The following is a 144,179-nucleotide window of genomic DNA, read 5'->3' as shown; positions in this document are numbered from 1 at the left end:
TATTCCATTTAAGCTCCTGGTAAATTACCATTATTGTAATGCATGAACTCTTCTAGACTCTACTTCTTACTCTTCAAGGGAAGCTCTCTGTAACCTCTGCACTGACCTTTGTGTCTTTGTCACCTAATCCCTCCAGTTGAATATCTGTTAACTCACTCTCTTGCCGTAACTTTAACAGGACACGTCACTCAGTGGAGAGGAAATTGCCATTTGAAGAATGAGAAGAACCTGTGTTCTCTGACAAAGAGAAGCAAAAGACTGGGAAAGAGGGTGAGGCTGCTGACAGACAAAGATAGACATGACCTCTCGTTCATATTTCCAGCTTTTGATCATTTATATTTTTTTTCGGATGCTGAATCTGTGTCTGTAGAAACCCCAAATTGTGACATTCTGAAAACATTTCCCAGACATCAAGCATGTATTTCAGGATAATGTTACAGGAAATTTTCCCTCACACAGAAAGTGAGGTTATGACACACAAGAGATCAGTGCCAGTCCAATACCATAATCTGAACACACCCCTTCTCTACCCATGAACAAATAAATGCTGTTATATTTTTCCAGCTGGCAAAAATATAAATGATAAATGAGGTGTGATCAATTTTATGTTATAATGTGTAATAATGTGGATCTTTTGGTTGTGTTGTTGAAAATGATAATAACAGGGAATAATGAGGGGAGAGAGAGTGCAATGAGCAAACTGCTCTTTCTTTAACAACAAATTCATCCTTTCTGCATCTGCGAGTACACAAGGCTTCACTAGGGTCCTGCTAGCACAGATTTTCATTCAGAGAGTACACGAGGCTCTGTGTGGATATCTGTGTAGCCTCCAATTTGTTGGACTTATCCCCCCACAGCTACTACAGTGCGAGGGTACCAAGTGTAAAAAGCAGTGTAATAGAAACAATATGCATCAGGTTGGCTGTAACTGTCTGTGGCTGTCTGCAGCTGTCTGCGTACCCTAAAAAAACTTTTGGCCTATTTTTTAACAAGTGTTTTAAATACAGAGTAGTACCCAGCTGGTCTGAAATTGGAAACTTTCAAATAACACAGTTCTTCTAATGGCCATGTGAAGCTAGCTCCAAAAGTGAGACAGATTCCTATGTTAAAATGCACAACTTCACAGCACTGAAAAGCATGTTTACAGCCTGGTAGAATTCAAATTTCCAACTTCATAAAACGTGTAAGGCTTTTCACTGTACACTGACTTTATTAGGTTCAACTGCTCGTAAATGCAAGTATCTAATCAGCCAATCACATTGCAGAACTCAATGCATTTAGGCATGTGAACATGGTCAAGACGACCTGCTGGAGTTCAAACGGAACATCAGAATGGGGAAGAAAGGGGATTTAAGTGTCTGAACATGGCATGACTATTGGTACCAGACAGACTGGTCTGAGTATTTCAGAAACTGCTGATTTTCCCACGCAATCATCTCTAGGGTTTACAGAGAATGGTCAAAAAAAAGAAAATATCCAGTGAGCAGCAGGATGAAAATGCCTTGTTGATGCCAGAGGTCAGAGGAGAATGGCCAGACTGCTTGGAGTTGATAGGAAGGTGATAGGAAGGCTGATAGGAGGACACTTGTAACCACTCATTAGAACCAAGGTATGCAGAAGTGCATCTCTGAATGCAGAAACAGCAGAAGACCACATTGGATGCCACTCCTGACACAGGGAATTTGCACAGTTCACACTACAAATTGGACAGTAGAAGATTGGAAAAGCTTTGCCTGGTCTGATTAGTCTCAAACTACCAGCTGTAGTCGATCAGGATCACTAAAGGGAAGTTAATAGGCCTTGGTGTTGTCAATTTAAAAGACACAGAACCTTCAGCCTGTGAGTGTATATATTTGAGCCTGTATGTATACTTTAGAGAAAATCCAAAATAAATTCAAACTTGTGCACCCAATTCTTGTTTTTTAAAGTTGTTAAAGATGCACACTGTACAATCATTTCACCCTGGGAAAAGAACAGTTCAAAGAAATCAAAGAAAGTGTTGTGGTCCTCAAATCCCCCTGGTCAGCTGGCTCCTCTCCTTCTTCTCTCACTCTTGTGGTTCTCTCTCTACCTGTTGTCTTCATTAATCATACCCTGTGTTTTAGAGGTGGGTCTTCCTCCAGCTCCTGGTACCTGTGCTCCTGGGCTGATTACTTCAGCTGTGAGTGATTTGTGTAATCAGCTGTGCTTCTCTCCAGCTAAGAATCTGTTGCTAACCTCCAACTCCTTTTCTGTGCAAGACGTGTGAACCTAAGTGTGAGTGATCATGTGGGAAGGTAGTTTGAGGATCTGTCCTTACCCTTGCTATCTTGTGGCTGGAAGCTGTGGACCAAACTGCCTTGGAGTTTCTGCTACTGCTGGATTTATAACTGACTTTTTCTCACTGTAAGTAAAAGCACTGAACTTTATCTGAGAGGCTGCATACTGAGTCCATCCAAAATCAAAGCCCAAACAAAGCCCAAAATTACCATGACATTCATGCCCATGATGTATCTTGGGATCTTATTTTGATATTACTGATGGGAACATGCGATGGACTAGAGGACTGGTGCAACTTCAGCAGTACCGTAGACTGTAGCCACTGTGTTGGAGTGTCATTATGAAACAAGACATGAGCTGAAAGGTTTCAACCCTAACCTACAGTATGGTCATGAGATCTGCATAAAGAGTAAGGTCTCACTTAGAAGTGGCTGAAATGAGTTTCTTCTGCGGGGTGGCTGTGCTCATCCTTAGAGATAGGCTGAGGAGCTTTAACATCTGGAGGAGTCTCAGAGTTTCAGAGAAGAGCTACTCAAAAAGAGCCAGCCAATGTGGTTCAGGCATCTGGTTAGGAAGCCTCGTGGGCAGGCTAACCCAGGCTCACCCAACTGGGAGGAAACCCCAGATAGACCCAGAATCCACTGGAGATTTTATCTCATATGGCCAGGGATTGCCTTGGGATCTCCCAAGAGGAACTGGAAAGTGCTTCGGGGGAGAAGATGGTCAGGAATACCCTGCTTAGGCTGTTACTATCACGACACAACTTGGTGGGAGGGATCAATGAATGAATGGAACTAATGAAAATGAAACAAACATTGCATTTAATTTTATGTGACTGATCATCTATTTTATTTTTTTAAGTTTCATGAGAGCACAGTGCAAATTATCTCAGCTGTATTTTCTGTTTGGTTTCAACACAACAGACCCAAGTCAACAACATCCACTGTTGCATTATGAGGCATCTTAATGTGAGAGCTGAGATTTGCAATTCTCTTTTCCTGAGTACTTGTAAATTCTTCACGGCTCTTCTTGACATTTTCCATTGAGGTAAAGGAAAAGCATTCAAAACAGCATAAGAGGTCATTTTCTTGAGTATTCAGCTGCAAATCCTGTCTCTGTTTGAGGATCTGTGTGTGTGTGTGTGTGTGTGTGTGTGTGTGTGTGTGTGTGTGTGTGTGTGTGTGTGTGTGTGTGTGTGTGTGCATAGCCGCTCTCAGGTTCTCTTCTTCTTTGTGATGAGAACTTGCGTGTCTGAGTTTTCAGCACAGGTTTCAAACAGATAATAAATGTGTCAGTAGGATGAGGTAGAATCGTGCTAACTTTCATTATGTCTGCAGTCAGTACACTTTCACCTTCAAACACAGACACATATAAAGCATTGCCAGTGCTATAAAATCTGGTGCCTGAGTTAGCCTGAGAGACAGAGAGTTTATAACCAGTGCCTAATCCACCCTTTCTCTACAGACATCTTAAAGACAGCTGCAACCAGTGCAGTTGTGCGAGTGTGTTCTAGTCTTACAAGAATTAGTGTTGCACCTTATAAGATTAAGGTGATTTTTGAAAGTGAAAATTTTGTCATGTCACCACTTGTTTAGACAATTCTTCAGTTTTGTCCTACATACAACAAATAACTATGTATGCAATAGACGTTTTTGTAGTGGCAAAACCACATCCTCCAACCTTGCTCTTCCATCAAGGTCTACGTGGTGTTTTAACATTTTAACATTTCCATTTTACCACCCACAACTTTTCTGTTTCACTTTTTGCATATGGGGGCCGATAAGGAGATAGATCAGTTCATCCTCTAATGTGAAGGTGGCTGGTTAGAGCCACGGCTGCTCCGCTCTGTATATCAACCTGTCTTTGGAAAAAAACGCCTCTGCCAAAAGTAAAACTTTAATGTATACACACAGTGAGTAGATGAAAAGTGCTGCATGTCTAGTATTAAGTGTATTATGTAAGTGTGAATGGGTTATTATAGCTTGTAGTGCAAACTAATATATAAATGCCATCCCTTTTACCATTTAGCTTCTACCAGGGTGCTCTTTGAGCAAATGCTACCTGGCCGACATATAAGTTTAGCAACTAGCTGGTGAATACACTGCAGTATTTAGCAACTAAGAAATTGGCCAAAGACCAAAGCAGAGAAAAAGCTGATTGTTAATTAAATAGGCGACTATTCAATTGGCCAGAATCATAAATTATCCTTATTTTTATTGTATTTGATGTTAAGGTCAGTTGTACAAGCTGCATTCTGAATGAGGTTCAAATTCATGCGTAAGTGTGTGTATGTGTAGTGTAAGTAAAAGGTCAGGAATTGGTCTCCCTTTGGGCAGATCAGCCCACTTTGATCAAAGCAAACTTCCAGGACAAACTGTGGAGTGTCCGCCGGACGCCGCCTGGAAAATCCCACTCACTGGAACACAGTCACCATGGGAACTGAGCACCATTCTGTGTGTGTGTGTGTGTGTGTGTGTGTGTGTGTGTGTGTGTGTGTGTGTGTGTGTGTGTGTGTGTGTGTGTGTGTGTGTGTTGGGGTTGGGTGTCCTGAGGCTCATTTAGACCTTTTATGCAGGTCAAACTTAAAAAGCTTGTCATTCTCTCTCACAAAAACACACAAAAACATCCTGCTTGTCGGGCAGTGGTTAACCAGGCAGGCCATGAGCATGACCGGCTTGTTACAGTATGTTGCTGTGGTGAATTTTTTTATTTTTTTTAACCTGGCCAAAGTTCACTGTTCAAAAGGAGGTTAGCATTCAAAAGGTCACTTAGCACTGCTCAGTGGGTGGTGATGTTACCGGTCCCTGAGCAAAGCGAGAATGTAAGTTTTACGGGTGAGTAAGCTGAAGCTCTTCTTTGACTCGGATCATTTGGAGACCAAATTCACAAGAGAGCAACACAATACAAGAATGAAAGAGACCCCATTCAAGCACAGAGTCTGCAATATTGCTCAGTTCATTTATTTTGATAGAAGAAGAGGTTTGGGGAATTTATGTACACATCACTTCCCACATAGAGGCAGCACTGCTGAGCGCAACAATAAATTGGAAAGCAAGGACGCCAGGATGAATCTCCCTATGACTACACATATTAATCAGTTGCCCTTGTCTGTCATTGTATCTTCACAAGCAGATACAATGCTGTATAGTCACTGACTTATCTTTTTGGTGTGATACATCACTCTGTGGTGCACAATGACATATTTTATAACCAAAAAAACTATGATGAAAATATTAATTGGTAACTATTTTGAAAACAAAACTAAACGCAAATTATAATTTAAAAAAAAACCTCTGCATTTAGTTTGCACAAAGAGATGACTGTGTTTTAGAAGTAAATTTTGTAGTAAACTATGAAAAAGATGATTGGATAACAACCCACATACATCTGAAATCCCACACAGCTCCTTATTAATGGCCTGTTGCAACTTAAGAGTGCGCACATTCAGCAGAGGTGGCAAAAGTACTGACATTCTGTACTTAAGTAGAAGTACAAGTACTTGTGTTAAAAAATACTTTGGTAAAAGTCGAAGTACTGGTTCAACTTCTTTACTTAAGTAAAAGTAAAAAAGTACAGGCTCTGAAATTTACTCAAAGTAAGAAAGTAAAAGTAGCTCTTTGGAGGACGTTTCTACCTGCTATTTTTGTGTAAAGCTAACTGAACCATCCATACATCCGCTTCCGCACATCCTGTTAAGGGTCGCGGGGGGGCTGGAGCCTATCCCAGCTGTCATAGGGCGAGAGGCAGGGTACACCCTGAACAGGTCGCCAGCCTGTTGCAGGGCCAACACAGAGGGACAGACGACCTTTCACACTCACATTCATGCTCTCATTCACACCTATGGGCAATTTAGATTAGCCAATTAACCTAACCCCAGTAAGTGCATGTCTTTGGAATGTGGGAGGAAACCCACGCAAGCACGGGGAGAACATGCAAACTGCAGTAAATGATGTTGGTGTGCAGGCTGTGATCAGCTGACCTGTTGCTGCTGCTCTGAGGTTTACTGCTCTGTGTGGATGAAGTGAACTCACAAAGATGTAACCCAGTATTTCACAGCTATCTGAGCTGATCTCCATCCCCTACACTGACAGCATACAGTGAATGAATCTCAGCATCAGCAGCTTTGATTCAAACTCATCTCTGCTGCACTGATGTAACCTGTAACTCTGACCATGAACACAAACACTGTGCTCCAGTCCAACACAGAGCTTTACTGTAAATACAGTACAACAAGATAACCTGTTTATTACGTACTAAACTGCAGTATTTTCATACAATCTTTGAATAACACAAAGTCAGCATACTTCAGTTTGTTTTCCAGTCCTTACCTTTAATTCTAGCCTCTCTTCTTCCTCTCCTGTCCTCTTTCTCCATCTCTGAGTGAACTTCTCTCTCTTTGCTCTCCCTGTAATACAGCAGCTCTTCTTTTAGCTAGCAGACACACTGTGTGACAAACTGCACACACTTTGTGTGTTTGCTGATATTTGTTGAGCATTTAAAAACGTTGCATTTACCTGCCACACGTTACTCCCTTCATGCTCGCTCCTCTTCAGTAGCGCTAGCTAAGTTGTTTATGTGCCGCGAGCATAACTTACGGACTCGGTCCGGCCCGCTGTAACCCCTGATTATAGCGCTATAAATGAGACATTAATTACATGGGTTTGTGTATTTAATCCCTTTGTACCCGATAAGCCCCGGTGATGGAGGATACGCCAGTATGATTGTCTCTTATATGTTAATATTCCTCCGTTTAGGCTCAGATCACTTGATGACTGACGGCGCACTGACCGAAAACGCAAACTTCTCCCTGACGTGTTAAGAAGTAACGAGTCTGTTTTGAAAATGTAAGAAGTAGAAAGTACCAATACTTGTGTAAAAATGTAGGGAGTAAAAGTAAAAAGTACTCAGAAAAATAAATACTCAAGTAAAGTACAGATACCTAAAAAATCTACTTAAGTACAGTAACGAAGTATTTGTACTTCGTTACTTCCCACCTCTGACATTCAGTAATGTCTAAAATAACACTGTCACTGATGATTTCTGGGCAAAATTCATCTACGATGCTGCTGAAAATTAAACAAGAAGCAGCAAAAAAAGCAGCTGAGGCATACTTCAGAAACATGGCAATCAGGCCAACACTAAAAAAAAAAAAACCACACTACAGCAGCTCTGTTATGAGTTTGATTTGTGGTTATTCTTTATTTCCTGTTTAACTTGTAAAAATACCTCTGTGTGGGCGCACTTGCCAGAGCTACCAGATCCCTAACTTTAATCCTTAACAAAATCAAAAGGGTGAGAAAAAAATAGGCCCACTATTGTTTGTTTTTGAAGAAAAATAAAAGAAAAATGCCATAGAGCGCTAAACCCTTTATTGCGCACTGTAAACCTGCTATAAAGCTGGATCTTTAGACATGGGAGTTTATGGGAAATTGATTCACCTTTGAAGCCAACCTTAAGTGCACAGGCCTAATTTTTCAGTGCCAGAGGTTGCTATTTGGTTCCCACTTTTCATATCCTGTGATAGAGACATCAGAAGCAGACACCACCAGATGACCTTCATGAGACTCTTAATGGAGAGACAAAAATATCAACCATTTAAAAAATTAAATAAATAAATAACACATTACATAAAATTAATAAATTGAATTTCATGTCACTGAGTGAAATAAGTATTTGATCCCCAAGCAAAACATGATTTAGTATTTGCCAGAGAAACCCTTGTTGGCGAACACAGTGGTAACACGTTTCTTGTAGTTGGTCACCACGTTTGCATACATCTCAGGTGGGATTTTGGCCCACTCTTCTTTACAGAAATTCTCTAAATCCTTTAGGTTTCTTGGCTCAAAGCTTCAGTTCCCTCCACAGATTTTCTAAAGGATTGCAGCCAGGAAACTGTCTAGGTCTCTCCGCGACTTTAATGTGTCTTTAATGTGCAGAAAAACAGCCCCAAAGCGTGATGTTTCCACCTCCATGCTTGACTGTGGGGGTGGTGTTCTTTGGGTCATACTCAGCATATCTCTTCCTCCAAACACAGAGCTTAATTTTGGTTTCATCTGACCCACAGCACTTTCTCCCAAGCCTTCTCTGAATTATTTAAATGTTCATTAGCAAACTTAAGATATGCCTGTACATGTGCCTTCTTAAGCAGAGGGACTTTGCAGGTGCTGCAAGATTTCAGTCCATTACAGTGTAGTGTGTTACCAGTGGTGTTCTTGGTGACTGTGGTCCCAACTGCCTTCAGATCAACAACAACAAGCTCCTCCCGTGTAGTTTTTGGCTGATCCACCACATTTCTTATGATCATTCTCACCTCATGAAGGAAAATCTTACATGGACCCCCAGACTGAGGGCAATTGATGGTCAACAAACAGTTGTCACCTTTTCACCAAGTTTCTTACTGATGGTCTTGTAGCTCATTCCAGCCTTGTGCAGGTCTTTGTCCCTGACGTCCTTTGACAGCTCTCTGGTCTTGCCCATGGTGGTGAAGTTGCCCGTAGTGGTAGAGAAGTTTCTTCCATTCCAACTTGGTGGAGAATTTGGGATGGAAGAAACTGATTGTGTTGACAGGTGTGCTGTACACACATAACGAGTTGAGATCAGGAGTGTCTGTAATTGACTGTTCCATTGATTGACTGATTGATTGTAATCTGTATACCACATGACCACACGGCCAATCTGTGGGAGACAGAATTCGGGCTGGTTTGTAACAGCTTTTGAGCAAAAGTAACCCCCACCTTCTCTGACATTGCTGTCCAGTGAAAAGACTCAAATAACAGAAGAATTTCAGTACACAGTTATTTGGATTTTTGGTGCTCCTCTAAAGTGTATGACTTTCCTGTATAGCTTAAAGGTCAGTATACATTCTAATGATACATTTTAATTTTATAGTGCAAACACACCTTTTAAATATGACAACTGAAATAAATAAAGTTGCAAAATGCACAACCACAGCTTTTCAGGCTTTTCCTTCCTTAAGCATTAGTCTACAGTTCAAATGAGAAAAATATGGATGCTACACTTTGTACATCTGTATGGCATTTAGCATGCTGTGCTTTGTACCCCCCACCCACAAAAAAAAGGTGAAATTGCAGACTAGCTTGAGCAGCTACTTCCATGCCAGATGATGGTGTTTGATAGTTGTGTGAGAGTGAAACTAATGAATTAGAGAACAGAGGGTGTGTAGAGTGCATGCAGATCTACAGGGAGCACTGTCAGCCAAGGGGAACAGACAAGACAGAAAGCCCACCTTGAATTTCAGCAAGCATTCACCCTTGCAAATCAATAACCCCGCTGCAAGCATACATATGCAAAGGAATACACATATAGACACCCACGAAGGCATGCTTACACAGAAAAACTGAGGAAGATTTCAATGTAAGCACTTGAGGTTGTAGACATGATTGTGGACCGTGTCAACACTTTGAAACTTCTCTCCTTTCTATTTTTAAGTCTAAAGCATGCAGATAATATTGAGATGAGTTCCAGATGCACAATAGTGGAACCATGTGTTTGAATCAGCTCTGCAAGCTCTATCGATTCCCCCATCAGAACTTAAAGAGGTTCTCCAGATATCGCTTCCCCTTTTGGACAAAGAAGCCCTCCATCTCTGAGCATCTGGAGTCTGTTTGATCTGCGCACTATGAGGAAGACAAAGGATGAGATGAAATGGGATCATGTGTGATTCAAAAGAACCTGAAATAATTCCCTGGTAAGTTTATAACTTAATCTGCGTTCTGGTTGTATTTATTTATTTTTTGGCTCCTATTGTGGATAAAACTTACATTAAAAATGCAAATCAAGGCTGTTTTTTCCCCCTTTCTTTCTTTTCCAAATGCCAAATACACAAAATGTGTTTTTAAACCTGCATTATTTGATTTTTTTTCCAACCCACCACGTGGCAATAGAAATAAATATTCTTTAGTGACTAAATGTTCACTACATTCACCAGACCGCTCTAATGTGAAGGGGCAAGGGCCACACTAATAGGAGCGGTGAGAGTGAAGCAAAGCAATTAAGCTGAGGGCTGGAGAGCAAATACTGAGCTCACAGAAACACTATTACTGTACTGGTCATTGCACCTCTCTCAAGTACAGGTCATTTGATTTATTGTTGACATAAAAATGTGATTATATTGCCTTTGGTGCAAAAAGCCGAGCAAAGTTGATGAAGAGGGAAATAATAAATGGCTAAAAATGTGTCCTTGTGTAATATATGCAGTAGGTGAAATTCAAGGGATTAACAGCAACTTAGGCCAACATCACCACAGAATACAACATCACCTCCCAAGGGGACCGGGCCAGTGTGACAGCCCTCACAGTGAGTCAGTCAGGGCTGTCTGTCTGTCTAACTGTGTGACTGACAGGTCCCAGACACTCCTGTCTGTCTGCCTCTCTCTCTGCAGGGTGATGCTGTATTCACATCATGACTGCATCAACAGACAGGAAAGGAGTTGGGAAAGTCATCCTGATCAGTAAAGCCTTCATACACACAGATGTATTGGCAAACAAACACAGTCAAATTTCTACGCTCTACGTCATATGCCATGACATTTGTAGGTTACACTGGGGGTGGTAGTGTAATGACAAAAGGCAAGGACAGCCTTTCACAACATGCCAAAGGCTTTGACCAACTTATTAACATAAAGTACAATGCAAAAGTCTGGAATCACCAGTATATTTTGTGAGAAAATGGGAACCACCAATTTTATCGAACCATTAATGGACATACAAGGCAACAAAAGAGCTTGTACCACTCTAATTAGCTTGAAAGTCAATATTTGGTATGACCACCTTTATTCTCCAACACAGCCTGAACTCTCTGAGGCAGCTTTCTTCTCATTTCTTTAAGCAGTCTTCAGGAATAGTTCTCCAGGTTTCTGGAAGGACATTCCAAGCTCTTCTTTGGATATTGGCTTCCTTTTGCTTGGTTCTCTGTCAAGATGATCCCACACTGTTTCAATAATGTAGAGGTCTGGGTTCTGGGGAGGCCGATCCATGGCTGATAGTGTTCCATTGTGTGTTCTTATATCCAGGTATGCTTTTTCTGCACTGGCAGTGTGATTGAGATCATTGTAATGCTGAAAAATGAAGCCTTTCAAAACCAATCAAATGCATTCCATATGTATACAGTATAAATATACTCACATCTTTTATCATGACTGAGTCAACATTTCCATGGTCTGGGAAGATGCTGATTGAAGAAAGAAGCCCCTGCTCCAAAAACAACTCCTTAAAGCTCAACTGAAATTTGCAGCCACCCACATGGACAAGCTAAATGCATTCTGGAGAAATGTTTTATGGTCAGACAAGACAAAGATTGAGCTTTTTGGCCACAATGACAAGAAGTATTTTTGGAGGAGTAACGGTGAGGCTTTCTATAAACACTGTACCAACTGTCAAGCATGGTGGTGGTGGTAGCATCATGCTCTGGGGCTGTTTTGCTGCCGGTGGTACTTGGGTGGAAGTGGGTGGAATAATGAAGAAAGAGGATTACCTCCAAATTCTTCAACTTCATCTCAAACCAACAGTCAGACTTTTGAAACTTGGTTGTTGGTTGTTCCAACAGGACAATGATCCCAAACAGACATCAAAACTGGCCTCGACCAATTTATATTAATTCTACTAATTCTCCCAAAAAGAGTGGGCAAATATCCAGCCAGAATTATGCCAAAGGCTTTCTGATAGTTTCCAAAAGTGACTGGTCACGGTGCAACTTAATACTGTACAAAGTACATTTACAGTTCTAGTATCTGTGCATGCGAATCTTTTAGATTGCCTCTCTCTTTTCAGGATCTCAGTCAGCCTAGGAGTTACGAGGTGGTGACGGGATGGACTGACGAATAGTAAATCCTGTCAGCGCACAGATGTACGCACACACACACACAGGCACAGATACAGTATATACTCACACACGCACATGCATACATGTGTCAAAAGGGCACGGTCTACTGCTGTGTTACCAAGCCCCACAGGATATCTCACCAACTGTGGTCCAAACATATGGAACAGTTGTCACACCCTCATTCTTCACATATGTGCATTCATACAGCACACATAGATATCCAACATACTTGATGTAATCTCCACAAACTTGCTTTTCCTCACTTCCTCCACTACATAAAAAAAACCTATAAAACCTCTCCTTCTTATACCATCACACACACACATCTACACAAAGACATCCCATCCTAGTTTCCTGCAGTCCTTCCTGGATGTCATGGTGGCAAGCTGGGAATTGTGAATGTGTGAGATGACTTGGCCAGTATTAGTCACTCTCACACACACTCCATCAGTCAACACTCTCTCTCGCTCTCACACACACACACACACACACACACACACACACACACACACACACACACACACACTCAGTCACTGATGGACATTTCCAGCATTATACAACAGCCTGTGCTCTCAGTACAACACTGGCACACACAACAATCACACGCACATTCCCAGCATCACATGGCAAAAAAAAAAAAAAAACCTCTATACCATATAAAGCAGCACACCATACTTGCATTAGAATAAATTCTTCATTGAATTATGTCTGTGTGGGAGGGGAAGCAGGCAAGCACTGCTGTGTGGTCTGTTAGCGTCAGCCAGAAACACACCACACAGTTAGAGCCAATCACTAGTAATGAGTCTACGCACCACACACTCACAATCAATTAGCTGAAACATCTGTGAGTGGATGAACTTATGCTCATGTGTGTACATGTACATGTGTGGGTGGGTGGGTGTAAATCATAATTGATTTAAAGTGAGAAACTTTCTACTTTCCTGCTTTCCCTCCCTGCTGTGTCACTGTTGGCCCAGACCAAGGTGGAGCTTCTTTTGCCAGATCTGGCGTTCCCATGCGCGCGCGCGCGCATGCATGCACACACACACACACACTCACACACACACACACACACACTAGATGTGTAAATTAGATGTCTGCTTTAGCTTCATTAGTGCAGGAGAGAGAATGGGCACTGCACTTTTGGCATGTGGGTTAGATTAGCCAGGCCTGTCGAGCCTTATAAAATCTTTTTCTATTACAGTGACAAAAAAAAAAAGTGGGGGGGGGTCTCACTAATATTTCTAGCAGAAAGGAATATAACTGAGACATTGAGGCATGGAGAAATTTCCACTAAAGACACCAGAGACACAAGGTCATCAGTGAAAGTGCAGCATGAGAGGGGTGTCTGAATGGAAACGCACGCCTTTAATGAATTGCACCTCACAGACAAAACATTAAAACAGGTATGCACAGACAGAAGCATTTCACAAAACACAAATACACAAAGTCAGATATGCAGAAACAGCCTACATTTACCGCTTTAGAGGTGTAAATGATGTACGATGGCAACTGTTACACTGCCTTTCTGCTCCACCTTCCCTTATTTTGCCACTGTCAGTGTCTGCAGCAGTCCAGCTATATATCACCCCTGACGCCCATTTGCTTGACATTAACACACATCATGATTGACATCATTTTCAGCTTTAAAAATTTATGTGCGAGGGTCAGCCTCTATGCGTGTGTGTGTGTGTGTGTGTGTGTGTGTGTGTGTGTGTGCGTGCCTGCGCGCGTGTGCCTTCTTTGTGTGTTTCTATGAGGTCAGAGGTGAGGGCTGTGTCAGCACACATGGTGACCGGCTTGCTGCATTTCATTGCGTGCATCTTGACAGCACCATCTGGGTCTGTGGTGATACTGGAGCAAACATGCACTCACCTTGCCGAACCGCAACACTGTAATGTCCGCATGAGAACACAAAAAGCACCGCTGAATGCTTGGTGTTGCACAGCTCGTGACCCCAGAAAGTGATGAACACGGGCTTTTGAGTTTGCTTAAACATCTGTTGCTAGTGTCAGCCACACAGTTTAACTGACATTGCTACAGTCACCATTTGTCATTTGTGACAACCACCTTTCATGTACTCTCCAAATGCTCTGGTTGGAGCATTATCTGTATTTTCTTTTACATTATGACCATTCTGTTATTGTTGGTTGGGTAAGATGAATTAATTTGTTTTTCTCAGTTATAGCCAGAGGCGTTGCTAGATATAAAACTCAACTGAGAAGGGTTCGTTTCTCAAATCAAACTTATTTTTTCTAGCATGTATGAAATGTGCTACCCAGACTGGTGAGAAATCTTGGAGTCATTTTGAACCAGGATATGACCTTCAATGTGCACATTAATCATAAATATAGAACTCTAATTTCTAAAAATTAATTTCTAAAATTAAAAGCATCCCCTGTCAGACTGTTGCTGAAAACCTAGTTCAAACATTTATGAAGTGTAGGCTAGACTACTGTAATTCATTATTATCAGGCTGTTCTTTTTAGGGTTTTTTGTTTGTTCTTTTATTTTTTTATTAGATAGTGCACAGTGAAGAGAGACAGGAAAGTGGGGAGAGAGATAAGATTAGACACTCAGGAAAGTGCCACAGGTCAGATCCAAACCTGGGCCACCTGCACCACAGGCATGTGACATACATGGTCACCTGCTCATCCCCTGAGCACCCTGGTGCCCATTATCAGACTGTTCTAAAGTTCCTGAAAAGTCTTTATTTGCTCCAATACTCTGCAGTGAGAGTGCTGACAGGGACTAGATCGAGAGACCATATTTCTCTCACACTGGCTTCTCTTCATTGCCTCCCTGTTAAATGCAAAATTTAATTTAAATTTAAAAGTCTTAATAGTATCACATTATCCTAACAGAGCACTTCACTCTCAGACTGCTGGCTTACTTGTAGTTCCTAGGTTATTTAAAAGTAGAATGGGAGGCAGAGCCTTCAGCTTTCAGGCCCCTCTACTGTGGAACCAGCTCCCACTTTGGATTCAGGAGACAGACACCCTCTGTATTTTTAAGAGTAGAGTCAAAACTTTCCTTTTTTGATAAAGCTTATAGTTAGGGCTGGATCAGATAACCATGAGCCATCCCTTAGCTTTGTTTCCATAGGCTCAGACTGCTGCAGGACTTCATGTGATTTTCATTTCTTCTCCACTCACCTCTTTTCTTTGTCGCAGTGGTTATACACGACTGCAACATGTCACTGAATTTTGTCTTCACTTGTGTTGTGTTCTGTCAGTCTATGCTTTGTTTTTTCTTTTCTCTCTCCCCTCACCCACATCTGGTTATGGCAAATGGCTGCCCCTCCCTGACCCTCGTTCTGCCAGAGGTTTCTTCCTGTTAAAAGGGAGTTTTTCCTTTCCACCGCTGCTTAGTGCTCACTCACAGGGGTTTGTTTGACTGTTGAGGGTTTCTCCAGAATGCTGTGGGGTCTTTGCATTACAGTATGAAGTGCTTTGAGGTAACTGTTGTTATGATTTTGTGCTATATAAATAAACCTGAATTTAACTGAATTGAATGTTGTCGGTTATTGGTCAATCTTTATCTAGATCAGGATCCAAGCTGGAAAGCAGCATCACTTCTTCCATTATGTCTTTTTAAAATGGATTTGCTCAGGTTTTTAAACCTTTCTAGGCAGATATTCAAATCTTGACCTTTAACCTCAGTTCAGATTTGTTTGAATGACATTAAGTTTTTATCCCAGTTCAATTTAGATTTTTTTAAGGATCAGTGCTGCTTTGGAAAATGCAAAGAAATGCAAAGAAATGAAAACTGTATTTTTTACAGCTCATTTGGGCTTTACTCTTTGCTCTTGTGACTGCAGCTGCTGTCTCTGCCGACTTCTTGACCTCTGTGTCAGCCTCTTCAAGCTCGACAGGGAAGATAGATTTCCGCTGCTCAAAGTCTGGCCCTGGATCATCTTCAAGTGCACGGTTTCATTCTCGTGGTCAGCTTCTGATTTTCCAAACACACAGACAGGAGACAAACTTCAGGAGACAAACTTCATATTCTTATGAAGTTTGTCTCCTGGGCATCCTGGGTCCACATAGTGGAGCAGGGCATCAATTCCAGATGTTCTTTACCTGTGTCTGTAGGTAAGAAGGGGACCAGATTTTTATCCTATCTGTGTGATTCTAACTTTTGTCTTTTTGCTGCCTTCTTATAACATTTTGATGACTTAGAGATGCAGAGTAACAAATCTGTAGACACTGTTATTACTTTCTCATACCTCTATTTCATTTTAGTTATTTAAAAGCACCCAATCCTTAGAGATCACATTCTTGTCAAGTGTTTCTAGCACTTAAAAAAAAAAAGTACCATCACGTCCCACAGGAGTGATTTCAGCATACGTTTTGTGGTTTGATAAAGGTTATTCAGTACCAAAGGTATGCACTGATCTACTTTAAATCTATAAACTACATTTAATTATTCCAGAGAGTGAACAATATCCACTATAACTTGCTGGATTTTCTCTGTTGGTGAGTGCTGCTGAGGTGGAAAGTTCTCAGTAGTCTCTGCAGTGGTTCCTGGAGTCACTGGAGTCAACTGTGTTGCTGCCACTGATATTTCAGAGCCATGTTTGTGATTAGCTGTTGGAACAGTCTTCAAGGTGTTCTCCGCTTTTGCAGAGACTGCCTCCTGGTTGTCTCCGTCCATTGACTGAAGGAGGCCATCACTTTGTGTGGATTCCACATTCTCCTTATCAGTGTCCATGGGTAAAGGTGTGACTAAACTTTCTTCCTGCCTGCTATATGATTTCCATGGAACTTCTCCTTTCCACCTCATTCTTGCAACATTTTGCTGGTGTGGAGAATGATCGTATCAAATCTGTGTTCAATGTTGATATGTTCTGACACCTGCTCATGCACATCTCTTTGAAGATGCATTTGCAGATTTTAGTGGTTAAACTCACCAAATGAGCATAGCAATCACATACACAGAGGTAAACATTACAGATTCTCATTTTCCTGTAATTATTATCAATTATATGAGGTTGTTGAATATATCTTATCATCTTGCTGTTATCCTAAATACAGTTGAGGGCTAACTAAACCTAGTAGTGGGTTTAGAAAGTCGTTATCTCTAAGAGGAAGCCTCCAGGGCTGGCAGATAAAGAGTGAAAGTGTAGTTCCTAAAATGGGCACAGGAGGCTGGCTCAATCCCACGGGACAACCTCCAGAGATGAAAAATGAAGCCAATCGGTGACATCCCTTATGCACAAATTTATTGAGGTTTCTCATGTGACGTCACACTTACACTGTTCAAGAGTTTCCCCCTCATGTTGGACATGCTATAACCATTGACTGCTATGGAAATATATGTATTCTCCAACTAGCTGGCAGTGGTTCCTGCAGGTCTGGCTGTTGCTGTGTAAAATCTTTTGCAAAGAAGGTGCTGTACCTTTGGGTGATTGCTTTTGGTCACTGCTTGTGGCTTCCAGAAAGTAATCCACAAATGAATAGATCACACCATGGTGGCTACATGTATTTATTACGTGCAGTCTATGGTTATTATCCATTTTATGGATCTAATATTGGTGGACCTGAGTCCACATGGTGAGTTTGAGTCACCTCAACCATTAATTTAATGTTTGACCAAGCATTTGTGGCTTTTTTATGTGTATGCTTGCATTTTTTTTTTTTTTTTACATCATGCTTTATTTTGACTTTTATCTGTGGTCAATTTATACATGGTCTGGTTTGACAATGATAGGAGCTGTTGTGGGCCCTGGGTGGCTTAGTGGTGAAGCCGGCGACCACATACATATGCTGCGTTGCAGTGCGGGCGACGCGGGTTCGAGTCCCGGCCTGTCGCCAATTTGCCCGCGTGTCTTCCCCTGTATCTTTCCCCCATTTCCTGTCTCTCTCCACTGCCAAGGAAAGCAGCTGTGGCCAAAAATGCAAAAAAAAAAAAATTTTTTTAAATCCAATGATAGGAGATGTCACAAACTAGGTTTGATGAGGTTACAATAAGGAACTATAGGATCGAATCTGCAAAATGCAATGCAGTGTGTGTCAGCTGTGCTGTGCAGTATTTGGTGTAAAAGCAAACAAAGGTGATGGATTGGGAGATTTGCATATTTTATTCTTAGCCAGCCTGTGACACTGTTTATTTCCTGAAATATCTCAGCAACCTCAAAATTTATTGCAGATATATCCGTGCTGCCCCGAGGATGAAATCTAATGACTTTGGTGATCCACTGACTTTTACCGTGGTGATACCAAAAAGGACAGCTATTTAACTTGAAAGCCACTCAAGAAATTGACATACATATCCCAGCTAATGTAATGACTTTGCTGGTGTTTTGCCTTCTGCTGCTGCATCATCATCACAAAGCTGGTATTTGTGGAAAATATATCATTAATGAAGGGTAGTTCACTCAGGATTACAATTGGGTGCAGACATCTGAACCTATATAAGCAATACTTTACAATATTACTACTGCTCACAGTAAAGACCTTTCATAAAGTTTAAAAAAATCTAAACTTAATAATGGTGATTATTTGTTTAAAGCTAAATTAAAATGAGGACCAAGCTCTCTTTCTGTCTTGCTAAAGCCAGGTAGAGAGGCTGATATGCATAAAAGCTAGAGGGCAAAGAGAGACAGAGACAGACAACCCCATTGCTGTGTGGTATTTTCCTCTTATCAGTAAGTCACAGCTCTTATCAGAAACATGAGTCCAACAGAAGCTTCATAACTGCATTACATATAACAGAAACACACACACACACACACACACACACACACACACACACACACACATACGGAGATATGGGAAGACAGCTGTCTGGATTTATGAGTAGTCTATGAGCACTGACATCTTCAAATATCAGATAACTATTTCATTCCTCTAACAGGGTAAATATCATATATGGAGGTGACGCTTTTTGTTCCCATATTCCTTCACAATAACATGTTTATATTCTGATTCTCACAGACATGCCTGGATCACTTTCAGACCTCACAAATGCAGTCTTTCTGATTCTGCCACTGACGCAGGAGAGTTGAGTATCTGGTCTGAGCCACAGCTGTTTATTGTTGCTCTCGTAGATGATTGTAAATAACATTGCCAGCTGATGCTTTCAGAAAACACATCTGAGAATTTGGTTAGTTGGATACAGATATAAATCACCACTTTATAAATCATCTACTTTCACAAAACAGCTGGCAGCATGGTGGCTCAGTATTTAGCACCAACACCAGGGTCTTGGGTTTGAACCTGGGAGGGGCCCTTCTGTGTGCTGTTTGCTTGTGCAGGTTTTCTCTGGGAATTCTCATTTCTTGGCAAATCAAAAACATGCTCATTTAATGCTGCCCAGAAGACTGTTGCAAAAGAGTTTCACTTTATGGTAAATAAAGGTTTAAAAAAAGAAAAGTGCATTCCCAAAACAAATAAGAGACAGGACTGATAAAGCAGCAAATAAAAGTAACAAAGCAGGTTCTTGCATATTTTGAATGAATGGAATTCAAATTTATATATTTATATATGCGTCACATGCTCAGATTTCATGTCACAAGCCTCACAATAATAATTTTTTTAATGTGTGCATCATATAACATTCAAAATAGAAAAACAGAACCTAAACAAGAGCTGAAGAGCTCTCTCACTGCTTGTCCAGTGTGTCCTTTTGTCACCACATTCAGTGGAGATCATTTAAATTAGCACAAATTGCAAGAATGAGATCCACATTTGACTCCAAACCACAAATGAGTCAGATTTTTGTTGGTCAGGCATACATCTGCAAAGTCAACATTGTGCAAATAATAACGTGCAAATGAAAAATATTAATGGTGTATGAATTCTTTATGTAATGCTACAGTCAAGCTCTGCAAAACACAGGGCGACCAAAATTGTTGTGACTGTGTGCAATGAACTTGCCATTTCCTTGCACAGTCAGCTGTCATCTTCAAAGGAACTTCAGTGCATTCAGAACCTCATAGATTTGAATCAGAAATTCAGAAATCCCTCAACAAATACTGACGTAGTTGCTGCAGGATGGCAATTTAACTGCAAAATGATAGAAGTGCTCAGCCACCTTGCTTGCAAGCAGTGGTTGGAGACCAGTGCACAACCTAAATTATTAAGATCTATAGATGATCTCGCCTTTAAAATGGTTGCTTTAAAGATGTGAACCAGATCTGCATCTCCTCTCAGTCAGTTGACATCTTCAGAGTGACCTTGGTGCATCAGAATGGTTAAAAAATGGCAATAAGATGATGTCAGTCTGCTATCAGTTTGCAATTCAGCTGAGTGAACTTGGCAATTACATGCAATCTGTCTGTGATAAATAGCTGTGACTATAGCTATATAAATACGCCCAAAAAAAATTCACACATCTGTTGACGTCTACGTACACAGAAATTCACAGAGTCCAGCCAGAATCTCGTAGATTTGAGACACAAGTTCCTCCACAAAGAGTGACATAGTTGCTGCAGGACAGCGACATTTCACAGATGAGTTGCACTCATTGACACAGACTGACTCAACTGTCTGCTTTTATAAATTAGACAGCTAGTATTTGCAAACATTCACGCTCTGTCTGAGAGTGATCGCAGTGAGTCCAAGTCATCCAATTGTTTGGAGACAGCTTGCCTCCCACCAGGTAATCCTAGCAATCACTTTCCAATCAAAAGTGTTGTTGTTTCAGCTACTTGCAGAAATTCAATGCAATCACCAAGAAGTCACAAGAAGGTTGCTGTCCTATTTTTACTCTAACATAACTGAGCCATAATGGAGAGGTGGTGTAAAGAAATGAAGATGGTCGGTGGGACCTGTTTAAAGCATTAGATGTCTTGCAAAGAAACAGTAACTTACATCAGACAAACACATCGCATGGATACGTCATTATTTCAGTTTAACAATCAGCTAGAGCTGAGATTGCCAATTCGTTATTTTTGGAGACAGAAAAGAAGTAAATCAAAAACCTGACATCCTGGTCTAAAGTCAAGCCTTGGTTAAGTAGTAACACATGCCTTTCTGAGGTTACCCCTAACCTGTTAACAAAAGAGACCCAAAAGAAACACCCTTAGTTCAAAACTTTCTAAGCCACAATTTATAACAAAACAATGTGGACAGATTAACAGACCTAAACCATGTAAAATTCAGGAAAATCAAGTAGCAGATGGGGGGAAAAAACCCAGACTGATAAGTCTGACAGCAATGTGGTTTTTTTTTAGCTTTTTCCTCCATTATATGCTAAATGAAGGAGAACACTTGACCTTGCATGTGTTTTTAGTTTGGCTATTTCCTCTCCCCTCGCCTCCCTCCACCACCATCCCTGGGGCAAGGTCTGCCCCTGTGCACCTTTACTTAAAATGACCCTCCACCTTCCAGCCCCCTCCATAGTCCACCTTTACCCTTCTCGAATGGTTAGTGTGTGTGTGTGTGTGTGTGTGTGTGTGTGTGTGTGTGTGTGCGCGCGCGCATTTGTCTTCAAAGTCAAGTGCCTCATTGTGTGCAGAATTAATGATAATCCTTCGTAGTGCTCCTGTGCTGCATAAGCCCCTTGAGCTGCTTTTTACCTTTTACCTTCAGAAAAACACACGTCTCCCTGAGCCCCATCTTACCTATAGAGCTGCCCAGAAGCACAAAAGACAGACAGCTCAGACAGAGAGGGAGAGAGATGGGGGTCAGTTGAAACCAGTTGGACCGAACAGAAGTTATGAAAGACTTCTTGAAATCGACAGCGGCTTGATGTCTCCCTGCACAGCAGTAAAGCTCTCCAGGTCTCTGCATGCATGTCTACACACACTCCTGCTCAAATTAAAAACTTCTTTTTAAACTTTTTGACCTTCCTTCCCCTTTTCTGTTTGCCTTTCTTATCTATTTCTCCAATTGCCCAAATCAAGAGAATAGCCTCAAAAATGTAGGATATATCTATTGGGTGGTCAAAAATGTATTTGAGGACCTTTATGAAGGGATGTACAAATAAACATTACCATCTCATACAGTGACCACCATATCTCACTTAAAGTCAGGAATTCTAAACAGATGTCTATACATTCACTTGCTCAACAGTGAGTATGCCTGTCTGTTTGGACATGGGAAGCTGAAGTGAGGGTTCACACTGGACTCTGTAGGGACCAGACTCTGTAATAATCACAATGGCCGTGCTCCAACCATAATACTTACCCCCACAGGACTCATTGCACACATGGATATGCGCTGCACATGTATAGAAACTCGCACACAACTACATGCACCCAAAAGACACCCAGGTAATTATTTCCATACCTACTTTCTCTGCATTTGCATTCCTCTCTCCTTCATCTGTGTTCATAAAAACAATGCCAAAGCTTTCGAGGTTGGTCATATAAATGATTTTTGGAAAACTCGTTTTAAGGCCCCTCCTAAAAGCACGGTGTGTATCTGAACAATGTCAGAAACACATCCCTGAACTCTGTCAACTTGAACGGAACTTGGTCAAGGTTATTTTAGCTAAATAAAACTAAACTAAAAACTAAAGCTTTTTTTGGGGGGGGGGGGGCATTATGGTTGCCTGAAAACCATTCAGTGGCGATCATTAAAATTAGCACCAATTGCAAGAATAACATACACGTTGACTCTGATTTTGGGGGTGGGTGTCACCCCACTAAATGGCTTGTTTTGTTTAAGGCACAAGGGATTAAATATGTTTGAAAGGCTGAGCTTTCAGACACAAAGCTTCTGTGATTCTCTAATTCATCTAGATTTTTCAAACTAAGCACCCCCCCACTGGAGTGTGTGTGTGTGTGTGTGTGTGTGTGTGTGTGTGTGTGTGTGTGTGTGTGTGTGTGTTTTGTTTTTTTTGGGGGGGGGGGTAATTTTCACAGAACTGTGCACCCCTGTGAACTTCACTCGCAATTTAGTAAACTCAACAAGACGCTGAGAATTAAGAAGGATGAAACAAGGAAAAGCATGGAAAAACATGCGTCACAGTCAGTTCTGGGGCACACAGGGCGAGGAGAGTGAGTTCATACCGGGCAAACATGCTGAGCCAATTTATTTGTTAGTGTGAACAATAAGACCCCATTAATACCAGGTAAATCCTGTTTATATTAAACATGTGAGGTGTTTCTTTTATGGAATATGGAGAACTGGCTCTAATCATCCTTAAAGGCCTACGGGCTCGTGGAAATGCACCTGTAAATTTAATTCACTTGAAACATCTTAAAAAGCATCATTCACACTGCCCTCTTCAGGGAACAGAGAGAATTGGAGCAAGGAAAGGGACAGAGGTCGAGCTGAAAAAAGTGTAAATGAAGAATGAGTTCGACTAAATAGGATGGATGATTTGGTTGTCATCTTGCCTCAGTTATTTTGAGGATATGCTTTGTTCTTGGGTGTAATGAGTTCTTGGAATTTCTTCATCCTGAGGTTATATTTAATCTGGTAGTTTGTCATGTATCCCTGGCTGTTGTGTTTTTGTCTTTGGAATCCAGTTAAACTGAGGGAAATTAAAATGTGTTGCTACTGTGCCCCTCTTCTGAACTTAATAACAAGATCCAGGTGTGCACTTACACAGTTATTCTCACAGACCCACACCTCTGAGAGGGCCTAACTGCAGTTACGGCTGTGCGCCTTGTCGTAATGAGATATAGTGATAACTGAGGTGTTAAACGGTCCTCTGGGTGGCTGCAGAGGCACCAGAAGGACCACCCCCTTAGTGCTAAGTTGCTGTTCATTTCCTGATCACTCCATACATGTTGTACTGCATAAATACACCACATACACACACGCATTAAAACACACACTCACATGCACACACTTTGATGCATGGGCGCATGAAAACAAAGTGCACATAGCCACAGCAATGTGGTGACCCTGCACATCATCATCTCTGTCCCCAGGGCACGTTGGGCTGTATGCTGTTGGTCACGCTCCAGCCCAGAAATGCCATTCACCAGACTGCCGTCTTTCATCGACATCTCCACGGCAACAGCACCCTAAGTCACCGTGACAACGAATTCCACCTGGGCTTATGACACTTGCTGCCTCCTCCACGCTCACCATTCAATCACATCTCCCTGTTTGCTCTACAGCCCTCCATCGCTCTTCATAACTATTTCATATGTCCTCTAATCGGCCTCCCTGCCCTGTCTCTACCACTGTCGCTTTCCACGAGCCCATTTGATTTCTCTTGTTGTTCACATACCTTCTGGGGTTCTCCATTTTTGGTTTGAATTACCCTACCAGGGGACCCTGAGCAAAGAAAAGAGTTTCAGCAGAGGCGGCCCCTGCTGAAACACCATTCTGTGCATTCTTTGCGCATTAGCTGAGATAAAGAAATACACTGTAAAAGAAAAAAAGGAAAGCCTTTAAAATTGTTTTCTATGCATGCTTCCTCCATCTCCTTGAATAGTACAAATATACCTTTAAGCCAATGATTTACGTGCATAATGTGCCTTAGTGGCATGTAATCCCATAAGATTTGCAATTAATTACAATTTTACAAAGTGACACACAGTGACAGTGGGGCTTTTGGGCTTCCCTGTGGTCTATAGGTTGGATTCCCTGTTGACAGACCAGCCACAGTTGGATGTAAATACATAAAAAATATTTATAAAGTGTTGGATAATAGGATAATAATGCTGAAGACTGTTTCATCAAGTGAATTCACTGTGTATAATGCACACAGGACATAACCCTCTTATTCTGAAAGTGCTCTGCTGCCCTCATGTGGTCACTCTGAGGCTGAGAGTCCCCCTCAGCCTTTCAAGAAGTGTGATCACACCGATGACAGTGATGACACGCAAAGTTTGTTTGGATTTTGGGTTTCATTAGAATCCCCATTAGCATCGGCCTTTGCCTTGGCTATTCTCAGCTGTTCTTCCTGGGAACTCGGTGGTACACACACATGCAACTGACACTGAGAAAAAACATAAACAAAACCAAAGTAAGCTTTTCTCATACACGTTATTCACATTCATAGAAGACAACATTAAAAACTACCTTATAATAGGACATTAAACAGAAACAGTGGTTGCAGGCTTCATACAAAAAGTCATCATTCTCCAGTTTAATTTCCCTTTAATTATTTTTCTGCATTTCCCATTTACATTGTTATACTTTAGCTTCAACATCAAGCCTTATAAGCTGTTTTCTCTTTGATTCTTAGGTTGTTTAGTGTTTATACTTGTTTCATGTTTTTTTCCTTAAGTGTGTTCTAGCATTCTTAGTTCCTGGTTTTAATTTTGTTCATATTTCCTAAATCCTTTGGTCCATTTAGTCTCAGATTTTTAGTTGTAGTAGAGTTTAGTTCTTCCCTCTGTTTCTTCCTCCTTGTGTATCAGTTCTCCTATATTAAGTTCATTTGTGTTTCCCCATTTACACCACATGATTATTTGTCCCTTGTGCCTTGGTTTTAGTGTTACTTCCCTTGTCTCATCATCTGTTTCAGTTCATGTCTTGCTTTCCCCAGTTGTCTCCACTCCCATGATCGTTCTTCTGTATGTGTATATAGTGCTGCCTTCCCCTTAGTCTTTGTCAGAGAATCTGTTCTCCTTCCCAGTGGATTCCCTGATGTATTGCTGCTGTTTCCCCTCACCCTAGTGATAATTTCCAGCTTCCTATAAATTTTGTGCTTGGTTTCTTCCCTGTTAGATTTTCTTCAGCCCCCAAAAAGCAGTTTGCTTTCTGTTATAGCCCATGTAATGGGGTGAAAAGAAAATGTTTTCAGAAATTTTATGTTGAAACAGAGACCCCCTTTACTGTTACTGTGGTGCGGTTACTGTGTGCGTTATTGTGGAGACTAGAGGGCCGACGCTCAGCCACAGCGTCAGAATTAAATGAGCTGGTGGCCTGTTATTGATGGTGAGATGAAGCTTCATGAAGGTTTCCATTCAATCAGTGAACCCATGGGTCGAAGCTTCATGGCACTTCATTTGCTCTACTACGCCCTCAAGTAGACGGTCAATATAAAACAGGCAGGGTGATTATAATCACAAAGTGGCTTTGGTGCGTGAAGCCTTGAACAGAAGAAATGAATGAATGAATTTAGTGATGGCAATAAATAAATCCAGAACTAACTAATTTGGTGTCTCTCTTTATGATACAATGATGGGGTCAAGAGGGAAAGCGGAAATAAATTGTGTTATTTGGTTTGTAACTCTGCTCATGTCACTAGGGACATTTTATTTATTCATTTTTATTTAGAAATAAGAGCTTTCCCTCAGTGCTGGCCTTCAGGTGGTATCTTTTGTTTTAAATGATTTTACCTGCTTTAGAAAATACCCTTTCACGGGGCACAGATGAAGCTGGGGCAATAATTTAATACTATGCGCACACCTTATTAGGAGAGATCAGCTCAAAATGTTCCCAGACAGGGAAAAATGTCCTCTTTCTGGCTGGTTCCATCACCAAAAAAGAAACAGCTCAAATAGACAGTAAACCAACGCCCATTAGTCCCCAATACCACAAAATGTGAGGAGAGAATCCATTGCGTTTCGCTGCTCCTTATTTCGAATCGCACGCCGAGCCCGCGATTCGTTTCCTGAATCACTCACGTGGTACGGCCGGCTTGCGAGGCTTCGAACGTCACCACATACGTCATCGAGACAAGCCTCGAGTCGACACGGAATGACACATCTCCACTGTTATCATTACGGTGTCCTCTCCGTCTTTTCCACAGGTAAGGAATCAAAGTTATTTTAATGATTCAAACCTTGTTCTAAAGTCATATCAATGAGTGTGGAATTATGTACAAAGTTTTAAATAAGATGGGAATGTTTAATTGTGGGAAAGAGTTGTATTTGCCGGTACGGCAGGCGGCTTCATTTCTATCGCGAGTCGGCCTTTGCTCGGGGCTAAATGAGACAACTGTAAAAGAAGTTGCTGTTCAGCGCACTATTTAAGCGGTGTGATTAACCGAAGTGCTTTCAACAAGCTGAGGTCAGTGTGGATTTTATTGTGTATGATTACTCTCCGATTGCAGGGCGAATTCAAACCGCCAAAATGTTAAGTCTTTTCAGTGTGTTTACCCGCCATCAGGCGTATTTCCGGTTATGAGGCCAATAAGCTCCTGTGGGTGTGTTTGGGTATATATGTTTATGTTGTGATAGACTGAAAGAGGGAAAGTTACGAAAGCTGTTTGAAGCGGTGTCATATAGTGGGTTAAGCTCAATTACAGTAAAATGGAAGTAATCTATTGGAAATGGAAATAGTGTCTGTTTATATTATTTTGTTACAATTTATTATTGTCCTGTGTGAAATATGCATTATTTGGCATTATGTATTTTATTATTTGCACTTCATGAATAAGTTATTTGTCTACTGTTGTTTTGGTTTATTACTAATAATTACTGGAGTTGTTTTTATATTATTTGATGTTTATTGTAAGAGATGAGTTTGGGTTTTTTTTATGATGTCAGAATTAAATGAGCTGGTGGCCTGTTATCATCATCTCCTCTCTGTCTTTTCCACAGCCACTGTGTTAAATCTCACCTTTGGGCGACACAGCCTGACCTCAGCTGTGTGCTGCATGCTACCGCCCAGCTTCCCCTAGGGCTGGCCCCAGTAACATCTGTCTGCATGTCTGCATTTCAGGTCCTCAACTCCACATTCCTTGCAAGTCTGCAAGCTCTGCAGACTTATGACAGATGTCTCTCACACTGTTAGCCAGCCAAGGTGACTATGCATCTCCTTTACATTGCACTTTTCTGTAAGAGCATGGCAGTCCATAACGTGCAGCGTTATTTTAAGCTGCTTGAAACTTTATTTCTGGGTCCAACAGGACCCATGCATCTTCCATGCTCAACCAGATGAGCTATAGTGGCACTCATTTTATTTACAGTATTATAATATGTGTGGACCATGTGAATTTGTGGCCCACCTGTATAGGATTTTCACTTACACACAAGAATCTGTTGTGTTTTTGTCAATTATCTGCTTGTATAGTAATAGACTGTTTTAGTAACATTTAATACTAGTTCATGATTTAGTTTTATTAGTTTGGTTATATTCTGTAAAAAAAAAAAGTACTACAAAGGAAGATAAAACTACAATATTAGAAAAAATATGAAGAGGTTAAACACAAACTACAGACTGAAAGCAGCACAGCTGCATACAAAACAGCACTGTGAGTGAACTTACTTTCTTCAATAAGACTGGAAAAGAGCTACTATGTTAAAGGATAGCCTGTTTGAAACCTGGAAAGAAAATTTGGAGCAACGGCACCTGTGTTTGTTAGCAGACTAGTACAGAAAACCAGGGTTAATCCTGATGTTACCTGGATGAGACAAAATCCTGCTTCATAGTACAGGCCTCTGGTCTCCTTTGGGTGTGCTTTTTGAACTGATTTGTGAATTTTAGCTAAGCCAAAATTTATTTGAAACTTGAGTAAATGAAATAATGCTTAAATAAGTTGTCCTCTGGTGACAGCCAGTGTTTTGAACTGATTTTTTTTTTTTTTTAAATACAAGAAAACCCCTCAATAAGGTTTTCATACATAAATGTGGATGCCACTGTAAATAATAATTTGTTCTTAATGGCATGCCCAGTTGAATGTAATAAATTATATACATAAACTTAGTGCATTCCTGTGCATACTTCCACTCTGAATTTCAGTTAGCAATATTGTACTACATTCATATGGTAGTTCAATAAGGAAAGATCATTAGGAGGAATTCAACAAGATTTATTGATATACAGAATTTGTCCATTAGACTCCAATGGCCCATCATGGCAGAATGGAATCCCAGCAGTGATAGGATTCAGGGCAGGACCCCCTGGAGTCTAGAACCTTGCAGTGGTGAAGACAAAGATGGAGGCTTGGATGGTGCACTGAGTGACTTGAGGAAGGTGGGGAGGAGGTGGGTTGCACAGATGAGTCTCCAAGGAAGAATGACAGGTGAGCGGTGAGTTTTAAATCATGCAGAGTGGAGGCTTATTGGCTTGAAGACATCAGGCAGAAAGATGATTGGACTAGACCAGTGGTTCCCAAAGTGTGGGCCACACCCCCTAGTGGGCTGTTTTACCCCAGTTGCAAACACTTCACCTTGGAATAAATTTTAAAAAGACTGTAAATATGATAGTAGTAACACATTAGATTAATTTTAGGCATATTCTGTGCAATACCTTACTGGGAGAGATCAGCTCAAAGTGCTGTCATACAGGGCAAATTATTATTTTTGTAGCAGCTCCACTAAAACAAGCTCCTCTATGACACAGGCAAACTGAAAAAACTCCAGGGACACAAGCACACAAAATGGGATCCATTTTGGTTATATGTTCATATATCACACCAACGCTCGAGCCACTACCTGAACAAGTGAGGCGTCAGATGTCATCTGTGACATCACTCGCCCTTAATAAACCAAGCCTCAATACGCGCTTCACTAGACTTCTTTGATTTCTGGACACACGCTATGAGTCCTCGGCACAGCAGTCCCATCACTAGTGAATGGCAGCACTTCATTGTGATCATTGCTCTGACCAGTTGCGCTATTTTTCATGTTAGTGCATGGTTAATTTGACAAAAAGTAACTGTGAAGTCGTACTTTGTTGTTTTATCAGAATCTGTTATATTTCTCTGCACTTGGTGTAGCTACAGTGAATTAGCTCCAGATGTGGTGTATACGTTTATGATTCAACAATTATATAGAGTTTGAAGTATATTTTAATACAGAACATTTGTTCTTTTCAGTTAAGGTTTATTTTTTATAAAATGTACATATACTGTACTATTACTATGTTTATAGGATTTAAGATAAGATACTTCTGCCACAACTGTAAAAAGCTGATGATCAACATTTGATCAGAGTGTAGCACTTATGTCTCTGTAAAACAGTTATATAAGCTACCATAATTTTCTGGCAAATACTGGAAATCCCTTTTTGGCAGACCGTCACTTTTTGGCACAACACTTTGTCATAAGGGTGGTACTTGAATAGCCATATATTTTCTGAGGTGGTACTCATTGTGAAAAGTTTGTGAACCACAGCTCTGCCCAATTGCTATATTTTTCAGATTGCATTACTGGTGCCCTGACCCTGTAACACCTGCAATAACAGATTATTTTTACGTTATAATATTGCAAAAAATTAAATAAAAATGAGCCCCCAGTGTATAAACCATTTATTTGTGCATTGCTTGCTCCTGTTCAGCAGAGCACATCATCTAATTTTGGCTTGGATGTGTGTATACTTTATTAGTTTGTACTGGGACTTGACCTGAACTTCATCCACCACTGACAAAAAGTGAGCATCTGTTTCATCTCCCACAATTCCCATTTGATCATGAGATAGGGTCAAAAAAAGGATCACTTTCCTATACACCTCTATGTATCAGTGTCTATGCTTGATTATGGCAGTGTGGAAAAACACAAACACAATCAGAGATGAGTCCAACAGCAGTAATTTTGGATATTACACCATCGATGCACTTAATACTGCAACCAGACTCATATCTGCTGGGGCTCTAGAATGCAAAGAGAGGGAAAATAAGCATGTTAACTTTTTCAGTCCAGTTCAGACCATGGTTACTTTTTTGGTTCCAGGCAGTAAAGTTGCAAACAAAGAATATAAATTATTTTGGAGTCTGTACAGTGGTGGAATTTAGTGACACTCTTAACATTGCTCTGATTAGAGGAAAAAATAAACAAGGAAACAGTTGAATCTGCTCTGATCCAGAGCCAGAGAGTTATTAACTGCAGCCACAACGATATCCTGTTCAAAGTGTTGCAAAAATGCATGCCAGGTATGTCTGTTGGGCTTACATGGGCTCAAGCATTTGCAGGTCTAAAGTGGAAATGCAAAACAAGCGTAGACACCATAGATTTACATGTTCCCTTAAGCAAATCAGAAGCTAAAAGTTGAGCGCAAAGTAATTGAATACAAAGAGAAGTTGATAAGTGAAATACCGGATAGATTTCTGTACTATAACTTTGACAAGAAAAGATGATTAAAGCTAGTTTGGCGGGGCGAAAACACTTACAAGAGGAGTGGAAGAAAGACCAACTGACGCCATCTGGGGAATTGCACCTCAGGAAACATTACTCTAATGAACCTTGCTGTGATCCTGCTCTGCAACAACCAGCACTGGGCAGCCTAACAGTCACCAAGGGAAATAAGTCTGGTCCACAAACACCATGATCAGACTATAACAAAGGAGCTGTTAAATGTGCTCTAATAGCTAGTCTCAACACATTAAATCCATTTTCCACATACCTGCAATCATCACTGCCCAAGATGAAATCCAAAAAGCCCAGAGAGACTCAATAATGGGCTACAAGTGCCCCTTATAATCAAGCTCTAATTGGAGGGCTGGAAGAGAAGACGGGAGAGGAATAGTTTTCAGTAGGAATTCACTGCTACACTAGAAAAGTATCTGACCCTACCCATATATGAGGTGAGGTAGGAGTGACAGATGGGTTCAAGGTGGGGGTGGTTCTGAGCCTCTTCTTTTTGCAGTGGTGATGGACAGATTAAAAGATGAGGAGGCAGGAGCATCCGTGGACTATACACTCCGTGGTTCCACAAAGTATTGACTCAGGGGGGCTGAATACTTGTGCACATCGCACTTTTCAGTTTTTTATTTGTAAAAAATGTTTTGAATCATGTATAATTTTCTTACCACTTCACAATTGTATACCACTTTATGTTGGTCTTTCACATTAAATTCCAGTGAAATATATTTATGTTTGTGGTTGTAATGTGACAAAATATGGAAAAGCTCAAGGGGTATGAATACTTTTGCAAGCCACTGTAGGTGCAGGCTTTCGGACCATGTAGGTGGAGAGTGACAGCAAACGCCCTCTGGTCTTCAGTGTATTCACGGCTCTGTTTCGAGAGGAGAAAATTTGAAAATTTAATTAGCACAAACTAATTAGTAAATACTGTTGAAATAACGAAGACTTAACAAAAATGGGGAAAGTATTATACACTTAGGTGCAAATTTTCATTTTACCTGACTATAAATCGAGTCTCCATTTCAGCTTTTCATTTATCAGGTGCTTCCTCCTGAGATCCTCCAGAAGAACACACACACCGTTCTTTGCCCTTCTTTCTCTGTCCTTCTTGTTCCTCTTCTCTCTTTCAAGGCTCTCCATCCTCTCCAGCTATGGATACACTGAGCCTGGCTCTCAGATCGTCCAGTGATGAAGGCAGAGCATAAGAGTGGTGCTAGTAGAAACAAGGATGAAAATATAGTCAGAGTCCATCACGGGGTTAGAGTGCATATTCAGTGTCGATGTGTGTGTGTGTGTGTGTGTGTGTGTGTAAGTATGTTTGAAAGAGTGACAGAGGGTGGGAGGTGGCTGAAGGGGTGACAAGAGGTTTGAATATAACCAGGTGAGACTACATAGTATTATCTGCAAATTCTGTTTTCAAAATTTTTTAATGGCCGAATACAATAAAAAATAAATGTTCACTCTTACCTGTGCAAGGTAATCCCATGTGATCTGGTTTCGACTGCAAAATGGTTCGAACAACTCCACACAGCACAAGAGTGAGCACTCTCTGTGTTTAAGTTTGCCATTAGTGATGGGACTACTGAGAAATCCAGGAAGTCTTTTATGAAGCACATATCGAGGTTTGCTTCATTATGGGTGAATGATGTCACTAGTGACGTATGAAGCCTCGCTGGTTCAAGTAGTGGTTCGAGTGTTGATGTGATTTATAAAATCACAATGTGCACCCCTGCCTTCTCAGTACCATGTGAAAGGAGTTTCTCAAAAGCTGGAGAGGTTATTTCCAAACAGAGAAACCAACTGAGTCCACGAACAGGGAAAAAATATGTCTTAATAAAAATTAATAAAGTCACTATCACCCCAGTATTCATAATCACAATCACTGTCCCATCTTTTGAAAACACTACAACAGTTGTAACATAAACATCTCATGTCCTATTGGATTTATTTAAACACTGACTGAAATCATACTGACAGTGTTTGACATTGATAGACTTATATTACCATCACCCACACATTAATCAAAAACAGATGAATGAATGAATCACACAAAATCAAGGTATTTTTATTTCTATTCTTGGCAGTGATTATTCCCATGCTGACACTGTTGCAAAACAGTCAAGAGGTCATCACAAATAGCTGAAATGACAATAAAGGCTTTGACCAGCAGGGGGTTTGAGTCCACATGAAGCCTCGAGAAATTAACTTTTTTTTTTTAACCATTTGGATGGAAAGCTACAAGGCTTCATGAAGCTTCATCTGCCCATCACGATTTGCCACATCCAATATGGCGGCGAGGTTGACGTACGATTCAGCGCTCGATGCGGCGTCTACGTATATATGTCTATGGCAATACCGTAGCGGCGACCCGTCCAGAGCCGCTTACTGTAGTGCAGACAGAGTGACAGAGAGGGGGGAAGGACGAAGAATGGCGACGCTGCAGTGCACCAGATGCACGGCAGAAAGGAAGGGATTTCGGCGGGAACTTGATTCTTGGCGTCATAAATTGATACACTGCGTTGGTATGGTCCATGTGCAGTTTAGTATTTTGTAAAAATAAAACGTATAGTGAAAGGTTTTGTCCGGCAACAGAGGTATCGCTAGCTCGAGCTGTGGTGGGTTGGCAGCTAACTAGCAGCTACCGTTGGTAGTGAGCTTTAGCGTTGAAGTGAAGCTTTCGGGCTAATATGTACCAGCTGGCTAGTCGCTCGGCTCCTTTCCTTTGTCCCTCTGCGCTAGCTAGCTGCTCGCCGGCGTTAGCTCTTTCTTAGCTCTTATTATTTCTGTTTTAAATATAGCTTTAACCAAGACGACATATGTTATACATATGTTCAACCAAGACGTGTCATTTTATATATCGCTGTGCAGTTACAGCATCAGTTACATTTGTTTATTATTCGCTGGCTATGCTACTGCGGCGCTAAGCTAACATGAAGGCTGTTGTTATTTTGGGGAGGGGGGTTGTTACGTTAAGGCAGCTAATGTGAGTGCAATAATGTCAGCGGTGTCTGGTAACGGTCTTCCTCGTACGGTTTGCTATTTTGAACGCAGTTTTCTAATGCTACACAAGCTGGTAATGTTAACATAGAATAGCGCACCTATTCTTAGCTCAGTTTCCTAATGTTTATAACGTCTAAATAAGGGCTCTCAGGCTCATTTTAGTCCGGTTTAATCTTAATTGGGCCACATTAATAAAACCACTGTATATTTTTTTACCGTAACCCCCCTCCCCCAGATCTCAAATAAGCTGACACCATAAGCCCAAGTGAAAGACACTCCCGTAAAACATTTACCAGACAAATTATTTAGCAAATGGATGAGCAGCCTGTGATGATGGGTTTCAACATTTATCCATTTTTAGTGCAGCTTCTGTGATTGCATGTACATTACATGCAAACAGAAGGTGAAAGGCACAAAACCTTTGCATGCGTTTCTATGATTAAACAACTTTCCTAAATCTACAGTTACATTTTCAGTCCCGTGGAGTAATGTGGTTAACGCCCCACCAGGAAAATTTAAATTGGACTTCACAGCAATAGTCATACTTTGCAAAGCCATTCAGTGGGCTGGTTCTGTCCCCGGGACTGCATGTTTGACACCCCTGATATCAACATTTGTGACGGCGACATCCTAAACTGTATCATTCTTAGTAATCACGAATGTATGTTGTTTTCCAATGTATTATAAAGAGTGCATTGTAAGCATTTAAATTGTTTGGTGTCTTCTGGAAAATGACAACAAAGCAATACAGTGTTGGAGAGCAGAGTCACCCAGATCTTTCAGGCCTAAAGCATGCATTTCTTGTTCATATCAGCACTGATGGATTGCTTCTGTTTTTGTGTTGCAGGGTTTGAAAGCATTCTGGAGGGAATTTATGGCCCACTGCTGAGAGACCTCAATTTATTTGATGGTGGGTTGATGGTTGTATACATTCTTGATCATTGTTTTGTAATCATAGGAGGACTGTACATTTATTTTCAATATAAACATGATGTTCTCAAACAAACAAACAAAGCATTAGTCTCTCAGTGCCTTTTGTCTTCCCAACACGGTCTCACATTTATTCTTGCAATATCAGATCTTAAAAATGTGTCAGTTATTAAGCCTTTTAAGGCCAGTTTTACCAAAAGGATTTGTATTTGTTGTGGAATTTATTTAGCAATTGATTGGTACGCATTAGTTTGTGTGTGTTCAGTATGTGTGATATTCATACTTTCCATTTGACTGCTTGTTTAAAAGTAGTTCACTTTATCTTTAACTTTATTAAAGATATATATCCTTTATGCTTTTTTTTGAGTGATGGCACAGCAGCCTGTATTATTAGATGCTTAAACAGCCATTTTTACAGAAATGATAATAAAACAGTTCTGCTCCCCCTAGAGGCATGAGTGGTCTAAATATTTTCTGGCATGCTAATGTCAATATTTTTTTAGATTTAAAGCTGAAGTAGGCAGTAATCTGGGTCTAGATTTTGAAAAGCTTAAAATAGAGCCCTAGGGAGTGCAGGAGACCAGATCCCTGTCAGACTGTCGTACAGTATGCTGAAAGGTCTAGTTTTTCCAGTGCTGCCAAACCCATGTTGACTACACTGTAATGTATCACCTTAAATTTAATCTCCTTTGCCTGTGCTGTGTGTTTGTGTGACCCACTTCTCACCTGCTGTAACTCTTCAATCACATACCAGCTTCAGCTTCATAAAAGCTCCCACGCCCTGGAAAATTTCTCCACTCTGTACAGATTGCTAGAAGGCACCACGGTTATGTCAGCCTCACAAGAACAAAGGGCTTCAAAAAATATTTGCAGTATATAAAACAAGCAGTTACACCATAAAACATATCCATGGTGCTACCACCCTTTATCATGCAAAGAAGGAGCACAGTATCTTACTTGAAGTAAAACAAATGCAACGTAAAACACCAGAATTAGCAAGATGCCTGAAAACCTTAAAAATATTTTACTTTCTGTGGTGCTGATTTATTTATTAATTTGTATCATACCTCCACATGCCCGTAGCACTCTGTAGGCACCAGCAGCCAAAACATACATGGGATCTCAGTGAAGTCTACAGTGCCATCTGGAGTTTTAGTGAGGCTATGCTGGAACATAATGGGATGATGTGATAAGGACCGACGATTCAGTCTGATGGCAGACTAAATACTTTGATCAGTGAAATTGTAATTTGGGTGACTTTTATTCTTTTCACCCTGATCTAGTCTTAAATGACTATGTTTTCATAGTGGTGCTGTGCTCTATTTATTAATGCATTGGCCAACATTATTTATTGCCACCCTTTATACTAAGAAAAATTCAATTTAAACTATACTGGATTCATATAAATTGTGTTAAAGAACCACAATCTCCTGTACACTGTACCTGCCTAATATTTCCTGGAAAGAAAGTTTGTATTAATTGTACCTTTAGAAAATCATGCAAAGCTTTCCACTCTGACATGAAGTACTGAGCTAGGGGGGTCCAGGGACATGGACCCCAAAGAAGCATTTTGGCTTTAAAAGCCAAATTTAGTGGCAGCTGATGCTACTCTTTAAATATAGACATTGAGGAAATTATTGTCAAGGAGCATTGTCACTTATCTGCAGCAGCAAAATTATAATAGTACACATTTCCATTTAATGTGGTGTCATTTTTAAGTTGCAGTATTTGCAAAAATTAAAGTAAATTTTAATAATTTTCTTCAATCAGTAATATATTCATATATATACTTTGATTAATGCAGGAAGGATCTTTAAAACATATTTCTAAAACATAATTTGGGCGGAACTGGTTATCTGTAAATAATACATGTGAAAGGACATTTTATTCCACACATTTACTGGTTAGGTAAAGGTAGGTGGGAAAGTAGAGGCTGTTTACTTTTATAAGACATCAGTTTGTGTTTTTGAAATGCGTCTTAAGAAAGGCTCTGAATAGAATAGAATAGAATAGAAGGCTCTGCTCTATAAAGTGTAATGTAACATAATAAATTAATTCAATAATCCCATAAATGACTGTATCAAAACCCTTTCAGTGGACTTTTTAATGCCAGTCATCTAATCAGACCAAAAGTCAGGTGTGCTAATGCCACGGAAGGGTATCATTTGTCTGTCCACAGTTCACAGAATTCGCTGTTTTTCCTACAGTATTAGTCTGCTGTTGGAATTTGATCAAACTTATGCAGTGATCACCTAATGGGTCTCACCCAAAATGTGTTCAGGGATTGCTCAATACCTTGTGATGCATAGTGAGCTGGATGAGCTACTACATCACTGATGTTCTGGTTCAAAGTAGCCACAAAAGCAGTCACTTCAGTCCTTGTTAAGTGTATTTTGTTGTCTTTAATTTTTATCTCTTTTTTTTTTTTTTTTTTTTCAGTGAACAATACTGGTTATAAAAAGTACAGGCACAGACACCAATAAATTGTTGATCAAAATTATTTCATTAGAATAAAAAAATCCCAAATTGAAGTATCTACCATATTAGGTCTATATATGACAGTGTGGCAGATAACGAGGTTGGTAATGTGCCAGCAGTGTGTGAAGTGGCTGGTGTGAAGATGCAGTTTAGAAAGCCCCGCTTCCTGTTGTCAGTTTCTGTTTGAGCCCTCAGTGCTAATGTAATAATGGATGGTTATGTGATATTATGTCTTTCAGACTGTGAACCAGAAGAGGTAGATGATTGGTCCCCAGAATCAAACTGCTCTCAGTGCTCATTCTGCAGCATTCCCCTGGACAAATCCAGTGTAAGGACTGGAGTTATAACTATATTGGGTTTTTGTTGTTGTTGCTGTTTTTGTAGTCTAACACAAGTTAAAAAAAATAAAAAGAAAAACTTAAATTGATAGTCACCTTTCTCATTTTTTTTTCTGCAGGATCAAGCACCTGCAGCCACGTCGCCCCTCTCCTCCCCCGCTGATTACTCACCTTGTCAGGCCCCGACCATCTCTGAGAGCAGCCAATCAGCGCACAAATTCCTCCAAGCTGTGTTCCACAAGAACGGTGAGTCAGGTGGATTTTAATCTTGTGAACCAATCATGCCAGTTTGTGACATATTAAACCTGCATACCTACTCAGTTATAAGCCACATTTAATATTTAGCAGTAAAAATCTTCTAATTCACTTTAACTAAAAACACTGCTCATCTGCTTTGAATTTTCTACCTGGAAAAGCCCCAGATTGACAGTTCAGATTTTTTTTTTTTTTTTTTTTTTTTAACAGATGAATACTTGCTTTACAGATATTTTAGATTGACCTATTGTGAAATTTTGGGCCAGTACCCAAAATTAAAACAAAAGCAATTGGTCAATAGACCATCTGATAATATGTCTATATTTATTTTGCTTTTATTATTATTTATCCCCTCCTTTTTGGCAGGAAAACAAAAGTTTTCAGTTGAAAGCAGTAATGATTGGAAAGCCTTTTAGCTTTTTATCACTCCATCTGGTGATTCACTGTTACAGTTAAGGTGAACTGAATTTAATCCATGCTCATTTGAACTTTACAATTGATGAATATTTCACATGCTACACTGCCTGACCAAAACAAAAGGTCACACATTAATATTTTGTTGGACTGCCTTTAGCTTTGATTATGGCATGCGTTCGCTGTGGCATTGTTTCAATAAGCTTCTGCAATGTCACAAGATTTATTTCCATCCAGTGTTGCATTAATCTTCCCCCAAGATGTTGCAGTGATGATGGCAGATTCTGACCACTGCGCAAAGCCTTCACCAACACATCCCAAAGATTGTCAGTGGGGTTGAGGCCTGGACTCTGTGGTGGCCAATCCATGTGTGAAAATGATTTCTCATGCTTCCAGAACAACTCTTTCACAATTTGAGCCCGATGAATCCTAGCATTGTCATCTTGGAATATACCCGTGCCATCAGGGAAGAAAAAATCCATTGATGGAATAACCTGGTCATATAGTATATTCAGGTAGTCAGCTGACCTCATTCTTTGAGCACATAATGTTGCTGAACCTAGACCTGACCAACTGCAGCAACCCCACATCGTAGCCCTGCCCCCACAGGCTTGTACAGTAGGCACTAGGCATGATTCGTGCATCACTTCACCTGCCTCTTTTGTTACCCTAATGTGCCCATCACTCTGGAACAGGGTAAATCTGGACTCATCAGACCATATGACCTTCTTCCATTGCTCCAAAGTCCAATCTTTATGCTCCCTAGCAAATTTAAGCCTTTTTTTTCCAGTTAGCCTCACCGATTAGTGGTTTTCTTAAGGCTACACAGCTGTTCAGACCCAATCCCTTGAGTTACCTTCGCATTGTGCGTGTGGAAATGCTCTTACTTTAAACATAACCCTGAGTGCTACTGTTGTTTTTCTTCGATTTGATTTCACCAAACGTTAAGTGATCACTGATCATGATCATTCAGGATTTTTTTCCGGACACATTTCTTCCTCGAAGAAGATGGGTCCCCACTGTCCTTTCAGTTTTTAATAATGCCTTGGACAGTTCTTAACCCAATTTTAGTAGTTTCTTCAATCTTCTTAGATGTTTTCTCTGCTTGATGCATGCCAATAATTTGACAGACTGACATCTTTTCCACAACCACGCGATGTGTCTTTCGACATGGTGGTTTAAGAAATGAGAAGCAACTCATTGCACCAGTTGGGGTTAAATAACTTGTTGCCAGGCGAAAGATAATCACCCATGCAGTAATTATCCAATAGGAGGCTCGTACCTATTTGCTTAGTTAAATCCAGGTGGCGACTTTTTTTGGCCAGGCAGTGTATGTCTTGATTTTTCTGGATAATCACAACCTCAGTTTCGTGTGTGTGTGTGTATGTATGTATGTGGGAGGAAAAAAAAAATCCCAGCTCGCCCCTACGGGTGGTCTTTTTGCCCTCCAAGCTTGGGTCCTCTACCAGAGTTCTGGGAGCTTGAGGGTCCTGCGCAGTATCTTAGCGCTTCCCAGTGTTGCGCTCTTCTGGACAGAAGTCTCGGATGTTGTTCCTGGAATCTGCTGGAGCCACTCTCCCAGTTTGGGGGTCACTGCCCCGAGTATTCCGATTACCACGGGGACCACTGTTACCTTCGTCTTCCACATCCTTTCCAGCTCCTCTCTGAGCCTTGGTAATTGTCAAGCTTCTCGTGTTCCTTCTTCTTGATGCTGCAGTCACTTGGTATTGCCAAGTCTATCACCATGACCTTCTTCCTTTGTTTGTCCACCACTACAATGTCCGGTTGGTTAGCCATCACAAGTTTGTCTGTCTATATCTGGAAGTCCCACAGGATCTTAGCTCTGTTGTTCTCAACCACCCTTGGGGGGGGGGGGTGTCCCATTTTGACCTCGGGACGTACTCAGCATAGATGTTACTGTATACTATGCTGGCCACTTGGTTATGGCGTTCCATGTATGCACCCTGCTCTTATGTGCTGGATTGTCTCAGGGGCATCTCTGCACAGCCTAAACCTGGGGTCTTGCCTGGTGTGGTACACCCCAGCCTCTATCGATCTTGTGCTCAGAGCTTGTTCTTGTGCTGTCATGATTAGTGCCTCTGTGCTGTCTGTCAGTCCAGCTTTGTCCAGCCATGGGTAGGATTTCTCTACATCAGCCACTTCTTCTAGGACAGTGGTTCTGACACTCGCTAGTCCTCGGCCACCTTCCTTCTGCTTAGCGTACAGTCTCGGGCGCTGGATTTGGGGTGAAACCCTCCATGCATGGTAAGGAGCTTTCTTGTCTTGACATCAGTGGTTCCTATTTCCTCCTTCGGCCAGCTTATTATCCCAGCAGGGTATCTGACAACTGGCAGGGCGTAGGTGTTGATAGCCCGGATCTTGTTCTTCCCATTCAGCTGACTCTTCAGGACTTGCTTTACTCTCTGCAGGTACTTGGAGGTTGCCGCTTTCCTAGCGGCCTCTTCATGGTTGCCATTTGCCTGTGGGATTCCAAGGTACTTGTAGCTGTCCTCAGTGTCTGCAATGTTGCCTTCTGGTAGTGTAATCCCCTCAGTTCTGACTACTTTTACTCTCTTAATTACCATCCGACTACACTTCTCCAGCCCGAATGACATTCCGATATCATTGCTGTAGATACTGGTGGTGTGGATTAGTGATTCGATATCTCGTTCACTCTTAGCATACAGCTTGATGTCATCCATGTAGAGGAGGTGGCTTATGTTTGCTCCATTCTGTAGTTGGTATCTGTAGCCAGTCATGTTGATGATCTGGCTGAGGGGGTTCTGGCTTATGCAGAACAGCAGTGGGGACAGAGCATCCCCTTGGTAAATCCTGCACTTGATGTTGACTTGTGCGATGGGCTTGGAGTTGGCCTCTAGTGTTGTTTTCCACTTACCCACTGAGTTCTTGATGAAGGCTCTTAGGGTCCTGTTGATCTTATACAGTTCTAGGCATTCCAGGATCCATGTGTGCGGCATTGAGTCATAGGCTTTCTTGTAGTCAATCCAGGCGGTGCACATGTTGGTCAGCCGGGTCTTACAGTCTCGAGTGACTGCTTTATCTACTAGTAGCTGGTGTTTTGCTTCCCTGGTCTCTCTGCCTATCCCTTTCTGGGCCTTGCTCATATATTGTGCCACATCCCTACTCGTCTCAGCAGCTAAGATGCCCGACAGGAGTTTCCATTTTGTACTGAGGGAGGTTATGGGCCAGTAGTTAGATGGAACTTGTCCCTTCTGGGGGTCCTTGGGGATCAGGACCGTCCGGCCTTCAGCCATTCTGGGTGTGTCTTAGCCTCTAGCAGCTGGTTCATTTGTGCTGCCAGGCGCTCATGGAGTGTAGTTTGCTTCTTTAGCCAGTAGGTGTGAATCATGTCAGGACCTGGTGCTGTCCAGCTCTTCATGTGTGAGACTCTTTCTTGGATGTCTGCCACTGTGATGGTTACTGGGGCCTGTTCAGGGAGGTTGCTGTAGTCTGCTCTTTGATCCACTAGCCACTGAGCATTGGCATTGTGTGACACATCCTTCTCCCATATGCTCTTCCAGTATTCCTCCGTCTCCAGCCTTGGTGGGGGTGCTGTTCTCATATTGTTCCCCTGCCACTGAGAGTATACCTTGGATGGTTCAGTGGAGAACATCTGGTTTATTTTCCTGGCTTCTATCTCTCTGGTATACCTCTTCAGGTGGTTAGCCAAGGCTGTGAGTCTTTGCTTGGCAGTCTCTAAGGCCTCAGGTATGGACAGCCTGTTGTACTTCTTAGGCACTGCTTTCTTCATTACACCTTTCTGCAACTCTGAGAGCTGGCTAACTTCCCTCCGTGCTGCCTTGATCTTAGCCTCTAGTCATCATTTCCATGGAGGGTACTGCTCCTTATTGCTGTTCATCTTATAGCCAAGCATCTAAAGGATCACTGCTGCTGATTGGTTTCAGTGATGGTAGTGGTAGGGATTGTCTGTAGTGCTGCATTCGCATCTTCTAGTAAATCTTCAGAGAGTACTTTACATAGTCTTGGTAGTCGGCATCGAGGGGTCCAGTTCTCCTTCTTAGCCATGCTCTTATTTTTCAGGTCAGCTGCTCTGGTATTCAGTGTACTTGTTGTTATTATTGGGGCTTGGTATCAAATCTCGGAGTGTGGGGATGATGAAATCTCCCCCCTGACCTGTTGTCCTGGGACCCCGTTGCCGTAGAATATTTGTTGTACCTCATCAATCTCTAGTTGATATATATATATATATATATATATATATATATATATATATATATATATATATATATATATATATATATATATATATACACGTGTGTGTGTGTGTGTGTGTGTGTGTGTGTGTGTGTGTGTGTGTATAAAACTGATTATATACTAACCTGAAAAAAACTGCTTCCAAGGTTGACCAAAGTTATGATGTATGTAAAAACTATTGACTATTTAGGTTGAAGCACCATATTTCAAATAACCCATCTTTTTTGCAAAATTTTGTGGGTGTTGGAGATGAAATCTTGTATAATGATGCCTGTAAAAAAAAATTTTTTTTATTTTAGTATTAATGAAAGTTGCATTAAGACATCAAATTAATAAATGTTAATGTTGTTAAAACCCTGATGGGAATATCTGCCACAGTTTCTGTCTAATAAAGTACACCAGGAACTTAATTACATAATTGACATAATACAAGATGCAGTTGCCATGGTACAATTGGCATGTGAAATTTGTTATTCATGGCCCACTAAGAGTTCTATGTAATTTAGAATGTTTTGGAGACAATTGTTTCTAGTGTGACATCAGGATAGATTTTTTGTCATAGTAGATTTTACTGCAAAATCCCATTGAAATCACCCTTTAAGTACAAAAATATCCAAGGATTTTGTCCTTTTTCTAGTCATTTTAATTATGCTTGTTACAAATTGAAACAATGACTTTAACTTCTATTTGAATGTGTGTTTTCTATGTTAGATGTGGCCTTGGGCTGTGATTCCAACATACCTCAGATAGCTCAGGAGCTGATGAAGAAGATGATTCACAAGTTTGCTATGGAGTATGCATCCAAGTGCCGACTCCACGCTAGTACAAATGGTGTCACAAGGACCTCGTCACCCTTGTCTGAAGCATCCGATGCCCCTCTGGACCTCACAGTGAACCGAACTCAGGAGGAGAAAGTGATTGAACCTGAACCAGGTAGAGAGGGCATTATATTTTGTGCATTTAAAAAAATAAATGTTTTCTGACTATAATGTTGACATCCTCCTAAAAGAGACAAACCCCTGGCCCTCAGAGCCTGACCAGTTTCACTTGTCTTGAAACAGATGGTGTGCTGGACCTCTCCAACCGGAACTCTGCCTGCTCAGCAACTTTGTCATCGTCAACTAATCACAGAGGGTCAGGGTGAGTTTTGTAGTTCTCTGACTGCATCTGTCTCTAAATTTTAGAGGTGTCTGGCTTTATGACTCATTAGTCAAATCTAGGACTTCTTCTCAAATACAAGAATGCATTTTACATGATTATGGTCCAGATCCACTATGACTAGAAAACTAATTTTGGTTTGCAGCAAATCCGTGTGTGGTGTGAGTGTGGAATGACTGCGTTTTCATTCAGCTATATAGCATGGCAAAGATTAAGAGGTTAACATGACACTGTGTTTATTACTTTCATTCTCACTGCTCAGCTAAATAAAACCTGTCCAGCCTGAATGACATGCATACTCCTGTTTCAGCAGTGCTTTGGGTCAGGTAATTGTAATTAATTCTGAGGAGCTAGCTTGTGTTTTGTGTTGTGGTTCTATGGGGTTTACTCTTTTATCTCTTGAGCGGTAACGTCACAGCAATAGCCGTATTATAACATTTGCCAGCAGCTCAGGATTGTATAATGAGAGCATTGCAGTACTTCACAACGATTTTATGTCCGTTTTTACTAATACAGTTAATGATGAGTTTGATTATCCAATCTTCAAGCATGTGGGATTCTCACTGGATATCCCAAAACTACAGGGGTTTTATGTGAGCGCCAAAGTAACGCCAGCCATTCACAGACTGTCCCACCTGGACGTGAAGAGGCTTTGCTACTGTGCATGAGAGACACACAGCAGCAGTGTGTGTGAGGGCCCACAAACAGACCGAGAACATACAGACATGAAACTAACAGTCTCAGTGATGTTACCAACACAAGGCATAAAGGAGTGGACCCCTCGCTCTGCACCCCTCTTGTCCCCTATGCCAAAAATCAAACCACCTCCATCACCTCCATCCTGACCCTGCTGTTTGGTCCTCCCATCCCTAGGAGGCAGTGCAGGCAGAAGGAGTACACTGAGAGGAGCTGGGAGCTGTCTGAGGGGTTGCTGTCCAAGGCCTTGAAGGATATACGATCAGGGAGGCTGCAGGAGCAGCGGGCTGCGTTGCTTTATGGAATACCTCTTCAAACCCTGAGGCAAGGTCTGGATGGCTGGGCTGATGGGAGGTTGGGAGTGCTGCATCAACTTACACCAGGAAGCAGAGATATCAGGGATGAAGTGACATCGTACAATGTGATGTCATCAATGTTAGGTGGTGAAGCCCGTCTTGTTTTGCAGAAAGTAGCGGCATGGGCAGAGCGGGCAGAAATTGGAGGTGCTGTCGAGGAGCATGGAGACTTTAGTTTCCCTTCATCTGCTCTTGCCTTTTATCAGCCGGGTAGTTTACAGAAGACCCTCCCTTACTGCTTTCCCCAGCTCAGGGATGCTCTCCAGCCCCCTCCAAGCCCCACCTCCAGTCTGGAGCCACCCACACCCCTGCGTATTCCTCAGGTTCGTTGTGCATCTGACCACAACAGGTCAGTGTTGGCTGAGAATTGCAGCATGGCTGAAAACCTACATCAACGTACCTCATCAAGCGAAGGTACTGCCAGTTCATCAATAGCAGCTGCCAGACCTTCATCTCTCTTTAAACTCAGACCTCCACTCTTGGCACAAGGCTGTCCAGGCAGCGCCAGCCAGTCACCTCATCGCCTGGGACCACGTGGATCCTCACTGGATGAATCTGAAGATGGGGCAGGTTGCCGGGATAAAGACAAGCAACCTAGAAAGAAGCGTGGGAGGTACCGCCAGTACGACCACGAACTGATGGAGGAGGCCATCACTATGGTGATGGCTGGTCGCATGAGTGTATCCAAAGCCCAGGGAGTATATGGGGTGCCCCATAGCACACTAGAATACAAAGTGAAAGAGCGTACTGGAACACTGAAGAACCCACCTAAGAAGAAATCTGCCAACTTCTGTTCTCATTCATCTGGTTCTGGTACCACGACCAGTTCCACTAACTCAGGGAGTCTTGCCTCAGCTGCTGACGCAAAGAGGTTCTAGACCACGAACGCCTCAAAAACACCTCAACACTTGAACACACCACCTCCTACAAGATAAATGTTTTCTGGAGACACTTGTTAAAACACAACACATGCCTTTACAAACTACACGGATATTAATATTCAGGTCTTTTAACTATATGTCTGCGATGTGATAGTCATACTTAAAGCTGTATTTCTCCTGCTTAGTCCTGAGCTTTGTTTAAAGCAGCCATAAACAGTACATTATTCAGGTAGAAGTTCTGCTCATCAAGATCTTGCTAAATACAACTTATATTATTCTTATTTGTTTATATCTTATTGTTGTGTATTTTTTTTAGACAGCTGTGGAGTTTTATAGCATAGTTGTTACGTTACCAATGTGTGACTACTTTGAAACAAATCAAAGATTAAGTTAATCTCCCAAAAAAATTTAATATTCATAGTTTGCAAATTGGATCACTTAGTTATTTTTACTACCTAAAGCACTACATTATTGATCAACAGAATATTAGACCAGTTTCTAATTGAGTTGCAACTGTACCTTAAAAACCAAGCCAGTTTTTGGTAGTTTAGAGAATTTGTTGGTAGTATAGAATAAAATGAATCTGGCAATATCCTATCTTCTTATTTTTGAAGACCTTTAGGACTTTCTTAATTGTTCTTGTACTACTTTCTTTATGGCTTCAATCAAGGAGGAAAAACAAACCATGCATGAAGAAGATTGCTCAAGGCTCAAGTATGAGAAACACAGCTGCAGACCTTCTAAGGCTGAGAAATAAAGTGTGACTGTCATATTTATTAGCTGTTAGATTATTAGGTTATTCAGGTTTAATTCAATTCTTAAAGCTCCTTGGTAATGGAGCATTGATGATTGTGATTTGCAGCTTTTTATCTCTCTCTGGGTATCTTACCTAGGCTATTCAAGTGACTTAGAGCCATTAAAACAAATTAAAAACTCATTACTATTGTTAGACACCTCTACAAACAGGGAGATTGTACAGTATATATACTGTGGTGGCTACATCTTAATTATGAGTTTTTGTATAAGAGATTAGCTTAAAAAAGCCATTTTGTGTCCACATATTTCCTTTCTTTCTCTAAAAGCTGATCTAAACACTGTATTGAGTGTAATTGGAATGCAAACGTGCAGCATGTTTTAAAATGTGCACTGATAAGCTTGGGAAGTGTATGTTATTGTGTATTTGTACTGTTTGTGAAAGATGTTCTTTTATTATCACATATTTACTAATTCTGCTACTGTAGCTGTATTACTGCAAACCTCATACATGACCGCTGCTTTACAGGACTGTTTTCCTGGCACACGGACGCGTAGCTATGACGAAAACTCATTTCAGTTAATGTTTCAACAGTGATTCCGTTCAGCCTAATATTACTATTTGTTTTATGGGTAGTTTTAACATTATAGATGGTTGATCATGTCAGCTACTGGAGGTTACGACCATTTAAAGGGTCGGTGAAAAGTTGGCACAGCAACTGTATTCGTTATTCAGTGCTAGGCTTCAAGGCTTCTTTGTCTGCGTCTGTGAAAATGCTAAATGTTGCGTCTACACTCATGTCTGCCTCTCGAATGGGCTTCTTTCCACTAACAGTGCTACTACCAAAGCAGCATTTCAGGGTTACCTACACAAAGCTGCTTTACTTTTGATTTGCTGCAATGTCAGCCTGCCTGTTTTTCTCTTTCTCTCTCTCACATGCTATCTTTAACCTCATTGCCACATATACCTCTGAACTTTCTCTGCCTATAGCCCAGTGTTAGGTTTCACATCAAGACTCCTCGTGAGGATATTTAATTGGCTTAAAAATCTTTATGAATTCTTTGTGTTTCAAAGAAAACTGAAGTGTAAATTCACTGCTATTGACATTATTATACAGTCAGCCATGTGGAGTGTAACATTTTTGTTTTAAAAGGTTGAAATTCTGCCTTGTGGCATTTACAGGATGTCTTTTTTTTTTCTTTTTCCTTCAGTCACAAGATTGTGTGGCATTTCAACCTTTGTAATTCCTCCAACTGTACAAATACCATCTCCACTCCTGAATGTCTCCTGTCATGGCGGTACACAGTGCTGGTATCTATAGCGACAGCTCAGTGCAGCATGTCTCTACTCTAGCAGTTATCTGCTAATTATATCAAAACGACTCCAAATGCAGAAATCAAAAAAGGACATCATTGTATTTGCTTAATTGCAGCTAATTCTAGGAACACACACTTGGGCTTTGAGATTTGGGCTTTTTACTTTTTTGACTGAACTGCTGGCAAATCTTTGAGGCAACATAAATCTGCTATTTATGCATAAATCAATTATTGCACTATGATTTATAAGATGCGTTTTTGTTGTAGAAACTTGTTTTGTGTTGTTACGGCATATTTATTTATTGATTGCGCTTCAGAACTGTGATTTTTTTTTTTTTTTTTTTTTTTTTTTTTCCTCCCCGAGTTTGATTGTAGTAGTTCTTGATTTGTAACGGGCACTTTGATGCAATGTGATATGTGTATTGCTACAATTGCATGAATGCTTTTAAATGTTAGCTCATATCATTTTAGTCCAGAAATTACACTGCTGACTATTGTGGTTGTTTAGTGATTTTGTTACTATTAAATTATTTTAATGATAGTTTTAAAAGATAATTTGTCAAAGCAGACTCAACAATATAGCCTCTGTATCACTTAAAGTACTTGGAAAGTTTCCACTGCAGAATCTAAGCAGAGATGGAAAGGTGGCAGTACCTTTTGTGTACGTTCCAATTGTTCGATTAATTTGGGGGCTAGGCGTATGTGCCCAGAAAAAGTTTAAGGTGGGGCTTGATGCTGATAGGTTAAACATTGTGTTTTAGAAAATCAGCAACCTTTCTAAAGTAAAACAAAGAACGGCAGATTGCTGTATTGCAGTATAGACTGACACAACAGATGCAGTGCGACAGCCATTTATACCTGTTGTTTTCGTTTCACAGATCCATAGTTACCATTTACCTGTACTACTCTGGTGCACTCAGACTTGACACTACCATAGTCCAATTAATTATACCTGAAAGGTATGGTTAGAAGCTGAAGCAGTTATTCTGCTGATGTATGAAAAGGCAACAGCACTTTAGACTCTCCTGTTTACTCTCACATTTTTACAACAAGCTCCTCATTAGGCGTCAGGAATGTATTCAACAAGTCAGAAATGTTCAGCTTATAGTGCCACCCCCAAACTTGCTGTACTACCCCCTGAGCAGTGACCTTTTGGTGGAGTAAACCCCAGAATTTCAGTAGTAATTGGTCCCTTCAGTGAAATGTTCCCACAAAGGTTCCTGGTCCCTGAGGAAAGTTTCTGCAGTGGAAACTCAACCCAACACTACAGAATGTAACACTTGCAACTGGCCTCTTGAACCGTGACATGGTTTGGCCGCACGTAGTACTTAAGTTGCTGGGGGGAAAAAATCAAACACTTGAAAATAACTTGATATTAAATCAGTTACTTGATTCTATAGTGAAGTATTTCACTTCTTGGACCTGCTGGCTGTTATGAAAACTAGAGGGCTTTTGAACTGTTGGTTTGTTGATGAAAGTGCTGTTGGTAAACACAAAAACTGTTAAGTTTGAGCGTTTCTTCAATCATTCCTTCTGCTGTTAGCAGAATGTTATCATTTGCCTTCAGCAGCCAATCAATAAAACAGTTCTTTAATCAGTTGCCTGTCATTATTTTACTAGCATAATAGTTTGGTTTACAGAGTTTTTACTGCTGATCAAAGGTTTTACAACATTTAGTTGTTACATGGGCAGGGATATAATAGAGCAATGTATCATGTCACTTTCGTTTACAATACATCATCATTCTGCAACTAGCTATTGATAATTTTTATGTGCTCGTCCTCGTGGTGGCACTAATCAAATGAAAGTCTATACAGGTGTGTGTGTGTGTGTGTGTATATATATATATATATATATATATCTCAAACAGTGATAAATGGGCGACAATTACACCATAGTTTTTCTAGTCTTATAAACTACAAAAAAACGTTTTACACTACAAACTGCATTCCACTTTTTTGTCTGTGTGTAGGTAAGCTGAAAGTCATTATCTTTTTACCATTCAAAGTGGGGTTTTTTGTTTGTTTTTACACTTTGATGATGGCAAAAAAAAATAAAAATCTGCCCTAAAACTCTACAGAAACCCATTTTAGTATGTAGCTTTTAATGAATTTATTTTTCTTAGCTTATTTCTATTCAAGAATGGGGGGGGGGGGGGGGGGGCTTTGTGCCTTTATTTATAGTGCGACAGTGAAGAGGAGACAGGAAAGTAGGAGAACAGAATAGAATGCCTTTATTGTCATTATACAGTATGTACAATGAGATTGGAAGACATGCAGCCAATGGCCACGGGTTGAACTCGAACCCGAGCCGCTGACTTTAAGCCCTAAGGCATATAGTCACCTGCTCATGACTGTTGTAAAGAATAACGGTGCTATGCTAGTAATGCAGTTAAATGCACAGAGCTGTAGCCAGCACAAACTGCATTTACATCTATAAAAAATCAGTCAAACATTTGGGAGTCAGAAATGATGCAGGATTGTTTTTCTGTGTAAGTAGCAAGTCTCAGGATTACAAAATATTTTAAAGTTTCTGGAAGTGCTATTATGGAACTAACACAACTTAAAGATCCTTGTATTTTTGCTGAAAACTTTTTCAGACTTTATTTTGTATGCATTCTCTTTATTTCTCATTTGAAACTGGCCTCATCTATGAGCAAAACCTTCTAACTCCAGTTTTTACATTTTTGCCTCTAGCTCCCTACTGCCATCATTCAAAGAAGACCTGGGAAGTCAACAACAGCAAGGGCCTAGGATTCAAAGTTCTGCACTGGGTGCTGTTCTCAGTTCTCTCTGCCCGGCTCACAGATCCTTAATCTACCAAATCCTCAAGCTTGCTCACCATGAACCAGAGAGGTTCAGGAAGGAAAGCTACACTGTTTTATGTTCCAAGAAGGTGCATTGCACTTCTTGCCAAAGCCTGGTTGCATCCTCTCCTCAATTGTGCCAGTGCCATTTGTTGTGTGCTCCCTCATCTAGTTTACGCTGCTCCTCTTGCATATGGTGTGAGAAACACAACCTACACTCTTGTCCCTGTTGTTTAAACCACAACTGTCTTATACAAGTCAAGAAGACAACAGACAGCGGGGAAGGGGATGGAGACCTGAACAGAGAGCAGAGTCCCTCGCCGCCTCCTCTTTCCCCAATCCCCTCTGACATCAGCAAGAAAACTGATGAAAACCCACCATCTCTGTTTCACCAAGAGGAGGATACTGACCTCGTAGTTAAAAAAAAATTGTAATTGCAGGGCGCCAATCCTCAGATGTGGATGCAGCTGCAGAAGATGCGCAGTGTAGGATCTCAGAAAGAAGTCAGACTGAACAAAACTCAAGTGGGACTTTACTGCAGGATGTCATGAATCGCTTTAGTGAGAAACTGGAGACAATCACACCTCTAGACAAGGACCCAACTCTGGTTCCCACAGCCATCTACGTTTCTGAAAAGGAGCAGCCATTATCTCCTTCAACAAGCCAGAACCTGCCTTTTCGTTCTGATGCCCATGTCACTGAGATCATCACCACAGTGCTTCGCACAAGCAGTCCAAGTGACTACAGCCTGAGTGAGCTGTTCAGTCGCCATGACAAAGAACCCAAGTCACCTATTACAAGATCCCGTCATCGTCAGAAAGTTCTTGCCACTATTGCAACACCTGTTGATGATGCTGCAACTAGAAGGCTTGGCATAAAAATTAAACGGGACCTTGCCACATTATCACCAGCAAAGAAGACAAGACTGAAAGATAAAAATTTATTTACATCAGACACCTCATCAAACCCAAATGTAATTAAAGAGCTATCTAAAACAGAAACTGAAGTAGGTGTAGAACATGTTGGGCATCATCAACTAGGGGAGGGTATAGTGAATATGCCTTCTGAAAAAAGTGATAGGGATGAAGTAAAAGCGCTACAGACAGTTATTATAACAGATAATGTTCAAATAATTAAAGCAGAAGATAGAGAACAGGAAGTATTCAGTGAGGAAACAGAGCTTACTCTCTCGGGTACTCAAATACACACCCTCGAGCTGCAGAGTAAGTATGGCAAACAAAGCTCAATAGACAGTTTACAAAAACAGGTGACTACAGTGACTGCGAGCTCAGCAAAACAGTGTGGAGGGCCCTGCAGAGAGGGTGATGAGAGTTGCATTTCTGCAAATGATAAAAGCCATGAAGAATCCCCATCAACTGAAAGTTCTGACACTAAAAGCAGACCAGGTAAGGGTAAAGATTCTCATTGTCCCATTAAAGAGAAACGGACCAATCCAAGGGGGCCAGAAGCAGACCACTTCAAGGGTTCAAGAAGATTAAGGAGAAATATAGTCCCTCCACCACGGTTCTCCTCCTATGTCACAGAACCCAGACTGTTCTTTGCTGCGTGTTTTTCTAAACACAACTCCAATCATAAAGCACAAAAGGACAAGGCTTTGACATCTAGCACCAAACATGCATCATCCAAAGATCCAGATGCTAAGGATGCCAACATAGAATCAAGAAATGAAATTTGTCCATCCTCGTGTGCAGACACAGGGAGGCTTGCCTTTCAGTCGGCACAGAAAGGACGTGAACTGTCTCACACGGAAGTGAAATGTCAAAGCCAGGTCTCTCCACAGATGGTGACTGCCAAAGACAAAAGTCCTAAAAAACATTCCTCAGGCAATAGGAACAATGGCAGCGACAGTGCTGCCCCTCTTTTAGGAAGGTTACGATCATCATCATCATCATCATCAAAAAGATTACAGGACTCATCAAAATTTGATGTCCCCATAAAGTCTGATACCTGTGTCGAGAGTCCTAAAAACTCCCAAGTTCAGTACACTAGTCCAATTAAGCTTATGTTTGTATCACCAGTTAAGGATAAGGAAGGAGTTAAATATAGTCTCAAATCAGCAGGCTCTGGTTCTGGCTCTCAAACAGAACAATTTGATCCCTGTGAAGAGTCCTCATGGTCAGGGACACCTCAGAAGCACACAAGCCAGAGCAGCAAGGCTGCAACATCGCAAGTAAAACCAGTTGTTTCACCACTAAAATCGTCTACCTCACACACAAAATCTTCTTGTTCCCCAAGTAAGTCATCTCCTTCACCAACCAAGTCTGGTTCCTCAACACGCAAGTCTGCTTCTTCACCTGCCAAATCCGGTTCATCACCACCCAAGTCTGCTTCTGCCTCTTCACCATCCAAATGTGGTTCCTCAACACCCAAGTCTGCTTCTGCCTCTTCACCATCCAAATGTGGTTCCTCAACACCCAAGTCTGCTTCTGCCTCTTCACCAGCCAAATCTGGTTCCTCCACACCCAAGTCTGCTTCTGCCTCTTCACCAGCCAAATCTGGTTCCTCCACACCCAAGTCTGCTTCTGCCTCTTCACCGGACAAATCTGGTTCCTCAACACCCAAGTCTGCTTCTTCACCAGCCAAAACTGGTTCTTTAGCAACCAAGTCTGCTTCCTCACCAGCCAAGTCCCCTTATTCACCATCAAAGTCTGGTTCTTCAGCACGCAAATCCCCGTATTCACCATCTAAGTCTAGCTCTTCACCATCCAAGTCTGTTTCCTCAACACGCAAGTCCCCTTATTCACCATCCAAGTCTGCTTCTTCACCATCTAGGTCTGTTTCCTCACCAGCCAAGTCTGGTTCCTCAGCACCCAAGTGTGCTTCGTCACCCACCAAATCCGGTTCCTCTTCACCCAAGTTTGCTTCTTCACCACGCAAGTCTGCGTCTTTGCCCAGGTCACCTTCCTCATCACCTAAAAATGGTTCCAGAGGATCAGATGAAAGTACTCCAACTAAGCGTGTAGCTGGAGCTGACAGCCAGGTATTACCAGGTAACTTACCTTGTTTCCATGAAACCACTCCTCCAAAGAGGCGTCCTGGGCGTCCAAAGAAGCTGGGACCACAGATGGAGCAAAAAGTGAAAAGACCAATAGGCCGACCACGTAAGCAAAAGACTTTGGATTCCGAAACTGGAGTAAAAACAGTAAATGGAAAATGTCATTTGGCACCTAAAATTGAGGAGAATATACACAAAAACCTCAAGATAACAGTCGTGTATGGTCGTTCAAGGAGAAACAAACGAATGGTGTCTGAGGGCTTTGACCAGCTGCAGACAGAATTTAATGATGCTTGGCAAGCTGTAAGTCTGTTGCACAACTCTAAGACCAGCTCAGGAAGTATTAAAGCAGCCTCAGAGGAGCTGGATATTGTCAGCCCAGCAAAAAGGCCTGCTCCTCAATCTGGCAGTAATATCAAAAGTCAGAAGCAGGATGATTCTCTTCCCTCAAGGAAACCAGGTAGACCTGCAAAAGTTAAAATCTCGGGAATCTCAGTCACAGTGACTACAGTGTCACCTCGTCAACGTAAAATTCAAATCAATAAAGACTCTCGGCAGTCTTCTGAAACACAGGCTTCTAAGAAAGTACCTTTACAAGAATTCAAATCTGCCAAAGAGCCCTGGACAATCAGTCAACATTTAACAAGCAAAAGGGGTCAAAAAGAAGAAGAGAACGAAATCGTGGCTGGTAGTAAAGACGAACTGTCAAATCAGCCTGTGGTGCGACACTCCAAGAGAGTGAGAAAACCATCGATCCACTTTCTGCATGCTGTTGCCACCTCCACATCATACAGCCGCAGCAATGCTCTGGTACGGCGCTCCAAACAACTTCTTTTAAACAAGGCCAACAATGAAAGGAGGCAGGAGGAGCAGCAAAGTAGCGTAGAAACTACAGGCGACAAAAGAAAGTCATGTGGACCACGGAAGAAGAGCATTTCTCCAGATCTAAACAGAGTGGCAGGAGTATCTGTAGATTCAATCTTTACCCCTAGAGAAACATTAAGGTGGTGGGCAGCATCAGCTGAGGAAAAGACAATGAACCAGGAGCTCGCCAGGCGAATACGAGTCATCTCTGACACCTGGGTCTCAGACGCTGTGGAGAGTCAAGAAAAAGAATATCCCATTGATTCTAAACCAGACACTAAAGATGACAGTTTATTCACCATGAATTCAAACCATTCTTCTGTGGTTCGAACACTGTTTGACTGTTTGCCCAACAAACCGAGGTCCTGTAGCATGCAGCAGATCTGCTCCTGGTTTATGCAGACCACAGAGACACAATCTTTGGCTATTGTCAAGAAGGCAAGCTCTCGTAATCATTACGAACGTATGCACTTCCCTCGTTCTGGTAATATAAAAAGTGTATGCCACAGTCCTCAGGCAGAGCGACTCCGCAAACACATCAAGAAGTTTGCCAAAATGGTCCCAAAAACCCCTTTACAGCATGAAAAGGCGCAAAGACAACTGAGGAAGAGAAACAAAGCAGCTCTGTCAACACACAGACGACAACTTTTCACTTTAAGTACTGCAAGAAAGCGCACTCAAGGAGGCCAGCTGTTGAGAGCCAAAGCATTTAACAGATATCAGGCCATTCTGGTTAGAGCAAGGAAACGTTTTCTGACTCAAGAAGAAAGGGATTGGTGGCAAAAGACAGATAGGGACATGAAGAACATGAAACCAGCAACTAGTTGTACAAATGTACATGTAGTAACTAGACTACAATCTAAACGTAAAGTATTACGCACATTCACAAAAGATCGGCTCTCTGCTCGTTTGGAAAACGGTTCTGCCACCTCTTCGGTTAGCCAAACTCGGGAGCCTGTGGATGTACACAAAGAGCAGAATCTCTGCTCTAAAGCTTGGGGTCCTGAAACGCTGAAGGAATGCCGGGTGTTTCTGAGAAAGATCAATTCTCCAGATAATGAATCGGCTGAGGAGGAGTCGGACTCTTGTACTGTGACACTGGAAGGGTCACCTTCTGCATACCTCTTTGCAGGAAGGGACAGGCAAGTCGTTAAAGCTGTGAAAACTGAAAGACAAAGGACCATTAATAGGAGGACTGCCTCGAGAGAGTTGGTGGGTTCTGCACCAAAATCAATCCAGGAGCAGGAAACAAAGCCGGCAGGGAGGCAGAAAAGAAAATTGAAAAGTTCCGGGGTTGTGTCTACTGAACCACCACAGCCACCACCAGCGAAAATCTTGAGACAATCAAGAATGAAGGGCCTGACCGGGCCGAGATGGTGCGACTTCGTGTTTGGTAACTACCTTGCTTTTTTTTTTTTTTTTTTATTTGATGACATTTGGCTTTGCTCATGCTTAAGTTACAAATGGAAACGTTTCTTTCCTTTTCTGACAGGAAGCTAACTGAAGCACGAGGCCTCCTCTTCCTGGGAAAGCGACTGTGGTTTAACGTGGTGCCTTTGGACTTTGTGCTGACCACATAGACTGGCCATCTCGCTATGGTTCAGTCTTACACTCAGCAGTTATGTAGCAGTCTAACTTAAAAGCTTGATGTTGCACTATTTTTATCCATGGATATGTATGTACATTTTCTTTTTTGTCATCTTGCCTTTGGTGTATAGTAGATCAATATAATGATTACATCAGAGTTTTAATGGGAAGAGTGCTTATACAGTGAACCCTGTCAGAGTGGTTGTAGAGAAATGAAAGCTTGACTGTGTTCGGACAGTACCGTCTCCCTAAAAATGTACTTTTACCAATATTAAGGCCAACACCTCTCTTAGAAAATGTCAATCTTAACCTGAAATTTTAGCAATTTTTATCTAAGTCACAATGCCAGCTCTAAAATTCCCACTCATTTTATTTATAGTGACTCTTACTTTGGCACTGTTTTTTATGTTTAATTGCTAATTTAATAATTTGCTTTGTATGTTAGGTTTGCTTAAAGTATATTGGAATTCGATTTTAAACTTTCTCCTAATCCGAGCCTTTTTTTTTTCTCTCCACTGCTGTTGCATACAAGTAGCCAAAACAGGCTTTTAATGAAGGAATCTTTTGGGTTATTTAACACCCAATCTTAACTCCAGCAGCTGTATGTGAAAGGGCCACAGCTGTAACCTTACAGTAAAAATACAGTAATTGGCCACGAGCCTGTACTAAAACCAAATATTTTATGTCATTGGTTCTTTTTGAACATTTTCAATTCTCAGCACCAGACTGCGTCTACCGCAATTGCGTTTGTATATTCCCCACTAAATGCAGAGGTGTCTTTGAAGAGACAAAGAAATGGCATTATGCAGTCATAGAAAGTAGCTTCTGGTTAATTTGTTGGTTTGTGGGATCGGTCTTATTTTTATTCAGTGATCTTTATGTAAACATACTGTTTTCACCCAAAGCATATACTGTATGTCGCTGTCAGATCTACTTCTTGCACTATTCAGCCCCTTTCAGACATGACATGCGCATTTCTGGCCTCAGTCTGTTAAAGTGACGGCATCAGTCAGACGTAGGTCACTTTTACATTGTTTCTCTTAGCTTCAATTCAGACAGAGCAGTGACGAGAACCACAGTACATCTATGATTTTTGCCGCATGCTTAACACTTATGTTCCTGCCCACCATGGATAGGACAAAAATGGACACTATCATCATTGGTTTACAAATCCTCAAGCTGAGCATTTGTAGCATTGAGTGACTGAAACTGAGGGCACTGTAGCATGCAGCAGATCTGCTGCATTAGCTCATCATTAGCTAATTATTCATGAGCTTGTTGATCACAAGTTTTTAGCTAGTGAGCACATCATGGATTATCCTCCCTACTCTCAGAATGACTAGAATTTATAAAATGGACTTAATTTTTTTTAATTGAACGTGGTGGTTGTTGGCAGTCTCTGGGTGAAATTAGTCGCAGAGCAGTATAGAGTGCTGCACTGAAAACCTTGTGATTGCTTTGGTAGCTACCAGATTACCACGCCAATCTACTAGCAGCCAAAGCAATCACAGGGATGTTTTTGGTGCAGCACTCTATACCTCTTTTCATTCAGAGACTCACCCAGCAGCCACTCACCAACTAGTGAGTGGATACACATTTTTCCCAAATGACCAGTGATTACCAGTTGGTGACAACCAGAGGTTGTCAGGGAGTCGCCGACCAGGCACTAGGCCTGTGCAGCTGAGGCTAAAATACAACCAAAAATCTGCAGCCAGATGAGTCACCCGCTGTTGGTCATTAAAAAGAATGTAGGCTTATAGCATGTCCATCCTTTGTATACAGTCTATGATGGCAGTGAGCGTTGTGGTCAAGTGTACCCACAGTTTTGACCATTAATTTCTTTTGTCAACATGAACAGGATCTTTTTTAAGCAAGTCTCTGTTGCAGATATAAAAAGCTGCAGACACTACTGACAAGTAGCCGTTCCTGTTATTGTTTCGGAACATCGTTAGTAAACTGTAGTGTAGCATCTCAGCAGATGAGTCTGTGCCATCACAGCAAATTGGTAGACATGCAAGTGTCCACGCAGAGGCTTGCGTACACCATCTGCTGATGAAATTTACATCACTGGTTCGCTGACGTGAAAAGTGGAACACTCCCATTGCTGTGTGTATGCTGCTGAGAAAGCTGTACCGCGCTCCTCCTGCACAGACTCAGAGATGTTTATTCTGCACTGGGAATGCCAGTGCATTAGAGAGGAGTGTTTTATGTTAGAAACGTAGTTGGTGAGATGAAATCTCATCGTGTACCTGTTGTTCTTGTTCAGGTCTTTCTCTTGATCAGCAGCTTGCAGATCTACAGGACACATTCGCTGTCCTTATCTTGAGAGTGCCTGTTAACTATCCGACTTGTGCAGTGTATAAAGTGATACAGTAATGTCACAAGTTCAGCATTAGTAACATTTTTGCCATCCTGACTTCCACAGAAGAGTGACCAGGGTGTTCCTTCACACATGAAACCTACGTGTCGAGATGTCGTCAGATTAACGTAAAAGAGCGCATGTCTGAAAAGGGCTCTACATTTGAGATTATTAATCCCACTACACAGATTTCCTCCTCCCATATTTTGCACATCCCATCTCCCACTACCCCCCCCCCCCCCCCCCCCCTTACTGTAACTAGAAAATCTGTTTGGTGCAATACAAAACCAGATGATTTATCAGTATGTATTAATTATTTTATTGCTGACAGACGAATGGATGTACATGAGTACCAGTGGCCTGGGATGTTACTTCAGTTGTTTCCATAGCCATGTAATGTGATCTCAAAGGATACTGCTATACAAACTGTTTGCCCACCTGCTTTGGTCTCATCAGAGAAACAAAAATATAACAATTGTTATCATAACATTAATTTTTTTTTCATATACATAATATCATTATTTACTGTTTAAATGCAGGTGGGAGATATATTGTTGTTTCCCTGGATTTTCAGTTATTTTCTTACATTGCAGCAAGAGACGCCTACCTCCACAGGAGCTCAGCTAGGACTATACCTGAGAGTTGGAGAAACACTAATCTTGGATCAATATCATGTTTTCCTGCCATCTGTTCAGAGGCAGGCAGATCCAAGATGTCCAGCTGTAGGTCAAAAACTTAACCCTGTAGTGTGTATTGTGCCCGACCAGCCTTGTATGTATGTCACTATGGTTGCCATTTCAACACAAGGGAGGTGGGGAGTCTCAGTTGTGATAAATTACCATCAGCCCTTTGTTGAAGAACCTGGTGCTAAACATCTGTTGTATATTTTCTTTATCGTGTTTTTATACTGTCCAATACAGATGCAACAAACAGGTGTCTGACTGGAACAATAAAGAGTCTTTTGAGATAATCAGAGAGATGTATGGTTTATTCATTCATTTGTTGATGATTAGATGCCTTAAAGTGCCTCAAAGCTTGAAGGAGCTTTTCTTTGTGGAGCTTTCGTGATCTGCCTGTCTCTTGCACAGGCTTTGCACCACAATCCAAAGACATGTAGGTTTGGTTAATTGATTACTATAAATGTGCCACAGGTGTAGATGTGAATATGAATGTTTTATCCCTGTGATGGATTAGTGACCTATCCAGGGTATATTTTGCCTCTCACCCAGTATAAGCTGGGATAGGCTCCAGCCCCACAAACCTGAGCAGATGGATGGATGAGAGAAAGTCACTTTTGCGCATTGAATCTTGCACCTGACAAAGTATGAAAATACTAAAACTAATACTGAAACTAACAAAACTAAACTAAAACTAAGCATTAAACCTAAAATAAAAACTAATAAAAACGAGCAAAACCACTCTGAAAACTAATTAAAACTAACTGAATTAGAGAAACAAAAGTAAAAACTAACTAAAACTAAACGATAATGTAAAATCCAAAACTATTATAACCCTGGTCTAAACAAATACCAGCAGTGCTAAAAGCAGCCGAACATGAAGATAAATATTTGAGATGGTTATGAATAATTTTTTCTCTAATGTCTAAAATTTTATTTGTAAAGAAATCCATGAAGTCACTACTAGTCAAAGTGAAAGGAATACTCGGCTCTACAGAGCTCTGACTCTTTGTCAGCCTGGCTACAGTGCTGAAAACAAACCTGGGGTTGTTCTTATTTTCTTCAATTAATGATGAATAGTAAGATGTCCTAGCTTTACAGAGGGCTTTTTTATAGAGCAACAAACTCTTTTTCCAGGCTAAATCAGCATCTTCTAATTTAGTGAGATGCCATTCCCTCTCCAGCTTTCGGGTTATCTGCTTTAAGCTGTGCGTTTGTGAATTATACCACGGAGTCAGGCACTTCTGATTTGAGGCTTTCCTTTTCAGAGGAGCCACAGTATCCAAAGTTATACGCAGTGAGGATGTAAAACTATTGACGAGATACTCGACCTCACTGGGAGCAGAGTTTAGGTAGCTGCTCTGCACTGTGTTGGCACTGAAGAGCATAACAATGAAGGAATTAGATCCTTAAACTTAGTTACAGCACTTTCAGAAAGACTTCTACTGTAATAAAACTTATTCCCCACTGCTGTGTAATCCATTAAAGTAAATGTAAATGTTACTAAGAAATGATCAGACAGGAGGGGGCTTTCAGGGAATACTGTTAGGTCTTCAGTTTCTATGCCATATGTTAGGACAAGATCCAGAGTATGATTAAAGTGGTGGGTGGGCTCCTTTACATTTTGAGAGAAGCCAATTGAATCTAACAATAGATTAAATGCAGTGTTGAGGCTGTCATTCTCAGCATCTACATGGATGTTAAAATCACCCACTATAATTATTTTATCTGAACTGAGCACTAAATCAGATAAAAAGTCTGAGAAATCAGACAGAAACTCTGAGTAAGGACCAGGTGGACGATAGATAATAACAAATAAAACAGGTTTTTGATTTTCCCAATTAGGATGGACAAGACTAAGAGTCAGGCTTTCAAAAGAATGAAAACTTTGTCTGGGTCTTTGATTAATTAATAAGCTGGAATTGAAGATTGCAGCTAATCCTCCTCCTCGACCTGTGCTTCGAACATTCTGACAGTTACTGTGACTCGGGGGTGTTGATTCATTTAAACTAACATATTCATCCTGCTGTAACCAGGTTTCTGTAAGGCAGAATAAATCAATACGTTGATCAATTAATAAATCATTTACTAATAGGGACTTGGAAGAGAGAGACCTAATGTTTAATAATCCACATTTAATTGTTTTATTCTTTGGTGCAGTTGATGAAGCTGTATTATTTATTGTTTTAGAATTTTTATGCTTAAATAGCTTTTTGCTGATTTTAGCTTTGGTTTTTGGTGGTCTGGGAGCAGGCACCGACTCTATGGGGATGGGGTTTTGGGGGGATGGCAGGAGGAGAGAAGCTGCAGAGAGGCATGCAAGACTGCAACTCTGCTTCCTGGTCTCAACCCTGGGTAGTCAGGTTTTAGGAGGGTTAATAAATTTGGCCATATTTCTAGAAATGAGAGCTGCTCCATCCAAAGTGGGATGGATGCCGTCTCTCCTAACAAGACCAGGTTTTCCCCAGAAACTTTGCCAATTATCTATGAAGCCCACGTCGTTTTTTGGACACCACTCAGACAGCCAGCGATTCAAGGAGAACATGCGGCTAAACATGTCGCTCCTGGTCTGATTGGGGAGGGGCCCAGAGAAAACTACAGAGTCCGACATCGTTTTTGCAAAGTTACACACCGAGTCAATATTAATTTTAGTGACCTCCGATTGGCGTAACCGGGTGTCATTACTGCCGACATGAATTATTATTGTAGCTCTGATGCTAATATGTGGATTAAATAAGCATAAATCCATTGGACACTAAAGCAATGGTAACATAAAAATGTAGACTGTGATGTAATGTGTATTTCATAAAGACTGAAGCAAAATCTCAGGTGTGAGAGGAGTATAGTGAGGTCATGGGAAAAGACTTTCAGTCTGCTTCGAAGCGATTCTGGTAAACCATCAGGCAATTCAGGAGAGGAAAACGGTGCTCTGCGCACATGACTTTAACTGAAGTTATAGTTGGGTGTTGGCAAGAATACTTTGAAGACCTCCTTGATCCCACTGGCGTGTCTTCTGTGGCGCAAACAAGGGTCTGATGAAGACGGGGGGTGGCTTATCCATCACTAGGGGTGAGGTCAATGAGGTAGTTAAACAGCTTCTTGGTGGGCAGGCCCCTGTGGTGGATGAGATTTGCCCTGAGTTTCTGAAGGCTCTGGATGTTGTAGGGCTGTCATGGTTGAACACTTCTGCAACATCATGTGGCAATCTGGGGCAATGGTTCCTAATCTTTAAGAAGGGGGACTCCAACTATAGGAGGAATCTTATTCCTCAGCCTACCTGGAAGGGTCTATGCCAGGGTACTGGAAAGGAGAGTTTGTCTGTTAGTCAAACCTCAGAACAATGCAGTTTTCATCTTGGTCGCACAACACTGGACAGACTCTTTATCCTTTTGGGGATATTTGAGGGTGCAGGGGAGTTTTCCCAGCAAGTCTACATGTGTTTTGTGGACTTGAAGAAGGCATTCAATTATGCCTCTTGGAGGATCCTGTGGGGGGTGCTTTGGGAGTATGGGGTCTCTGGCCCATTGCTACAAGTCGCTCAGTTCTTGTAGGACCATTGCAAGGGCATGGGCTACATTACTGGCAAAAAGTCTGACTCATTCCCAGTAGATATTGGACTCTGCTGGGATAGGCCTTTTCACCAATTCTGTTAATAATTGTTATGGATAGAATTTCTAGGTAGAGTCAAGTGATGGAAAGCTTTCACTTTGTTGGCCTTAGAATCTCATTGCTGCATTTTATAATGTGATTCTGTTGGCTTCATCAGCTGGTGGCCTCAAGCTATCACTGGAGCGGCTCACAGCTGAGCGTTGAAACTGCAGAAATGAGATTCAGCACCTACGAGTCTGAGGCCATGGTCGTCAACTGGAAAAGGTTGGAGTACCCACTGCAGGGCAGAGATGAATTGGTGCGCCAAGTTGCGTAATTTAAGTATCTTTTGTTCATGAGTGAGGGGAGACGAGAACAGAAGATTGACAGGTGGATTGAGGCCACTGCACCAGTCCATCATGAAGAGAGAGCTGAGCTTCAAAATCTACATCCTTACCCTCACCTATGCTCACGAGTTTTGGGCTAGTGACCGAAAGAATGAAATCACGGATACAACGGGTGAAAATGATGTTCCCCTGGATATGCTGGTGGACGTGGCTAGGGAGGATTAGATCTGGGCTTCTTTGCTTTGGGTCCTGCAGTGAAAAAAATGGTAATGGAAGAGAGGACCTTATCAATTGGGCAGAGTAGCAAAGAATGAGTGGCCAGCCAAGGAGGTAGCAGAGATCCAGTTTCAGCACTTTCCCATCATATTTCCACTCGTGTCCATTGTAGCAGATTAAAACCTTACTAATATGGACAAACACTGCTGGTGTCAAGAAATATACTGTTTTCACTGATTGCATGGTCCTCAACCATGTATGCTCCCTAACCTGACAGTCATGAAAACCTTGAGAACCCTGGTCCTAACAACTTTGAAACACCTTAAACCCACAGCAGGGGAGGAATAACACTATGTAAGGCTAGTTGCAAGGCTACCCTGTGCATCATCGTCTGGATTTCCAGCCATGTATTGCACAGCAGCCCTCCTATCCCAGTGCAAGGAAGCAAATGTGTTGCAGTTTATATTCAGTTAGACAAGACCTGCAACCATGGAGTTGGCTAGTTTGCCAGCCTGTCGTCATTATGAACTGATTTTACACACAAAAGCAGCTTGAAAGGCTAAGAGGAGGCAACAGTATGTGCTGGAATGTGTATTTAAGAGATTAAGATTTTTAACAATTCATAGATCATGATTAACTAGGCTGAATAACGTACTGGTAAAGAGGAAACCGGTAAGGATTCCCAGCTATTTAGAACAACAATTTATTCAGGACATTAAAACATGATTTTTTTTTTAACAAAGTTTTTCATTTTTCTCTTTGTTGCGTGTGTGAAATGGTAATTTTTTTTCTGCTTAAGTAGTCGGGTTTTGTTTATACAATATTTAAAAAAATTTTTTTAAAAAAAGGACAAACTTTGATAATACATTTTACTTTAATTATTAAAATGACAAAACACAAAACTAAAAACATGGAGAAATGCAACCTGCAAGTAAATATGACTTATTAACTGAGCACTAAGACAATACAGAAAGGTAAGCTGGTAAGCTGACTTTAAGACACATTGGCCTCCTGGTTGATGAGGGGGTTAAGGTCCAGCTTTGTCTTCTCCAGAGCTGCAGTTTTGGCCCTCCGTGATGGCCGCACCATGGGGACTGACTCTGGAACATTTTCTCCATCGCTGTATCCAAACAGATATTAGTGGGAGGGATGGAAATAAGTAAATACACTTGTTGTATATATGTAACTAAACAGGTCTGTTTTTATTGTGCTAAAATAAGCATACTCACCTCTCTTCTGATGACTCTGCCCTCCTGCTTGGCTTTCTACTACCTTTGGCTGTGCACACTTTCCTCTGACCTGTGAAAACAAACACTCAGGTTACCTCCTGCTGAGTCAACTTTTTTGCCTCGGGCAGGAGAGGAAGAGCTCTAAAAATATAATGGCACTGAATGACTGCAGTTTGAGACAAGCATAAAGAACCTGCATTACTTCTTTTGGCTCTCTTGGCAGATTTTGATGGATCGTCTGTTGCAGCCTCTGTGGAAACAGCACACAGAGAGCTCATATTTCTACATTTCCTCCCTCAGCCAGGTCATTTTTATCTATCACTGAATGGGCCGGACCAAGGCATTTCTAAACCACTTATTTCCAGCATGTTGCTAAGATATAATCATTTTACAGGAGCACTTGTCACAAATGTGCAATTTAAATCTATTTAGACACACTGAGAAGGGAACATAAGTGGGAGATCCTCCATGGGATATCAGGTGGCCATTCATATCTATTTAAAGTCTGTGTTTGCATACGTACCATCTGCATTGACATCCAGGGGCTGTAAGGCGGTGGCGCTAAGAAGCTCAGCCTGTTCTTTTGAGTCCGCCAGCTGAGAAATCATCTTCTCCAGAGCACGAAGACAGACACGATCCTTCACCACCTGAAGGAAAGGATGAGGGAAAGGGATGAACTGAAACAATGTGCCTTTTAAGAGGAAGATATGCAGGTACACGTCTGTGCTCCAGACTGAGCCTGGATTGGACTGCTGTGAAGGTTTTTACATATATGATTTCTGTCTTTTGTCAACATGAGATTCACATAAGTGATTCAGTGATTTAACCACCAGGGGGCGGCCTTTTACCAGCAGGTGTATTGAGATGTTTTTGGTTATGTGCGGCTACATTTTTTATTTCCTTTTAACTGTTCCTCAAGATATTCTGCCTTTTGCCAGGCCTCCATTGTAAATAAAAATGCAATCGTATTGACCATAATGTGTAAATAAAGGCTCAACTGACTCAATGCACCATCTTCTGGTACAAGTTGGTATTACATTATAGTACAGCCCAGCCCTAGTTCAGCTGAGAGCGCGTCAACTCGACAGAAACAAATTTTGGCCGTAGAGTCAGAGTTGCTGCTGCTTCTTATTCTGTTGACAGGTTTAGTTAATTTTGGGAAGTTTTAAACAATTTTTTAAAACAGGAATTTACAACACGAGCCATGCTAACCACAGGGAAAAAAATATTTGATCCCCTGCTGAATATATGTTTGCTCATTCACAAAGAAATGATCGGTCTCTAATTTTTATAGTAGTTTCATCAGTTTCAGTTTAATAAAGAGACAGAACAACCAAAAGTCCGGGGGGAAAAAAAGACTTTTCATAAAAGTTATAAACTGATCTACACATTATTGAGTGAAATAAGCATTTCATCCCCTACAACAAGCCAGAATTCTGACTCCCACAGATTGGCTGTGTGCCCATGTGGCACATAGATTACAATCAGTCAATAACAGATACTCGTGATCTCAACTTGTTTTGTGTGCAAAGCACACATGTCCACATCACTTTCTTTCTTTGGGCCTGTTTTTCTACTAAGGGTCTTTTCTTTAGTCTGTTTTTTTTTTTTTTTTTTCATATAACCTCAGTAATTTAGGGCTGAAAGCTGTCCTGTGGCCCATTATGTGGTTCCCTCAGATTCCTTCCACCATTTGTTTCTTTTTGGGCAGGCCTCCAGACCTTCATTTTATTTCTTATTGATATGGCAGACATGAAACCTGAGCATCTTGGCAATATCACTGTGATCCTGTCAGCATGCACACTATTTTGCAGAGCAATATGACAGCTGTGGGCCCACCTGTACAAGCTGCTGCAACAGCGTCTGCAGATCCTCCCTGACGGTCTCGTCTCTGCTGAGCTCCAGGTTGCTCAGAGTCTTGGCATAGAGGCGCACCTCAGGGGCTGTGGGGTCCTTCAACATCTCACCGCAGATACGCACAGCCAGGTAGTCATGGACACACATCTCCTGAGAGATATGCAGGTACACAAACAATTATTCAGAGTTTTAGCCTGGTTGTTATCAAATTAAACCTTTCACAATACTTCCAAACTCAATTAAAACCTGCTTGCTCTTAATCAACCTGCAGTAATCAAGTGAAACATTCTGCACTCTATTAACAGGCATTTCTGGGAAGATGTGTAACGAAAAGCTCAGTGAGGCAATAAAAACATGACTCCAAATCACCATTTTCCTTGCACAGAAACAAGCGCCAACAGAAAATCCATACTCCTAAGTTTTTGGTTTTTTTAATTTTATAATCTTTTTTTTTAAATCACAGTTCATTTGGAAAAACAAAAATATCTGTTTGTTAGTAAATGACACCCTGAGATTAAAAAAAAAGAAAATTAATAGACTTCTGTCTAATAAGACAAGTGATTAATTGTCTTTAAACTTAACACAGTTCATGCTCAGTGTTGTACATGGTCACCCTCCAACCTGCCAAAAGTGCTGCTACTTAACAAACTGTCTCTACAACAACTTCCTGAATGACCCTCCTGAGAGTTCTCATCAGTCTCAGATGTTTCTCACCTCAGTGTTAGGTGAAGGTTTAATCAGTGCACTTGTGCGAGTCAGCTCCACAAACAGCTCGACCACGTTGTTGACATCCACCTCAGCGAGTGGAGACGTTGCTGGAGCGTTCATCAGGGTCCGAACAGTCGGCAGGAAACTTTCCTCCACAACATCCTGGTGGGCCCTAACGCACACAAACACCATTTTGATGTCAGCTCATCATCTGGGAGAGTTTTCATGCTAAATAAGAGTGCCCACATGGCTCAGCGTGCACATTGGTGACCTGCTCTCGCGGGCGTAGAGCTGGAAGAAGACGCCGAGGCAGTGCCGTAGGCGGGTGTCGTCCTCAGTGCCGGGATTGTACCACAACAGCACCAGACGGGACAGCATCTTGGCGCTGGAGATGCGGTCCGTGTACATGAGTTTGGCCAGGCCCTCTGCTGTTTCTGTCCGCAGGTCGGTCACCTGTGGAATGTTTCACGCACATATATCAACTGTCTTTAAACCTCAGATGCATACTGCAGTTTATGAAGTAAATATTTCAGCCTCACCTCACTGTCCAGGAACTCTGACAGCATCCCAAGAATACTCTGCGCGGTGTCCTCTGGGACGTCTGCCTTCTCCTCGGCTGCCGCGTTGTCGTCCTCCTGCTTGTCTGGTGAGGACTGGGAGGGCGGGGCTGTGTGAGTGGCAGCTGTTTCAGAGAGAAGCTGGAAGCCAAACAGCAACAGCAGGTCGATGATGGCCCGCAGAGCACTGATACGGATCTTTACCTCATCCAGCTGAGCTATCTGTAAACACCCAGAGAGACACACACAGCAAGTTTTATTAATGAAAGCCTATAGGGCATGTGTGGTTTTTTTTTTTGTCACAGAATAAATATTACAAAATCATTCCCCACAACCCCAGGCTGCATAATATTGTTTGTTTTGTTTTTTAATTAGCTACAGTAACAGAGAAGTACCCTCTGTCTGTAGATTAGTTTGAGCACAACTTTCAAGCTAATTCTACAAAGGCGATCTGTTGAGTTTATTACAGGTTTATAAAAAATAAATAAAACACCACACCCACACACAAGTAATTACTACAATTTTTTTGAAGCGACCAATTTAAACTTATTTATTGTTACTTATTATTGTTTGCAAGAAGAGTGAGCGTAAAAACCAGTAAAGTGTGGAAATATTTTTCAAGGTTCAACTTACTGTTTATCGTGTAGCATCTTTATACATGTATACAAAGTATTTCAGGTACGTGAAACACATCTGTTAGAAGTTACCTGTAGCAGCAGGACCATGTGAGTTTTGGCAAGCTCCTTACTATGCAGAGCACATGTTCCTAAACACACCACAGCCATGTTGCGGACAGCAGGGTGAGTGCTTGCTATACTGGGCAGGATCTGACAGAGATGGAGAAAAAAAACAAAACAAAACAGTGAAATCAGCTACTATTATTAACACTTTATAACAACAACCACTGTTAATCAACTGTGAATTAATTGCTTGTTAGTAGTTATAATTTATTCTTATATTTGAATAAGAATAAAGATAAGCAATAACCAACAAATCCATTCTTATTTTATGTCTTAATGTGTTTGTCATTGTGTAATAAAGGTTCATTATTGATGATGATTGATGATCAAATAATGCTGTTTACTCAAAACCACCAGCATCTCACAAACACACACACACACACACACACACACACACACACACACACACACACACACACACACACACACACACACACACACACACACTGTATTCAGTAGACCACTATATCTCAGACTACTTGACTGGTCAGCCCACGTACTACGTATTGTACTACATGTGCAATAGCCCCTCGAGGGCAGCCCTTTCTTCTTTCCTGTTTCCCTCCACACCTTAGACTTCAGACAGCTTTTGGCCGACTGGTGGCATGAACTGTACCAGCAGGGGCCGGGTTTTATCGACTAAACCACCTACAGCTCAGCACCACTTACAAAGAAAGCTGGGGTGGAATTTAGGAGAAAGAAGTGAGTAAAACAGAACGAGCTGCAGTCTCCAGTTTCATGATTTTGTGATTCAAGCCACTTCCACCTCACCTGCCTGTTAACCGTCTGTAAAACAAATACTGCAAATGCCAGTTTAACTTTACAGTATCTGTTAAAATATTTATAGATTCTCTACAGTGTCTAGTATCCATTTGTAAAGTTTTTATAAACAAAATATGCAGATATTAATTATAGATGGTGCACAAAGCAACCATTAATAAATCAGTAATCATTACTAATTCTAATTACAATGTTAAAAGCACAAACCATCAATTAAAGTTTAATTTACATTATGGCAACCATTTATTAATGATGGCTGCTCTAAGTTGTTTTATTGCCTTTACACCTCCACCAAGGCTCTCAAAAAAATTCTCAAAAATAACTTATTATGAGTTTAAAAGATGAGAATTGGTACTCTACACACTTCTAAAAATAAATGCAGTGTATGAGGAAAACAAAACAAAAAAGCAAGCAACAGAAGAAATAGCACTGAAATATTTCATACAGCCACATTTACTAAAGAAAATATGTGCAATTAATTTTGTCACAACTTCCACCCCGAGTGTCAAATGTAAAATGATTTATCTGTAGTCTGGTGTGAGATACAGACTTTCCTGTTGATTAATGACTTGATATATACATTCTTTTTAACCTTTAACAGGAAAATCCCATTGAGATTTAAAACCTCTTTTACAAGGGAGTCCTGGCCAAGACTGGGAGCAATATAAAGAGTTACCGTACATAAAAAACAGACAGATACAACTCGAGACTTGAAAATTAAACTACATCTGTATTTAAAAAGAAAATCCTATCAGTTAAGATGCTTACAACCAAACATCTGTACCTCAAAGTCTTTTAAAATGGTCTTAAAAGCAGATCAGCTTCTTCATATTCAGATCAGTTTGCAAATTGTTCCATGAAGATGGAGCACCAAACTGAAATGATTTTTCTCCAAGCTCTGTCTGGACTTTAGGTAATGCAAATAAGATGTAGTCATTGGAGTAAAGAGCCTATCTGAGCTGTCACAGGGTGAGAGGCAGGCTACAACCTGTCAACAGGCTAGCACAGAGAGACAGACAACCCATTCACACGCAAACACAGGGAGAACATGCAAACTCCACACAGGAAGGCCTGGGCCAAGGTGGAGTCGAACCCAGACCTTCTAGCTGTGAGGCAACGGCGCTAACTACCATGCCACCATAGTCCCTACCGCATCATCAATTCTAAATTATAAAACCTAAATATTTGTACTGAGATACCTGTTCAATTTTAATGCCTTGGAAAGCCTTTGAATTGGAGAACAGCTTGGATTTACATGCATTTAAAAAGTAGTTCCAGATTGATAAAAAGCTTCAAATTTCAGACTGTGTGATGCTAAAAAGTGTTGCGTTTAATCCGTGGCAGAGACAATGACATTTAATTTAAAGGGTTAGGGGGATCGCAGTCTCGGGCACCACTGAGTAAATCTCACAGTCTGTTGATTTGAGTGTGAAACTCATGAATCCATGTCATGAATATGAAGAAAAATGCACTGTAATGTTTGGCCAGCTTGTATATTTAGTATCCTCTGTTTTAAGAGATCTCTTTCGGATCACTTGCGGTTCTGAAATATCCTCAGGCTGTCTGGTACAAACAGGATGTTTAAAATCTCCTCAAAGAGGGAATTTGCTGATATGTGGTGTAATCCATTCTTCTATCTGTGTAGCGTATCCTGTGCCACATATGCTTTGTGATAGCCACTTTCTGCAGGTGTTTGTTTTGCCTTTCTGCCTGCCAGTTGAGAAGTTATTTTTTCCTCTCTCTCTCTCTCTTTCTAACTTATCTTGGCCTCCCAGATCTTTTTCTGGCACCCACAGTTCCCCTTAATTACTTTTTTCTGCATCACATTTTTAACGGTTGAAATTTCAATCTGGAACTACTTTGGTATCTCTTCATAGCCCGCCTCTGCTTTGCAGTTATCAGTTTGCTTCAGTTAGATGCTCAGTCAGTTGATTTATATTTAGTGGGTGTTGAAACAAAGTCTGAAGACTCTGTCATCTCTGAACTGTTGTCAGCTGAGAAGTTTGGTTATATGTATGGAAGTGTTTGGGAAACCCACCCTCTGGCTCCCTTCATCTATGACCTCAATAAACCTTTATATACAGTTCCTGTCCTTAAAGAGGGGATTTTTTTAAATGTTTCCTCCACGGTGGTACTGACTCAATGCTAGAGAACCTCAGATCTGAAAAAGCAATGCTGCCACCTTTCTAAAAGATCTACATCTACACCGTTAGTCAGGTTACAGTCAAGTGTTTGCTTTTTGTATTAATGTGTTTTTATTTTGTTTTTTACCAGTGACGACATTAAGGTGCTTATGGTTGGACCAATTCGAGTTTTGATGTTCATCTGTTTCAGCAGCTCAGCACACATTGTTAGACATCTCAAAAGAGTATCTGGGTCATTCTGAAAAACAAATATACACATACACACCATATTAATCATTTTATTATATTAATGTAGACTTTTTATACATTATTTTCTGTCTCATTCATATGGATGTTTCAAATAATGAGGCCAAGCAGCAGAAAGCTCAGACTGCTCTAAACCAGGTCTGTCAAGCTAATTTCAGTTCATGGGCCACATACCGACAGATCTGATCTCAAGTGGGCTGCACTAATAAAACCGCTGCATAATATACTGTGACATACTCAAAAAGGCAAATTCAATGATATGTCAGTGTCTACAAATTAAGTCTGTCATTCACTGTATGACAATTTATAAATCAGAGGACAAAAAAAAAAAAAAAAAAAGCATAAAATCCTAAAATGTGTTTATTTTGGAACCAAACAACAAAAGTATTTTACTTTTGTATGACAGAGACAGCTGTTTGGGATCTAAAAATACTGAAATATTTGAATTATTATAGACTTGTCTGACTTGACCTTTTGGGGGGCAATTCTGACCTGCTGGCCATATGTTTAAATGCAGACTTTCCAGCATTTTTTTCTACTCCTGGATCTGTATGATATCAGTGAGATGGGGTATTCATCATATGGTCACCTCAGGCACACAGCTGTGGCGAGGAGCTCAGCAGCTCCACCCTATGGAAGCTTGTTTTCACACAAAATAAATAAATAAAATTGCCATCCATAAGTTTAAATGTAGTGCTATTCTCTCAAAATTTCAAGTTATTTTCTCAGAAGTTTGAGTTAGTAAGTCAAAATTTTGAGATAACCCAAAACACTGCCTTATGGATGGCAAAAATTGTTTTTCCCCCAGCGGCTGAAACAATTAAAAACAGTAAATGCAAATGCAGTGAGGTGATGCTTCCTGTGTCATTCTTTACCTTCTCGATGTGGGCCTCCTTGTCAGTCGTCTGGTTGCTTTCTGCAATTTCCTGGAGGATCTGGTTTCTGCGATTTTCAAGGTCTGTGATGGAGTCCTTCAGCTCTGCTGCCCGGTTGAACTCCTGAGCAGCGATGCAGTCCTCCAGAGTTTGTTTAGCCTCCAAGATACACACTTTCACCTCTGCAAGCTGGGAGTGGGAAGAGGGGGATAAAGAGAGGTCATAACATAAACATAAGTGGGGAGGGGGTCATTCTTCAGCTGAAGCACGCTCAAGAGAGGACTATTGAGACGGAAAGCTGCACTTCCACAAACAGGAAAAACAACAGCTGAGGCTCTGGGCCAGGTTACAGCCCTCCAGAGTCTTCGTTGCCTTTACTCAGTGAAGAGTAAAAAGATGGGAGAGACCAGGTGCACAGACAGGATGGAGTAAGCTAACACCTGGGCTAGGATTAACTTTCTCAACAGCCATTTTGCCTCCAACAGATTTCAGTACTTAGTGAAGAAACTAAGGTCTAAGAGACAGATTAACAATCACAACTGAGACTCATTCCCTCAGAGCATACGTGTCCATGGAGCTTAAGTAAACAGGGAAAAGCAATGAAGAAACCTGACAAAGGGAAAGCTAATGAGCCAGGTTTTACCAGGCAAAGATACGCTTAGTGTACATGGCACGCACCTTCCACCCCACTAGTTTAACTGTACTTAGCTTAAAATATAAACCATCTGCCAGCTGGGTGGTGGAACAGAATGAACAAATAGACCGGGAGGGAATGTAAACGGAGCACAGCTCAGGGAAAAGGTTAGGAATTCAACTGATTAAGAAATTATTAGTCTGTAATCAAATCTGGTAGTTAAAACATTTTAGAGTCTGTACTATTAAAATAAAAAGTGGACACATTTTATTAAAATATTCATGATATCCTTTAATAGAAAGTATTTTTTCTGTCATTGTCTAACTTAACTACAAGATGCTTTTTCCTCCTTCTATTCAATCACAATTGGACAATTGGATGTGTCAACAAAACCTAATTGCTTCTGAGCGTTTTCATTTGGCAGAGCGTTGCCCACCTGGACCTGCTGCCGGCGGCTCTCGTTCTCATCCACCGGCTGACTGGTCTCCATGATGGGCTCCCTCACGTCAGAGATGATTTCTGCCACCTGTGCGACACAACGCCAGCTCATTTAAACATCAATCTGAGGGTCAATGATGCCGCAGCTGAGAGGAAAGCCTGTTATATTTTCTGTGTCCATCTGGAACCACTGATAAATAATTACTGCTTTTGTAATTTCATTTCTGACTAACTGGTCTGTCAGCTGAATTCATGAAGGGCAGTGACATATGCATTTTCCATCATGTGCTGAAAGGAAAGTCTGGATAACTTGATAACTGACTTTACACTGACAGAGGTTCAGATTTAAGTGCGACTTACAGTTTGGATGCGTCGGTGGTCATCAGGGATGAGGCTGAGGAGCTTCCCGGTGAGGAGGAAGACCAGAGAGGAGGGGGTCTGAGGAAGAGCCAACATGTCCTGCAGAACAGCCAGCACACGCTTCCTAAGAACACACACACACACACACACACACACACACACACACACACACACACACACACACACACACACACAGAGCTCAATCAGCATAAACAAAACCCCCCAACAACCTGGTTAACCATTAAATGAATAAACAGACTTTGAAAAGAAAAAAAAATGGATTTCCTACCAAATTAAATCAAGTCTTAGATCAAACAAGAGCAGCAGAGTGGCAAAGCTGAAACCTCCACAGCATGTATGAACTGAGTCCCTGGATTCAGAAGGATGTCTAGATCTGAATAAATTTATGACATTTTCCTGAGAACCTCAAGACAATATTGCCCAATTTTTACATGTATTTGAAAAGACCTGAAATATAACATCATCCATCCATCCATCCATCCATCCATCTTCTTCCGCTTCCATCCAATTCAGGCTCGCAGCGAGGCTGGAGCCTATCCTAGCTGCCAAAGTCAAAAGGCACGGTACACTGTGGACAGGTTGGCAGTCTTATCACAGGGCTAATGTAACATATAAAACAGTAAATGGAAATGGTAAACAGACTGGTACTTGTACAGTGCTTTTTATACTCTGAGCAACCACATGCTTTTTACCACAAGCCTCATTCACACAGTTCTTTTATTCTATGCCAAAGCACCTTGTCTAACATTCACGCACATACACACTCACTTCAGTGAATCCATCAGCGGTAACTCGGGGTTCAGTATCTTGCCCAACAACATTTCAACATGCAGACTGGAGGAACCAGAGATCAAACTACCGACCTTCCAATTAAAAGAGGACCCGCTCCACCTCCTAAGCTACAGCTGCCCCTAAGAATCAGAAAATTCCTGCATCTGGTTCCAAATCCAGATTGACTCCCAACGTTAATCTAAGCTGGGTGAAATCCAAGAGTAAAATTTCATGCAAATCTGTCCACAACTTCCTGAGTTATCCACATAATAAAAAAGACAAGCAAACAAAACAAACCGATATTTAATTTGATATTTAACCAAACGGTCACCCCACTGTCCATCCCTCTACTTCCACTTATCTGGGTTGATATTATACACTGTTCATTCTGGACTGCTGTTTAAATAGAAAACATCAGAAGAGGCTGTAGGAAGTTAAAGACTATTTTTTTCTATTTTCAAGACATAGTGATCAGTTAACAGACTATTTGCAGCACTATGCTGATCATCCTCCAAAAGCAGCAGGTGTTCTTCCATTCCTCCTTCCCAGCTGATGTGCACGTACATTTTAAGGTGTTCTGCATCCCGTTCCTATTCAGTCTCTTTCTTGTCTTACCTGACACCCTCCTCGTTGGTGTCCAGACAACCAATGAGATGGATGAGCTGTTGCGAGATGAACTCTTTGGTCATGACAAGCTCCAGTTGGTTAAAGTCGGCCCTCTGCTCCTCTGACAGCACAGGCACGGCCTTCAGATATCTACAACAGTCAGAGTCAGACAACAGCAGCTCTCAGAGTCCAGACATTTAAGATTATTCAGCTACACTGGCAGCATAAACAAAAAGGCTTCTCCCAAATATCACAGAGCAAAGTCAACTATCAGTCAGCAAGTGAGGGATTTTTACTAACCAGCAACTGGTCACCTTTCTCAAATTAATAAACCCATTTTATGAGCAGATAAATGTTAGTGAAATCACATTTATTTACAGAGCATTTCACACATCAGTATCACACACACACACACACACACACACTAGAAGGGTGATAAAACGGCTCCGTCAGTGCGCAGGAAGGATAACAGTTGAGGTGTCAGTTGTCTCGATTATGGCAAAAAAAAAAAAAATCAGCTATGATCATTGAATCAGTACTGAGAGTAATCATGATTTAAACTATTTATGATTTAAACCTTACCCAGCCTGGCAGAGAGCAAGACAGGCATAAAGCACCAGTGCAAAGAAAAGGGATCCCAGTTATGAAACAAAACACAACAAGAACATCATTACGGCACCATCCGGTTTTGTTATCGTCTTGTTTTCATATTTTCTGGAAAATAAAATTGTAAAAGATAAAGGTCTGAAGGATGGAAAGTAATCTGTTGCTGGAAGTGACTATAACATCTGTATAACTATAACTTGTTAATAAACAAAGGACTTAGAAAACATCAGTTTAACAAGGACTGCGGAGGATAATGGTACCCATCAAAAGCAAAGCATATTGGGAAAAAAACATAAACGTGGACCTGTTGGGGCTTTCCTTATTTTCTGTCATATGATTACACTGGTAGATGTCCATATTAAACATGGCAAAAGTTTAAAATAATGGGTTCAATGTGTGTCAGGCTCCAGACTGCTCTAAACTCTCAAAGGCTATGCTTTAAAGGTTGATCTCAGGCCCACAGCTCCAACCTGCATTCAAACCTTCTGTTTACGAGGGGCAGCCAATAAGAAAAAAAGTCGCTCAAAGGGAGGGGGCAGCGAGCCAATAGAGAGCTTGTTTGAGACAGAGATTGAACTGAGGGTTTGCACTAAGAATAAGAAAAACAGATGAGATGATTTTTGGATAGATTCATGGCAACAACATGCTGGTGTATGGCGATGGGAGAGCTACTATAAACGTGGAGGAAGCTAAACGCAAAGAAACAGCAACTTGGAGGCATTTCGCTCAAACTACACAAATTTTATTTGTGTGTTTGCAATATATTTTTTTATTATTATTAAATTTAACTACAAACTCTGGTCATTTCAGCTATCATGACTAAAAAAAACTCTGATGAACTCACTCTCTTACACAACTGGAAAAAGGTTGATCGGTACATATAACTGGTACTGTACCTAATTATACATGATCCGCTGCTGCCCCAAGGCACGTTAAACCAATACTGGTGTTTTTAAAGTATCAAGTGTTGATCTTGTAAATGAAAACACACCTATTTTTATGTGCACTGACCATGAGCAAAGCACTTTAACTTGTTTGGAAGCAAAAGCATGTTTTTTAACTCACCAGGTTAAGTTTAATATAAGCAATTAGTCAGCCACAGTATTGCAGCAGTTATATAAGCTTTGAGTTAGCCACACAGTTACATACAGAAAGAGCTCCTCTGAGAACACCGGACCTGCCTTCAGATACCTAGAGTTACAACACAGTCTTTATGGCAATTATATTTTTTCAAATCAAATATCTACTCATAACAAAGTAACTAAATGCACATTAAGTACCTTATAAAATATTCCATAAACCCAGCCACTATATTGAGTTATTTAGTCTACAATTTACACTGAAATAAGCAAGAAAACCACAACTATAATCCAATAACTGTGTCTCTCCTTACCCACAGAAGTAGTTGGCATAAGTGGCTGCATCTGGCAAGACTTGCTCCAGCATTTCATCACCATCATCTCCTTTACCTCTGATGAACTCACAAAGAGCTCTCCAGTAAAGCACATTTTCACAGGTCAGAGAGTCCTCTGGGATCAGCTTCCTGTTAAAAACACACCATACCACATCATCTTTATTTACTTTAAAACAACCACCCTGACACAAAGTGCGGTACACTGAAACATACAAAAAAGGAACTCTTTCGAGTTTAAAAACACACAATTTAATACTAGGTCTCACTGGGGTCAAAAGAAAGAAAAAAAGAAAGTAAGCAAGAAAATTAAAAAAAAAAAAAAAAAAAAAAAGGATGGGTTTTAAGACGAACTTTAAAAATGGACATTGAAGGGGCCTCTAACATGTAATGGCAAGTTATTCCATCATTTAGGAGCAATGATAGAGAAAGCCCTGTCTCCTCTGAGCTTCCTTCTGGATCTCGATACTTCCAGGAGCAGCCGGTCTGCTCTCTCTTTCAAGTTCAAAAGTCAAGCAGTGGTATTTTGAATCAGCTGCAGATGCAAGCAGCAACTGACTGACTGCCACATAAAGTGAGTTACAGCAATCCAGACAAGATGAAATAAAAGCATGGATCACTGTTCCAAAGTGCTGCAAAGATTTCACTGTTGCCAATTGCCTTAAATGATAAAAACTGGACTAAACCACAGCTCTAATTTGGATGTAATTTTAAAATCACTGTCCACCTTAAAACCAAGATCAATAATAACAGGTTTAAAATATACCTCCATGATGATTCACAGGGGCCACTGTGTCCAAATACAATCACTTCTGTTTTCTTTCATTAAAATTTTAAAAGTTCAAGGCCAACCAAGCTTTAACATCATCTAGGCAAGCCAGGAGATGTTTTGTGGAAGGGACATTCTTCTGCTTCATGGGCAAATAAATTTGGCAATCATCAGCATAACAATGAAATGCAGTAAATACAGCAAGAAAAACAGTGGCGCCAGAATTGAGCCGTGTGGGACGTCACATGACAAAGAAGAAGCAGATGATTCAGAACAAAGAATGTTCACAGCAAAGTTCTATCTGGCAGGTAAGACCTAAACCATTTAAGTACAGTGCCACCAATACCTACTAAGTGATGTAATCGAGATATTAAAATCTTGTGGTCTACTGTGTCAAAGGCAGCAGTAAAGACAAGCAAAACCAAAACAACATGGTTACCAGAATCACATGGTCATTAAAGACAGTAGATTCTGTGCTATGAAGGGTTTTAAAACCCGACTGAAAAACCTTCAGGATACCGTTAGTCTAAAAAACTGTTTCAGTTGACAAAATACAATTTTCTCTAAAATCTTAGAAAGAAAAGGCAGCCTGGAAATAGGCCTATAATTAGCCAGCACAGCGTGATCAGGGTCAGGTTTTTTAAGCAGTGGTTGCACTACTGGATGTTTAAAATTAGCAGGAACCACACCAGAGGACAGACTGAAATTTATAATGGCAAGAATTGGCTGCCCTATACTAGTAAAGAATTGTGGAGGGACAGGATCACAGGGGAACCTGAGGGCTTAATATGGCCAATCACATCCTCTAAAAGTGAAAGAGTCACAGACTCATACTGAGTAAAAACAGCAGAGCAAGGGATCGAAACAGAGGGGTCAGAATCAGGAGCTGTGAGAACCTTTTTAATTAAAAAAAATAAAATGCAGAAAATTACTGCACATATCACAGGAGAAGCTTCCAAACAGGCATTCTGTGGAATATTAAGCATAGAGTCAATAGTGTTAAATAACATGTATAGGTTATAGCTGTTGGAGAAAATAACTATGCTCTTTAACTATGCTCTGATATTGGTGATCTTTTAAAATTTGAAGAGACACCTGCAGTTTATCCTTTTTCCACCTGCATTCAGCTCAGCAACATTCTTTCCTGACAGCATGACAGTCATTAAACCAAGGCTCAGGTTTAGCCTTAGGCTGCCTGGTTTTTAATGGAGTCACAGAGTCCAGGATGGTTTGACAGGAAGAATAAAACCAAGAAATAAGCTCTTCTGTATCAGAGGAGAAAAAGTCAGAAGGACCACAGAGTTGATGAAAAGCAGTAGAAAAATGAGCGGCAGTGGAAAGGTTAATAATCCGACAGCACCGAACAGGAGAGTGAGTTTTAACTGCAGTACGTGTTGAACCAACACTGAATAAAACAGGCAGATGATCTGAGAAAACAGAGTCACAGATTTCCAGGTTAGTCACAGGCAGACCACAGGAAAGAATCAAGTCCAAAGAGCTTCAAAGCCAACCACGGGCAACAAACAGGCATCAGCAGGATTCAGAAAATGCAGAGGCACAAGAAATCCTGGGAACGATCCGTGCGCTGGTCAGGTAGAAGCAGAACAGTGTGTCAGGGAAAACTTCAGCTTCACCAGCTGACCGTTACATCTACTGCGGTGACAATAATGCCTCCGCCGGGAAGGCAGCGTGGGAACCAGACACAGATGACCCAGAATCCCTGACAGAAGCGGGGGCAAGGATTGCTGCCCACGAACACCAAATGACACCATACCCTGGGCCAAAGGCTGGAAGCCCAGTAGCATTCAGCAATCATACACCAGCAGAGACTCAGTTCCATAAATGAAATGGGTTAAAAAAAAAAAAAAAACAGTAAAAACAATAACAAACTTGAGAACGACAGATGAGCAGCCACACACACCGGCGCCATCTTTTTACACACATCATAATCTCTAATCTCAGACAGTTTATTTATTATTTGCTAGACATGGGAGAAGTGAGAGTACCTCTTGTCAAGCTCTAGTCTATTCTGCAGCAGCTCTTCAGTCGGGGTGTTTTTGAAGATGGCTTTCAGGGTCTCCAGAGCTGTTTCAGCACAGTTTTCCACATCCAGCCTGTGGAGCAGCTCAATGATGTTCCCATCCAGCCGAACCAGCCAGGCCGGCAACAGACGAGCGCAAACCACCTCCCTTACCGCTTCTGCAAAGCACATGGCCTGTCAGATATGTATTCACTGGCAATTTTTTATAAGCTCACTCAATAATCGCCAAGAATTTTTGACACTTTTCTCTACATAAATAAAAATGGCTCAACTTCTCTAATGTGAATCTTTGCTGTTTTATATCGGTTAAATAAACCTCTTGATATTTAGATCACTGATTAAACAAAACAATATATTCAAAAGAGCTTATTTGCTGTTTAAACTCATTTTTTTTTTACATTTTTGACAATCGAGAAAATAACAGGTGGATTACTTAAAATTTGAAATAATGAGCAGCAGCTTTGATTAAGGTTTCAGGTTACTTCAAATATCAGAGTGAATCATGTGTCTGTATAAAAGTAGGAATATACACACACACATCAGTATTACCTGAGGCATCATGGAGGCCCTGCTGCAGTAAACTTACTCTCTGGGCGATGCTAAGGGCTTTAATGTGAACCTTGTCGGCTAGAACCTTAAACAGAAACCCCAGATGGAAGTTTTAGAGCAAATCTCAGCATCAAACCAACACTTGCAGTGGATGCATATTTTTGCATTCATAGTTACCTGGTAGGCTAGCTTGCGGACATTCTCTTTGATGTCTCGAGTGCGTTTGAGTACTTTGGGAAGGGTCCGAGGGGACATTGCAATACAGGACAGAACGGCACGTCGCACCTCAGCATTAGTATCATTTTCCAGAATTAACATGTAAGCTAGAAAGAGGAGAAAATTAGTGCATTTAGTAGTTAGAGGCAGTGATAAAGAGAAAGATAAACAATCAAACATACAAAATATTAAAGATCTGTGGCTAAAGATAAGTTTGAGAATAAAACTTGTAGTGAGCAAAAACACTATGCCCTCATATGTTCTAGCACAAGGAGGATTTTTGGGTTTAAATACATAATTGTAGATAATAAGTCACAGATTTCAGCATTTGATTGTGAACAGAAAAACAAAACAAAAACAAACCGTTGATGGTTGGACAGTCTGGATCTTGTGGCTCCTGAAGGCGCGTCATGGCCAAAGCAGCCTGAATCCTGACGTTGGGGAATTTGTCAGTCACACGGACCAGCATGGCTTGGTGGATGCGATCAAAGAGATCATCATCAATCTGGGCATTCTCAGCCATACTACCCAGCAACTTGTTGATTAGCTGGCACACTCGGAAACGTACTGCATGGCTACTGGCTTTATGGGACTGAGAAGAAAAGATGGTAGAGAATGAAAAAGGTCATTAGAATAAGAGGGAAAGGGGCAAAACACGAATTTGGAGGAAAAAGGCAGAAATACAAAAGTAATGGTGAACGTGGATCGAATTAGGATAAGTGTATGAGAGAAAAACAGATCTGAATATGTAAGGAAAAGATAGAAGACAGATGGGAAAGGACAAAAGATTAAGAGGCAGCAGAGACATGAATCACATCAGAGCCTTTGTGTTCAAGTGCTCAGAGCAAAATTACAGATGTGAGAGATTTAATTTTTGTGGTTAACAGATTTTTTTTTTTTTAAACAAACATTTGTTGCAAATTAAACACCCATATGTCAGCAGGTCAACAATTTGCTGGTCACTAACAATGTTCAAACGCATAAACCAGTGTTATAATGTTCATACCTCCAACAGGAAGTTGAATATGAAACTCAAAAATGGATGGTCATCCTCAGCATCTTCATCTTCCTCCTCCTCCTCCTCCTCTTGCTGCTCCCCCTCTTCATTTGTTTTAGGGGGAGACTGGAAACTTGTGGCGAACCTTGCAGCAAACTCAATGACATTTTCAACCACAGGTTCACGTTTGTAGACAATCATTGCATACTTCAGGTAGTGGACAAACTCCTCGTGGAACAACGTTTTATCCTCAAGCTGAGGGAGGAGATGGAGGAAAGAAGAGTTAGAAGATTTTAAAAATAAGATAAATGAAAAACCAAGTAATCTGCGAGATTCATTTAACCATCCAGATATCTCATCATCCAGTTACTTTCTGGTTACTTTCTGTCCACCATATCAAAACAAAACATAGACAAGCAGCTTGCAATGTCCAAGCACTACAAACTTCTAGAAAACTCAGACAGGGTATTTCATGGCTCAAAAGCATTGTCCTTCTCGTTTCCAGCCATTCAACAAACAAAACTGTATTTTATTAGTAGTAAATGAAACCCCACTTAAAAGTAATGGTTAAAATATTATTGTATTTTCTTTGGAGGAAGGCCAAACTCTCTTTAGGGTTCCCCAAAATATTTTTTTTTTTACAGGAAAACCATTGCCTGATGTTGCTCCAAATTACAACCCTGCTAACACTTAAAACGTGCATTAAAACTTCACTGGGTGTACCTTATGCACTCATATCTGTGACTGCATTATAATTGCACTGTTTCTTTATTCTTTTAATTCTGCTTTGTGACAGAAAGATTGCAGCAAGAGTGAAGGGAAAGATTTACAAGGCAGTAGTGAGAACCGCTATGATGTATGATTTGGAGACAGTGGCTCTGACAAAAGGTGGCAGAGCTGAAGATGCTAGTATTTTTGTAGGGGTTGACCAGGATTAGAAATTAGTATATGAGAGGGACAGGTCTGGTTAAGCGTTTTGGAGACGAAGTTAAAGACGCAGAAGTGCATAATAGGGATAGTGGCTATACTAGACGAAGGACGTTGAAGATGGCGTTGCCAGGCAGGTGGGAAAGAGGAAGACCACAGAGGAGGTTCATGGATGTAGTTAGGGAGGACATGCAGAGGGTTGGTGTGACTGAGGACACAAACCTATCTATATAAGCCTTAATTTATTGCCTTGTATTTCTTTATAATATAAGTAGATCACATCTATTTTTGACGTCCTGTTGCCTAAAGAAATTAAACTTGCATTTCTCGTTTAAACTGAAAGATATCCACTCATGAAAGACATGCACTCATTAATCGAGGAGAATGTGAAGGCACCGTATAACCACAGTTAAGAAGACTGATAACAAAACATCATCTCGTACCTTGTTGTAGCGGCTCTTGAGGCTTGCCACAAGTTTTGCCTTGTTATTGTGGCCCTTCTGAGCGCGCTGAAACGCCTCCTTGATGTCTATTTCGTTGTCCGCAGTCATCTTTCCTTCGCAAAAAATCCAAACTGAAACAGACAGTGAAAACAAACAGCTGAAGGAGCTTTGCTTGGAGTAAACTGTACCGTTAGAAACGTCTTTATTAGCTAGTAGTAAAGGCAGCAGCCGGATGGTCTCCAGTGTCTCATTAGCCTTTCCCAAACCCAACCTCGACACAAATCCCACCGAAACAACGCAACAAAACAACGTAGTTAAGCCACGCACTAAGTCCCTAAGTCTCTAAGTCCCTAGAGACGCGTTTTCTATTAATTATCAGACCTGTAAACCCGATATTAAAGCCAGGAAGTGAATCTGTGAGATTAGGGGGAAAAAAGTACCTCTCTTAGTCAGTTTTCTTCTCGCAGAACTACCGCCTGTTTTTGAATTTCATTCTCGCGAGAACGAGACGTGTATGTCTTACGTTAGTTACGTGCATGATTTGCCCTGTGGTTAGTCTGACAGGCGGGCGTACGATTTCTGTTGGCAAAGGTTAAGACCAAAACTTTTATTTATTCGTTTATTTATTTGGTCAGGTAATTGCATAACAGACATTTATATTAGAATGATTGGTTTAGTATTACTGAGGGGGAAAAAAGCGTAGTAACCGCGTCTCAAATGTTTATATTAGGGACGCACCAATATGTATGGAAGCTTGTTTGCACCACTAAAACCACAATAACACCAACAACAAAAAACTAAAACAAAAGAACCCAATTTTTTCCATCTATATATGAAAATTTTGTGCTATTATCTCGAAATTTTGGCATATTAACTCAAACTTCTGAGAAAATAATTTGAACTTGAGAAAATAATTTGAACTTTCAAGTTATTAACCACAAATATTATTTGATTTCTAGATGGAAAAATTTTTTTTTTCTTTTGTTTTTTTCTCAGTGGAGGAAACAAGTTTCCATAAATATTTGACTTAACTTGACTTTAAAGGCTCAGCTTCATGTAAGGAAAAGCATTACTTTTACTTTACATTACTTTTTAGTTCAGTTTATCACTTGTTCCATTTAAAATGATATAAATAACTGAGGTAGTCATGTGGATGAATTTCTGTTGAACTGCATACTGATGTTTATAATATAATCCACATGCATCATGTATGAACCATTAGTAGTGTGCAGCCACTGTCCAGGGCCGCAGCTGCTAAACAGCTGCAGAGGGGACAGCTCACACAAATGGGGGGTGGGGGGGTTCAGGAACAAGCATGAGAGGTTCTCCTCATTCTATGACATCTATTTCTTAATTAATTTAATTTAACATAAATGGCACTGACAACCTGTTTACTTTAGACTTGTGTGCGTGTGGTCCTGGGATTATCATGGATTTATACTGTACAGGGACAAAATATCCCTGTATTAGACCACATAGCTACAGCATCAAAAGTCAGAAGGATGAAAAATAGCCACTTGTACTTCTGTAAATACTATACAAGTGATAATAAATGGCTTGACAACCCTTGCATTAAATGCAGAAACTTACCATTTAGGCCTACACATTTAAAGACTTGGCCACCCACCGGACTCAGATGATCCCAGTGTCTCTCGTTTGTTTGAGATCATGATGCATGATCTGAACCACCAAAGAACAAGGCCCTGTGATCATGTCTCAGAGTTTCTGTATGCTTCAAATAAACAAGGATGTCATTAGAACAAAATCCAAAGATAAAGGTGGATTTACAAACATTGGCAAACAGACTTACTGCATCATGCTTTCTCCCCCCTTTCTTCCTCCAGCAGCACACAACTTCTCCTATGGGACATTGATGGTGTTCCAGCTGTTTGGAAAGAGCTGTGAAGAAGAAAAATGTTGGTGAGAAATGTTTCAGAAACCGAGAGATTTAGGCCACTGGTGGTGTAAGCCAAGTTGTGTCCAATCAAACTATCAAAAAACTAATTGGCACAGAAAGTCTCAGCAATACAGGTACTATCCTATCAAAGTACTGTCATAAATGTCTGTAACTGCTGCATCTAGTTGGTAGGCACAAACAGCCCAAACAGGGAAAAAGTTATAAGGGTTAAGACTTTTGCCCAAACTGGTAATCATATTCACTTTGTGTCATAATTCACCAGAGCTGTGGATAATGAGAAACATAAACAAAGATTTTTATGTTAAACTTTTCTCTTTCCCCCTCATCCCCAAAACAGCACTGGTAGATTTCTGCCTCTCCCTGAGTTTGATTCCACTGGAAGTCTCTTCTAATTAAGAAGGAATTCTTCTCATCATCGCCAAGTGCATTTTCATAGGAGAACATATGCTTGTTGAGTTCTTCTAATATTGTAGAGTCTTTACTTCACAATATAAAATCCCTTGAGACAGCTGTTGTTGTGAAGGGATGCTTTCATTGGATTACATATTTTCCTTGATTTTATTGTTGCTTATTTGTGACAGTTTTTATGCAAACAATTGAATGCAAAAGGCTTGACTATCTGAAAAAGTGCCCCATTATCTCAGATATCATATCTCACCCTTCTTCATAATGACTGCAAACGTTTGATGTGGTCTGACAGCATGTCTTTTATTCCTCATGATGTCAGAGTTCACCTCAGCTTGACCTTATATGCCAAGACATCAAATCCTGCATTGGAAACCTTGAACTTAAAAAGACAATGCACATTAATTAACACAAGCACTTAGGTCCATAGTGTAAATGTGCCAGATTTAGCCACACAGGCTCAACTTTATCTGCAGGCCCGAGTAGGTTGGTTGCATTTATAAACAGTAGATGAAGCCCAAAAAAGCATGTGCACTTAATTTGGACAGGGGAGAGGCTAAAGAGGGGCCTTGGGTGCCCCACCCCCCTCAAAATTTTTGTTCTCTGTGCATCACTGTAAATGTATATCTGTATGATGTTTAAATAATATTACTCACAGTAAAATCTCTTGGTTTAAGAAGGATGGACTCCCTTTCATGTACCTCACAGTGGTTTTGTCCTGCCTTTCTCTAAACTCCTTTACTGTGGAAACAGTGAAAAAACAGGATGTTTGAGACAGGATTTACTTCTAACACTCTAAAATTAAACATATTTACTGCTGTGTCCACACTATGTTTTATCAACTCTGTTACCTCACTGTTAAATGTGCTCCAATGAGGCTACTATATTCTTTCTCAGCAGCTATGTCTATGCACCTTACAATCATTACAGCTCACTGGATTTTCAACCAGTTTCACGTGCTTTTGTTTGCTTTTTATTTCTGATAGCATTTTCTGATTTCCCAAGCCCCCTCTAGTTGGTTGTAACCCTTTTAAAAAAATTCTGTTAATGTCCCTGCATTTGGGTCCTCTCATTACATCCTAATTCTCTGCTGCATTTTTTTTTTTTTTTTTTGCCACTCTCTCTCTCTCTCTCTCTCTCTCTCTCTCGCTTTTTAAACCTGTCTCTGTCAGTCCACCAAACGCTACGGAGCCGCAGTAACACATTTCTGGAGCAGGCTACACCTTTAAGGTGGAGGAATGATTTTTTTAGTAAATGGAGTCCACTCATACAGTGAGTGACTAGCTCTCATTGCTTGCACACTCATAAGTAGAGTTTTCTTTGAGAAAACAAGGTATCCAGTTAGAAAGTAATGTATTTAAGAAATAAATGGATGTGCGAGAAGTTACTTCAGCTATGTTAATCCACCCCTTATAGTGAGTGGTAGTAGTAAAAATACATGTAGGGTTTGCTTTGTTTTTTCTCAATTAAATTAGTCTACAGTCAAAACATATGCGCTGCGTAAGTTTTCATGTGCTGTTATTAGTCCACAGCTACTGAAACTGCCCTCAGTGCATCCCTTTTAACTGACTGATGGAGTAAAATCACACGACTGGACCCTGGAGACCCCCCCCCTCCGCGCGCTGATAGGCATTGATACAGCAGCGCCGGTAGGGGCGGGGCAGCACTGCAGCAGTGCGCCTCTCGAGCTGTCTCCGGTAATGTTCCATAGGATACGCACGCCCCGCTCCGCCCCTGCCGCGAGACAGGTGGTCGGACTGTATGCCTTCATCCTCCAGCGGTCCCTGTTAGAATAAAAAAAATAAAAAATCTGTTGACAGCAGGGAAAGGGTCGGTCGGCGCGAGCGCGTCCCCGATGGACTTCCAGCGTGTGACCTCCGCGATCACCGGGCGGACAGCAGGAGCGAGGGGCTACAACGGGAACGCACGAGGAGGAGAGCCCCGCCGATTTACTATCAAATGTTTTGCAGCGGATTACTCGAGATGCTGTTCACGGGAGAGGTTGTGCCGACAGAGGAATGAGATGCACGAGTAAAAAGTTGACACGATTTCTGGTGGGAATTTTCATCTGCGAGGCGGCGGGATCATTTCTGACTATCCTCCGGTCTGGGAAGTTCCCTTGGGGGGTTCATTATGGCTTCAGGCGCCGGTAAGGCTGCGCAGCCCCCCGGGCCGGGCTCTGCCGTTAACGGGACTGCGGCAGAGTTCTCCAACATCGAGCAGGAGCTGTACGACTATCAAATGCACAGCAAGATGTGCAAGAAGATCGCTCAGCTCACCAAGGTAAGACCCGCCGGTGACACGGAGAGAGGCGCGCCGCCGGATGACACTTTTGTCAAGCAGGCTGATGATCCGCTTGCTGCCTCACGCTGAAAACAGGGACAGCACATCTCACAGCATGAAATTTTATGAAAATATGAACGAAATCTATAGTTTCTTAAAAATAAGAATAACCGAAGAGGAGCAGGCTGATAATAGACGCTTTAAGCTCGTGCGTGCTGTGCCAGCCTTGTATAGATGTGTATGTTATATATCACATTATCTCGGGAAAACTTGGATCAGCTTCGTGACTGACAGAGCTCAAGGTGTAGGCTGCAGATCTGGAGCACCGCGAGAGCCATTAATCCAGGCAGCAATTAGGACTGATGCAATAATCAATCAGTAGATTTATGGATTACTTTCACCGTGCATCGATTTATAATCTAGACGGTTAGGATATTAAAATAATTGGACAGCTCACTGGGCCAGAGTCCAGAGTGATGCTTCTTTGTCTGACCAGAAGAGAGAAAAATGAATTCAGGGGTGGGCTATCAATTAACAGTGGTGTGAAATAGATAAATCCCACACCAATTAGCAGGTTTACACACCAAGATGCCGTTCTGTGCGTCTTTCTCTGTTTATCAGTGTGTTTGACAGCTGCAGCAGCTGCATCTAAGCATTGCTATGTGGGGATTCTCCTTCTCTGTCTTCACAGTAACGCTTACAGAAGCAGGGCATGACCCATGGCTTGTTGAGCTATGACAATTACTGATGACTGTGCACTTCCCATCTTCCCCTATGGGTACACCTCTGTGTCTTTAAAAAAAAAAAAAAAGGGGGCTTCCTATCATGCACCAGGCACAGGCAAAAACAAAGATGACACAGATGAGGGGTCAGCACTTGTGTCTGTGCTTGTTAGGGGAATTCGCCAGCCCTGTCCTTCAACCTCTTCTCCTTCCACCCTGATTTTCCCCCACAGAAGCCAGGACTTGTTTTTGTCTCCCTTGAAACTACATGCATGCCATGCCAGCCCCGCTTTAGCTCTGTGGTGACCACAGTAAAAGAAACCCAGAGCGATGCTGAAATATAAGAATCATCGAATGGGATATTTGGTGTATTTGGTTTCCTCTGAGCTTTGGGATGCTGGGCATGTGGCACATGGTTTATTTGAGTGTTTTGGGGGTGGGGTGTGGAGAGCAGAGGAGAGGAAGCAGGAAATGTGTCAGCTGTGGTAACCTTATATATTTAATAACCCCTACTCTGTGTGCATGGAGGCACACACACACACACACATACATATTGACTTGTACTTAACACACCTCCTCACGTCTGCCTCTCTCTTCCACTCACCCATCCTCACTTACGCCTGACTGACATGACTCCCTCCCCTCTCTGTCAGTGAGAGCGGTCTGCCCTGGCTGAATGGGTGCTGCTAAAGATAAACCAGTCGCACTTTGGAGTGTGTTTACATGGCAGAAGAAGCCAATGGGAAGGAAGCAAGCGCTGACCATGTCAGGCCAGCTGTTGTGAATGTTCACATAAGGTTACCTACACACACACACACACACAACAGAGAGAGGAGTAGTGTCTTTGCATGACTCACAGGGATCAACAGTAGCATATGAAAGTGTGTGCTTATATGCACATGTGCACCTACACACTAGTGGCTCTAATTCTGTCTTTGGAGTTCCTGCACTCACCCTACCGAGTGTACACTAGGCACTGTGTTCCCTGCTTTGTAATCCAGCACAGCCAGTACCCTCTTTGATATGTGTGGAGGTATGTGTGAGTGTGGGAGAGGGCGGCTGATGTAAGAGAGAGTGTGTGCACGCTCTGCTTTGTCTCTTTGCCTAACCTCTCCTCTGTGCACCAAGCGAGTCAAGTCTACATCTCACTCCTGTTTCAACTGCCTTGTCTCTTGCTCTCCTTTACACTGTAGACAGAATATTAATTTCATGCTTTGCTGACTATGAAGTTGCTGTCAATAAGCACGGGCACTGGCTTGTGAGGCCACATGAATAACATTATCGACTGGCAGGATCGATACGGGGATCTCGAGTCAGGATTTACAGTAGCGGGCTCTCGCCACTCTCTGACCAAACTGCCAAAGATTTACACCCAGAGAGCTGAATCAAAGTGTGAGGCTGTCTTTAATCCCAGCTCCTAAAATGAATCCAATAAATATTGTTTATGATGGTATCTAGTACTTTTACTGTAACTGTGTGAAACTATGTTTTCCTTAAATCTAACGTTAAAGTGAACTGATGCTAAACTGCGTCTACCGTCTCTATGAATGAAAATGAGCAGATAATGGTAAGCTCACCAGTAGTAGAAAAACAGAGCCACAGTAGTGACTCATTCATGCCAGTTACATATAAATATCCTACCTATGCTTTAAATAGGTAAGGCAGCAAACTTCTAGAGTAGCAGCAACCCCCACCACCACCCCACCCCCTTTGAGTGCATTAAGTAGAACAAGAGTGGATTTTTCGTGTGAGGATGTCACTGCTTTTATGATAAAGATAAAACATGTCATACAGATTTAGATCAGTGGATTCCTACCCATCTTGTGACTCCTACGATAAAGCAGTGATAGCTGCTTAATAGACCATTGAGCTTGGGTTGATCATTCTGTCTCCTTAGATTAGGTAAGTTGGTTAATTTTCAGAGGAATGAAAAGGTGAATCTTGTAGGTCAAGCAGTGATACTTCAGATCCATTCGATAAGGTAAAAAGTACCTCAGCAGATTTTTTTTTTCCACAGTTTAAATTGGGAGGACTCATAAAGCCACAGTTCTTCAGAGACCAATTATACCTTTCCTTATTTTCTGACACATACTGTACCAGTCAGGGTACACAAGGAACACATAAGGAATCATGTAGTAAACTTAAAAGTGTTAAACAAACCAAAATATGTTTTAGATTATACAAAGTGGGCACTTTTTGCTTTGATTACGGCTTTGCACTCTCTTGGCATTCCCTCAATCAGCTTCATGAGGTAATCACCTTTTCCAACAGTCTTGAAGGAGTTCCCGTCTCAATTGGGTTTAGATTAGGTCACCCTCTTTCTTGGTCAAGTAGCCCTTAATTAACCTGGAGGTGTGTTTGGGGTCATTGTCCTGTTGAAAAACAAATGATGGTCCCACTAAGGGCAAACCAGATGTCACCAGATGGCATGTACTGCAGAATGCTGCGGTAGCCATGCTGGTTAAGTGTGCCTTGGATTTTGAATAAATTGCCAACAGTGTCACCAGCAAAGCACCCCCATACATCACACTTCCTCCTCCATACTTCATGGTGGGAACTACACATGTAGAAACCATCCGATCACCTTTTCTGTGTCTTACAAAGACACGGCATTTGGAACCACAAAAATCTCAAATTTGGACTCATCAGAACAAAAAGAACAGATTTCCACTCGTCTAATGTCCATTCCTTGTGGTCCGTGGACCAAGCCATTCTTTTCCTCTTGTCCTTCCATAGAAGTGGCTTCTTTGCAGCAGTTCAAAAATAAAGTCAAGATTCACGCAGTCTTCAGTGAGCAATTGATGTTGAGATGTGTGTGCTACTTGAACTCTGTGAAGCATTTAGGTGGGCTCTTATCTGGGGTGCTGCTAACTTGCGGTTCCTGAGGCTGGTAACTCTGATGAACTTATCCTGTGCAAGAGGGAACTCTTGGTCTTCTTTTCCTGGGGCGGTCCTGATGAGGGCCAGTTTCATCATAAAGACCATCAAGTGATGGTCTTTGTAACTGCACTTGAGGAAACTTTCAAAGTTCTTGAAATTTTTCAGATTGACTGACCTTCATTTCTTAAAGTAATATTGGACTGTTGTTTTTCTTTGCTTAGTTGACTAGTTCTTGCCATAATATGGATTAGAACATTACTCAAATAGGGCTATTCACTGTATACCAACACTACCTCTTCACAACACAACTGATGGTCTCAAACACATTAAGAGGGCAAGAAATTAACTCTTGACAAGGTGCAGCTGTTAACTGAAAGTCATTCCAGGTGACTGCCTCATAAAGCTGACTGAGAAAATACCAAGCTGTGCAAAGTTGTCATCTGAGGAAGACGTGCCTACTCTGAAGAATCTAAAATCTATAACATATCTTGTTTTTTTTCAAAACTTTTTTGTTTACTACATGATTCCTTATGTGTTCCTTCATAGTCTGGATGACTTCAGTATTAATTTACACTGTAGGAAAAAACATCGAATGAGAAGGTGTGTGTGTGTGTGTGTGTGTGTGTGTGTGTGTGTGTGTGTGTATCATACCCAACACACACACAAACACCACACACACACACACACACAAACACATAATATTATAATATATATATATATGTGTATATATATATATATGTGTAAATATATATAGATGTGTATATATATCTATATACACTATATATATATATTAAATTGTATATATATTTATGTGTATAAATATATATTTAGATTATATGTGTATTCTATATATATTGTAGCTCTCATCTATATCTTATACTATATCTATCTATTATATATTATTATACTATCTCTATTAATATTCTCTCTATATCTATCTTCTATATATATATATATATATTATAATATATCTATCTATCCTATATATTATATCTATCTATCTCTTCTATCTATATATATATATATACACATATATATATATACACATATATATATATATATATATGTGTGTGTGTGTGTGTGTGTGTGTGTATGTATATATATAATATATATTATATATAGCACTGAAGTGCCACCAAACCACCGTCAAGTCACAAGTAATCTGCCTTAAAGGGGCGGAGCTAAAATGGCTACAGCTCAGAGGCTGTACCAAGGTCCAGTGTAAGGTAATGTTTGAAACTTTGTAACATGAGTTTTCAGAAGGCTCTTTTAGCTTTCAAAAATGAATATACCCTTCTGAGCTTGGTATTGAAGAACTTGAGCAGCCTTCAAAGAGCTGTGACCTCAACACCATCCAACACCTTTGGGACGAATTGTCATACAGACTGCAGGCCAGGGCATATCATGTACTATCTGTGGCTGACCTCACGTGTGCTGTTTTAGCTGAATGGGATCAAATCTCTGCAGCCAGCCTCCAAAATGTGGAAATTCTGCTTCTGATTCAGAAACTGGGTTCTGGGTCCAAGCCCCAGAACGGGAATCGCTGGTTTGCATTATTAACAAGAACCTTCACCAAATCCTCCCCTCTTCTCTCTTTGCTCTCACTTTCAAACCAGCCAAAGAGGACAGCAAAGAACATGCTCTCCCCTCAGAGCCTGCCCCTGTTTCACAGTCCCCTTCATTCCTCTCAGTCATGAGTCACTGTTTGCAAAAGTTTGTGCATCGTGATGTGATTGAATAGCCAGTCTGACGTATTCTACCAGTGCTTGATTGACAGGAATTAGAGAGATCTCAAATCTGACATCAATATCAAGACCTGCTTTACAATAAGTACATAAAAGATTACTGGAGACTGACAATGTCAAGGCAAAGCAAGTGTGTGTGAGAGAGAGGGGTGATGACACACACACAGAGGGAATGTCCGGCAGGGCTGTACCAGCTGCAGACAGAGAGGCGTCTGAGTAAAATATGACCCCGTGTGTCTCCCAGATACAGTACGCGCATGCGTTCACATGAACACACACATCTGCAAGTGGGTAAGTGAGATGTCAGGGTCACCAGGAGGAGATGATGACACTGTTGACATGGCGCAGAGGGTAAAGTGAATAGTGGGGAGAAATAGGCCATATTTCATATGTTTGTCACACTCTATATGGAGAGGTTGAAGGGAGGCTTCATACATGTTGATAGGCATCGCTGCATACAGCTCAACTCTGCATGGCTCACAGATCTTTGCTGGCAGTAGATACACACAGTTTGTCAGTGTTGATGTTTAAATTCTATTATTTCTACTTTGGATATTATTATTGTTTTTTTCAGAACACAGTGGTAAAGTGGTTAGCACTGTTGGCTCACTGCAAGCAGGTCCTGGGTTTGAATCCACCAGCCATTCTGTGAGGAGTTTGCATATCTCTTCAGGTGCTCTGACGTCCTCCCACAGTCCAAAGACACGCATGTTAGGCTAACTGGCAACATAAACAACAACATAAATTGGCTGTGAACATGAATGGTTGTCTTCCTTTCTGTGTTAGCCCAGGCTGACAACCTGTCCAGGGTGTATCCTGCCTCCTAAGATCTAAGAGAAAAACTTTCTGAAAACAATCTGAAAGCTTTTGCACATGTTCAATATACTATATTGCCAAAAGTATTCACTCACCCATCGAAGCCATTAAATTCTGGTGTTCCAATCACTTCACAAGCTTTTGTGAAAGAAGGGGTCACTCTCAGGAGCTCAGTGAATTCCAGTGTGGTACCGTGATACAACAAGTTCAGTGGTTTCCTCGCTACTAAATATTGTCAACTGTTAGCAGTATTGTGACAAAGTGGAAGCGATTGGGAACGACAGCAACTCAGCCACAAAGTTGTAGGCCACGTAAAATCACAAAATCAAAGTGGGGTCAGCAGATGCTGAGGCACATAGTGCACAGAGGTCACTAACTTTCTTCAGAGTCAATTGCTACAGACCTCCAAACTTCATGTGGCCTTCAGATTAGCTCAAGAACAGTGCGTAGAGAGCTTTATGGAATGGGTTTAAATGGCTGAGAAACTGCATCCAAACTTTACATCACCAAGCCAATGCAACGTGTTGGATGCAGTGGTGTAAAGCACGCCACCACTGGACTATAGAGCAGTGGACACGTGTTGACTGGAGTGATGGCTCATGCTTCTCCATCTGGCAATCTGATGGACGAGTCTGGGTTTGGTGGTTGCCAGGAGAACAGTACTTGTCTGACTGCATCGTGCCAAGTGTAAAGTTTGGTGGAGGGGGGATTATGTGTGGGGTTGTTTTTTAGGAGTTGGGCTCGGCCTCTTAGTTCCAGTGAAAGGAACTCTTAATTCTTCAGCATACCAAGACATTTTGGACAATTTCATGCTCCCAACTTTGTGGGAACAGTTTGGAGATGGCCCCTTCCTGTTCCAACATGACTGCACACCAGTGCATAAAGCAGGACCATAAAGACATGGATGAGTGACTTTGGAGTGGAAAAACTTCTGACCTCAATCTGATGTGTCTGACATCAAAAATGTGCTTCTGGAAGAATGGTCAAAAATTCCCATAAACACTCCTAAACCTCGTGGAAAGACTTCCCAGAAGAGTTGAAGCTGTTATAGCTGCAAAGTGTGGGCCGACATTATATTAAACCCTATGGATTAAGAATCGGATGTCACTCAAGTTCATCTGTGCGTGAAGGCAGATGAGTGAATACTTTTGGCAACATAGTGTATATGAATCTATCACTGTAACAGTATATATGTGATTTAAAAACACTGTAATTAAAAACACATTTTGGGGCACTGAAATATTTGTTAGTGTAGTGTAGAAGGATGTAACCAGGACTGCTCATGACCTGAGTTTAATAATTTTTTGAAGAAATTGTCAAGAAAAAGCATCAAACATTGAATATATCTAGCAGCTTTACTCTCAATATGTGCGTACAATTTTAACAAGGTGGCCAAGCTTAGTTTTAATCGTTTCAAATCAAGTTGGGAAAATCATTCTTCAGTCTGCAGCAGAATCTTTTAATATCACTCAACAGTGACTCACCAGCTTCAAATTGTCTGCATTTGGTTGCAAAAATAATAAAAATGATACACAAAAGGGCTCTTCTTCAGTCTCTTGACCTTTGGGATGCAAATCTGTGCTGTGTTGGCTGAAAGTTTCGGAAGTATAATTTTATAAGTCATCAGATTTCCGCACATCTAAAAGCGGATAAAAGGAACGCAGCTGAGTAAACAAGTCAGAAATATTAGACTTTGCACTTTATTTACTGAGGAAATTGATCTGATATTACATATCTGTAGAGTCGTAAAAATATGAATTTTTCAAGCACTATTCAGCAGCTGAAAAAACTCCAAGTAATCCCAAAGAAAGCCGTCATAAACTTTAAAAAACATACAGAAGGTCTGGTGATCTAAGGCACGGCAGCGGTGATTTGTTTGTGTTTATCTGCAAAGATAAAGTGGGATTTATCCCTAGAAGTCTGTGTAGGTTCTCAGTCATCGTGGGCGCTGTAGTCTCTGGAGCTTAAAAAAAGGTGACTGGACTTCTTTAAGTTTATTGAAGACGCTTTACCTCTCATCTTCTTCAGTTCTAAAACCAAATAGTGGAGAGACCCAGGTATTTAAAACCTACTAGGTACTAGAGACTATTCCTGGAAGCGAGGATGAACAGACTGTACTGAGGAGGAGCTCCTGTATGAGCCCTGTATTGGACATGTGCTTCGATGAATGCTGTTTGTCCACGATCAAAATATTTATTTAACCGTGGCTTGCTGTTTCAAACAATAGAGGAAAAAATATAGTGAAACAAAACAAAACACAATTGAGCGTTCAAAAAAACTGCTTCCCTCATCACTTTTTTAGAAGCTGCTCTTCTTCCTCCACATTATATTCACAACACTCAATAAAAAAACAATGCAAAGAGGCTTTGCCTCGCAGCTGGAGGTGTAGACGCAAATAAGCAAACCAGAAATTGCTCCTTCACAGATAAACATCTTATTTTTTTAGTGTTCATATCTTCAGGGCCTGAATGTGCACAGCTCTTAAATCTTTGCCCGTCTGTTGCTGATGCTCTCCAGGTGATTTATTCTCTGAACATGAAGAATGAGGAGCAGGAGGCGGCCCTGCAGGCCTTGAGCCACGCCCACCACGACGAACTGCACCGCATACTGATGGAGACGTGCCACGAAGGAGAGGGGTCAGCACTGAGGACACGCCTTCTCGAGCTGCAGGAGTCTCTGGATGAGCAGCAGCGAGTTGGGGCCCAGGTGCGTGCATTTGTGAGTCCTTGTTGGGGGGGGGCACTGATGATCAGATGAGTTGCTCAGGGGCATGTTGTTTCTCTGTAATTTAATGTGTAACCTCCCAGTAGGGGCAGCAAATCAAACCTGCCCCTAACATGACCTACGGCAGCCAGCCTCTTTCAGAAAGCCTGTTACTTTACTCAGTCTTCATAATTTATATGCTGTGGACCACAATAAAATATCAACATGAATCATAAATACCTACATGATTTTCTTATTGGCTCTGTGGGAGGCAAAAAAAAAAAGCATATTAACAACTAAATACATTAAAAATGCACGTAAAACTTTTATTTTGAAATGTCTCTCCTTTGTCATCTGTCTGGTTTGTCTGGCATCTATCATGTTTTTCTGTTTATACTGTCATTTTCTCAAGTCAGTGCAGGTAGATCAGTGTGTGTCTGATACACAACAACACCTGTAAAAACCTACCACCAGATTAACATAGACAGGCCTTTAACGTGTGAACCACAGGGATCTGTTTTCGAGTGAAATAGGCTACAGACGCTACTTCACACATCAAACAACCTGGAAAATAACAGGTTAGAACAGGATAAATACGTTAAAATTAGAAAGGCTTATCATCTTTAGAGCAGACCAGTGTCGTACAGACAGTGGTGCAAAAACTATGAGAATGTAAATGTGTAAAAACACTTTACTGAAGTTCTCTATTTACTTTGAATTTAATTTATTTCCGTTTATGTAGCATTTAACCCCAAAAATAGTCACTGCAATAGTCATTGCCTGGTCTGATGAGTCTCGATTTCTGTTGCAACATTTGAATGGTACGGTCAGAGAGATGTGGTTTAACGGGAGATTCACATCATGAATGAAGGCAGTTCTGAAGACAAAACGGGATCCAACCCCAGCACCTAATCTAGGGAGGTGGAGCGATCGCCTGTAATCGTGTGTGTGTGTGTGTGTGTGTGTGTGTGTGTGTGTGTGTGTGTGTGTACTCATTCTCATTTCGTGTCCACTTATGCTGTATCTATGTTAGCAGTGCAAATTAAATTAAAGATGGATAGCTAATGTGCATACAATATTTATTTATCATCACAATATTGAACAATGTTCACTGCATCACTGCAGAAAAAAAAGGAGAATCTTTGGGTTCTAATGAAGCTTATTTTGCATGTAAAGTCATATTTATATATAGTAACTGTATAACTAATATGTAGTTATATCAAAGAAACTCACACAGTGTCTTCCCCTTGATTTAGATTTTTGCAGCACACTGCATGTTGAGGCTAATTTCTTATTTCTGGTTAGTTTTGTAGCAATAAAGAGTCAGAAACCTAAAGAAGTTGTTTACGGGTCTAAGCTGCCTGAGCTCAACATTGCAGGCTGGTAATGATGTTTTGCCACATACTGAGTATTGTGTGAATGTCATACCATTACAGCTAATTGGCCAGTCTGGCCTTTTACAAATGTTTTGTATACTTTCTGTCCACACTGTTTGCTCCAGTAGTCTGTACAGTACCCAGTACTCAACACAGTGCATGCTCTTTTTTCCCAAAACACTTGGAAAACCTTTCACACTTTATTCTGTGCTCAAGTGATAATATTTATGAAATAACAAATGCATGTTTGGACAGAATAGTTGCAGTATGCATTTGTTATTTCATAAATATTATCACTTTAGCACAGAATAAAGTGTGAAAGGTTTTCTGATTGTTTTGGGAGAAAAATTAGGTGCTTTTTAGGTAAAGTGGTCACTACCCAAGGTTTATATGTAAGTTATTCTCTCGTCCTCTGTGGCTTCAGGTGCAGGCAGACTTTGAGATCTTCCGCATCCAGGCGGAGGAGAAGGAGCGTGAAACTGAAGCAGAGCTGAGAAAAGAGTTTGAGGAAAAGCTCCAGGCTGCAGAGGAAGCGCTCCAGGAGGCCAAGGCTCAGATCAGTGTTTCCCAGGAGGACAACCTGAGACTGAGCAGAGAACTGGAGAAGGCTGGGGAGCAGATCCAGCAACTGGATGCCAAATGTGAGGAGCTACAGAAAACAGCTGTTGATGAGGAGAAAAACAGGAAAGAAGAGAACAGGCAAAGAGAAGATGATGAGGAGAAGAGGAAGAAAGAGGAGGAGGAGGAGGAGAGAAAAATGGAGCAGTGTGAGGAACGGATTAAAGGCCTCCTGGAGGAGCTGAAGGCACTAAAGGAAGAGAGGGATCGAGCAGAGGAGGAGAAGAGGCGAGCTGTGAAAGAAGAGCGGGAGCAATGGGAGCGAAAGGTGAACGATCTAAATGAGGAGAGAGAGGAAATGAGGAAGAAGATAGAGGCGGAATGGAGGGAAGAGCGGCAGAGGTGGGAGGAGAGGGAAGAGGAGGAGAAGAAAGGGATGCACAGCGCTCTGCGAGAGAGAGTGAAGAGGGCTGAGGCAGAGGTGGAAAGTCACCTGGAGAGGCTAGCTGAGAGCAAGAGAAACACAGTGAAGCTGCAAGAGCGAATACAGGTACTGATGTTTTCACTCATCCCTACATGTAGAATCCAGTGCTATGAAAGGAAATTGAAATGTTGCAGCTTCCTGTCTCTGAAGCACCCAGCTAATAGTGTTGATGGGAAAGGAGGGAGTGAGGGGTAGAAGTAGAGATGGGGGAGGGGATGGAGGGAAGCATCTTGCTTGTCTAACCACAGACTGCCTTCCCTGAGTGTTATTCCCACTGCCAACTATCTGCTAATGAGTAGTTGGAGCAGGATAGATTCGCTGCACCACCTCATGCATGAGCATTAAGAAGCCCTGTGAGAGCTGGCATGGAGCTGACATACAGTAAGTCCTCACAGCAGACCATTAAAGGCTTGCAGCTGGGCAAGACAGCTCCCTGACTCACCACATTTCATCCCTCATTTTTTTTCGGTTTGTCTGATTGTGCTCCCTCCCTCCTCCTCATCTGTGTCAAATTTGCTGTCAGCTTCTCTCTCTCTCATCTATCATTTTTTTTCTTTTCTATTCCCTCGTGGCCTCTTGTCAACTTGAAACGCTCTTCTGCATCACCCAACCGACCTTAATTGCCCTCATGCCAAACTCCTTCCTGGCTTTTTTCCCCTCCCCGCAGGACTTGGAGGAGGAGCTGGAGCTGGATCGCAGGCGTGTGTCCGAGGCCGAGGGCGTGGCCAAGCGAGCTGAAGAGGAGCTCGCTGTAGCCAAGGAGAGGCTGCTGCTGCAGGAAGACGAGCTGCAGAGCAGAGCAGGTAGTCTGCCTCTCGCACCTGTCTCCTTACGTGCCCTGCCCTGCCCTGATGGAGTGAGCTCGCAAAACCTCGGCTGTGCCGGGTGCATTCCCATTCTTCATTCAGACTCACCGTTAATTAAGTTTTCCACTCACGCTGCCATGATATGTACAGAAAATGTAACAAATTATTCATTCCCCTCAATGAAAACAGTTTCATCAAAGTGGCATCTCACCCAGTCAGCACCAAACCCAGAGTTTTATTTATCGCACAGGAATGAGTTTTAATTTAGACCCTTCCTCAGTCAGAACTGGTCGGATGATTTGTTCTGCTTTAACTATCGATAATCAATCAATTATTTTGTGTGTGTGTTAGAGGAGCTGCTGAATCGTGGAGGCTGCGAGGTGTGCGTGTGCGCTGAAATGGAGGAACTGAGGAGCCAGGTGAGTCGTTTGCAGAGCAGGAACAGAGAGCTGGAGCTACAGAGCAGCGGCCGCAACAGTGACCACGCCCGGCAGATACGCCAGGTAACACACACACACACACACACACAGATTAAAATAAGAGAGTGCAGTGTAGACAAAAATGCAAGCACAGCATGAATAAATATGTTGTGTTGTGTGTTTGTAGCACGCTGAAGCACTGTCAAGTTTGCGCTCAGAGATGGTGAGAGCCCAGACAGAAGAGCTGCGTCGCATTCAGAAGCACGCAGACGACGAACGGGACAAACTGCAGAAGGAGATCGAAAAAGAACGAGAAAGCCTGCGGAGGGAGCGGGAGCAAGAGAGGGATCACTTTGAGAAAGAAAGAAACCGCATACGGCGAGAAAGAGACGAGGAAAAGGAAGCGCACCACCGACAGCTGGAAGAGGTCAAGGAGCGTGTGAGGAGAGAAAAGAGGAAGAAGTGGACCGGCTGCACAAGGAACTTGAAGTTGAGAGGGTTCGCGTTCGTTCCCAGCTGGACAAGAACATCGAACAGGTCGAGGTGGAGAGAGCCAGCGTGCAGCAAAAGCTGGAGGATGAGAAGAAGAGACTGGCGGAGAAGGCAGAGGAGGACAGGAAGCGGCTGAAAGAACAGGTGCGGAAGGCGATAGAAGAGGTGATGAGGAGACACGCAGCTGAATTAAACGGCATCCAAGAAGCTCTGAGCTCCGAGAAGAAGACCAACCAAGAGGTCAGCGTGCGTCTGCACACAAAGAGTTAATTCCATTTAATTGGAACAGTGATCATAACAGGAGAAATCAGGTTAGAGCGGAAAACTGGAGAAAGAAATGCTATTTTAATACAACTGCTCAGTGACCTGGGATGTTTGACTACTGTATTTAATAACTAAGACTGTATACCATAAATTGGTGATTTTACACTGAAACTTGATGAGATGGTGAAGTAAGAAGAAGAGACAGACACAGAAACTCTGTAATGTGCACTGCGTGTATCGTTACTTTATAAACAGCTTGCTGTGGAAGCCAAAGAATACGGGCTTCATTATTTTAGTTTCAGTCCAACTCTGGATGTAATTATTTTGGATATGAGCACAAACTGCTACTAAGACACAGTGAAACTTTCTGCAGCCTGTTAGTCAAACACGTACTGTAAGTCAGCAGCGTCCAGGCAAAAGCTGATCCATCTAATCCGTGATCCTGAGAAAAAGTTTGCACAGCTCAGGCTGTGGAGTGTCGACAGTAACTAGGTTACTCAAGTTCACAGAAACGCACTGATTGATTTGGACTCTGTTTCACACAGGCGAGCCTCAGCGGGGGGGCCTGCCTAATTAGCCTGAAACAGAGCTTATAAATATTTTTGGACTTGTGAAACTTTGAAAATAAAGCAAAGTCTGTGTCGTTTGTCAGCAGCTGAAGATGCTTAACAGCTATGATGAGGCCAACCAAAGGTTTCCTCTTATTTTATCTGAATATTTTCACAGTAACGTGAAAGGAAAAAAAAAGTGTGAACAATTATGTTTGTGTAGCACAAATGTTTTTCTTTGATCCAGTTAATTCTCTTGTGACCCCCTACGGCGAGTTCTCACCCCCGGATTGAACCCAAAGGAAAATTTAATAGACATTTTTTGCTCATAGTAAATGTAGAAATATAAAGATTTTATCACATAATTGCCTACCCTTTGAGCCTTCTTATCGTGTGCACTTCATTATTACTAATTATTAATTAGGCTCAGTAGAAAGAAGATGACAGAACGGTAGGGTTGAGTGTTAAAAAGGAGATTCTTTGCTAATCTAATAATAGTTTTGATGTGGATGAATATTTTTTTTCAAGGTGTGTGCACGTTTGGAAGAGGAGAGGAGAGCTGCTGAGGAGCTACGCGGTGGGATGGAGAAGGAAAGAGAGGAGCTGAGGATGAAACTGAAAGATGCCACCAGTGAGGTCAGAAGTCAGGTTACACTAACCGAGAGGGTATTTTCAGATTAAACATCAGATGTAGTTCCTGTGATAAGAGATGGAGAAATGTTTCTGTGATCTCAGATCTGTAGGCTGGAGTCATTGATCCACAAGAAAGACAAGTCAGCCCCCGAGGCTGCACCCTCGTGTGGACCACAGTCCTCTCGTTTGGAGGAAGAGCTCCATCAGGCTCGGAGTCGACTGGCTCGCATTCAGGAGGAGGCTGAGAGGCAGCGGGAGAGGCACCAGAGAGAGATGGCTGCTCTGAAAGCTGACAAGCATCGGCTGGAGGAGAAAGTCCTGGAACAGAGCCGGCTGAACACGGAGAAAAGTCTTCTAGAGCAAAACCAGAGGCACACAGAGGACCGGATCAGGTAGCAGCGCAAACACGGACCTGCCAGACCTGCTTAGGCTTCCATCACAAAGTCTACTTGTACTCCCCTCTCTGCCGCTCACCTAAATGATCTTCAGGGGAAGATCAAAGTCAGGAAGGAAATCACTCAAATTAAAGCTCGCAACATATTTTTCTTGCTGCAGTTCAGTTTGAATGAGCTTTATTGACATGGACTCTGTTGAAACAGAGCAAACACATGCCAAGAAATTAGATGCAGCAGCAATAAAAATTCTGTGTGAGCCAGTAAACGGTGTCAGCGCATTAATGAAAATTAAATCAATATCACCAGTTAGTCTGCCCACCCCCACAGACACATTTTATTAGCCTGTTTTTCAGTATGTGCCGACAGTAATTAGAGTATGTACACAAACTAAAAGCAGCCCACTGCATTCATTTGAAATGTGTTTGATCACTCTAAAATATCTGTTTACATGCAGTTCCCCCTTTAGTATGTATCCACTTTTTCCCCCATTCAGAAACACCCATAAAAGAACCTGTTAGCTGAAGGTATAACAGGTTTCTGCTCTGGAAAATTCTTAGTCTCTTAATATGGCAATAGCTTAATATAAAAATCAGATTTCACACTTATATACTTTATGGAATAGGATATGCTCCTCTGCATGTTTGGTGTAAGGAAAAAAATTAATCCTCTTAAAAGGAGGTAGAAGCAAAAAGAAAAGGAATTGCTGTGCAGTGTTAGACGGCGTAGAGCAAGAAGAAATAAAACGTCATTTTGCATGTAGGTTAGCTCACACTTTGTTCTGATGCATGCCTCCAGGGCGGAGTGCGAGGATCGTCTCAGAGCAGAGTTCAGGATAGAGATGAACGCCGCCGTCGCTGAGAGCGAGCAAAGATGGCAGAGCCGAGAGGAGGAGCTGCAGACTCAGATATCTGACTTGCAGGGTCAGCTGACCGAGCTGCAGTCACAGGTGAGTCCTTCACAAACTAAATTATAGAAACCCATTCATAATGCTCGGCCCTGATTGTCTCTTCAGAAACGTAATCAGACTGTTTTCCCGTTTTGCTTTCGCTTCATTATTCATATTTTGCCTGAACAGATGAAAAATAATCAGACGGGTTGGCAGCGTGGTTGATATCTTGAATCAGGCGTATTTATTTAAAAACAGAACCATGCAATTAAGGCTCATTCACTACAAAAGAACAGCATGACTCATATTCTCAGAGCAGCACTGAGATCCAGTGTTTAAATAAATAAGGTGAAGAAAAGGTCCTCCTGCTGGAACTGGACCTCCGTAGGGTCCAGCGTGACTTACTAGATGGCTTTGCAGAGTGCAAAAATTGTGGGGATTTTGCCCCTGGAAGTGTTCTTATTGAAGCTGGAGATCATGAGTGGTTGTCCAAATCTGAGCCAGAGGTCTGAATCATCATCAGTTTTGCAGCTCTTACTGAAAACCCACGGCCTGCCACACCAGCTTGGTTGAGGAGGCGTGCTGATGAGTTTGTCTGATTTATGATGCATGGGTTTCTTTGTGACAACAGCAAACTGACATATTGTTAAAGCCACACATTTTTTCCCCAAACAAATCTCTCTGTTTTGTAAATAGATGGTTTAAAAAAATGTGGAAGTTTTCCAAACTTTTATTTTAGGCTATTATTACGCAATGGTTTTAGTGGTTCAGCCCACTTGGCATCACATTGGGCTGGATGTTGCCTGTGAACTAAAATCAGTTTGACAGCCCTATCCTAACTATTAATGGAACTGCTGCAGTGGTATTAGTTGTGTTGAATATTTTTTTCCCCTGAGGCCAAGATGATGTCGTCGCCTTGTTTTGACAGACCAGCGACCCAAAAAATATTCTGCTTTCCATCCTAAATGATGGAGAAAGGCATCCTATTCTCTATATTTTGGTACTTTCTTCCTGAGCATCACTTGCATCCTCAGTGCTTCGGGTCGTCGGTTGCACATCACCCCCGATCTTCTGGTCTAAGAGGTGCCTCTGCAGCGTTTTGGGAAATTTGCCTCAGTTTCCTGCGTCCACCCTCATCTGCCAGTCATGTGCTGTTCTGAGGAGGCCTGGCTGGTCTGTTGGTTGAGGATTTGTAGATTTTCCTACTTTAACAAATGTGACACAAAATCTAATTGATGATCGGTAAAGGCACTGGCATTTATTTAGCACTTTTCGACTCTAACTGAGCACTCAAAGAAATTTTTACTCCAGGCCACATTTACGCATATTATCATCCTGAACCTCTAAGCTGTTTCTATCTGTCACACACACACACAGATGGATGCATCAGGGTAAACCTGGCTTTCATTGTCTTGCCCAAGGACACTTTGAAATGAGCAGCAGGGGCTGGGGTTTGAACCACTGACCTTCTGACTGCTAAACGGCCCTACTGCATACTTGTTTTTTGATTCTTTCGATTGATTCAGCACTTAACTTCAGGACTGGGGCTGTGCTTTAGGACAACTTCTAAGTGCTCCTCTTCCCCTGGCACAAGGGACATGTTGGAGTTGTTGGCTTCCAGAAGAGGGTAGATGGCTTGGTTTGAAAGCCATCCGCATGCTAAAGGTCAAATTTACATGATATTAATTTAGCCAGTTCGTTAGTTGTGTTAAGTAAATTGTTGCCTCTAAAAAGAACTGTGTGATGTCTCATCTTTGCCAAGTCTGAGAAAATGACCCTGACTTTGTGTCCAGCATACCTTCGCTTTGTCTTGTAGTTTTCTGTATGTCAGAAATCCTGCGTTTCAAACTTGAATGAGGGGTTTGAAAGATGTGGCTGTCAACAGGGCAAAAAAAAAAAAAATTCTGATAAAAGACTCTCTAGTCTTGTTTTGGGAAGTGTAGGAAACAACAGCTTTGGAGCCGTACTAGAAAGTTAAAGTCAGGATATTTCAGCTAATCCGTCCAACTTTTTGGGCATACGATGCTAAATTGTTGGAGGGCTCTCCTAATTTGTTCCATAAGCCTATTTATTTATTCTGTTTGAGTGTGCAAATTCTAAAACAAAAGTGGCGTCTCCATTTAAATCTTGCTGCAGACTCATTATCTCAGGATTACTCTGACAGCACGGAGAGCCTTAAAAGTCCTTTGCTCCCAATTTGTCACCATTGCAGGCAGAGAAAAAGAAGGCAGGCCAGGGAGATGACTGCCACGTGAATCCTGAAATTGACAGGCTGAGGAAGGAGGTCCAGGAGACAAAGGAGATAAACAAGAAACTGAGGGACTTGCTGCAGGTACGCACATGATGCACACTCATTTTAAAAAATCCTACGTGCACCCGTTCATAGATTTTCTCTGTAATGAATAATTTAGCAGCTTTGATGAAAGTGCTGCAGTGAATAGGCAACATTATGTTGGTCTAGGAGTGTGTGTGTGTGCCTTTACTGTAACAATGGGTTTTTGTGAGCTTAAAAAAAAAAATAAAATGCAGCGCTTGTTAAAAAAAAAACCAAAAAAAGAAAAAAAGAAACGTGTCTTCATGTGTTGGAGGAGCCCCAAACGCAGTCGTTAGGAGAGGAGAGACACAGTCACGCCATGGCGCTGCAGGCGTTGGAGAGACGGGCAAAAGAAGAGCTGCTGTCTGAGAGGAACAGACTTCAGACAATGCACCACCTGGAGCTGGGTAGCACACACTCGCGCACACACACATACACACACACACACACACACACACGTGCGCGCATTAGCATAAGCGCAAGCACAAGCAGGCATTAACACACTCTGTATAACATGTACACAGCTGCATGAGCTAAATGAGCAAGTGCACACACACACACATGCACGCACACAAGGCGATATACACATTGAGATTCTAAATTCAACAGTGAAGTTGCTATTACCATGGATACACTTCACCATGGCAACAGCAGAAGGGTACCTGTAACAGTGGGGCCGATTGATTTTGTTTTCTGTATGTGGTTTTGTGTGTGTGTGTGTGTGTGTGTGTGTGTGTGTATCAGATAAGCAGCGTGCAGAGCTAACACAGCAGCACACAGAGTGGAGCAGACAGATGACCCAGAGACACATGCAGCAGATAGAAGACCTACAGGCTCAACTACAAGCACACACACAAATGATGGCTCTTCAACAGGTAATGCGCACAGCAATAAATCACTCCCATCGTGTGCACACAAACACACACCTCTCAGCCTCATTACCTGTGTTTCATTGCCTGTAACTCAAGCAAGTCAATTTCTGTTGTCTACTACTTTTTCCATTTTTTTTTGTGTGTGTGTATGTGTGTCTGTGTAGGACCTGAAGCAGCAGAACCAGTATCAGGTGTTTGAGCGACAGCTGGATGAGAGTCGCTGTGCCATGCTGGAGCTGCAGAGAGAAAACGCAGCACTGAAGAAGCAGTTAAAGGAACGGTAGGGACAGTAACACTGAGTCCGTCAGGCATTCACGCTTAATGAAAATACTAGAGATGACGACTGATTTAATAAAATAGTTTTCACATACCGTATTTTTCGGACTATAAGCCGCTACTTTTTTCCCACGTTTTGAACCATGCGGCTTATAGCCCGGTGCGGCGTTTCTGTGGATTTTTCTTTAACCACCAGGGGGCTCTTTAGCAGGATATGAATCATGGGACGTCAAAGTTGGAAATCAAAGAAGAAAGCGCCAACAAGTGCTAGCAGCAGGCACAAAAGAGATTTTTTTCAAACTCCCTCATCATGGAAACCACAAAAAGAACTTCCTATGATGCCGCTTTTAAGTTGAGGGCTATCGACCTGGCACTACAGGAGGGAAATAGAGCCGCTGCACGTAAGCTCGGCGTGAACGAATCAATGGTGAATTGACTTGTTATAACTCAAATTTGGGGTTGTCTGTCCCCCTCTGCTGAGTGCCGAGTAATTGTGGAAAACCGAGAGCGGCGGAGATACCAGCGGCTTATAGCCCGGTGCGGCTTATATATGTACGTTTCCAGTTTTTTCCAAAAAATTTGTAGGTGCGGCTTATAGTATGGTGCGCTCTATAGTCCGGAAAATACGGTAATTTCTTCTCAGAACAAATTGTTTGAGGGACTTGTTTTGCGTTCAGGGCAAAACAACTGACAACTTAAAAAGTAAATGCCACACTGGAAGCATCCATCCATCCATCCATCCATTCTCTTCCACTTATCCGGGGCCGGGTCGCGGGGGCAGGAGCCTAAGCAGAAAAGCCCAGACTTCCCTCTTCCGAGCCACCTCCTCCAGCTCATCCGGAGGGACCCCAAGTCATAAGAAGTCATGACTTAACATAGCGAACCAAGTCTAAACATGGCACTAAAAGCAAATCTCATGTGCTAACTGTAAATGGACTGGTTCTTATATTTTGCTTTTCTTCTCTACATGAGCACTCACATTCATACAAGCACTTTCTACATCTCAGTGCTTTCTGTCTAACATTCACACTCTGATGAATGCATCGGGTTCAGTATCTTGCCCAAGGATATTTGGGCATGCACACTGGAGCAGCCAGGGATCAAACCACCAACCTTCCGATTAGTAAATGACCTGCTGTATCTTCTGAGCCCCATTGTGTCAGTATCAGTTTGGATGTTGACCCAAATGCAGATAAAGAACCCAGCAAACATAACAAAAAGGAAGTGTTATTAAAAAAAAGTTGATTACTGCAGTCCAGTGTAAAATAATAGTCAAGGGGGAGAAATCCAAATGAGCACAGAGCAGGAAGCAGGTCGGACCTGAGGGCAAAGATGAGGAACACTGAAATGCAACAGGCAATGAGACAAGGATAAAGGGGCTACACACACACACACATGCGCACACACACACGCACACATGGCTGACTGAGGATAAGACAGCGGTTCGATCCAGACACAGGCGAAACTAATGAGGGCAGGCAGACAATAACAAAGGGTAACGACATAAAAGGGAGTAAAACCAAAACAAATTGCACGAGAAAACTAATGTTCAAAGTAAAACAGAAAATAGCTAAAAGACGACTAAAACCAAACATGATGACAGAGACAGGGGAACACAGGAGGCAGAGGAAGAAAATAACACCAAGAACGAGCAAACTTGGTGAGCTCGTGTATTTTTAACTGCGCTAGCTGTTTCCACCTTCTCACAGACTTTGTGTTAAATCAACCATCTCAACCGTAGCTTCATGTTTACCCATCATCTCATCTAGGCCTGAATTAAGTCGCAGGAAGTTTCCTAAACTTCTCCTTTGTGCTCTTAGCATAGACCAGGATGTTTTCCTGTTTAAAAAAGAAAGGGCTGAACGGTAACCGAACCCAAACCTGTGACTGTTGCTGTCGTTTTAATAAAAATAAAATCAGTGGTGGTTGGATACAGGAGGAGCAGGCAAAAGTCAAAGTCCACAAAGCAGGGATGGGGTGCTTGTTACTTGTATCCCTTGCAGATATTTAGAAATGCTGCTCCAGAGTGTGGTTCAGAACACCCACATCACTTGATCACGGCCAGTTGAGGTTTTGGTGTGCTTCACCCCAGTTTCCACAGGTGACTTACCTGCTGCTTCAAGGTTTGATTGACAGAGTGTAGAATAAATCTGATGATGCTGCAAACTCCCAGAAAACTTAAGAGTTCTCAGCACCAGCAACAAAAGACAGTTTGTGGGAACCCACAGTACCCACAGTGCAACTGCTGATGCCACTGCAGAAGTCAGAGGATATCTCACTGCTGAATTTGCTCCAAGGAGACATGATTGGTGGGAGCAATGTGTTGTTTAGCCACACCTCTCACCTGTATCTTGGCAAAACCTGCAACCTGCAACAGTGGTGCAACAAGGGTGCCAAGTGAATGGATTTTTTTCCAAGGGTGGGGAGGTAGGTTGTAAAAAAAGAAGAAAAAAAAAGATGGCAACTCAGCCCTAAAATAGCTGAAAACCTGAAAAAGCTGAAAATTTCTTGAATAAAAATCTTTACATATGACAGATGTAGATGTTGTCACTTTATTTTTTCTTATAGAATACAGTAGAATATATCTTTATTGTCACTGACACACACAAATTATGCAGTGCAACGAAATTTGGTTTGCAGCTCAGATGTTTAAAAGTAGTAAATATATATAAATAGCAACAAAAACTGCAAAATGATAACAAATAATCATGCAATAGTACAACAATAATATTCATCTTTTTATCCATAAGCATAATTAGCTACATTCACACTTAATTCCACTGTAGACGAAACATCTTCCACGGCACTTACTGAGCTACAAAGTAGGCAAATCCACAAGACCTGTGTGGTTATCACAAGAAGCACAGCAGCCTTTTTTCAGTATGTTTTATCTAAGGAATTGGTTTATGAAGCAACTTCAACAGCCTCACATATGCTAACACAACAGGGGCAAATTAATATTTGCTGAAACACTTCATTGCGGTCACAGCTTGCCGTCTTCAACAAAGTTTTTCTTGGTTTGTTGTGCGGGGATTTTTCCGAAACATGTGTTGATGACAATCATGCAGCTTTGTTTAGAATTGTGTGATACATTTCTGTGTCATTGCGTCACAAGTTGCAAGAGCAGTAGGTCTCACTGGGCAGAGGGGTGTCAGATTGTTTCAAAACCTCGATACAGTTCACAGCTGCTTCGAATGTTTTAGTGTCTCACTATGCCCATCTCCACCAGTGAAGTCACATACAAGGAACACTACAAAAGGCCTGAATAACCTGACCAGCGAGGAGTGAAAAGCAGGAGTATATAAGTATACTGAGGAGCCTAAGGACTAACAGGTAACAGGTATGGCAGGCTAAACACGGGTGGCACTAATGAATCACAAATGAGGAAAACTAACAGACAGGAAGTAAAACTGATTACAAAATAAAACAGGAAATTACTTAATAGAAGCAGAAATCCCTAACTTTACTGGTAGATGGGTCTCCAGTGACCTGATGGCTGTTAAGAGGCTAACACAGTTAGTTGGGGAGAAGGGAAGAAATCCCACTAAGAAAGACTGTGTGACTCACTTAGATAAAATGTTAAGTAGTAGTAATAATAGTGTCCTGAACCCTTATTTCATAGATAGAAAATTTCTATTTATGAAATGGTGTCAAACTCCTTTTAGTTTCTGGGCAGCATACAGCCGGTTTTAATCTTAAGTGGTCGGACCATTAAAAAGCTTTTGCCCAATAAGACCTCCAAATTTTTCCCTTTCCTTTTAGTGTGAATGCATTTTAAGTGCATTCAATGAACCATCAGTTTGTAAAAGTGATGATGAAAAGCTTGGAATGGCTTAAGAAAAATTAGTGCAATTTAAACACTACCCCTCATTTTTTCCCACAGTATTAAAAGAAAACCTGTCAGTGCAGCTTTGTGGGCTTAACTGATATCTAAGAAATGCATTAGAGAGAAGTGATGGCAGCTCATAATTTAACAAACAGAGGGTTTCAGTTATTTGACAAAAAAAAAAAAAAAGTCCTTTTTTTCTAAACTCTGATCAGGGAAATTCTGTGACCAGTACATATTTTAAGGAGCGTCCAGAGTGGAAACGATTCACTCATTGTGCATCACTCTGTAGCTGATGGTTGGTTGCCTAGGTAATCCTCTAATGCATCTACTACTCTGTCATATGTTAAAGTTGAGAAAAGTACCCGCCCATTTGTATCGCCAGTGGTTATTTCGTCCATTATTGCTGAAGTTACTGGATGTTACGCACTTTCTGTGGTCTGCTCACTAGTCACTTCCTGTGTAGGTGCCCCTTTACATTCCTTGGTTCTCTTCTTCTTCTTCTTCGTCTTCTTTTGGCTACTCCCTTTAGAGGCTGCTACAGCAGATCATATGCCTAACTCTCACTCTATCCCTAGCGTCCTCCTCTATTACACAATCCTCTGCTCGTCCTCCTTCACTACATCCATGAATTTTCTCTGTGGTCTTCCTCTTTTCCTCCTACCTGGGAGCTCTTTTGCTCGATATATCCACTGTCCATCCTCTGCACGTCTCCAAACTGCTCAACATGAGCTGCCCCTCTGATGTACTCATTTCAAAAACATTAGCATCTTCGGCTCGGCCTCCTGTCTTTCTGTCTGTGTCATCATAACCACAAACCCTACCATCCTTTTCACTCTTGCTGCTGTCCTCCTCCTTTACATTTTCCATATTTGCAAAATCATCCGGCGGTGTCGACCTTTTTTGGCAGCTCGGTTCTGTATATTTGACATTGCTGGTCTGAACAAACTTGGGAATTTGCTGCTCAAGGCACGTTATATGCACCCTAACCACTCAGGTAATACTCTGATGCGACACCGACATCGCACCATGAGTATCCGCTAATACCAATCTGATGCTGTCTCTTTCCTTGCTTTAACGGCTAAGCTGTGAATAATACATTTGCCTGGAAACACTTCATAGCTCCAGATAGCAGTTGTGAAACTAAGCTTGACAAAAGTATCCAAGCAACATCTGTTACTGGTGACACATTTGTCTTTCCAGCATGTCATTCAAATATATGTAAAAATACACAGAGGTATATTGTGTACTTTTTGCATAAATTTGTGGGGTTTTTGTTGTTTTGTTTTTTTTTAGCAACGTTTAAAGGGATTTAGCCATTTATAGAATCACTAATATCCAGTAGAGCAAAAGCAGTTACCTCTTATTTTGTGTTAAATAGTCATTTATTTCCACTTTTTCTCTGTTCTATTCTTCTTAGGTCAATGCAGAAGAATTCAGAGGCTGAGGAGAAAGAAGAGGAAAGTGCAGAAATAAGGAAGAAAAGAGACGCCCAGCTGGAGGAAGAAGCACAACGTCTGAAGGAGGAGGTGGAGAAGCTGAGGGTGGAAATGGAGAAACTCGAGGAGTCACAGAAGCACTGGGAGGAGAGAAAAGAGGACGACATAAAAGAGGAGGAGCTGGACGAGGAAAAGAGGAAGGAGCGGGAGGAGGAGAAGAGGCGAGAGGAGGTGGAGGAGATCAGGAGGGAGCACAAGAGGGAGATGCAGAGCTTGGTCTCCGAATACAGCAGCGCGCAGAGTCACCTGCAGGCGCGAATCGTGGCCTTGGAGAACGAGTGAGTAAAGGAGAGACGCGAGGCGATAAGGCAGACAGAGGCAGAGGGACTCTGGGTGAAAAATGTGCAGGTATGTGAGAAAGGTGTGTGTTTCTGTATATGATTTAACTGCAGGCTGCGAGAGCGGGAGGAGCGGTGCAGGAGGAGGGAGCCTCGATGTGACGACCTACAGCTGGGGAGACTCCAGGAGAGACTGACGGAGAGAGACCAGCTCATCAAACGATTAGTGGTGAGAGAGTATATGTTAGAGGATGTGTTAGCCATGTTTCACTGACATTACAGTTGTAGGTAGATGAACCTTTTTCACATGGTCATTTTACTTGGACCGCATCATACACTTTTTAATCTAAAACAGTAATTATACCTGATACAGTCACATATGAACTGGACTGGTTCTTATATACCACTTTTCTACTTGAGCACTAAAAGCACTTTTTTTATACCTAATTGCTTTCTATCTAACATTCCCACACCAGTGAATGCACTGGAGAGCATCTTGGGGTTCAGTATTGTGCCCAAGGTTAGTTTGTCATGCAGACTGGTGCAGGCAGGGATCAAACCACCAACCTTCCAGTTAGTAAGTGACTTGCTCTACCTCTTGAGCTACAGCCAGCCACCGTATGATATGTTGTTGTATTCAGGTCTTTCCAACAAACCCTGGTTTGTGCTTCTGGGACATTCTTGGCAAAAACTGTAAAAACATATATGAATATGCCTACCTCTGTGTTTGCATGGCTGTATGTGCTCAGTGCATCAATATATTCACATTCAGTTTTTCCAGACAGGTAGAGGAACACCCTGCGCACTGTCACACCCAATTTGGCATGAATCAGAGCTTCCATTATGAAATGATATAAGTTCAGGTGTAGCATCTGCCATTTGGTTTGGCTTTATTTTTGTTCACTTACTGGGTGTTCTACAATATTTATTCATTTAACCACTTTTTAGTAAAATGCCTTTATACAAGAATCTATTTCATTTACGAGAGAGTTTAGAGAATATGAAAAACATCGTCATGCATTGTTGAGATTCTTCCTTCTAACTTAAATAGTTAGAGGTGGAGAGATACATTTATTTCCGGGGTCATGAATGACTCCACGCAGCTTTCCGTTATCCTTGCCACACCAATGGGCCAATTCCTGTTAGGAAAGAAAGATGAAACTCCTGGTAAGAAACATTTTCACAATTAAAAAAATCACAACTGTAGTATAAAGAAAGGGAAGGGGTGGGGGTGAACAAAAAAACAAAAAAGAAACAAAAGCTGATACAAAAAAAATCCAAGACTGAAAACTAAAGCTCTACTGGCTTTCAAAAGAATCCAAAAATACAACAAAAGGAGCAGAAACTAAACGGAGCACAAACAGGAAACAGTAACCTGTGAGGATCACAGGAGAGAACCACGCGCTGGAAATAGACACACTGAAATACGACAAGGAGAAGTGGAGGACTAAGACACAGAGATCTAAATGAGTGATTACACACAGTGAAGCAGTCCAACGAGAATGAAGCAGACAAAAACAGGAAGTAAAACCAACAGAGGCACGGTGTAAGTGATGAGCAAAACAAAAAGAAACACCCAACAGTAAGCCTGTTATCTGTACCATAGAGCGCCATTGTTGCACTGGCTGATCCATTAAGATAAACTTGGACGGACACACACACACACACACACACACACACACACACACACACACACACACACACACACACACACACACACACACACACAAAATCTTGTCAAAATTACTCATTAGTGTAGCAAATATATATAAATACTTGGCTGAAAATAGTCCCCATTAGTTACCCTATTTACTCCTGTTTGAATGATGATTGCTAAAAACTACAGTGCTCATTAATTTTAGGAAATGAGAGTCTTTTTAAACAATAAAACTCCATAATTGTGACCTTTTTTTTCTTAATAGTGCTGACTGCCACAGATGGGCTGTGCAAATTGACTGGTCTGGGGCTTTTTAATGGATTTGCTAACAATATAACAAATAAAGAAATTTACCAGCATTATCTTTAAATGTTTGTATCGTCCCTTTAGATGACACTGTGCAAAGATAACTAAAATAAATATGTTTGTAAAGCATTACAATCAATACAACTGAGTATTAATACACTATATGGACAAATGTATTGTGCCACACGTCTTTATCTTTGAATTCAGGCACTTTCAGTCACGTTGCCACTGATGTATAAAATCAAGCACCTATGCATATGCAGTCTGCCTTTACAAAACAATGAATGAATGGGTGGTTCTAAAGAGCTCACCGAATTTGCGTGTGCTACAGTAATAGGATGTCACTGCTCCAACAGGTCGGTTTGTGAAATTTCTTCCCTCCTAGATATTCCATGATTTACACTAAGTGAAATTATTGCAACATGGAGCATTTAGGGACAACAGCAAGTCAGCCACAAAGTGGCAGGGTCACTGAGTGCTGAGGCGCATGGTGCCTAAAAGTCACCAATGCTCTGCTGATTCAATAAATGCAGAGCTCCAAATCTCCTCTGGCATTAATATCAGTACAAAAATAATTTCACTGTAATTACTGTAGGCTCTTTACCTTACAATATAAAGCACCCTGAGGCAACTGTTTGTTGTGATTTGGTACTATATAAATAAAATTGAATTGAATTGAAAAACTGTGGCCAGAGCTTCATGGCAGGGGTTTCCATGGCTGAGCAGCTCCTATAGGTGTAATGTGTAGGTGGCCCAGTCCTTTTATCCATATAGTGTACTACATAAAGTTATATTTTATAGTTATAATACACTACAATACACTGTATTGCCAAAAGTATTTGCTCGCCTGTCTTCACTCACAGATGAACTTGAGTGACATCCCATTCTTAATCCGTAGGGTTTAATATTATGTCACCAAAACCTCATCCATGTCTTTATGGACCTTGCTTTGTACACTGGTGCACAGCCATGTTGGAACAGGAAGGGGCCATCCCCAAACTGTTCCCACAAAGTTTAGAGCATGAAATTGTCCATAATGTCTTGGTATGCTGAAGCATTAAGAGTTCCAGTCAGACAAGTACTATTCTCCTGGCAACTGCCAAACCCAGATTCACTGAGCTCCTTCTTTCACAATGTTTGTAGAAGCAGTCTACATGCATAGGTGCTTGGTTTTATACACCTGTGGCCATGGAAGTGACTGGAACACCTGAATTCAATGATTTAGATGGATGAGTGAATATTTTTGGCAATATAAAGTATTTATAGTTATAAAAAGTTATATTTTGATAATGTTTGAACACTTTTGTACAGAGGTGGTTGCAGACTCTCTCCATCTCCCGATACTTGTATCTTCAGTACAGAAATATACCAAACACATAATAAACAATGTTAAAGCAAACCTGACAGTGTTACTTTTTCTTTCTCTAAATTTCTGTAGCTAGTGTAGAAATAATGTTATAGTAAATTTGGCCACAGTAATGGCATAGAGAAAGTCTGATATTGTGACTAGTTCAAATGTTTTTTGCTAAATTGCTCTGAAGGTGCCCCCAGTGGGCAAACAGGAATGATATCTGAGCTCGAGAGTTTAGTCTTGACCTTGGAAACAGTTTTCATTAGCAGATTGTGTTTGCTCAGGAGCCCTGAAACTGAAGCTGTTTAAAGTTTCCATTCATTTGGACACCTCTGTGCCCTGGTGGTGCATTGGAATTGTGTTAAATAGCTGCACAGACTCACTACCTTGACATATCCTTAGCATAATGCTGTCTTGTATTGATTTCTCTGAGGTTGTTTTGCTTTCCTCTGGGGACTGAGGGGGTCCACGGGCCCATATTACGCCCACGAGCGCTCTGACTGCAGCATCCCTGGTTTGATTTCCTTCAAGGGGTTTTGTTGCAAAAACTTTCTCCCTCTCTCCTCTATATCATCTCTATCCAGTAAAGATAAATCACCAGAAAAGGATCATCTTTATCTGTTTTGTCACATAAAGATGTTAAACACAGACTGATAATTCCAGCAAGCTAAAAATCAAAATCACCCAGTGTTTTGAGACTGAGCATTAAAATCTGGCTGCATAAACGAGCATTTTTCACAAATCATAAATATTTAAATGACTCAGACTAAACTCAGTGGAACGGTGCCTTCATTAATCATCGGTGGTCATACATGCGTAGGAGAAATCTACATTTTTTAGTGTCCTCTGATAGAGTGCTACGTCTACCATCTGTGTGGCGTGAGAGAGCTTGGCAAACATTTACGCCCTCCAGACACAACTCAAACCCCACAACAGCAACAAGAACAACAGCACCAATTGTGAATAAGGCCAGTGAAAGTCCTTCCTCATCCTCCTTCCCTCCAGGAAGAGAGGCATCAGCTGCAGCTCCACCCTCCCGTTGCCGGGGACAACAGTAGCCTCGGGCTCCGTGACAGCAAGTCCCGCCCCGGGAGCGTCACGCCAACCACGAGGGTGAGTTTGTGTGTCCGGCTCATGAGCATAAATGCGGTCATCAGAGCGGGCCTCCTTCCAGCCAGAAGGGCTCGCTGGGCCAAAGCGGGCTTCTGTTTCTGGGGCACGAAGCGGTAAAATGCACAAGTTCGCCCACTCGCCACGACACCAGTGTGTCGTAAAGATGCCCCCCCCCCAATGGAGTGATTCTATCATCACTCTGCTTTTACTTGCATGGCATATGGCAAGTGAAGATTCAGATGTGTGAAGACTTTATTAAGAACGATGTGGAAACTGATGGTTTATTATGCAGCACTTTTTCTTTTTTTTTTTTTAAAGTTTGGCATGTCAGCTCAAGTAATGCAAACGTAATGACATTGATTTTGAGGCGTTCATGTCTTTAACTAAAGCTTGTCAGCAGTGTGACTAACAATTTGAGGCTGCAGTAAAGTGCAGGATTCTACGTGCTTGGTGTCTGTTATGATATGTGGTTACGAACCATCTGGGATGGTACAATTTCAAAATACTAACGCGCATCATCACCTGCAGCTTGTTGGCAGTCGCGTATGATGGTTGCAGGCCACAGATTTTTTTTTGATTTATGTCCATGCTTTTGTTACGGTATGCTTCAGTAAAACTAGACTTTTCTGAGGAACTTACAGGATGTGTTTTCTTCTCCTGTGATGCCTGCACATGTAATACATCAAATAAAGCTGGTGATACTATGCTGCTTAGGTTTAAAACATTTCCCTTAACAGGTGATTTGATCAAACTTATTACTTAAAGAGAAGTAAAATGTGCATTTGCCTGGGGACTATTTTCAGCTGCTGATTAATACATATACATGCATAATACAGGACCATATGTGTCTGAAAATAAACTAAAGTGACCTTCATAATAAATAAAAATGTGTGGCTTACTAATTTAACTGATATCACTAAACTGACTAATGGGCACTTGCTTTGCAACATAAACTTAAGCTCTTTAAAGGGGACCTATTATGATTTTCTACATTGTCTGACCTATACAGTACTGTGCAAAAGTTACCCTCATTTCTTTATGTTTTGCTTCCAAGCAGCCAGAATTTCATTTAATTTGCTTTTCATTTCATTTTCCAGTCCTTGTACCTGACCATTTTCAGAGGAATGTTTCTTTTGTTTGTTAAACCACTTTACACTGAACTATGAATCATTCAACCATAAAAAGGTATGAAACTCAAAGGATGAACGAGTGTTGTGTCGACACATAACAGACAACTTAGCAAAGAACCAATTTTAAATTCTATTTTTAGGCTCTTTGTTACTGGCATCCTGTCATAAAAACATATAATTTGTTCCCATTTCTTCAGTTGAATGTATGAAAAAAATCCAAAGTTAACACAGTTTGACAGACATAAAATAATATTTTTGCACCAACAAGGTGATTCCCAAAGAGCTATTAGCCAATTGCTTAGCATATCTCAGCAGGGTGTGCAGTGTGTCTTTAAAAAAATTAAGGAAACTGGACAAGTGGAGGACAAACGAAGTGATAGGCCTAAAGTTCTGTGTACAGCAGATGAACAGTATCTGAAAGTCATGTCCATAGGAAATAGGAAAAAAAGACCTGACACAGGACCTGAGTGATGCATCTGGACCTTCAGCTGATCCATCTACTGTTCACTGAAGCCTCATCGGAAATGGTCTCAGTGGAAGGGTGGCTGTCAAGAAGCCATTATTACGGAAGGGAAACAGGGAGAAAAGGCTGACATTGCACAAGAATTGGACTAAAAATCTGTGGCAGCAGGTCTGATGGAGTGATGAATCCAAATTTGAAATTTTTGGTTCAAATGGTTCTCAATATATACAGAGAAGGTCAGGAGAGAGGTACAACATTGAGTGTCTACAGCCATCTGGGAAACATGGTGGAGGCTCTGTCATGGTTTGGATCTGCATTTCAGCCAGTGGTGTTGGAGATCTTGTCAAAATTGGCAGAATTATGAACACAGAAAAATACCATCAGATTTTGATCCACCATACAATCTGATTGATTGATTGAAAACAGCTTAATTTTTCCAGTATGGCAATGATCCCAAACACACTGTCAATTCAGTAAAAGCATACCTGGATAGAAAAAGACACAATGGAACACTATCAGTCATGGATTGGCCTCCTCAGAGCGTGGACCTCAACATTATTGAAGCAGTGTGGGATCATCTTGACAGAAAACAGAACAAAAGGCAGCAAACATCCGAAGAAGAGCTTTGAACGTCCTTCAAGAAGCCTGGAGAACTATTCCTGAAAACTACTTCAAGAAATGAGAAAAAAAGCTGCCTCAGAGAGTTCAGGCTGTGCTGAAGAATAAAGGTGGTCATAACATATATTGACATTCAAGCTTGTACAACTGTACAAACTCTGTTTTTGACATACACACTGTATTTCCATATATGTTTGCGCATGTTTCAATAAATCTTTGCACCTATTCCCCATTTTCCTAGCAGAACATAAAGAAATGATGGGCAGCTCAAGGCTTTTGCACAGTACTGTATATTATATCACAGTGCTGGATGGTGTAAACGGCCAAATTTAAGTAATCCCTGTGAGCCAGAAGCTCGTGCGTCAGAATGCTCTAAAAGCTCAGTTTCACTTTTTTCTCCTCTTGGATCTGCGTGGCAGCTCTGGCTGTGAGCACAGAAGCCTCAGCCACCTGCTGTTAAGATCTTTTGCTTTTCACTGGCAGCCAATCAGAAGAAAGTTGGTTGACCTTGAAGTGAGAGGAACTTCAACGGCTTGTTTCAGACAGAAGATTAACTGAGGCTCTGCACCAACATCCAGTAAAAGCTAAATAAGGACAATTTTGAACTGTCAGTCATGCAAAGCTGCTCTAGTAGAGTCCAAGAATAAAATACGTGGACCTGAATATGAGCGCAAAAGGTCTCCTTTAAACAGATATATCTGAAGGGAGATATCTTCTCTCTACAAAGAAGAGATATCTTTGCAGCTTTTCAAGCTTGTTGTCATGTTTGAGCAGGCTTTGGTTGCAGGCAGATGAACAGCGTGTGGAGACCAAAAGAGAGACTGAAATTGCACCATTAGTCACTGAATTATGCTGTTTTGTCAAAAGTCTCTTACCTGTGTGTGAATTTGGGTTTCTTTGGACAGAGGAAGCGCGTGGAGTCGCCTCCTCGCGTCACCAGCACCCCCAGCGCCGGCACTTACAGCAGGAGCATCCTTCTGCCGCACTCCTCCTCCTCGTCTTCCTCCTCCCCCTCCGTCCATCAGCACGCCTCTTCAACCCTCCCCCACCATTCCTCCTCCCACCCTCAGACCTCCCCCCACTACTCCACCTCCTCTCTTCCGCACAAGCACACCTCCCTCCCCCTCACCCAACATTCCTCCCCCTCCCTATCTCGATCTGCCAGATCCCGGACCTCCTGCGTCCCACCAACCCCAGCGCCGACAGCACCTCTCCCCGTCTGCCCCTCACCTCAGACCGGCATCCGATACGTGTCCCCCTCCTGCCTGGAGCCACATGCACACCTGCAGGCCCACTCAATCAGGTATGAAAGTTGTAACATCTTTGGCTTTGTTTTTATTTCAACTTTAAAAGGCTGATGATTCAGCAAGTTGACTTCTTCAGGATAAGATACCAAAATCACCTTAAATCAAGAAAAAGGCAAATTTAATTTAAGGCTTACTGGGGTTATCGGACTTTTAACAAGTTACATTAACAACATTTTAATTTCATATAAATATATGATAAAACCAGCATGAGCAATACAACAATAACTCTTAGTGATGACATTAATTAAACTGATACAACAAGGACTCTGATCGCTGGCATAAAATGGATGTTGGGATTAATCAGCTGTCAGTCTGTGTTAATCTCAAGTTCAGTTCAAGATGAGCCAGCTGTAGCGGTCTGCTGCAGATCTCTTGGTGGAAACCTGCAGCGCGAACAATTGTCATCTTCCATGACAGCGTGGCTGGTGGTGTTTTCACAATTTTGAGTCTGTATGTGTGTCCTGGTGGCAAAATGTTGTCCAGCTGTGGCAAGAACTACCACAAAGGGAACTTTAAGTGATTTAAAAAAAAATAAAAATCCCTCCACAACATTATCATTAGTGAATAACATCGATCATCCTGTTACAGAGTTCCACATTCTACTCCGAATCCTTCACATTCATGTGGCTGTTACTTTGACTGCCACTATGGATTCAAACCCAGACCTTCTAGCTGTGAGGCAACGGTACTAACCACCACACTACCTTGCTGTCCTAATGTGGATCGATTTAAAAAAAGGAAACAGTTTTTTTTAACCCTTCATTTTTGTTCAGTAAGACATGAAATCTTCAGGACAGTGTTTACTGAGGTCATGGATCAGAACAGATGCTGTCACAAAACATTACAGGCATGCAGCTGAGATTAAAATAAAGGCGAACATCTTACCATACCATACCATCTTTATTTATAAAGCACTTTAAAACAACCACAGCTGACACAAAGTGCTGTACATTAAAACACAAATAAAAAACAATTTAATAACTCTTTCAGGTTAAAAAAAAAAAAAAAAAACTGTTTAAAACTAGATCCCGCTGGAGTTAAAAGCCAAGGAAAAAAGATGGGTTTTAAGACGAACTTTAAAAGTGGACAGTGAAGGGGCCGCTCTAACCTGCAAAGGCAAGTCATTCCATAACTTAGGACCAACAACAGAGAAAGCCCTGTCCCCTCTGAGCTTCCTTCTTGATCTTGGTACCTCCAAGAGCAGCTGGTCTGCTGACCTGAGAGACCGGCAAGGTATGTAGGGGTGAAGAAGCTCAGAGAGGTAAGGCGGGGCAAGATTGTGCAAAGATTTAAAAACAAACATAAGAATCTTAAAATGAATCCTAAAATGTACAGGCAACCAGTGAAGTGAGGCCAGGACAGAGGTCATGTGCTCTCTCTTTTGAGTTCCCATCAAAAGTCGTGCAGCAGCATTTTGAACCAGCTGCAGACGTGAGAGTAGCGACTGACTGACTCCAAAATAAAGTGAATTACAGTAATCCAGTCGAGATAAAATAAAAGCATGGATCACTGTTTCAAAATGCTGCCTAGATAGAAATGCTTTTACTGATGCCAATTGCTTCAAATGATAAAAACTGGACTTAACCACAGCTCTGATTTGGCTGTCCAATTTAAAATCACTGTCCACCTTAAAACCAAGATCAGTAATAATGGGTTTAAAATATACCTCCAAGGGTCCCAGGTCAACAGAGGAGGACTCACAGGAGCCACTGGGTCCAAACACCATTACCTCTGTTTTCTTTTCATTAAAATTTAAAAAGTTCAAGGCCAACCAAGCTTTAATATCACCTAGACATGCCAGGAGATGTTTTATGGAATGGATATCCTTCTTCTTCAAGGGCAAATAAATTTGACAATCGTCAGCATAACAATGAAATGAGATTCCATGTTTTCTGAGGATAGAACCCAGAGGCAGTAAATACAGTGAGAAAAGAAGTGGGCCCAGAATTGAGCCCTGCGGTACACCACATGGCAGAGAAGCAGCAGATGATTCAGCATCAAGAATGCTCACAGAAAAAGTTCTCTCTGCCAGGTAAGAACTGAACCATTTAAGAACAGTGCCACCAATGCCTACTAAGTGGTGTAAACGAGATATTAAAATGTTGTGATCTACTGTATCAAAGGCAGCAGTTAGGTCAAGTAAAACCAGAACAACATGGTTCCCAGAATCACATGCAAGAAGGATGTCGTTAAAAACCCTTAATAAAGCAGATTCTGTGCTATGAAGGGTTTTAAAACCTGACTGAAAAACCTCCAGGGTGCTATTCTCATCTAAAAACTGTTTCAGCTGACAGTACACAATTTTTTCTAAAACCTTAGAAAGAAAAGGCAGCTTGGAAATAGGCCGATAATTAGCCAGCACAGCAGGATCAAGACCAGGTTTCTTAAGCAGTGGCTGGACTACTGCATGTTTAAAAATAGCAGGGACCACACCTGAGGACAGACTGCTATTTATAATGGTAAGAACAGGCTGCCCTATACTAGATAAAATTTCTTTAAAAAATCGTGGAGGGACAGGATCACGGGGGGAACCTGATGGCTTAATATGGCCGACCACATCCTCTAAAAGTGAGAGAGTCACAGACTCAAACTGAGTGAAAACAGCAGAGCAAGGGACTGAAACAGAGGGGTCAGAACCAGGAGCTGTGATAAGAGCCCTGGTACTAGCAACCTTTTCAATAAAAAAACGCAGAAAATTATTGCACGTATCAGGAGAAGCTTCCAAACAGGCATTCTGTGGAGCATCAAGCACAGAGTTAATAGTGTTAAACAAAAGACGTGGGTTATGGCTGTTGGAGGAAATAATTTTTGCAAAGTATTCCCTTTTTGCCTCTTTAACCGTGCTCTGGTAGTGACGCCAGCAGTCTTTTAAAATTTGAAGAGTCACCTGCAGTTTATCTTTTTTCCACCTTCGTTCAGCTCGGCGACATTCCCTCCTCACAGCACGAGTTCTGTCATTAAACCACGGCTCAGGTTTAGTCTTTGGCTGCCTGGTTTTTAATGGAGCCACCGAGTCCAGGATGGTTTGACAGGAAGAGTAGAACCAAGAAATAAGCTCTTCTGTATCAGAGGAGAGAAAGTCAAACGAACCACAGAGGTGAAAAAAAGCAGTAGAAAACTGAGCGGCAGTGGACGGGTTAATAACCCGACAGCGCCGAACAGGAGCGCGAGTTTTAACTGCAGTACGTGTCAAACTAGCAGTGAATAACACAGGCAGATGATCCGAGAATACAGAGGCACAGATTTCCAGGTTAGTCACAGGCAGACCGCAGGAAAGAACCAGGTCCAGTGTGTGTCCGTGCTCATGTGTAGGGCCGGGTACGGCCTGTACCAGGTTAAAAGAGTCAAGAAGGCTTAAAAAGTCCTTTACCAGTGGCTTATCAGGACAACACACATGTATATTAAAATCTCCAACAATAAGAACATATTCATAATTAGGTATAATCCCTGCTAGAAAATCAGAGAAGTCATTTATGAAGTTTTTGTTGTATTTGGGGGGCCGGTAAACCACAGCGCAGAAAACCGGGTTAATGTGCCTCATCTCAAACGAGGTAAACTCAAAGCTGGAGAATGACGACTGTAGAAAGCACTGCTTACATTTGTAGTCCTGTTTGTGAACAGTCGCTGTGCCTCCGCCTCTCCCTGAAGCCCGCGGTGAGTTAAAATAACAACAATCCTCTGGTAAAAGCTCAGACAGAGCACTGGACTCGCCAACACTCAGCCACGTCTCAGTCACAAACAGAAGATCCAGGTTACGGGAACTAAAAAAGTCCCGAAGAATAAAAGTTTTATTCGCCAGCGACCTGGCATTTACCAGGCCAATCCTGACAGGAACTGGAGCATGGGCTCCAACAAGTCGGGAAACCCGGCACAGCGGTCTCAGGTTTCGGAGACATTGTCGGCGCATGTTGAGCCGGAGAGGGCATGGGCGGCGGGGCCGAAGGGCTTCAAAGCCGACAATGGGCACCAAACAGGCATCAACGGGATCCAGGAAACGCCGAGGCACACGAGATCCTAGAAACGCTCCATGCACCGATCGGGTAGAAGCAGAAAAGTGCGTCAGGTAAAATTTCAGCTTCACCAGCCGGCCGCTTCTTCTTCCGCGACGACGATGACGTCTCCGCCGGGAAGGCAGCGCAGGAACCCGCCACAGATGACTCGGAATCTCCGACAGAAACGGGGGCAAGGATTGCTGTCCACCAACACCAAATATCACCATGTCCTGGACCGAAGGTTGGAGGTCCAGTAGTGTTCGGCGATCATACACCAGCAGAGACTCAGTTCCATAAATGACATAGGTTAAAAACAATATAAACACAAACAAACATGAGAATGACAGACGATCTTGAAGATGGATATTATCCTACCTGTGAGTACTCGTTACTATGTGATCATGAAATAATCTATTAATGACTACTGAGTATTTATGAATATGAATGTCAACATTAAATGGAGTGGTACACATTATTAGGTACACCTTGCCAGTACTGGGTTGGATACCTTTTTGCCTTCAGAACAGTCTAATTCTTTGTGGCATAAATCCAACAAGGTGCTGGAAACATTCCTCAGGGATTTTGGTCCATACTGACACAGTTGCTGCAGATTTGTCAGCTGTGCATCCATGATGTTAATCTCCTGTTCCACCACATCCAAAAAACGTGCTCTATTGCATCGAGATCTGGTGACTGTGGCGACCGTTTGAGTACAGTGAGCTTATTGTGATGTTCAAGAAACCAGTTTGAGATGATTTGAGCTTTGTGACATGTTGAGTTATTCTGCTGGAATCAGCCATTAGAAGATGGGTACACTGTGATCATAAAGGGATGAACATGGTCACCAACAGTACTTGGACAGGCTGTGGCATTTAAACGATGCTCAGTTGGTACTGAGCTGCTGCCATGTGATTGGCTGATCATTTTCACATAGATTCATACAGCACTTTATTCTTTAAAAAAAACAAAACACCTCAATATGCTGGAGATTGAGCCACAAACCTGCCAGGTAGTACACAACCCACTCTGCCTCCTGAGCCACAGCTGTACCACAGGTATCATGGCTGTAATATATAGTAAATACCAGTAAGGTGACTGTTGCTTCTCATCCTAAAGAAGATATTCAGTAAATATCAGTCTTTATAAGATGAAATAATTGCATCTGAGTCAAGTGTCTGCTGCTTTCCTGTTCTCTCTTTTCTGCCTGTGATTGAATGCCTCAGTATAACATATGTTTTTATGTTCTTCATTTTATTTTTCTCAATTAGTTGTGATGTTAAAAACTATACCTGTCTGTGTCTTATGTTGTGCAGGGGCCCATACCTGGAACAGAGGGGGACAGAAGGGCTGAAGCAGGAGTGGTTCACCAAATACTTCTCCTTCTGAGCACAAACACATACAAGCACACAAACACACACACACACACACAACAGCTGCAGGTACATCTCATATCCACTTCATTGCTTCTTATACACATCCGTTTGCTTCCCACAGACTGAAACACACACAGACACACACAATCTTGAAAACAGACAACCACATCAACAGACATATGGGCTCATCACCAGCAAGGCCATTTCAAACATTGCCTCAAAGCTCAACCAAAAAGTGCTTCTCAAACACATGCCTGACCTCTTCTCAGACATTGGCCTGCCGGATCTTGTTTGTATAGTTTGGAATGTCTCCAAATTTTGTTTTTTTTTAAGGGACGTCTTCCTTTTTTTAATGCAACTGTTGCCCTAATCTCATCGTGTAACGATTCCAGGCAGGTGTTCATTTAAAAAAAAAAAAAATCAACTACCAAGTGTCTCTGAGTATGGAAGCATTCGACATATTCAATCAAGATCCACATCAAAATGGACACACACGACTCACCATACCAAAATGAAGCTTGTTTCAATGCAAAAATGTATAATAATCTTAATGATGAAATTGAATAAAATATTTTGTTTTTGTATGTGCTTTGTTTTTTTAAACTCATTCTTTGAGATTTTTAGCTCAGATGCTCAGGGTACGTTCAGGGTATCACCTAAAACGTTCAGGTCATGTGACGCTTGAATCCCTGCTGTCTGTTCATACTTCATGCACTGCAAGTAGTACACAGTACAGGAAGGTGGATTTGCAATGTTTGAAGTAGCTGAAAATCCATCAATTCAAGATAGAGCATAATTAATTGTACAGTAAGTTTTGTTGATAAATTATCCAGTTGACAAGTCTTGTTATTGGCTAATTCATCAAATTATCTCATCTTTGCAAAGACTACCATAATCACCTGTCAGGTGTTAGATTTAAAAAGTCCAATCATGATATAGACTGTTAATCTGACAGCTGACTCATTTTCATCATCTCAGGACTTAAATGTCACCACCAACTCACAGATAATATAAACATGTTTTGGAGGTATCCATTTTTTTCATACCTTCCTGAAATGTCTCCATATTTTATGGTATTTGTGTAAAAACAAACCCTCAAACAGAAATCCAGGAGTGTTACAGTGTTTAGTTTCACCTTTCCAGAGGCACACAGTGCACCCGGCTTTCTTCATGGTTTGTTCACTTTTATCTACGGGGATTAAAAAAAACTACTCCCAAACAGTTTAGTTATACTTCATTTTTACTGTTGGAGTCGTGTTTCACAGCTCACTGGGCTCACCTGAATAATACACCAGACTGCCTCCTGGTGGTGTTTTTATGTATTACAGTACATCTATCAGTTTTATAGCAAGAGGGGCCCTTCTTCCACCCATTCCTTTGTCCAACTGTTCATCCAATTCAGGGTCACAGGGGTGCACAGCCTAATCCCAGCTGTCATAGGGGGAGAGGAGGTGCTATTGAATGTGCTTTTGAAACATAGGGCAGCTCTGCAGCGCCTCTGTGGCTGAGCTGTACTTGAGTACATTCTCAAAGAAATCCGTGAGCTCTTCTCGCATGTCCTTGGCGATCCTCCCCCCTGAGCCGCGGTACTTCATGGAAAGCAGTTTGGAGCACAGGTAGTGGAGCCACAGTACGTTGGTATGAGGGTGGTAGGTAGCCCAGTTACTTCTAATAAACAACACAAACAGCAGGTGAGGATCAACAAATCAACAACAAATCTGAGATGTTAGCTTAACACTGTATTTCTCATTGTAAAGTCAGAGATGCAGCTCTTTCTCTGATATTTAGGTGAACTTGCTGGGATGTCCACCCCTTGGAAGATTGTGACACTGTTAACATAACAATGCCCTGCACCAGTAAACTGCCAAAACGTCTGCATTTGTAACAAATCAATGAATCCAGTGCCTTTGATGGGCAGCACCTAGCTGCTACTTACCTTCTTAATTCCTATGGAAGCTGTAAGTAAACTTAGTCAAACTGGCAAATGGCATTTGGGGGGTGACTGGGTGAAATGCGCCCCCATCAATACATTATCTATACAAATATACATCTTATCAAGCGGTCTACGACCAGCCTTAACTGTAATGAACTACTTTAACTTTTAGATATTATTTACTAATTCTTTAAGCCAAAATCAAATCAGCAAGTAGTCCACCATCATATCTGGGTCCTGATAATCTACACACTCCTGCTATGCACTTCTATAATTCACAGGCACCAAAAATATTTGTCTGTCTGTCTCAAACAAATGAACCAATCACTCCTTTCTGCTTTTATGGAGTAATGTGTCCAAGTTGACAGGGACGAAAGCTAAAAACATTTACTGTATAATTACATAGGGGTCATGTTTTTTTTTGGCTAGTTTTTGTGTCATTCTGTCTGTAAACACGATAGCTTGAAAAGTTTTGAATGAATTCTGATAAAACTTTGTAGGGGTGTAGAGTGGGGTCATGCTAACAATCCATTAAACTTTGGCTTACATCCACCAACATCTTCAAGGTCAACCTAATCATTTATTGGTCCAAAATTGACAAAAAGCCTTACAACTTTGAAACTATAATTATTACAATTGTGTGTATTGTGAATATATAAAAAGATTTTTTTTTTAAATGTCACATTTGACCTCTGACCTCTCCTTAAGGTTCAATAGATTGATCTGAAGGTCAAAGTAATAATAATGCTGTATAGAACTATTTAAAACTGTTTCTTCCTGCCATTGTTTATATTGACAGCATATAGGCATATAGGGAATGATATATAGGAATTCTAAGTATCACATTTCTTTGAACTTTGGTTAAATAAGGTCAAACTTTCATAAAATGTCTTACCTTTAAAACTGCTTAAAATTCTACTACCTGTGTTTGTATTGGCAACATTTAGGAAATGATACTGGTATATGGGCATTCTAAAAATCAAATTAAAGATTACATCCAAGTATCCAGTCACATCTGACCTCTGATCTCAGTTTTATTTTTCATATCTGCCTTTCTGACCCTAAAATGCGTTATATCTTTAAAGAAAGTATTGCCAAGAGAAAGAGAATGAGCTGCCCATGTGTTATTTACAAATCAGTACTTATTACCCATTACCTACTCTTACATAATGTTTCTGTAATCAAAGTAAACATCTGTATTGTCACCCTTATCTGGTTTTTACTGCACTGCAAACTTGTTAAAGTACATTTAAAAAAAAAACAAAGAAAACAAATATATACAAAGTACAACAGTATTCCCTTAAAAGTAAATACTGCCCAAAGAGTGACCTGCTTCTTTGTTTTTGTAGGTGCACAATGCTGTTTTTGTTAGCTTTGTCAGTCAACTGTAACACATGAAGAATGTTTTGAGTAGGTTTGAATATTAGAAGAAAGTGTCTTTAAGCCTTTACAGCACAGAGACTGTAGTTACGTGGTGCATGAGTGTTTGATCAATAAATGGACTGACCCGTTTTCCTGTCTCATCAGTCTGTAGATCTCAAACTGGTAGTCTCCCTGTCCCATGAAGAGCTCCTCATCGTTTGAGATGTCACAGGACACCGTCAATTCATCTACAGAGAACAAAAGCTCGTAATTTTAAAACGATCTAATATTCATTATGTGCCTGACACAATTCACTCAAAGTATGACAATAAGAAAGTGGATAGAAAAATATCTGACCGATTTCTAGTCTGGAGAGAGAATAGTCGATGATGCGCACCAGCACCCCTCTGGTTTCCACAGAGTAGGTCGTTCCATTCAGAAGGAACCTCCCCGTCTTCTGCTTGGTTGTTTTGACCAGCACATTTCCCCAGTGGAGATCCCTGTAGTAAACAGTGTGCGGGGGGGGCTAAACTGTTACAAGACACCAACAAATCCTCCACCACACACACACACATCACTATGCTGGCTGTGTTAGCACCACCAAGTCTCAGACGTGACTCAATGCCACACTTTCTGAACACTTTACTCACACACACACACACACACACACACACACACACACACACACACACACACACTTCACTTCACTTGAGTGGGCAATGCAGCTACAGCCACAAACAGAAACTTATTATGTGGAAACACTGCATGAGACATCTGTGTCTGTGGAGCCTATCCCAGGTGTCATAGGGCGAGAGGCAAGGTACACCCCGTACAGGTCGCCAGCCTGTCGCAGGGCTAACACCGAGAGACAGACATCCATTCACACTCACATTCATACCTATGGGCAATTTAGAATCACCAATTAATCTAAGCCCACTAACTGCATGTCTTTGGACTGTGGAAACCGGAGTACCCAGAGAAAACCCACACAAACACGGGGAGAACATGCAAACTCCACACAGAAAGACCTGGGCCAAGGTGGATTCGAACCCAGACCATCTAGCTGTGCGGGCAGCAGCGCTAACCACCATGCCACCATGTTGCCCAAATTGAACAGATTTTAGTATAAAAAAGGACAACTTTGACTGAAGCTAGCTTTTCTCAAAATACGGATATTTGCCAGTTTCCTTCTCTTTAGTCTTTAACCAATGCCGGAGGGTTTTGGTTTGTTGGTGGGGAGCAAATGGCATCTGTAGGCATCTTCTTGGGGTCTGGGAAATTGTCAATGAGTGCTGTAATTTATGAATGTGTGTCATTACCTGTGTTCAAAGTGAAGCTCCTGTTCAGCGACAGCCAAGGCAGCAGTAACCTGGTGAAGGATGCTCTTCGCCACCGCTAAAGACGCCAACTTGAAAACACAACAACACGAACAAAGTCATTTTCAGACATAAGATCATTAAAGTGGAAAACATTCAAGACAATTGTCAGTCTTTCCAGGAGTGGACATCCTAGCAAATGCTCGGCCGTCTAGTTTGCAGCTGTCCATATCCACAAGAGTATAATCACAGCTTCAAACAAAGGGGTGATAGGATCTAAGGGTCAAATACTCCAAGCAAAAGCCTTCTGGTTACAAGGACTGTAATCAGGAACAACCAAATGTTAAAGGTCAAAGATCTCTCAATATTCTTCATCAGCTGCACACTGCTCTCTCACACACAGCTTCCAAGAGACTTCTCTCTTCTGGATTGAGAATAACAAAAAATGTATTACAGCTGAACATCTTAATCTTTGTTGGAGATAAAACGTGTAGAATAACAGAGTTTATCATCCAACCGATCCAAGCTCTGAAACTCAAAAACATGAATTGTTGTAAACTTCTTCCTGCCAGTCCATTAAACTAATTGCATGCATTCAGACTTGTGCTGTCTTGATATCAGACCTTGTGAGACTGCAGCTGCAACCTTCAAGGAAAAGTAAACTGTGTGCTCATTCAGACTTGAAGCCGTCAGATTCAGGAAAAAGGTGCTCAGTGTGCTTAAGAACTCAAATCAGAAAAGATCCCTGCAGGGAAACTGCAAATGTGTTGTAACAGTAGTTTAAGTTAGTAGAAGCTGTAAATGTATATAAGGGAGTGAAAATGCTGCATTTACACGCACATCCAACTGTGCCAAAGCTAATATTAGCTAAGGATTTCTTTAAGATGTTCAGTATCTTCTCTCATTACCTCTAGCATGCAGTTTAATTTATGGTCTGGTTGACATTAAGCTGCAATGACTCAAGACATTACTATTTTTATGCAGCCGGTCTCTTCATTAAAATTTGAGCACATTTTTACTGCTGGTGTGAAAGTGAAATGGAAAAAAAAACAAAAAAATATATTTTTAGCTTAATCTTGTGTAATGAGGATTTGAAGACAGAGTGCTTGGAACTACCACAGACAAATTATAGTAGTGTTTCAATTTAACTCCAGCTTTTGTACTTTGTACATTCAGCCAATGCAAAAATAGTTTCATCTCCAGGATACCAGCTTTAACATCTGTATCTTGTAAAGAGACATGTTCTAAACAGTCACTGAGATGACAGATAAAAGCTCAACATTTCCACAAAGACACGGGGGGAAAGCTTTGATGCCTACCGTTCCGTTGCTGTTCTCCAAGTCAATGCCGCCAAACTCAAACTCCAGGATTAGGAATAATTGATCCTTTTCAAAGAAATCTGAGCAAAGACACATTAAGAGAAATCCAAATCACATACACAAACAGATGGGGATTAAATGATACTGTATAAATGTTTTGTTTTTTTTGCTACTTTTTGTTTTGTCTTAATGGCCAAACCTTCACATAAAGTCAGAAATAGAAGTCTTTTTTTACATTTAACCCTCAAGCAACTAAATTATTTTAGGGACCATGTGGGTTCACTTATGCCCCATTACATTTTGGAACAGATAAACTCAAATCTCATTAAAGTGAATAAGACTTAGTATTTAATTGCAAATCCTTTGCTTGCAATAACTGCATCAAGCCTGTGACCCACTGACATCACTAAACACTCTTCTGTGATGCTTTTCCAGGCTTTCACTGCAGCTGCTTTCAGTTGTTTGGAGGGTTACTCCCTTCAGTCTCCTCTTTTGCATATTCATCTTTTAATGTCAAACCCAAATGTTATTTTACTGCAAAAATTAAAGGGATTGGCCTCATTGTTCCAATACTTTTGGAGGGGAGTGTATATGCTCAATGTATTTAGGCATGTAGACACATTCAAGGTGATTTGTTGAAGTTCAAAGAGAAGCAGAATTCAGAAGAAAGGTGATTTAAGTGACTCTGAATGTGTCATGGTTGTTGATGCCAGACGGGCTGTTCTGAGTATTTCAGGCTGGGATTTTCCTGATAACCACCTCTAGGGTTTACAGAGAACAACCCGAAAAAGAGAAAATATCCAGTGACCTGCAGTTCCACAGGTGAAAAAGGATTGTTGATGCCAGAGGTCAAAGGAGAATTGCCAGACTGCGCTGAGCTAATAGGAAAGCAACAGAAACTCAAATCACTCATTATAACCAAGGTATGCAGAAGAGCGCCTCTGAACACACATGTTGACTCTTGAAGCCGATGGACTACAGCAGCAGAAGACCACACCAGGTGCCACTCTTGTCAGCTAAGACCAGGAAACTAAGGCTACAAATCCCAAAATCGGACAACACAAGATTGGGAAAACACTTCCTGGACTGAATAATCTCAATTTCTGCTACAACATTCAGATGGTAGAATGTGGCATAAACAACATGAAAGCATCCTGCATTGTATCAATGGCTCAGGTGGTGGTGTAATGTTGTGGGGGATATTTTCTTGGCACACTTTGGGCACTTTAGTATAAAGTGAGCATCATTTAAATGCCTACCTGAGTACTGCTGCTGACCATTTTAGTTAAATAACGTTCAGTATCTTAGCATCAACAAACACTTATTTACTCTGCCTGCCAAGAAAAAAACATTTATTCAACTTAGTTTCACTCCATATTTTTGCCCTGGTTGACCATGCCACACCTGCAGCAGCTCCATATCCCACAGTCTAAGAACCACTGGTTTAGACTTAAAATAATAATTGAGTGTAAACCCTCATTTACAGCAATGCTGAGTAAAGTAACATCAAAGGAGAAACAATAAGAAATACACATTTTTTGTCCATAAATTATAATAAGCCTCCCCTCACTGACCTGGTCTGTCATTCTCAGAGCCTTTCTGTTGGTCAAATGTGTCCCACGCTTTCAGGAAATATGCAGGGTAGCAGCCTTGAACGCAGTGGAGACTAATGGGGGAGAGAAAGACACAAAGTCACATTAAGACTCAAAACTACTGAGGGACTAACAGGGGGAAAAAAAAAAAAAGACCAGAGTGAATAATTACTCTTTGAGTCAAATAAAACCGTGGGTCTGGTTGTGCTGCTTCTCTTTGAGGCTGCTCAGCTCCCTGGTAGGAAAAAAAAACACACACACACACAAAAACACTGCTCATTAGAGCTGCTCAGCTGGAGCACTTTGATGTAGTTTCCAGGATTCACCATTAGGTATCACCATACTGAAGCAGACAGACCTTATAGCTCTAGTATCACTGCAAATGAAGCCATGAGGTGAGCTGTGTGTACCTTGTGGCTACTTACTTAGAGATAATAATCTCATGGAGAATCTCTCCGAAGGTCTTCTGGTCCTCTCCATTCACCTTCTCGCTGCCCTCTACTGGAATGATCTGAAAACACACTCCAACGTGGGACTTTGTGTGGACCATTTACAGGCTTTTGGTGATATTAGTAATTTCATTTTGAACTAGGCTACAAATATGTGGTAAAATGGTTTACAGTAAAACTTAATGGCCTTTTCCTGTTCCCTCCTGACTTAATCAGTTTAAACTGAGCCATCTGAGCCTTACATTAAGTATTTCCTTTTTTGTGTTTTTACTGATTCATTTTAGTCTTCTGAGCATCATGTTGAGGTCTTATAGCTTATAAAAGCTTTAAGACACAGTAGTCCAAACATATTCAAACACACTTACTTTAAGAGCAACAGTATCTCCTGATTCATTAATGGTGGAAAAGACTTCACCAAAGGTCCCCTCCCCAATCTTCACACACTTTTTCATACGCCGGGGGAGAATACACTGTTCCCAGGGCAGAGGCTGCTGCTGGCCACATTCAGCATATACCTTCTCTGCATCTGACAGGTCTGTGTCTTCACAAACCTTTAATAACAGACAAGAGGGAGGAGATTACACACATCCACACCCCAGGTGTGACACCATCAGGTGTACACCCTGAATGCAAAGTGTAGAGCAAGTAAGTAACAAAAAGTTGAAAATATAATTCATTGTTTGTGTTATACCAGCGAGTACTGGCTCGGCAGCTGTGACTGGAGTTGTTTGGGGAGCGGAGTCTGTAAGGGTGTGGTAAAGAGACTGCGATCTGCACTGTCCATCTTCACAGGAGAGCCCGACGCTGACAGACGTAAACTCTTTGGAGTGAGAAGCACTAACAAGCAAGAACGAGGGGGGGGGTGGAATAAAAAAAGAAAGAAAGATAAAGAGTAAGGACTCCTACTCAAACTAGAAGCTTAAAATTTGAACAGTGTTGTGTGCATTATTACCCATGCCTTTGCGATGAACAGAGAGAGCAGCTTTGAGTCGGCTCCAGGTGTGCGTGTCTGGTGTGCGATCAGTCAGCAGAGATGAGAGGTTGAGCCGACTTGCTGTCACCGGGGTAGAGGAATTCATGCCAGAGCCCAACAGCTCCTACATTTGGGACATAGAACACATCAAGTTAAATAATTTTAAAGTCTTTAATATTTAATTCCAGCTGAGTGGATCGTGACAGAGCAATTTACGCTTAAATAAATGTGCTCGTGGGTCAAAAATATTCTACTTCTTCACTTAAGGGACAAGTCAATAATTTGGTCATTTTTTTTTTTTAAGTTTGGAGATCAAAAATGGATGTACAATAATCAAATCAATATAATCAAATTTGTGTCACTTGGCGTGTGCCCTCAGAGCACCAAAACATTATGTATAATAAAACCTGTATCACTATGCAAAAGGAAGCTCCCATTTACTGAAGAAAAGAGGCTTGTGCTTACTACAGATACACTACATAAACATTATTTGCTCTTCCGTCAGCTGGGCTGTGATGTTGGTTAGATGCATTATTTCTTTGGTTGGTGCTTGTAGTTTGGTAGAAGGAAAACAGTTTCTCTATGAAAGCGCTCACAACAAAGACTGAGGATTTTTTTTTCTTTAGTAACCAGGTTATGATTCCTGAAAAGAGGCTGATGCTGTATTTTTATCAGAGCAAGTGGGGATGGTTACAGAGAAGACTTATTAAGCGGATGCTGGTATAAGAGTGGTAGGTACCAAATTACTGATAAATTCAGATAAAACTGAAGTTATGTATTCAGCCCTACAAATCTTAGAAGCATGGTGCCTAACCAGATACTTATTCTGGACAGCATTACTTTGGCCTCCAGTAACACTGTGAGGAATCTTGAAATCATTTTTGACCAGGATTTGTCCTTCAATGCACATATTAAACAAATATATAGGACAGCTTTTTTGCATTTGCATAATTCTAAAATTAGAAACATCCTGTCTCAGAGTGTTGCTGAAAAGCTAATTCATGCATTTATTATTTCTAGGCTGGACTATTGTAATTCATTACTATCAGGCTGTCCTAAAAGCTCCCTGAAAAGCCTTCAGCTGATCCAAAATGCTGCAGCTAGAGTACTGACAGGGACTAGAAAGAGAGAGCAGATTCTCACATATTGGCTTCTCTTCTTTGGCTCCCTCTTAGATCCAGAACTGAATTTAACATCCTTCTCCTCACATACAAGGTCTTGAATAATCAGGCCCCATCTTATCTTAAAGACCTCATAGTACTGCAATACCCCAAATAGAGCACTTCGCTCTCAGACTGCTGGCTTACTTGTGGTTCCTAGAATACTTAAGAGTAGAATGGGAGGCAGAGCCTTCAGCTTTCAGGCCCCTCTTCTGTGGAACCAGCTTCCAGCTTGGATTCGGGAGACAGACACCCTTTCTATTTTTAAGAATAAGCTTAAAACTTTCCTTTTTGATCAAGCTTATAGTTAGGGCTGGATTAGGTGACTCTGAACCATCCCTTAGTTATGCCGCTATAGGCCTAGGCTGCTGGGGGTTTCCATGATGCACTGATTATTTCTTTTTATACACCTATTTTTACTCTGTTTATACACCACTCTGCATTTTATCAGTCATTATTAATCTCTGGCTCTCTTCCACAGCATGTCTTTTGTCCTGTCTCCCTTCCCTCAGCTCCAATCAGTCACAGAAGATGACTGCCCCTCCCCGAGCCTCTTTCTGCTGGAGGTTTCTTCCTGCTAAAAGGGAGTTTTTCCTTCCCACTGTCACCAAGTGCTTGCTCATAGGGAGTCGTTTTGACTGTTGGGCTTTCTCTGTAATTATTGTAGGCTCTTTACCTTACAACATAAATGTGCCTTGAGGCGACTATTTGTCATGATTTGGCGCTATATAAGTGCATCGAACTGAATGTAAGTAGTAGATACTGGTAAGCTGGAAAAGACTGAAAACACAGGGTTTTTAAAAAAAAAACAAAAACAAAAAAAAAAACAGTGCATACAATTTAGGCTATTATGGTAAAAACTAAACTAGGCATTAAAAAAAAAAAAAGGTTAAAAATAAAAATGAGAAACTAGACTTCTGAGACACTGTTGTGTACTCACAAAACTAACTAAAATACAATAAAAACATGCAGGCAATATCTTTAGTTTTAGCCTTTGTCTTCACATGAGGCTTTTGTGCATTCGTTTAGTGAGACTTGGGATAGCTGCGTGGCTTTGAGTTGTGTTGCGTTCTGAATTTCTTAAATCATGCCCCTGACAAACACCCCACCTTATTACAATAATTAAAAAAAAAGACTAAAACTACCACTAAAACTAATAAAGACTAAAACTAAACATTATCAAACAATAAAAGCTAAATTGAAGCGAGTAAACCTATTCTGGAAATGAATTAAAAACTAAACTAAAATGAAAACAAAAAACAAGAATTCTGCATCAGTTTCAACAAAGTACCTGCTTCACTGTCTGTTTTCAGTGTGCTTTGATTCAGTGTAACAGTCTGTAGTTTTTAACTCTGGACACAGTTATTCTTCTTTAAATATACCAACAAGAAACAACCATGGCTTCTTCTGAGTACAATCAGGCACTAAAATCAAACTCGCTCTCAATCTACATAAAGGAAAAATGAAACCTAAAAAAAACAGGGGGTGATTCAATTAAATTCAAATTTATTTGTATAGCACCAAATCACAACAACAGTCGCCTCAAGGTGCTCTGTATTGTAGGTAAAGACCCTACAATAATACAGCAAAAACCCAACAGTCAAATTGACCCCCTATGAGTAAGCAATGGTGGTGATGGGGCTGCTGTATGTTTACTGGGAAGATTTCAGTGCTGGACAGTGTGAGCATCTTAGTATGCTAAGGGCGTGTGCAGCTGCAGCTACTTTGACAGCTAGTGAGTAAAAAAAAGCTAATTAGAGTCCTTTGTCACAACACCTGTTCAACAGGCTTAAACACAAGGGAAAACGGTCTGTTCACCACGGCTGATAGGATTTAACGCTGTAAAGTGTCTTTTTGCCAAATAACTTTAAATTTGGCGGGTCCTTGTAGGCTTTGGTACAGCCTGAGACCACAGACACCCCCTCATTCTCTTGTAGTGGTATTGAGGAGTGTGTTTAAAATGAGACTGGGTCAAGAGGTCCCCCTCTAGATTAGAGATTTTAAACTTAGCACAGGTCACACCAACTTCAGAGTAGGTTCCTTCTTCTTTTGGCTGCTCCCTTTAGGGGTCACCACAGCAGATCATCTGCCTCTATCTCACCCTATCCCTAGCTTCCTTTTCTGTCACACCAACCCTCTGCATGTCCTCCTTCACTACATCCATGAATATTCTCTGTGGTCTTCCTCTTTTCCTCCTGCCTGCCAGCTTTGTATTCAACATCCTTTGTCCAACTTATCCACCGTCCATCCTCTGCACATGTCCAAACCATCTCAGCATTGCCTCTCTAACTTTGTCTCCACTCAACCTGAGCTGTCCCATTGCTATACTCGTTTCTAATCCTGTCCATCCTGGTCACTCCCAGCCTCCAGCCTGGCCTCCTTTCTTTTAGTAAGTGCCACCATCTCTAAAACATACATCATAGCAGTCTCACTGCATTCTTGTACACTTTCCCTTTGACTCTTGCTGCCATCCTGCCACAGACCACCTTCAGAGCAGGCTGACAGAGATCAGTTATTTTATATTGCACAAGTTAAATGGAGTGCTAAGTGATCAGCCAGTGCTAGGAAGTTTGGTTAGCGAACCTCATCCATAAATTGTATGTTTGCAACACAGAGACACACATTATTTTTTAAGTAACAGGCTAATAAAACGCTAGAATCCTTCTCATCACATGCACGGTCTTGAATAATCAGGCCCCATCGTACAACATCACCCCAGTAGAGCACTTTGCTCTCAGACTGCTGGCTTATGTGTGGTTCCTAGGGTATTTAAAGTAGAATGGGAGGCAGAGCCTTCAGCTTTCAATCCCCTTTTTTTTTGGTGTGTGTGTGTGTGTGTGTGTCGCTTCCTTTGTCCTTCTGTCACTTCTTTCCCACCTGTCAGCTCAGGGGTAAACTGTATAATACCAAAATCAATAATAAAATAAATAAAGAATGTAATATATAATAAAATATATAAAGATAAGATAAAGAAAAGCCTTTTTTTTTTTTTTTAAAGATCTTCTTGGCAAAGCAAATACCTCTGGTACAGCATGCGGACTATAATTTTGCTTGCTTAAGCTGCCAGACAGGACAGGTTTAATAATAAAAACAAAACAAAAACTTTCAGGCCCCTCTTCTGTGGAACCAGCTCCCAGTTTGGATTCGGGAGACAGACACCCTCTCTATTTTTAAGATTAGGCTTAAAACTTTCCTTTTTGATCAAGCTTGACCCTGAATCCTCCTTTAGTTACACTGCAGTAGGCCTAGACTGCTGGGGACTTTCCATGATGCGCTTTTTCTCTCACCTCTTTTCCCTCTCTTTGTGTTTATATACCACTTTGGATTTAATCATTAGTTATTATTAATCTCTGGTGTGTGTGTGTGTCTATATATATATATATATAAATATGTTTTGGACAGGCTGTAGCAAACAGTTTCTCTAATAATCAGCATCATTTATTTAAATCTGACCTGAGTGATTTCAAAAAGTCATTTTTTACAATATGAAATAAAGCTAAACAAAAGCAGCAACTTACACGCTTTAACCCTCAAATACTTGATCATTAACCCATCAACTGATTTGATTGATGGCGAACCGATCAATCAAAACAGTCATCACCTACATTATGCATCAGTTGCTGCTGAATAAATAGACATAATGTTTCAGCTGTACTTTGTTGTGTTACTGTGGATTTTGTCCTTACCCTTGGGTGTTTGTGCTTTGAGGATATCATCTCGTTGATGCTACAGTCTGTATCCCTGGGACCGCCTGTCTGCGCGGCCCTGGTCGCTAGTGTGCTGGTGCTGCCATTGTTCTTCCAGCGGCTCACACTCATACCGCTCACACACGCCTTCCTCATCGTCCTAGGTCGGTCTGTGGACGTGCTCCTCCGTTTCTTTCCCTTGGGAGCCACAGGCATCATTTTTCTCTTCTTTGCAACTACTTTGTCCAAGGCGGTCTTATCCTCAGAACTAGTCAACCGTCTGTTTTTCACGCTGGCTTTCGAGGCAGTCGTCCCTTTACTGCCATCACTCTCAGGCAGAGGGTCAGTCTTCCTCTGGTCATCACTAGCTGAGTCAGACACATCTTCAGGTGGTCTTAGTGCAGTACCTCCAGGACTCTGAATTTCTTTCAATTGTGACAGAGTTACTCTCTTTATCCCAACAATGAGTTTGCCTGTTGGACATTTCTCCTTCAGCACTGCTGCATTTTCTGCCTCAGCAGATTGTGTCTTGCTTACTCTCAAATCCTCCTCTTTCTGCTTTGAGCCTTTCAGCTGCACTTGTGACAAAGATAGATTTTGCATCTGGACTGAGCACCTCTTAGTGAGAATTCTATCCTTTGCCTCTATATTCTTGTCCTGCATTGTCTGCACGGTACTGCCAGATTTTAATTGTGTGTCCATGATAATCTCGGAGCTGCTGTCCGTGTGGTGCGTAGACAGAGCATTAAGTACCGATTCTGACTGCTCCATAGATGCGGTCGGGTCTTCAGCTGTCTGCTTAGAGTTTGCTAACGGAGAATTGTTAGTGCTGTGACTGTCAGTCACTGAAGCTGCTTGGTCAAAACTATCACCTGCTTGTAAATGACCATCTATGGCACTGATTGAAGGAGATTTCTTAAGACAAAATGACGGTTTTATAGGCTCTGACATATCAACCATTTCACTGCTGTCCACAGGCCATTCATTCGTTTGTCGGCTGTGGACTGAGCTTGAATGTCCCAAACAGGATGAGTAGGTTGTTTCACTGCACAGCTGAGTCATAGTGAGGAAGTCTAATCTCTCCAGCGGCACTGTGCAACGCACGGTCAAACATTTCTCCTTCAGAGTCTCTATCAGCCACTCTAACCCTCCTGCTGCTGATACAAACTGACTGCTGCTGCCACTGTCTGCAGAGAGTAGATTTACATTCTGTAATTCTCCTTCATTCTTAGACTTTGATTGATCACTGTGGCTTTTGGCTCCTTCACTGCAACTACTTCTCTTGGGCTCCAAAAATAAATCAACAGATGGTTCTATGTGGTCAGGTAGGTCTGCGTCTTTCTGCTGGCAGTGAACTGCACAATCTGGTGGGGAGATGAGCTGCTCTGGTGAATTCAGGACTTCCTGAAATGTGCTCAGGACATCTATGCAGTTTCCTGACATGGAAGGAGTGTAGGACAGATCGTTGATGGAAAACGGTTTAAGGTGCCCGCACTTGTCGAAGGAGCCTGCTGACGGTGTAGAGCAGAAGATGAGTTTCCTGGGGCATGGTTCGAGACTGTGATCTGCCAACTCATTGAGAGACATTTCCTGGAAGGGAGCATTCATTGAGTTCTCTGCACTAGACACCCAAAATACTGAAGGGAGCTTTTTTCTCCTGGTAGGTCGCTGAATCCTGCTGGAAGTAAAGGGTGCAGAAGTAAACTCATCTGAGGAGCTGAGTATACTCAAAGATGCCTTAGGGACTTTAGGTTTGATGGCAGCTGCACATCTGCGGTGGGTTACAAAGCGGCCTGCAGAAGAACGATGAATACTGAAAAAAAAGGAGAGAGGAAGAGAACTAACAGTTACAGCAATTACTGAGTACATTTCTCTTCAGCCATTTAACAAAGGCCCTAAAACCATGAATGTTTACTTTGAGTCCGTCCTCATATTAACAGATTTCTTCTGGCATTTTGGTGCAGACGTTTCTTCCACACTGGTGACAGAAACCTGCTGGCCCCTCCGCCTTGTCAAAACTCCTGGTGCAGACACAAGCTGGCTCATCCTTTGTTAACATGCAAAGACAAAAACAATTTCACAGATACATTAATAAATGTGAATAGGATGCTTTAAAAGTTGTGTATGGCTACCAGCTGTCACAACAAACCAAACACTGAAAGTGCTGAGACTGAAATTAGTATGAAGAAGAAAAAAAAAGAGCGGGGGGGGGGGGATCAACCCCCAAACCAGTGACATAAAGGAAAAGATTACTCAGGAAAGGCTCATTTATTGAAACAAGTCAAAATAATGTAAAACATTTCGTTGATGTATCAAATAAGTCTGTTGGTAGAAAGCAAATCTCTGACTCACAATTCAATAATAAAAACACCAGATGTAGTTTCAGCTTCTCAAATGTGAAGATCTGATGTTTTTCTCTATAAGATCATAAATTTGATTTTGTTGGTGGATTAGTCTGGCAACATCAACTCCACTTCAAGACATATTTTTAGAGCTCTGGGAACTGCTGAAGTGCAATTCTCAGTATTTTTAAACATGGGATGTTGATTTAGATAAGCAGCCCAAGAGCTGCGACTGCAAACTGCAGTATTGGCAATGCATCTCATAGGAACTGATGAAAACAGTTGGATCAGCCTTCGGTTTGGCAGAATGCTCTCCTTATACTCACAGTTGTTATAATTTAACGACCCACAAAAACCTGTGCAGGCTGTCTCATTTTCATTGTGTGTGTGTGTTTTTTTTTAATGTGCATACCTGGTTCTCTTGCTCTGCTGAATTAGCTGAGAAGGAGGATGAGCGAGAACCCGGCTGTTCTCCTCATCACTGCTCGTCTCCGTCATACAAAGCACGGCCTTTCTCCCAGTGGGACGGATTGCTTTACAATTGGCCACACTAGTCTTCTTCATTCTAAGGAGGGGAGAGAAAACATATGGACCACTCACACATAAAAAAAAACCAAAACAACAACAACAACAACAAACAAACAAGCAACTAACTTAAAAAACAAAACAAAAAGTAAAATGCAGTATTAGAGACTAATGTTAATTATCATTTATTACATTATTCACAGACCTTGTAGTCCTCCCCTGCTGAGCAGGTGGAGGGTGAGGAGGCACGTTCTCCTCATCCAGACTCTCCTCAGTCATACACAGAATGGCTTTCTTCCGTGCAGGCCGCAAGGCTCTGCGACTTCTAGGGTTAGTGTTGTTCTCCCTGTTAAATCAAAAGCAGATGGAGCAGTGAGGATAGACAGGGTCACAAGCAGGGTAAGTAGGTTAAAAGCTTTGAATGATAACTGAACTGCAGTCACTGTTCTGACTGATTTCTCTGCATATGTCCACGTGGGTTTGTTATGTACGTACGTACAACCTGTTATAACTTCATTTTTGGCACTATTGTAATTAGCTGCAGTTTTTGTGCATTTGAGATATTTGAATAGATTCTCATACGGTAAAAATATAATAAAACCATTGATTTTCTAATCATATTAATTTGCTAAACATTTAGTTTAGCTTTTTGGCTTCCATATACACCAATACAATATCTTTCCTACAAGCTGAAACTAAAGTGTAACCGCAAAGTCTTAGGGAAAATGCTGTGGGGAAAATACTGAAACGACACATTAGTCAAGAGGGTGACAAACACACCTTAGCCTCTGAGGTCTGGAGGGCTCAAAGACGGAAACATCATCCGAAGAGTAGGACGTGCTGTCGAAGGCCTGTTTGCGGTAGTCAGGTGAGATCCAGGCAGACACCTTCCTCCTCTTTTTCCCGTATGTCTTCAGAAATAGCGCCTTTGGTGGGTCCATGTTTGATAACCCAGCTATAACCGTGCCAAAAAGGAGAACTTCTACAAATGGAGATTTACCGCGACTGGAGCACACAGGAGTCAGCCTCCGTCTGGCAAGTTTACCTGGATATCTCGACCGTTAACCGCGCAGAGAAAACAACTACTATGAATCGTAATCAAAGAACTCATTGTTCAAACCGGTGTAAACCGGTGATTGGTCTACAGCTATTCGGTGGTTTCATCACAGCGCCATCTGGAGGATTGGAGTAATTACAGCCAGGTGTCCTGCCAAAAAGTGATTGCCGAGATGAATAAGAAAGAAGAAGAAGAAGAAGAAACAGCCTTTATTGTCCCACAGAGGGGAAATTTGGGTGTAACAGCAGCCGCAGTTATTATAAATATAAATAAAGATATAATAATTCACACTATTAAGAAAAGAATATATATAAAATCAACAAACAATATTAACCTTAATACTACTAATAATAATAACACTATATACAATGTGCATGATGTGCCGGACTATTTACAGTATATTATATATTATCCTACATTGTGTAGGCTATTGTGGTTTTTGTTGGGAGCAGTGATGGTTATAAAGTCTTACAGCTGCTGGGAGGAAGGATCTGCGGATGTGTTTTTATGTCTAATATCTTTGCTTATATTGATAAATAGGCTGTAGTCAGCAGGAAAGGGCTATATATAAAATTAAGA

At 41.4% G+C, this 144,179-nt stretch overlaps 4 protein-coding genes and 1 long non-coding RNA gene across 10 annotated transcripts; 2 read left to right on the top strand and 3 right to left on the bottom strand.

Annotated features, from left to right (window-relative positions):
* The first annotated feature begins 26,631 nt into the window (after positions 1-26,631).
* lcorl (ligand dependent nuclear receptor corepressor-like) lies at positions 26,632-58,657 on the top strand. 3 transcript variants are annotated; one of them, XM_030728104.1, is made up of 9 exons: positions 26,632-26,706; positions 27,621-27,701; positions 28,739-28,923; positions 34,829-34,891; positions 37,629-37,717; positions 37,847-37,973; positions 43,344-43,565; positions 43,694-43,772; positions 44,664-48,111. In XM_030728104.1, exons 2-9 carry the CDS (start codon positions 27,667-27,669, stop codon positions 45,718-45,720), a joined length of 1,857 nt encoding a protein of 618 aa, XP_030583964.1. In that variant the 5' UTR covers positions 26,632-26,706; positions 27,621-27,666; the 3' UTR covers positions 45,721-48,111. The 3 variants fall into 3 exon arrangements, with proteins under 3 accessions (XP_030583964.1, XP_030583956.1, XP_030583947.1); XM_030728096.1 differs by lacking the exons at positions 26,632-26,706; positions 27,621-27,701; positions 28,739-28,923 and adding an exon at positions 33,224-33,503; XM_030728087.1 differs by lacking the exons at positions 26,632-26,706; positions 27,621-27,701; positions 28,739-28,923; ... (4 more) ...; positions 43,694-43,772; positions 44,664-48,111 and adding exons at positions 51,048-55,872; positions 55,972-58,657.
* A 5,490-nt stretch (positions 58,658-64,147) lies between these two features.
* Positions 64,148-83,711, bottom strand: ncapg (non-SMC condensin I complex, subunit G). Of its 4 annotated transcripts, none has more exons than XM_030735397.1 (22): positions 83,619-83,711; positions 83,179-83,309; positions 81,818-82,063; positions 81,175-81,403; positions 80,773-80,918; positions 80,596-80,680; positions 80,012-80,204; positions 77,219-77,368; positions 75,229-75,369; positions 73,822-73,945; positions 73,460-73,549; positions 72,390-72,578; positions 71,396-71,506; positions 68,312-68,431; positions 67,587-67,826; positions 67,319-67,500; positions 67,054-67,219; positions 66,322-66,489; positions 65,006-65,129; positions 64,676-64,732; positions 64,483-64,552; positions 64,148-64,373 (listed from the first exon to the last, which is right to left on the bottom strand). In XM_030735397.1, exons 2-22 carry the CDS (start codon positions 83,284-83,286, stop codon positions 64,247-64,249), a joined length of 3,066 nt encoding a protein of 1,021 aa, XP_030591257.1. In that variant the 5' UTR covers positions 83,287-83,309; positions 83,619-83,711; the 3' UTR covers positions 64,148-64,246. The 4 variants fall into 4 exon arrangements, with proteins under 4 accessions (XP_030591257.1, XP_030591275.1, XP_030591283.1 ...); XM_030735415.1 differs by having other exon boundaries at positions 64,685-64,732; XM_030735423.1 differs by lacking the exon at positions 71,396-71,506.
* A 3,587-nt stretch (positions 83,712-87,298) lies between these two features.
* On the top strand, positions 87,299-126,306 carry LOC115778829 (trichohyalin). The gene is given in 18 exon segments (XM_075074361.1): positions 87,299-87,784; positions 96,465-96,653; positions 98,451-99,134; positions 99,736-99,871; positions 100,226-100,377; positions 100,481-100,739; positions 100,742-101,025; positions 102,126-102,233; positions 102,333-102,622; positions 103,421-103,571; positions 105,724-105,843; positions 106,100-106,232; positions 106,570-106,700; positions 106,862-106,977; positions 112,220-112,576; positions 112,679-112,805; positions 120,120-120,517; positions 125,827-126,306. Coding segments are annotated over 18 exon segments (3,858 nt in total). The 5' UTR covers positions 87,299-87,634; the 3' UTR covers positions 125,900-126,306.
* On the bottom strand, positions 124,582-125,916 carry LOC115778900 (uncharacterized). Its single transcript, XR_004019878.1, has 3 exons — positions 125,837-125,916; positions 125,516-125,577; positions 124,582-125,328 (listed from the first exon to the last, which is right to left on the bottom strand). It is a non-coding gene; the product is annotated as an uncharacterized LOC115778900 (long non-coding RNA).
* Positions 126,307-126,549: 243 nt separating the features above from the next.
* haspin (histone H3 associated protein kinase) lies at positions 126,550-143,660 on the bottom strand. Its single transcript, XM_030751097.1, has 16 exons — positions 143,324-143,660; positions 142,749-142,889; positions 142,431-142,583; positions 141,592-141,723; positions 139,677-141,489; positions 134,810-134,954; positions 134,549-134,694; positions 134,223-134,408; positions 133,834-133,919; positions 133,593-133,643; positions 133,391-133,482; positions 131,817-131,896; positions 130,501-130,589; positions 129,539-129,681; positions 129,327-129,429; positions 126,550-127,554 (listed from the first exon to the last, which is right to left on the bottom strand). The coding sequence occupies exons 1-16, from the start codon at positions 143,482-143,484 to the stop codon at positions 127,341-127,343; spliced, it is 3,735 nt and encodes a 1,244-aa protein (XP_030606957.1). The 5' UTR covers positions 143,485-143,660; the 3' UTR covers positions 126,550-127,340.
* Positions 143,661-144,179: the final 519 nt, after the last annotated feature.

The sequence above is a fragment of the Archocentrus centrarchus genome, chromosome 1 (assembly GCF_007364275.1).
Source record: "Archocentrus centrarchus isolate MPI-CPG fArcCen1 chromosome 1, fArcCen1, whole genome shotgun sequence".
NCBI lineage: Eukaryota > Metazoa > Chordata > Actinopteri > Cichliformes > Cichlidae > Archocentrus > Archocentrus centrarchus.
This window is presented reverse-complemented; position numbering and strand designations above follow the sequence as displayed.

Excerpts from the sequence above, each read along its gene's own strand:
- lcorl (XM_030728087.1), top strand. The coding sequence starts at position 51,147 with ATGAATCGCTTTAGTGAGAAACTGGAGACAATCACACCTCTAGACAAG.
- haspin (XM_030751097.1), bottom strand. The coding sequence starts at position 143,484 with ATGGACCCACCAAAGGCGCTATTTCTGAAGACATACGGGAAAAAGAGG. Across the intron at positions 133,920-134,222 it reads GAGATACTGTTGCTCTTAAA|ATCATTCCAGTAGAGGGCAG; the intron begins GTAAGTGTGTTT and ends GTGTGTTTTCAG. Across the intron at positions 133,483-133,592 it reads AACCAGACCCACGGTTTTAT|TCTCCACTGCGTTCAAGGCT; the intron begins TTGACTCAAAGA and ends CTCCCCCATTAG.
- ncapg (XM_030735397.1), bottom strand. The coding sequence starts at position 83,286 with ATGACTGCGGACAACGAAATAGACATCAAGGAGGCGTTTCAGCGCGCT. Across the intron at positions 82,064-83,178 it reads TCAAGAGCCGCTACAACAAG|CTTGAGGATAAAACGTTGTT; the intron begins GTACGAGATGAT and ends CTCCTCCCTCAG. Across the intron at positions 72,579-73,459 it reads GCCGCCGGCAGCAGGTCCAG|CTTGCAGAGGTGAAAGTGTG; the intron begins GTGGGCAACGCT and ends TCCCACTCCCAG.